This window comes from Numenius arquata, chromosome Z (genome assembly GCF_964106895.1).
Source record: "Numenius arquata chromosome Z, bNumArq3.hap1.1, whole genome shotgun sequence".
Lineage (NCBI taxonomy): Eukaryota > Metazoa > Chordata > Aves > Charadriiformes > Scolopacidae > Numenius > Numenius arquata.
In genome coordinates this window covers 9,975,283-10,116,380 of record NC_133616.1, presented here as the reverse complement: position 1 = coordinate 10,116,380, position 141,098 = coordinate 9,975,283, and the positions used below count along the sequence as shown (strand labels likewise).

The 141,098-nt window shown below is 47.3% G+C and overlaps 8 protein-coding genes across 13 annotated transcripts in view; 5 read left to right on the top strand and 3 right to left on the bottom strand.

Moving 5' to 3' along the window:
* FAM219A (family with sequence similarity 219 member A) overlaps positions 1-22,473 on the top strand; it is a 95,058-nt gene extending 72,585 nt beyond the window's left edge. For 2 of the 5 annotated variants that reach the window (XM_074165737.1, XM_074165735.1), the window contains exons 3-6: positions 14,288-14,390; positions 18,572-18,652; positions 19,003-19,057; positions 20,259-22,473. In XM_074165737.1, coding sequence (XP_074021838.1) covers positions 14,288-14,390; positions 18,572-18,652; positions 19,003-19,057; positions 20,259-20,414 — 395 coding nt within the window. In that variant the 3' untranslated portion in view covers positions 20,415-22,473. Of the gene's footprint in view, positions 1-14,287; positions 14,391-18,571; positions 18,653-19,002; positions 19,058-20,255 lie in introns of all 5 variants that reach the window. The other 3 variants (XM_074165734.1, XM_074165738.1, XM_074165739.1) reach the window with 3 other exon arrangements.
* Positions 22,474-30,521: 8,048 nt separating this feature from the next.
* Positions 30,522-35,574, top strand: SPMIP6 (sperm microtubule inner protein 6). Its single transcript, XM_074166280.1, has 7 exons — positions 30,522-31,593; positions 32,788-32,932; positions 33,457-33,569; positions 33,687-33,762; positions 33,878-34,059; positions 34,198-34,238; positions 35,469-35,574. The coding sequence occupies exons 1-7, from the start codon at positions 31,456-31,458 to the stop codon at positions 35,572-35,574; spliced, it is 801 nt and encodes a 266-aa protein (XP_074022381.1). The 5' UTR covers positions 30,522-31,455.
* An 8,499-nt stretch (positions 35,575-44,073) lies between these two features.
* MYORG (myogenesis regulating glycosidase) lies at positions 44,074-46,110 on the top strand. The gene has a single exon (XM_074166587.1). The coding sequence runs from the start codon at positions 44,074-44,076 to the stop codon at positions 46,108-46,110; it is 2,037 nt and encodes a 678-aa protein (XP_074022688.1).
* A 7,984-nt stretch (positions 46,111-54,094) lies between these two features.
* LOC141477524 (myogenesis-regulating glycosidase-like) lies at positions 54,095-56,242 on the bottom strand. The gene has a single exon (XM_074166730.1). The coding sequence runs from the start codon at positions 56,210-56,212 to the stop codon at positions 54,095-54,097; it is 2,118 nt and encodes a 705-aa protein (XP_074022831.1). The 5' UTR covers positions 56,213-56,242.
* A 9,572-nt stretch (positions 56,243-65,814) lies between these two features.
* LOC141477105 (uncharacterized) lies at positions 65,815-83,975 on the top strand. Its single transcript, XM_074166169.1, has 6 exons — positions 65,815-66,000; positions 76,556-77,026; positions 79,629-79,769; positions 80,163-80,231; positions 80,782-80,872; positions 81,246-83,975. Exons 1-6 carry the CDS (start codon positions 65,946-65,948, stop codon positions 81,451-81,453), a joined length of 1,035 nt encoding a protein of 344 aa, XP_074022270.1. The 5' UTR covers positions 65,815-65,945; the 3' UTR covers positions 81,454-83,975.
* A 1,004-nt stretch (positions 83,976-84,979) lies between these two features.
* NUDT2 (nudix hydrolase 2) lies at positions 84,980-91,432 on the bottom strand. Its single transcript, XM_074166170.1, has 2 exons — positions 91,300-91,432; positions 84,980-85,936 (listed from the first exon to the last, which is right to left on the bottom strand). Exons 1-2 carry the CDS (start codon positions 91,430-91,432, stop codon positions 85,623-85,625), a joined length of 447 nt encoding a protein of 148 aa, XP_074022271.1. The 3' UTR covers positions 84,980-85,622.
* A 7,771-nt stretch (positions 91,433-99,203) lies between these two features.
* On the top strand, positions 99,204-125,732 carry KIF24 (kinesin family member 24). The gene is made up of 12 exons (XM_074166686.1): positions 99,204-99,817; positions 102,993-103,182; positions 105,069-105,166; positions 107,251-107,466; positions 110,539-110,626; positions 113,349-113,470; positions 115,068-115,173; positions 118,082-118,153; positions 118,811-118,920; positions 119,838-122,279; positions 123,174-123,267; positions 125,592-125,732. Exons 1-12 carry the CDS (start codon positions 99,204-99,206, stop codon positions 125,730-125,732), a joined length of 4,293 nt encoding a protein of 1,430 aa, XP_074022787.1.
* A 4,287-nt stretch (positions 125,733-130,019) lies between these two features.
* The window catches only part of UBAP1 (ubiquitin associated protein 1), a 41,995-nt gene continuing 30,916 nt past the window's right edge, over positions 130,020-141,098 (bottom strand). The window contains exons 4-8 of one of the 2 annotated variants that reach the window (XM_074166077.1): positions 140,229-141,098; positions 135,754-135,789; positions 135,117-135,314; positions 133,564-133,665; positions 130,020-132,168 (exon numbers count right to left, since the gene is read on the bottom strand). The exon at positions 140,229-141,098 is cut by the window's right edge and continues 60 nt beyond it. In XM_074166077.1, the coding sequence (XP_074022178.1) occupies positions 132,028-132,168; positions 133,564-133,665; positions 135,117-135,314; positions 135,754-135,789; positions 140,229-141,098 (1,347 nt within the window). In that variant the 3' untranslated portion in view covers positions 130,020-132,027. The remainder of the gene's footprint in view (positions 132,169-133,563; positions 133,666-135,116; positions 135,315-135,753; positions 135,790-140,228) is intronic. The other variant, XM_074166078.1, reaches the window with a different exon arrangement.

Below are 141,098 nucleotides of genomic sequence, written 5' to 3'. Positions count from 1 at the left end.
ACAGCTTTTCCTTGTCCTTTTTGAGCAGTGAGTATGCCAGCAGCGGTGAGGTGGAGAGACTTGTCAGGAAATCCAAGTGTTAAAGCTGTTTTTTGGGGGGTGTCTTGGCAAAAGTCAGGCTCATTCCAGCATATTGTGTGTGAGAAAGAGATTCCAGGTTGGAGAGTGTTACTGAACGTGTGTGTGTACACACACACCACCATCTGCTTCATCCTCCCTCCACTTGCTTGAACTTCTTGCCTCAGGGGAACCGGTACCTCATTCCTGCTCCCCGTCTCCTGCAGGCGCCCCAGCCCGTGTGTTCAGAGAGAGTTTCTGATGTTGCTTCTCACTGAAGTTGTCTCCAGGACAGATAATCCTGTCACCCTTGTTTTCTGTCCTTGGGGTAATTTGAAATGCAGCATGACTTGAGGTTGCCGAGGCTTGTATAGAGAGAAATAATGAGGCAAAAAATATGGCAGTTGATACTACTAGCCCTGCATGCAGTTGGTTGGCGACGAAAATCCGTGTTCTTGACTCAAAACAGATTATGGACAGGAAAATTAGTTTCTTTACCAAAATGCATAGCATAAAGAAAAACGAAGCAAGCTTGTATCTCTGCAAAGGCTCTCTGAAATCCCACCATGCCTTAAGATAACAACCCCCAGCTCTTCCTATCTTTTGCTCTAAATTGGAGTCTGTAGGGGTTTGTTCCTTTGCACATCCCGCAGCCTGCTCCATCAGCAGATGTGTGCTACCCAGCCGGCATCTCCCTGCTGCCGTCTCCTCTTCCCCTCACTTCTGCTGGTCCACCTGGCTGAAGGGCAGGCAGGTCATTTATTACAAAGTCCTTTAAAAGGGATTGGAATTAGCGCAGACTCTGGCAAAGTTTTTATCAGTGAAAAGAAGCTGACCTTCCTCACTCCACTTTTTCCATCATTAAATTTCACACACTTTCTCTGTGTTTATGTATCTGTGTATACAAGTTAAAGCCTGTTGCAACTCTTATTTATTGAGAGATAATTCAAACTGAAGTTGGAACCAAGAGGAACTGTACATCACTAAAACACCTACCATTCTGGCTGCCTCTACTCCTTATGCACAGTCTGTTTTCTGTCTTAATTTCCTCAGGCAAGGAACTACATGTCTTCGATACACTCTCAATAGTCCCTTAGCGCTACTGCAATAAAGCCTTGCTTGCTGAGACCCTCAGGCTGTTTCTCTCCACTTTTCTTCTACTCTTAACAACTCTTCTGTTCCTCTCATCTCACCTCCAGCTTCAGTCTGGCAGCCAAACAGGTAACTATACAACAATAAGCCTTATGTTTGTATGCAGGTGGTGGTTTTAGCTCACAAATATGTATATGCCAAGTGAAGCTGAACATACGTGCACTGTGGCCCAACACAAACCTGACCCAAGCATGCAAGGGGCTCAGAAATTACAATAATTCTTGTATTGCTTTCGCTTGCCCCTGCCCTTTTCTCTTAGAAATGCTGTAGAAAATCCTTGGCTAATGGTCTTTCGATAAGCAAATCCAAGCTGGGATTTTTCTTCCCTTCAGTGCATACATGCTGGCCATCGAGGAGGGAGGTAAAGATGTTGGTCTGTCAGAATTTCTGCCTCACTGGCCCATTCGGGAGAGGGGGTCAGATAGCGGGGGCTCGGCAGTGGCAGCATTGCCAGCAATCTCATTTCGTGCTACGGTGTTGAGAGCCGGCAGCTGGGAGGCAGTGGGGAATCTCCCCTGCCTACTATCTGGGGGAGGTGGGCTTATTTGCCAATCAGTGGGATCTCATCAGGCCTTCAGCTTGCAGCAAGGCAGAAAAGCGTGAGTCCTTGCAAGATTAGTAACGTGTGGAGGGAGACACGGGGTCTGGCATTCAGAATCTAGGTTATACCTGCCTCCCCTTGGCCTAGACACCCTTTTACAGTCCCACCAAAAGCGGTGTTAACCTCGCTCAGGCCAGCAGTGCTTTAGCACCCATCCTCTCTCCTTCGGGGCTGCCTGGGGCTGGGCACTGAGCAGCGCTGGGCTGGCAAGTGCCGTAATCGCAGCCCTGAGCAGGCACGCCAGCGCCTGGCAGCTTCTCCCAGCAAACCACTTCTGAGCATCGCTGCCCCGCACACTGTCCTGGCTGAGGGTAACCAAAGATGAAAAATCAGCATTGAAATCCTAAACTAGGTTTTATTGACATTGGAGTTCTATATTAAGAACTGTCATCATCGTTACCTGCACGTTACTGGTATCTTTGGCATGAATCGGGCTTTCCCTGATTCCCTCTGAGCTCTCCCTGCCACGGGAGCTGCCGCTTCTTTGACAGAGGTTCAGCTCGGCGGTGCTCACATCTGAATTCCAGCTGCGGGGCTCTGCAGTTTGGGATGGCATCTCTCATCCCCCAGCCCTGCTTCCCCTCCTGCAGCACTCAAAACAGCTGCAGCCAGCAACCTTGTCTTTCATCTTGTTTTTCAAGCCCCTTTCTCAGGGGTTTCAGCAGGGACCTAAGTTTTCTCTGGCCAGTCCTGTTTTCCTTCTGCCATTCAAGCCAAGGCATGGCTGTGTTTTGCCAACAGTCCTTTTGAGAGGTGGAAGGAAAAGGCAGCTGCCAAACCCTCAGCCCTGCACCTGGAAGGAGGAGGACATTAAGGAACATAAAATAGCTGGCAAAGGCATCCTGTCATCCCCTCTGCCATCCCCTACTGGCTAACACTGACAGATAGCAGGAGTTGATAAAGGAGATAGGGGATTCCTTGAGGACAGGAAAAGGTTTAGTCATTTATGATAGTTTGGGACTAATCCCTGAGCCCAGTTCTGATTTCTCTACCAAAGCAGGGTCTGAGCTGGGGGAGGAAGGTGGCAGCATCCTTCTTTCCTGTGAGGGTGGCAGAGCACTGGAACAGGCTGACCCAGAGAGGTTGTGGAGTCTCCTTGTCTGGAGATATTCAGAACCCTCCTGGAGGGGTTCCTGTCCAGCCTGCTCTGGGTCACCTTGCTTTGGCAGGGGGGTTGGACCAGATGATCTCTAAAGGTCCCTTCCAGCCCCTACAATTCTATGATTCTGTGATCCTGCCCCCTCTGCCGAGGCACCCTACAAGGAAGAGATCGCAGCAGCCAGTGAGCCCCGTCCTTCAGAGGATGCGTCTAAGGACAGAGCCGGAGATGAAGCCATGAGCTTTCTCTAAACTCTTTGCAAAGGGGAAGAGGAAAGGAGTGCCCGCTCCTCCTTGGGGTGGGCCACCCACCCGAATTTGGATGATAGCAGCGTGGGTATCACAGCGGCAGGCGAGGCTCTTTGACACAGTGCTCGTGAGGTCTGCTGCTGCCCCAGGTAAGCCCTGCCCGCCTCTCTCCGCACTGTCTGGCGAGGCAGGAGCCTTTCAGCCGCACCAGGTATAACCACCACCAGGCTGCGACGCCAAGCTGTCCCTCCCCAAGGCTCACTGTGCCCCTGGTGATCTGGCAGCAGCACCAGGTGCCACCCAGACAGCTTTCGCAGGTACTTGTGCAGCGGGAGAGAGAAGTGTGGGGGCATGCCACTCGCAAGGGCTCACACAGGGATCCGTCACCCTGCTCCAAGAGGAAATGTATTGAATTAGGGGCCACTATCCCTCTAAAATAGAATTCATGCCAGCCTAATTAATGAAAGCTTAATCAGCAGATTGGTTAATCACAAAGTTATTAAATAACTAATTGAGCTCTGAGGCTGTTTGTCAGATTCCCAGACAATGGCAGTCTCGCTCAGGGAGAGATCAGGTCGGTAATCCCGTTAAGGGGGCGGGTTTGCAGCTCTCTGGCTGAGCCGCTGCGGATCCGAGTACCCGGGGCCGGGGCTGATAAATTGAATAGCAGGAAGAGGCACCCTGGGCTGTACATATCCTGTTCTCCTGAAGGGATTCGTAGTAAACAGGCAATTCGACTGGTGGAACAATGCCTGAAAGTCCTCTTCTGAGGAGTAGAGTATTTGGAGGGTGACATGCTAAGTCAGTAGTACTCTTTCTTTCCCTTTTCCAGGGAAGCAAGCAGTAGGCATCATACTGCAGAGCGGGGATTTCTCAGAGCATGGTAGGGTGAGGAATATCCAGCCTGTTTGGCTTTCTCCATCTGCTTTCTTTTTGTTGGGTAGAAAATATGGAATTTTCTTTGAAATGCATGGGGTTGTAGAAACCCAATGCAGCAGATGACTAAACAGAATGGATCAAATATATGACATTTTGCTGCTAAATCAAAGCCAGAAACGTGGCTGGGACTGTCAACTGCAGTCCAGTCCTGGGAACAAGGAAAGTCCAAGGATCCTTTCCAAGGAGGATACTGGAGTCAGCAAGCTGCGAGTCCCTTCCAAGCTCACGTGCTGCCTGTGACATTAGCACTTCTGTCCCTATTTGTTTTGGCTACTAGATGGGAACTCCAAGCAGTGGTATCTTGCCAGCCAGCAAAAGCTTTCCCAATGACAACATATTAAAAATAAATTAAATCTCTGGTTTATATAGGCTATAAAACACATCCTCTCTGCCATAGACCAATCATTTAGTGTGTGTTTTTGACTCATGCAAGCATGGACATTTGGCTTAAGTATGCATGCAGTTCAAGCCTACTTATGTCAGACTCTATTGGAGTGGGTTTTATACAAATATGCACTGTATGATGACATCCTGTGTAACCGAAGGCTGCGAATATTCAGCTAAGCAAGTTTTCACTGTTACTCTCCTAAATACACATCACACTTACCACATGCTTCAGTGACCTTAAAAGCTTCTTCAGAGAACATCAGGACCTATAACAAATGTGATGTGGACACTAATATCAACTCTGTTTATCTGGTAGACTATGCCTTTAGCATAAGCGATGCTTTAAATGCAGAGAGCTATTTAAATTAAGAGTTAAATTGCACTTTGTAGACTTCTTTTTTGTATTTTTTTTTCTGCTACACCACACAACAGGGTCAAGCAAATTGCTTTGACTTAAATCTGTGTTCAGTTGAGTAGAAATAATGCGGGGGCATTTGCAGAAGTTCTTTCCAGGTGAAATAACTTAATTCTCTCTGTCCGTTTAAAATATGTTAAGGGAGAGAGTAGCTCAGGTTTATGGATAACATTTTGTAGAGTTCAGTTTATAAACTGAAACTTTTTAGCTAGGCTTGTCAGGATGCAAACACTCCCCACATATCTAACTTTGTTCTTCTGGCTGGCAGGAAAAATATTCTTTGAAAAGTACATCAAAATACCAAATAAATGAAGGTAAATGTGGAAAAAAAATTCAAATAAAACTGAATGCTGTTCATACATTCCAGTTTTGACAGTGATAAATGAAATCTTTATATGCAGTATTTTGCAACCATTAGGAATAAAAGTCTCAATCCTTAAAAATTAAGAGAAAAAGCAGAGGCTGAATCACAACAAAGTGTCCTTGTGAGCTGGGAGCTGCGACAATAGATGCCTTTGAAATGAGTACAGAAGGATGTTCAGAGATGAAGAGGGATGAGTTGCTGCCTGCTGCTACGTAGTCACAACCTGTCTAAATAAAATGGCTGCAGAGGCTGCTCCGGCAGAGGACTGGGAGCCAGGAATCGCCATTCTCTGCTCCCCTGATGCCACAGATGCTCTACGTGGCTTTAGGGTAAACCAGTTAAATAGTCGCTCCCGGCAGTAAAATACAACTTATTGTTTTACAAAGATGTGTTATGTGGTGCCATGAAGAGATAAAATGCTCTGTGTTCAAAATATCAATTTTTTCCCTAAAGTGCACAGCAGTAAGGTTTTCTTTGCTAGATGGCTAGCTGCCCTGCTCTCTCTCGCATCAAAGCCCAGTAGTGGATGTAAACAGAGAAGTCCTTCCTTCCTATAATCACATGAGGGTCAGACAAATGAGCTTTGGGGCTGGAATAGTGTGGCTAGGGGATGGGGACATGCTGCTGGAACATAAAGCCACTTTTTGAGATGCTTGTGGTCTAAGTAGATGATAACTTTGGTCTGGACCAGGGCGATCATTTACCCGTCCTCCTCTGTGCTAAGGAACAGTGTGGCGCGTCGGTGTGGTGTGTGTTTTCTGAAGGGAAACGCAACAAGTAGCATCAGCCAGACCATCAGAAACCTCTGTAACTCGTGCAGGCAGTGCTTTAGGTGGGCATCACCCCAGAATGATGCACTGTCTGCTTGTTGTAGTAGCTCCTGCATGAGAAGTTAAGAGCTGCAGCCTTGAATATGAGATGCAAAAATCGTCTTTGTGCTCCCTGGGTCATTTGCGAGTTCTTTGTCTTCTCAGGCCTTACAGGGAGCTGAAGGGAGCTTAAAACCACTCAAAGCCCATTGGTGTTTGTGCCAGCTCTCAGCCATGCCAAAGGGAGGGAGCAGCAGCCAGATCAATAAAACATAAGGAGATGCAGCTACTTGGATGTTTAAAACCTGGTCCAAGAGGGACCTTGGAAGACAGATTTATACACCTGCTCTTGCTCGCCAGTTCAATTAGACGTAGTTCACTGTCTTGCCTAAGTTGGTAGTTGGATGGCTTAGTTATCTGATCTTTGCTTATCTGAACAACCTTTCCTGAAGCTGGATGAAACAATCCTGATGCAGTTGGCCTGTCCTGAATAATCAATGCTGACGCCCAGTGCATATCAGCTTGAAACCATATTGCCTGCATTCAGAGCAGGGGGCTGGCTGCAGACAGATCCTTTTTGTTTCTGCTACCCCCTCTCTAGTAAAAATGGCTTTTCTTTTGCCTTTCTTTGCGATGCAGGGGGGCACAACCATCAGCTGCGCTAATGCCACACTCATACTCTCCAAATCTCCCCAGGGAGCACAGCCCTCACCAGGACCAGCGTGGCCCCGGCACACAGCTTTCTTATACCTCCTGTTCTATACAGCCTGCAGGCAAAGCCCCCATTGATGTTCGTGCCCTGAAATCTCTCCAAGAAGTGACACGGTCCTCGCTGACAAATACTCTCTGTCAGAGGTGGAAGGTGGTGAAGGTTTCAGTGTTAACTAGATGCATGCTAATGTCCCCCAGCTAAATGATGCAAGTGAGCTGAAATCAGGGCTTGGGCTTGAAGGGGAAGTTGCGGTCAGCACTTCGTTCTTTCTCCCTCCCTTTGCTCACGACTCTGTTCATCATTCAGTGGGATCTGAATAGACAGATTAATTTTATTTACTGTGCAATTTAAATTCTCAGCTTGCGCAGGTAGGATTCATCAGGGAGTCGCTGCAGTCCTCAGCCTCTGAAACAGCTCGGCTGACTGTGGGGGACAGAGAGGCAGGTACCTCCCGAAATCTCATCTCGTAGACCTTGAAGATGAAAAAATACAACTCTGTCACACTGGATTAATTTCTCTTTGTCTTCCCACTGCGGCAAACGGACCCACACTGCAGCGTCCCCATAGCAGGAAGCTCCGTCTCCTCCTGCTCAGGCGGGTTCACAAGCAATTGAGTCAGCGAGGCTCAGCCAGCAGCTCTCAGCAAAGTGACGGGAGCAGCCGGCATCTGCGTGCTTCCAGCCCGCACGGCAAAGGAAGCAAATCAGCCTCGTCTGACACTGAATGGCGTTGATCAGGCTGCTTCAGTTGAGGGGGATGCACGTAGTCAAGCCTGGTGGCAATGGGAGGAGATGGCATCCTGAACACCACTCTCCACCCACCGCTGTCTGACCACAGCCAGACTCACTCACTGTCTCGAGAACCGCGGATTTGGGGAGGTCTGACCCTCCAAATAGCTCTTCAGCGTAGCACAGGGTGATGTTCACCAAACTCCGGGGTTGTCTGCTTTGCCTGATCCTGCAAAAGGAGCACTTCTGCAGGAGACTGAAGCATGTGGCTGCGTTTGCCATTTCTGCTTTGGGGCAGAATGTAGGCAAAACCATTGCCCCCCTCCACAGCAACATGTACCAAAGAAGCTGTTCAGCATTTCATTTTTTAAAAGTAGAAAAACATTATTAAAACTGGTTATGATACCATTTAAACACTGAAACCGGAGGATTAATTGTAAGGATTTATTCAAGTCTGATTTTTAACATAAACACATTCAATTTAAGTCCATTCTGCTTCAGGTGCTCCATTACTATTTTCTCTCATCATAAAGCAGCTAGACACATCCATCCAGCTGAACAGGTAACCATTTTAAATTACACTAAGTAATACAGCAGTGCTTGAAATCATTTGTTAGGGCTGTAGCCGTTCCCAGCGGTACAGGGAAAATTCAGCCCCTGCCAACCTAGACATGACTTTCTCTAAGGGAGGCTCCCTGTGGGAGTGTGCTTCATTTGTCAGCTTGCAGTTATTTGCCCGTCCTCTGACACATACTAAATCAGGTGGGTGAAAGCACACCAAGGCAGGGATGGTTTCTTGAGTGCTTCGTGTGCTGAGGTACCATCCTATCGAGGACCTTTGCGTGCAGCTATAATACAAGGCCATTACCACACAGGATGCAAGGCTGGTCCAATTATGGTCCTGATTGCGTCTGCAGCATGCATTTCTTCTGCCTCTTTATACTTATGTGTTATTCCTGCCTTACTGAAAGCTCTGTGGGTGTCTTTGGCTGTTGTCACCTTGAGGCAGCACTTGGAGCAGATGCTGAATGGCTCAGATGGGGTCAGCGAGCAGAACAGGCTAGTGCAAGGCTAGCACAAACACAGTGGTTTGCTCGTTGAGCAGATTTCTTTCTTTAAATGATTTTAACATCGTAAGGGGACAGAGCATCTCAAAGATGAAGTGACAAGGTGGACAATAGAGGAGGCGTGAGATGTGATGTGATGGTTGGCAGGTCCAGATGACAGGTTGTCCTGTGTGCTGTTCAGAGCAGCATAGTGATGTCAAAATGATGCTGGACGCCCCCCTCACATACACACACAGACACAAACGAACAAATGTGTGGCTCCATGCATTCCTCTTCTGACACAACATCCAGGATTAGCTGGAGTGGAACTGGTGGAGGCGAATTCCCCGGTGCATGGGGCTGACAGCACAGCTGTCTCTGTTCTCCGAGCTCTCCACTGAAACAGAAGCTAATGCTGCTTGGCTCCACTCAAGCATGGAGCCAGGCAGGTTACCTAACATGGCAACCCTGCTAATGATCAGACAGGACCTTCAGACTCTAATTGAGCATACTTCTTCATGTCAAAGGCATGTGCAGGCTGCTTCATGCCCTCCCCACCTCCTCTGCATCTATCCTGCTTCTTCAAGGAAGTGTCTGTCTGGAAAATTAGTGAAAAGCCAGCAGGAACCTGGGTTTGGGTGAAGTTGTCTCTCCTGCAGCTGTACCAGCCCTGCTGGTATTGCTAATGATTTCCTGTTGGTTCTGCAAGCCATTACACCTGTACTCATGGTGTGCTCAGTCACCCATAACTGCTTCATGGGAAGGGGAGCAACAAACCCCAAGTGTGAGTATTTTGCTAGGTACAATGGTAAAAAATAGCACAACCACGTGAAATGAAAGGTACAATTTATTTCAAATACTTGCAAATGCCATGTAAGGAGCATTGTTGGAGCTCTGCTATTATACTGCTTTTTTACTGCCAGCGGTTAGTGATTTTTCTGAAGTAGCTGGGGAGCAGCCTTGTTTCATTCTGGCTTCCCCATCTCCAAGTCTCTGTCCTTCACCTTGTATCTCTGCTGTATTAGCTTCTCATTGATCACCCAACAGCAAACTCACCAGACACAAAATAACGAGTGGCTGGAAATCACAGTCTTTCTTTTTTTCATTTGTTTTTGTTTGTCCCCTTATATCTGTATTTGGCAGACCTGTTAACCTTTGCTCATTCTTCTGGTGCCCGAGAGTTGCCTAGAAGTAGGCAGTTTTGTAGGGTCAGCATCAATTTTCCATCAAGCTGCATTGCCTTTCTGGAAGTTCATTGCACGTACTGGAATGCTGCAGGCAGCACAGGCAGTCCTCGACATGGAGAGCCTTTTCATAGCCAGAAACTGCCAGGTACTGAGGACAAGCTATGCCTGTCCTCTCTGGTGGGACCATGCCACCAGCATCTCAAGCTAAACAGTGGCCTCGAGGCAGGGAGAGACGTGGGAACACAGGTCTTGTGTAAGTCCAATGGAGAATACTTGACTATCATATCTGGGGGCCTGGGATGACTCAGAAGGAGGGAGCACCTTAGTTTTTCATTCCCTGAGAATTGTCCAGGTGTGTAGTTCCCAGGTTTCACACAAGGTTAGCACAGTTGAGTCAGTGGATGGTTTTGATCTTAGGATTCACGCTCTTGTGGGTGTAGAATCAGCCAATATGGGGCAGACTTTAAAGAAAAATGCCATTTACTTAGCAAGACTAGATTGTGGTTCCTTTTCACTTTCTCTTTACTGTGCTGGTTTATGTGTTTGATTGCAAATTCTGTGAGAACAACTCAAAATTGCATTTTTTTGTTGAAATATTGGACCCTGAAAGTAACATCTTCAGAAGTGCCTGAATCAGTCATATTTGTAGAAGGAGCTTAGGTACTTAGAGTGTGGGGTCCTGGCCTTCAAAGAAACATCTGGGGGCCAAAATTGAAAGAACTGAAAGCCTGGGAAAGAGGTCACTACCTAAAAATGGGGTTCACAAGCTCCACCTGCTATGCCAGGAGAAAGCACTAAGCAGAAAATGGGCAGTGGAAACCTCCTTCCCTCATTCTGATGGACCTGATGGTGGATGTGGGAGGCTGGAATTTATAGCCCAGAATTACTTCAGGAGATTGGCACCCAAACAACTGCTTTGGGTGATGGTGGTGGTAGCAGTAATTCATACTTGTATGAAACATAGCGGCTTGCCTTGCCTCAAAGCACTCAAAAGTGATTCATACACATCTCCACCACCTTTGAGGAGCTTGTCCTAACACACTGGGACTGGGCTGACTTCCCATTCCCACTGCTAGCCATCGCTTGTTGGCCATCAGGGACTTCAGATTCATCTGAGAGGGAGATGAACGTTTGATTCATGCTTAAAAAATTTGGCTGGGGACACGGATGTTCCCACTCTGCTTACGTTGCTTTGGGAAGGTTTGCTCCAAGCCACTAAATAAGTGAAAAAAGGGGTTAAATAGGAAATTTCCTGTCATTCAGAACCACACTATGTTGTAGTCGCATTCAGTAATAGCATAGAAATAGTCATGGAGAGACCTACTGGAGGAAAAAGGCACATAGCGGAAGTCCAGATGCATCAGCCATATGAGTAATCTGAGTTGGAGAAGAGCATTAGTGCTTGTCCCGAGCCATCGATAGGAAGTAGAGAGCACTGGCCCATTTAAAAGGCTCAGGCAGGCCTCGACAGAAAATGTAACCTGTAGCCTTGTTTCTGAGTCAGGGGCACCTTTATGAATTACACAGCCCCTTGAAGCAGGGGCAGCTTGTCTCAGCGCTGTCTATTTGTGGCCAGCGCTGGAGATTCGGGTGTAGGTGGGTGGAAGATGGTTTGTATTTAGGGTTGTAAACATTTGCCTCCATAAAACCCCACTTTATCTCTCTGTGTCTGAATAGCGAAATTGACGTGGCCTGCAGAATTACCCACCTTTTATTCTGGAGACAGAGGTAACCAAGGCATTTGCAAGTTCCAGTCCTGAGAAATTACTGTGATTTAAGGTTTTGACTTCGATCCTGTATCAGTCTCTTTGTTGCTCATGCCAGACAGAGTTATTAATCCGATCCTTTTTCCTGCCAAGTTCAATGAGCATTTATTCGCCTCTGCTGTCAGCAGGAGCAGGGATGTACAGGGCTCTGTACTCCTCTCTGCAGGTTCCTCAGCCACGCTCATCATCACGATCTCTAGGCACCTCTGCTGCTTATTTGTCCCTCAAAAAAGGCAGCCTTGGACATGTGTCCCCCTGCTCTTACCTGCGTGGAAGGGACAGGGTAGGCCCACCTTGCACTGGTAGACCCTGGTAGGCACACCACTTTTCTATGGCAAGTGGGAAAAGGTGCTTTTCTCTCCAAGGGGAGTAAAATCTGCAAGGGGAAAAAAAAAATCTATCAGCACATTTCACACGCTGCAGGGGAAGGCAGAAGCAAAACGAATTCACTATTCAGGTTCCCCAGCCAGCAGTCTGGTAAACTCCTATTATTCAGGCATACCACAGAAATAGTTCCCAACATTTTCTCACACTCTGGAGAATGTTTTTAACTGGGCCCTTTCCTGCCTTACTGGCCCCACGCTCAGCTTTTACCTACAAGCCTTGCCCGGTGTTGCAGGATGAGATTGGGGCAGTTAGCTCAACTCGTGTGGATAGTTGCTAACTCAACCCAACTGTTTTTCCACAAGAAACAAGGAGAGACTTTGAATCAGAAAACTGAATATCAGCTTATGTAAAAACCCGTCATCCATGGACTCCTCTCCCTGCTGGAGGCAGGGCTGTGTTAACACAGCACAGACATTGGATACCTGCAGAAGGCATAGCTTTTGGACCTGAATTCCAGTTGTGATCCTGTGGTGAGAAGTTATTAAGAGAAATAATCTCTCCTAAAGCAGAAGCTAATTTAAATCCCCTCTTGCACTGAATACATAAAGAAAGCTTGACTTACTGTCCATGTTTTAAGGTACATTTCAGCAGCGAGAAGAACATGCTCTGAAAATTCAAGCAAACAATATGCTGGTTAAAAATACAGCTGCAGAATGTTTCATTCTTTTTATGTGTGTGTGTGTGTGTGTGGTTGTTTTGTTTTTTTTTTTTAATGAAGCAAACAAGCTCCCAAGAATCAATGTGAGATAAAAGAGAAAGACACGCAGGGGACATCACAGGTTGCCAGGAGGTGAAGCAGGGAAGGCAGCAACGCTTTCTGCTGCAGGGTGTGTTAGTCTGGTGAGACGCCGTGTGGGGAAACAGTAATAACTCAGGCCGGGTGTCAAGCTGGGTTGGACTAACACTAAATGATGGTGCTGCTTTAATGGAGACACTTTCCTAGCCCCACTGGGGCCCTCAGCGGCAGCCTCAGTAGGAGGAGAAAAGGTAGAAGGATAAATTCCCTTGCCCAGCACAAAACAGCCTTGGGATCCATGCAGCAGCCGGGTATAGATAGAGACCTTTCTCTGCCCCAGATGGGTCTCATCCAGAAGCTCCGTGACCATCCCAAAGAGTGGTGCTCAATGGATTTAAATCCAGCTGGCGGCCAGTCACAAGTGGTGTGCCTCAGGGCTCAGTGTTAGGACCATTTCTGTTTAATGTCTTTATTGCTGATCTCGACAAGGACATAGGGTGTATCATCAGCAAGTTCGCAGATGACACCAAGTTAAGCAGGAGTGTTGATTCCCAGGAGGATAGGGAAGCTCTACAGAGAGACCTAGATAGATTGGATCATTGGGCCAAAATCAATGGTATGAGTTTCAACAAGGGCAAGTGCCAGGTTCTGCACTTGGGCCACAACAACCCCGTGCATTGCTACAGGCTTGGGGAAGTGTGGCTGGAAAGCTGCCTGGAAGAAAGAGACCTGGGGGTTCTAATTGACAAGCGGCTGAATATGAGCCGGCAGTGTGCCCAGGTGGCCAAGAAAGCCAACGGCATCCTGGCTTGTATTAGAAATAGCGTGACCAGCAGAAGTAGGGAGGTGATTGTGCCCCTGTACTCAGCACTGGTGAGGCCACACCTCGAGTATTGTGTCCAGCTTTGGGTACCCCAATACAAGAGAGATATCGAGGTGCTGGAGCGAGTGCAGAGGAGGGCAATGAAGCTGGTGAAGGGCCTGGAAAACAAATCATATGAAGAGCGGTTGAAGGAGCTGGGACTGTTTAGTTTGAGGAAGAGGAGGCTGAGGGGAGACCTCATCACTCTCTACAACTACTTGAAAGGACACTGTAGAGAGGTTGGTGCTGGTCTCTTCGCACAGGTAATTAATGACAGAACAAGAGGGAATGGCTTCAAGCTCCAACAGGGTAGGTTTAGACTGAACATTAGGAAAGAATTTTTCACAGAAAGAGTGGTCGGGCATTGGAATAGGCTGCCTAGGGAGGTGGTTGAGTCACCATCCCTGGATGTGTTTAAGAGACGTTTAGATGTGGTGTTGGGGGATATGATATAGGGGAGAACTTTGTAGTGTAGGGTAGATGGTTGGACTCGATGATCCCAAGGGTCTCTTCCAATCTGGATGATTCTATGATTCTATGATCTTAGTGTGGTGTTGTCAACAAGATCCTGTGAGTCATTGTTAGTTTTGGCCCCTGGTGACCTTGGAGGTAATGGGACCCAGCTCATCCGGCCTCTGCAGTGTCCCTCCTTGGGAGATGGAGAGCTCATGTCTGTTTCTATTAGTTCTGCTATGCCTTTTCACACTATGAAATCTGGGTTTCTGCAGCTTTATGGTGGCCAACCAGGCTGTTGCCCTAATTTTTCTTTTCCCCTTTTTATCCCATATGCAGAGAAGCAGAGGGAGCTGGCTCGGAAGGGCTCCCTGAAGAATGGCAACATGGGAAGCCCAGTTAACCAGCAGCCCAAGAAGAACAATGTGATGGCACGAACAAGGTAAAGGACTGGAAGAGCACTCAGCTGTGCTCTACGCTTCAATCCCTAATGGCCTTAGGATGGGCAAGGACGATGTTTGTTGCCATTCGCCTACGGCCAAACACGCTGCGAGAACGGTGATGGCCCATCCCAGAGCCGGCAGAGCTTAACGCCCTGTGCTGCCTTGCATGCCCTCCCCTGGGGAGATGCAGGGACAGCTGAGCCCAGGACCACTGACTGTGCAGCCTGTAGGATGCAGAGGCAGCCCAGCCTGCTTGAAATCAGGGGTTTGATACAGCTGTCTTGCCTGTTCTGGGGTGGGCCGGTGTAACACATAATCCTGCCGGTGGGAGAGGCACGATGCTGCCTCACGTAACACAGGCTGGTTTAGAGCTTAGTTCTGCCTTGGCTGCTTTGGTCGCACTAGTTCCCATGCTCTTTTTCAGTGATGACCCCTTCTCCATACTGATTGCCTTAATGAAGGCTCGTAAATAATCTTACACCTCCTCCGCACTTTGAACAGCATGGCAGTGCTCTGCCGGAGCTGTTTGGCGCATCTCCGTGTGACAGTATCAGACAGTGCTACAAGCCCCTGTAAACAAAGACGTTCCTAGCTGAATACTTTCCTCTAGAGTGTTTGTACTTTTTCCATGCAAGCTCCAGTACACCCGTGTATTACTCACCTGCATTCAGGAGGCAGGAACACACACACACACACACACACACACCCACCCACCCACCCCTGAGCCCATGGAATTGTATGCTTTGCCTGCTATTGGAAAAGTGGCGGTTTTTAGTGGAGGACCTCACTTAAAATGATGGAAGGGTCTGCGTGAATGCTGGGTGTTTACTGATGAAAGGGAAAGTTGTGTGGTTTACCATGTATTAAGTAGATCAGGAGTTGCAGTTTGGAGCCTCTCTGTATGCAACACATCCGACAGATGAGCTTCCTTGTTCACATTAATTCCCCAAACCCAAAACAGGAGTCCTAAATCATGCCAGGACTTTGTCGAGTTTTATTTGTTAGCCTTTGCAATGGTGGTTGGGGACATGTCATTGCTCCCTGCTCTGTGTTTGGTTGTTGAGACCATATAAAGGAGCCAGGCCCTGCGTGGCAGCAAGAATTTCAGCAGATGCTCTCAGCTGGGTTTTCTGTGCCCGCTGTTCCTACTTGTCTTCCAAATACAAGCTGGAAAGACTGGGTTTCTTTTATCAATAGGCTGTAGGCTAGCTTCCTGAGAGGAACAGTTGCACATTTGCTGCTTGAGAGATGTAGAAACACCGAAATTAGTAGAGGAAGGTGGTAAGGGAGAGAAGATGGGATAAGTACAGGTGCCTACCTGTAAAATTAGTGACTTTTGCTTGGTGAGGTTGTTGCTTCCGAGCTGCCAATGGAAAGAAGAGTGATTTGAGTAGGGAAGAGCAGAGCAGTGACACCTGTTGACAAAAGCTTTCGAACAGTCAGCTCAGTCTTATTCCGTTTGTGCACACCTGAGCACTGTTCAGAGGACACGTGGACCCACACACACAGCCAAGGGAAGCCTGCTGGCAGTAGACTTGTTTTTCGTAGTTACTTTTCACACAAATTATAGAAGCACCCCATGGGATCTGCAAAACAGAGGTTCGCAGCCATTGCTTTAGGAGCAGATGTAGTCAAGCTCCATTGTTCCCATATGGTTGGGAGGCATCTGGCACAGGGTCTCTTCATCCCCTGGCTCCCTTGGCTTTCTAGAAACCAAGCTGCACCACGAGCATAGCCCTGCTAATACCTCAGAATGGTTCAGTCTGTCTTGCCATAGACAGGGCAACCCCAGGAAGGCAGAAATGCCACAAGCTTGTTCAAGCAGCTTCTTTTTGCGGTATAACGGTTGCAGGATAGTGGGAGATACTCCAGTAGGATACTCTGCAAAACGTCCAGGTTGTGGTTGCTCTTTAAGTCTGAACTGTTGGCTTCTGCAGGAGGAGAATAAACTAAAGCCGTTTCCCCCTTTTTAACAGTTCTGCTGTTCTCATCAGATATGTTTTGCTTCGTTCGGGCAAACCACATTGCCTCTTATAATCTCCGCGCCTCCTCCTTCCTCAAGGCTTCTGTTCTTCTGTATTATCTGTATGAATTTTTGACATCCAGCCTCTAGTACCAGGTCGCCTTCACCATTCGGTCTTCTCCCAGGTCAGGGGCACAGCCAGGGTCTGGATCTGTTACACGCGCTGACTCCCTAAGAGCAAATAAAATGTGAGCGAGGTCAGGGTGATGCTGGCACAATTGCTACGAGCACTGGCAGAGCCCACAGCAGCACCCGCACCACTTGGGCACAGCCTGATGTTGCAGTCCATTCTGAGAATAACCTGAGCTCGGATTTATGTCATAACATATTTCATGTTAAATGAGCAAAACCACCACGACAAGAAGCTCATACTGGGACAGGTGTGGATGAAAGCAGCTATGGCTGCTACCCGGCTTTGTTCCAAGGACAGTGGGAAGCGAAAATAAGGACAATCAGGATGTGAGGGAAGGACTTAGATCAGGGGCAGAGACATTATCACAGTTTCTGTCTGCTGCAGAAAAATTGAAGTTCTGTGTTATGAAGAAAAAAGACATTTCTCCAGAAAAACATGTAGTGGTTTGGTGTTTTTTTTTTCAATCAAATAAATTGCACCACAAAGGGTTCTTCTCCTTGGTCCCCTGATAGTGCTTTGTTCACTCATTATATAGTAACGACTGTCAGTGAGTACACATGGAGCAGAGAATTGAAAACTGGAGACCAAGAATGGAAGTCAGTACTCCTGTTATCTGTATGGGAAGCTGCTGCTGCCAGATCACAGTTTCCATTCCAGACGTCTTTGTGTCTTGACTTCCCTCCTACACCCTTCAGGAGCAGAAGGACGGTCCCAGTGCTATGAGAAGGGGTACTGAATTTTGCAAGTGGATCCCATTTTCTCCAGTCCCCTGGTGCAGCAGTTTGGAAATTCTGCATCAGTTTTAAAATTAATTTATTTAATCTTGCATTTCAGTGAACACGGTAAGAAAATACAACTAGTCATGAACCTATATGTCTTCTTTGGGATGTCATTTGATATATTTTACTCTCCCTGAGCCCGCCCTTCTTCAGTGCCTGCCAGGCCTTTGTATTTTTAAAATTGTAACGGCTTGCTGAAATTTTCCAAGCAGAAGCAGAAAAACATTTCAGGTAGTCAGAGAGCAGTTGGAGCATGGATGAGATGGATTATCGTCTTTAGATTTAGATTTCCCGAAATCTTAGTGAAGCAGCATTGTGCATCATTGTATGTTGTTAAAAGACGAGTTCTTCATTTAGGAGAAAGCCTGAGTTAACACACTTAACAAGGAGTTTTTAATCACTTTTACAGTTCCCACCTGCTGAAGATAGGATCCTATTCCATTTGCTTGGTTTGGTTGATCTTTAAATATGAACCAAAGTCTTCGTGCAGTTTTGTGGATGAAATAATTCTGTTATGAACTAGATACCATTGTATTAATGCATTTTACTTATCCTAGAAGCTCTGAAGCCATTTCACAAACTCTCTCAGACAATTAAAGGTGCAAAGTCATCATCAGCCTTTGTAACACTTCTGATGAAATGAAAGTCATTATAAAATAATGGGATTTTAAAAGTGCTAGTCTGACTGGGCTCTTACGCTGCACCCACCAGCTCATATGTCTCATGTGACTAAATTTAGGACTGAGAACTCAGATGTGTTGTGCTGGGAGGGGGGGGAGTGTGCTGGGTAGGGACTCTGGCAGAAAGACCGCATCCCTGATTTCTAATAGTAAAACAGTAGGAACACTAAGCCTCTGCCATCCCCTAACCGCCTTCTCCTATTTACTTATTGCTAGTGTTCATGTACTCCTTGTTAGAGAAAAAAAGCAAGACAAAAATGAGCAGTGTGATATGACAAATAGGTTCACCAGAATGAACCGTGAAGTCTCCCAACTGTTTTTTTCCTCCAGGGAGGAGCATGTTCCCAAGGCATGTCCAGCATTCATCCCTGTGAAACGGCCATAAGCTACCTAGAGGCAAAGCTCCCTTCCTCCGAATTGCACCATTTTAAACATCTTCACTGATATGGGAGGGCTGGCAAGGAAGTGAAACGGGGAGAGCCTAACTATCATACAGCCTTGCCCTAGACCTTGTGTGGTGCTAAGCCTTACTGTGTGGTTAATGGACAACATTTAACTATTTCAGGCTCGTCGTTCCCAATAAGGGCTACTCGTCATTAGACCAGAGTCCAGATGAAAAGCCACTGGTAGCCCTGGATACGGACAGGTAGGCAAAGTGTTAATAAGATATACGTTACGGTGCAAGCGAGCTTTCGTGCCAGAGTGCAGCACTGAAGCTAACTCCTGCTGAAACCACCCCTCTTGCAGGCCGCTCACGCTCTTCCTTGCTGTGCCCTTCGGCATATGCCGTAACTGGCCTGTGTAAACAAGTAGGAAGAGACGTGAGTAAAGAGCACTTTGATGAAAAGGTCTGGGGGTCACAGAGGAAAGTTAATCTCCAGACTCCCTTGATGTGACTTCTCTATGCCTCAAGGACGGCTTCATGGGACGAGAAAGATAGGGCTAACCATGTCTCTAACTATTTCCTTCTTTGCTGTATCTTCTCCTTCCCTGCAGTGATGATGACTTTGATATGTCCAGATATTCCTCCTCGGGATACTCATCAGCTGAGGTGAGTTATACTCTTTCCTGCCATCCTCTCCATGAATGCTAATAGTGGAGCAGCCAGAAAAGGCTTAGAGTGGCCTTGTGCTGCCAAAAACGGCTACACAAGGAATTTACCATTGCTGTAGACTCTCTGAGTCTGGAAAGGGCCATGGCAGAAACTGTGTCATGTTCCTTTCTTTCCTGGTGATCCAGTTGGCTCTGTCCCCACACTGGCATGGCACAGACGCAGATCTGCCCATTTTTCACAGCTACCTTTGGCTTCACTCAGGCTTTTCCCAGTTCTGCCCAGTCCCGCAGTGTTGGGCCCATGTGGTGCAAAAGCGTCAACTTCTCTGTCACGCCAGCTCAGCAACCGCATGCTTGCCAAGGACACAAATAAAGGATCTGAGGGTGTGCTGTGATTTCCAGTTCTTGGGGGGGGGGTCAGGGTCACCCAGTGTATGTTTACTTGGAGCAGGCAGAAATTCCAGGGAGGACTTGCAGATATGAACCCTTGTCCTTTCAGAGACAAAAGGCAGGAAGCTCAGTCTTGTTAATCCCTCTGAGTTGTTTCTGAATATATTCCCAAGCTCTCTCCTGAATTATTTGCTTGGCCTCTGGTGACTGCTTCTGTGGGGTCTGATTTTACCATTGAGCCATTCTGCACTCAAGCTGCTGGGAACTCTTTACCCTTGTATTCCTTCCTTGGGAAAAACACCTCTGAAACACAAAGAAACAGCCAAGAGCAAGGTCCAGGTGAAATGATCTGGGCTGTCTCTGGGGCCTGATGAAGTGTTGTTCACCCAGATGTAGTTAGATAGCAGTTGAATCTGAGATTTCAAAGAGCCAAGAGGCTTTACCACGTTTCAGCTGCTATAGTGTGCCCCAGACTGAGAGGAGGGACTGCCCAGCTGCCAGTGGTTTATTATTATTTTTATTAAATTACTTTAAATGAGGGCTTGTCTTCATGGAAGGATTATTCCAGAATAAAATAGTGTATCAATTTGCTACTCGGAATATCTCATTCTAGATACTCCCGTTCTGGAAGAAACCAGAACAACAGAAGGCAGCCCTCATGTGTGGTCAAAAACTGGGACTCTTTCATTGGTGGGGCAGCTGCTAATGATGGGGAAATGTATTCCAGAATTAGGGTCCTCCTTCATCTTCCCACCATCAGAAAGAAGAAGTGTCAAGTGTTTGACTGTTTGTCTCTTTGTCTGTAGCAGATCAACCAAGACTTGAACATCCAGCTGCTAAAGGATGGGTACCGGTTAGATGAGATCCCAGATGACGAGGACCTCGACCTAATCCCCCCTAAATCGGTCAACCCTACCTGCATGTGTTGCCAAGCCACCTCCTCCACCGCCTGTCACATCCAGTAGTGAGGCCGGCAGGCTGTGATCAGTGCTTTCCACTATAACTGTAAAACTTAACAGCCATTGCTTCCTCCTATGGTAGGACGTGCACCTCTTTGTGTTCATGGAGCCAGGAGAAACCAAAAAATTCATTTTATGATTGGTTGATAAGTTATTTTAAACTATGGTTAAACAAAAGAAAAGTTGCTCAAAGTGCCAGGCAGTGCCTGGCAGAACTGACTGGTCTGGAGAGCAAATACAGAGGGGTCTAGAGATACCTCCTTGGTTTGTGTAGACACTGGGGATATTTTTTAAGGTGTCTGTTCCAGAATGGGAAGGGTCAGATGGGGTTGCAGGTAATCCTGCCTACCAAAACCAAAATCAGGGGATGAGTCTGAGGTGTCAGGGGGGTTTACCAGTGAGAGGAAGTCAGTTCTTAATTCATTCACTAAACCTGTTTCATTTGCATAACGAAAATGATACTGTAAGTGGGGCACAGGAATGGAAATGGACCAGGGCATCCTTTCTTACGGCAAGGCTAGCCAGGACTAGCATAACACATTTCATTCATTTGTGAAGAGGACAAATAGGCGGCATTTCACTGTGAGTCAGTACTAGCTAGAGCTGTTGTGTCACATATCCAATGCACTCTACCCTTAGCTCCACGTTAAATTGTCACTGAACACATCAGCTTCGATCTGTAATCCATCCGTACTCTTTGGGGATTCAGGCCTTGCCCAAGAATGCCACACTCCTGCCTTCAGTCCAGTCACGTATACTGACTTCAGCCGATACTTAATTCCTGAGAGACCCATCTGCTTCCAGAAATCTTAAACTTTGATCAACAAAGAAAAAATGAGTCCTGCATGAGATGGGACTGGAGCTGTGCAGTCTGGAGGTCAGTGCCGGATAAGCTAGTTGAAGAAAGCACGTTTTTACAGTGCTCAACTTTTGATATTCTCTTGACACTGTGTCTCTCGGTGCCTGTGGGAGAGATTTGTGGTGGTGTCAGACTTTAGGGGAGTTTTCAGCAGCAGCAGGGTTATGAACAGCTTCAGCTGAAAAAAAAAAAAAACAAAACAGAACAAAACCATGAGAGGAAGCTACTGTTTATCCCACCTCTGGCCACTTGTGCACCAGGCTCGGTCTGCGTTAGAGCCGTTCCGTGTCGGGAGCAATTGTGTTTATTTGGTGCTGGGGTAGTCAGGAAATCTGGCGTTACATTAGGTAGCTGGACTGAATTGCCGGTTGACCAGCAGATTGTTTTTAATGCAAAATCATTTCTGGAATTCGGAAACGTGTCCTCTCCCTTGGCCGGCCTTACACTGTTGCCTTCAGCATACGCAGGGCTCAGGCGAGGGGTGGGCTGGCATTTTTCTCAGCATCAAAATCTTTTGCCACCAGCACGACTGTCTGTTTTCCTGCTCTGCCAGGAGGAAGGACGGCCTGCCTTGCGTCATCGCTTCCTTTATAGGCCGGGGAAGGGAAAAAGTGAGGGCAATTCTGAGCTTCCTATGGGAACTCCGGCGTCACAAGGCAGAGCCTGAGCTCCACCCTGACAGACAGATCCCCCATCTGAAACCTGCTTGGAGTGAGCCCAGTCTTTAACAAGTCCTCTTCGTCATTAGGAGGAGGATTATTTAACGTCCTGGGGCTTCACTCTGTGCAGCACAAAGCACGATACCATCCACAGTGTGAGCAAAAGAAGAGGCACACAGGATTCCTGGGTCTTTATTATTCACTAGCTTGTATGGGCAACTGTTTGCCCTCCCTCCCTAAAACAGGGTGCTGCCACTTCGGCTCCAGGCTATAGAAAGAGGACTGAGAGGTGCTGTGTACTGAGCATCCCTGCCTCCTCGTGCAGAAATACTAGTTAACTTGCCAGCTCCTCGAGGAAGAGTGTTTCTGAAGCAAATTCCTCTCCCTTTCTCACCACCCGGTGACGCTGAGGGGGAATATTTCCAAAATGTTTGTAAAGAAGCAGGTCTCCAACGTGTACCTGCTTTCCTCTCCAGTGCTAGCTCAGGTTGAGGTTAGCAAGTTGTCTGGAAGTGAGGGAAGAGCTCTAACAATGCTGTGTAGAGAGAAAAGATAAAAAGGAAAGAAAAAAAAAAAACATTCCTTAAGGAGTCTTTTAATGGGGAATATATTCAAAACCTGTGAGAAACACCATGGTCAAACCAAATCCTATAGGACACCTCTTTAAATCTTCACTTTTCTAAAGAGGGACAGGGTTGGTATCATGCAACGTCTTCATGGCATTTATCCTCCTGGGTTAGTCTCTGTGCCTTCCAGCCAGGCTGCGCACGCTCAGCCTTTCCCACAGCCCTTGCTCAGGAGCTCGGAGCATTTCAGTGTGCCTGCTAGAGCAACAAGCCATCTCTTCACCTGGGTCAGCCATGGAGGACTGCGGCTCTCACAGGTCTCTGTCGTGCTGCCGTCATGTTCAGTCTAAGACAGAATGGGGCTTGCGGACACTGTACCTCCCAGGGTTAACACCTCCCTTCTGAAGGACAGACCTTCCCTGATAACCCCTGCCCATGGCACCACGGCCAAGCCTTTTTATTGCCCCTTTGGCTGGTTTTTGCCTGCTGTGTGCCCTGAGGCATTCTGCAACCCTGCAACTGCCCTCGGCCCTTTGCATCTGTTTCTAGCACAAGCCTTTAGGGAGGGAGGGAGATGAATTTAAGTGTTACACCCAGTGCTTCCTCCAAATACAGATTGAAGCACAAGCCGGGTGTTTTTTCCCTGAGCACGGAAGAAGTTGGTTGCACAAATAACTGGTTTGGCATGACAGTACAAGACCATAAAATGGCAATTTTTTGGCTTCTCCTCTCTGTGCTTTGTGTTCATATATTTTATTAGGGGAATAAAGTAGAAAGGGTGGGGAAAAGTAAGTTACCTGTGTAAGGCCATTATCAGGAAGGCTGAGTGGATTAAGGCAATGCACCTGTGGCTATCATAGAAAATTGAACACTAACCCTTCTGAACCGCAGCCCCCTTTAAGCAGGTTGTGACCAGGCGGCATGTTTGTTGGCTCGTTATGGAATATGGTGAGCAGCCTCTCAGTGTGTACTGACCGCAGACTGGGCTGGCTCTCCCTGTCTGGTCTCGTGTTCAGACCTTTGCTTCAGCCAGAAGGTTTTATTGTGCCCTCATTGGAGGTTACCCTGTGGTGACTTCCCGGGAAAGGAGTGTAGATACATGGCCATTCTGGCACTGCTCTCCTTAGGACCAGTCTCTGCCACCATGGCCTGCCGAAGGCAAAAGCAGAAAGCACGGACCCCAACTCTGTCACAACTTTATAAAGCCCTAAAATCTTCAGAGCTGCTGGGCACTCTCCTACATGCAGATGGCATGCAATAAAGCAAATCACTCCTTGTTCCAGTCTTTGCACCAAACCAGGTGGTCTTCTCAGGCCCCATTTTCAGTACAAAGTTGGACAGAATACCAAGGGGAGGAGCACGATGGAGTATGAAAGTCCGCATTGCTGTCCACCTAAGTTACCATGCAAATGGGATTTAAGGGTATTGATGCTGGTGCCTCCACAGAGGAATTTGCATTTGATGCCTCCTAAAGCCAGACTGGCTTTTTGTTAGGATTTTATGTAATCTCCGTCACTAAATTACCCGAGTTCAAGAAGTCCTTTCCTTTTATCAGATGTTAATTCTACCCTTTTATGTGAGCTGGCTTTGAACTCCAGGGTCTCAGCACTCAGCTCTGTCTCTCCAGTCTGCAAACTCCCCATTTTGAGATGTCTGTGTGAGGAGGAACATCCTCCTAGTGTTGAAGAAGTTCTTTAGATAGTGTGGTCTAGTCTGCTTTTCCGGTGGTTGTAAATAAACTTTGGTTGAAAGAAGGCTGATGTCCAGGTGACCATCCTGAAGGCTCATTTGATGTCTTGTCGGACATATCTTGAAGCCAACCCTTGGAAGAGCCACTGGGTCATATCTGACGCTGCATGTCCACCCCTCAACGTGTGTGCTTGGCCATTGGGTCTGCTATGCTGTTCTTGCTGTCTTGCCTGCAGATGCCTTGCGACTCCAAAAGCAGGCGACCAAGCCTGCTGCATGGACTTTTAAAGGGACTTCAGGATGCTCCCCCGTGGACAGGATGGACTCAGCTGCTTTTGGTTTGTCTCTCCAGCTCCTTTCCCAAAAGGAGGCACCTGCTCTGCTCAGCTCTCTGCTGGCTGACACGTTGGTCTGCCATCCTGAGCAGAATCTTTTCCTCTTCATGCACAGCCTCTCCTCGGGCTGGCCTGCGAGCTGTGCAGCGCCAACGCAGGAGGCTTGGAAAGCACAGCGCTCTGTGTGTGACTCAACAGAAACACGAAGATGCTTTTGAAGAAAGGAAGGACCCAGCTGGGCACCAGATGGAACAACAGGAAGAGGAAAACAAGCAGTAACTAGAAAGGTTGCCAAGCGCTGTCTTGGCCTAGGGCAGATCCCCGTTGTCCGAGTTAATCTATCTCAGTGCAGTGCCGATACCAGCAGGGAGCAAAGCTCGCTTCCAGATGCACGCACCAGAAACGCCACGTCCCCGAGCTGGCACCACGGCCAAATACTGCTGCAGAGAGTCTGCTGGACTGTTACAGCACAGAAGTGAGATCTGGGGTCCCTTGCTGCTGCCGGCAGGTGGTACACATTTGCTGTAACCTCAAGCAAGTCACACCCCCTCTTGGTGTCCATTCCCTTCTGCAGCACAGGGAAGAAACCTGCCTTCCCAGGATGCTACCACCACCCTGCCTGGATTTTGTCAAGTGTGTGATGGGCACCATTGATAGCCTCTGCAAATGAGATGTAAAAAGCATGCTGTAGAAATTTTATGCGTATTTTCAAGGTACTAGTCAGCTTTCCCTCTGCTTTCCAGCTTCTGATGTTGCTTGTGTGTGCCAGAAGGCTGCAAGGTGGAGGTTAGTAGAGAGATTAAACAGTTTTGGGGGGAAGATGTTTGGCAAGGGTGTGTTTTTCCCGTTATTTGGCAGTTGGCTCTCACACAACTGGCTTCAATTTGTGTGCTGCCACAGGGAACACGTGAGAAGATTTCGTGGCCCAACAGCACCATCCCCTGCGAGTAGAATTAAGGGACTTAGGAGTGCAACTGGGATAGCGAGTGCTGATGGAAGAGAGCATTGAAGGGCTCATCTGGGATATTCCCACAGCAGTTTCATGCTTTCACTTTTAGCATCCATGTAATCATCTGAGGGTATAAACTGGCAATTTTGCCCGGGCTTTTCCTTTACTTTTCCATTCTGCCTTCAAGCTCACGTCGGGTATGGCCACTCTTACCTCGAATGAAGTAGGCTTTGTCACCTGGCTGCTGCTTGGCTCAGTGAGCTCAGGCTGTACGTTCACAAGAAACATTAGCATCTATGGGCAGTGCCACAGAGCAAGCTGGGCTAGGTTGAGCCTAAGGGCAAGACAGAGTCTTCATTTTAAGGTGCTTTTTCACTTCTAGAAGGACATTGCATCCCTGCCACTTCCTTTCAAGGCTTTCCTGTGAGAGGGATTGCTCCAAACCTTGAACTGCCATCTCATCAGACAAACCCGCCTCTGTTCAGAGCTACACAAGCCCTGAAGCAGAAGGGCCAGCAATTTAGCATAGAGGAAGAGGTTGATAGAGGAAGAGGTTGAGACCTGGGATTACCTACAGAAGATTAATGCAGGTTTCTCACAGGGGCTGGCATCCATATTTTGTCTCCCTGTATGTATTATGCAGCTGAGCTGCTGCACTGCTTCCAAAAAACTACAGCTACATCCCCTCCTCTGCCCCCCCCACCCCGTCCCTCGACACTGGTGGCAATCTCAGGGTCACAGCAGCGAAACGCTGCCTGGCTGAGCTCTGCTTGGACAGCTTGCTGGGGAGGCAAAGGCTGGGGACTAATTGAGATTACATGGAGCAGAGCACTGTGGCCCATGCAGCCAATCGGCAAGCCACGTCGCAGAGCAGCACGGACACTGGCAGGAGAGGCTGCAGGTTTCCCTGGGGCCTGTGGAGAGCAGCTCTTCCCATTGCTTCCCAGACCTATTTGCCCCTGGTGGTGGCTCCAAGCCTTTCTCTTTCTCTAAAAAGCAGCTCCAGCAAAAGATGGATTTGCTCCTGGAAGGAACCCACCTAACTGGTTGTGCCTGGTATGTGGAGCCATTTCCATAGTAACAAATGGTGACACAGGTGGTGGGATTGCATCGGGGAGTAGAAGGTACAAAAGAAGCTTCATTAAAATGTGACCCTCTCAGATGTGTCACTGAAAACTCTCACAGTAGGCACCAGGAAAAGAAAAGGTCACCATGCTGAGATAAGTCCTGTACTTGCCAAGATGTTTACCCTCCTGGAGCAGTATTTCTCCCCTAGGTGCCCATCCAGCTGACCCAGGTGAGCTCACTGGGAAGCACCACTCTCCACCCAGACTGCCTTCTTGCTTCTTGCACCCCAGCAAAGCTGCAACTCCGTTTGTTACTCACCTTCCTCGAGCCTGCGTGGTTTGGGAGACACAAATTTTGTTGGGAGATGTAATACTGACGCATGGAGAAAGCTGGAAAACTTGGACAAGGTCTCTTCCTAACAGCCCTTCTGGTTTTTATCACCTTCATCTCCATCACCAGCTCACATATTTCTTTGCTTGGTTTCTTCGCACGGAAAAGCTGCGGTAGCAGCTGTGTTCAGCTTGTAGCTGTCTCTGTCCTGAGGCAAACCCAAGGCAAATGTCAGACCAGTGGGAAATACAACAGTCGGGGAGATCCAGCAAGATCATGGGTGATCCAGAGAGCAGGCTGGGTTTTCTCTTCACCCGCCTTAAGGCTGAGGGGCTGAGGGTTCACCAGGCGAATGTAAAACCTTGGTGTGATCCGGCAAGCCAAGCTTGGCCGCCTTCACGCTCCCGGTCTCTGTGCTGTGGGAGGTCTGGGACCCAAGTCCCAGGCCTGCCAGCCCCTGTCCTCCTGGTGCAAGCTGGAGAGACGTGGTGGGATGCCTGTTGGCTGTGCTAATGCTGTGCTGGGGTTGGGAGCTGCAAGGCACGCTGGCAGGGCTGTAGTTCTGCAGGGAGAAAGATTCTTGCAAAGGATGAAGTCTTTGCAGGGGAGAAAATTCAGAAAGTTGGGGGGGGGAGAGTGTCCCCTTTCTGCACATTTTTAACCATTTTTACTCCTCCCACAGAGGTTGTTGAACCTTCCGCTTAATAATGGAAATGAGCTAGCATTAAATTGCTTTCTGAAGGGTCTGAAAGCAGGCGCTACTTGCATGCAGAGCGGGTCTGTGCCTAATATGCGACTTCCAGACCTCATTACATCCTGTAGCTGAGTCACCCCGTGCGCTGTGCGGGGACTGGGGTGGGGGACTCAGCGATGGCCATCATGCCAAACAGCCGCCGCTTCCCAGACTGAAGAGGAATCAGGCCAGGAAGTGGGGGAAGGAGCAGCGATGGTAGAAGGATATATAACTAGTTGTCACAGGTAATCTTCGGTATCCGTGTCCAGTGGTTAGTCCTAGAATTGCAAGCCTTGTTATATTGCACACGTCCTCCTTCCACTCCTCTTGTCTCGCAGCAGCCGTCGTCTTTCCTCTCCCCACCCCGTGCACCAGTGATGAGCATCAGAGACAGTTGCACCAAAGTGATTCTCAGCCCAGTTCTGCATCCCCATCTCCCACCCGGGCAGCCCGGACAGTTGTTGGCCATCACGTGTCTCGTAATTCCCCTTGGGTTCCTCTCCTCATGTACCATAGCTTCCTCCGCACTCACTCTAGCAGGGCAGCACAGGAGGCTCTGACCGTGTTCCAAGAAGCTTCTTTGCCCCCTGGCAGCACCTTGCAGACACGCACCTTACTGGGAATGTACTGGGTTGATGCTGGTGAGATCTGGCGCTGCCGATCTTGCGTAGGTGGCAGCTGATGGGGATCCACCGGGGGAAGCTGGCAGAAAGTGGCTACTCTCCCTTTTCTTTTCTTTTTTGAGGGAGAAGGGGATATTTTTGGCATTATGATTATTGTCCACCTTCCAGTGGCCAAGTTCTGGGCTGCATTAATAGTTGGGGTTCATTGGCTGTCGCGGCAGGTATGGAGCTTTGCACCAACCTTAATAGCAAATGTCGTGGCTGGATCCAGAGCCTGGATCCAGGCTGGGTTTCTCCCATGCTGGCAAAGTGCTTTCAGCATGCTCCAGATAGTAATTTCTGGCAGACAGGGAAACAGCACTCCTCTGAATCCAGCTCAGATCTGCACTTCCATGTCCTGTCCTCAGCTTGGGAAAAAACTCAACCCAAGCAAATGCTTCCCAGGTCTCCCTGGCGCCCCAGGGGAGGGGGTAGCGGGAGGCATTTCAGGATCACCAAAAGCAAGATCCTTTTTGGATGTATTTAATGGAATGTATTTAATGGAAATATCTTTCAGGAGAGACCTCCCGACCTTTGCGTTAATCTCAAGAGCAGGAGATGAATTTCTGGCTGTCCTTGCATATAGTGAAACATAGCTGAAACAGCCAAATGCAAAGTAGAGTTAAATGTAGGGTTTGACCTGAATAACCTTTTAATTAGGAAGATAAATTTGTTGTAGCTTGACCTTAGTCCATGTTAGGAACCTGCTAATCATTTGACATGCAGAGTGTATTAATGCTGCACTTAACTTGGCCATTGGTTTTATTATCTGGTTTGGGGAGTTTTTTCACTCCCAAAGCATCAGTCTGCATCTTGTGTAGGTTTTCTTTTCTTTTTTTTTTTTTTTTCCCGTTCAGAACATGTAGCACACCGTTGTACTTCTGTTCCTGTCTGCGTAGAGTATTGCCTTAAACAGATCAGTTGTGTTGTGGTTTGTTTTGGGTTTTCTTTTTTCTACCATCAGTTTTATGCATTAATTTATTTTAAGATGTGGGGTGTTTTTTTTTTTCAAAAACATGAAACGTGTATAATATTTTTTTTAACATTTCCATTGCAGTATTTATCATTGTTACTGGTTGTGTGTAGTGTAACAGAATTAATGATATTAAAAAGCATACATATGAAAAACAGCCTGGCAGCCTTTCTTATTGGGGCGAACAGGGGCGAGAGGGTATGAACTGCACCGTCTCCTCTGAGCCCCCAGCAGTCACGGGGCTGGGGGGAGCGGGCAGGGCGGGGAGGTCTTCATGACATGGCCAACACCAGCCTGGTCTGGCCCAGCAGAAGCTTCTGGTGTGGAGCTGTGCCATATGGCACGGGGAAACCCGATGGGGCCATCCAGCCCCCAGCCAGCATTTGGGAAATGCTTCTCCCCAGGGATAAGGCACATGAGCTGGCCCCAGCCCCCGCATCTGGGCTGCGACAGAAGCAGAAGGAAGTGCTGCATCTGTACGACATCGATGGGTGGAATAACCTTTTCTCCAGCATTGCATCCGTTTCTGCCCCTCAAAGCTGTTGGCGTGGGAGCCTAGCACCGATTTTGAAGTCCAGTGCCAGCACCTGGATTCCCCAGGGACTGCCAGGGAGAGGGGACAACTGTGAGGGGCACATGCTGGTAGCCAGTCTGGCACAGGAATCGTCCCCCCCAGTTGAGAGGTTTAGACTCCACCTCTCTCTGCAGATTGGTGCTCCCCTGATCTGTCCACCCTTCCCTCCCAGCTTCCCACTAGCTCCCAGGAGGGGACAGGGCTGAGGGGGAGCCCAAGCCTGGCTCGACAGAGACCAGTGGGGTGTGAAAATCAATGGCAGCTCCTTTTCTTCATTTCATCTCTAGCGTTGCATTAATCACGTTTCCCTGGAGGCATTCAGGTGCCCCAGGGCTGCTCAGCCCGGCCATCACCCTCAAAAAACAGAGCAGGGCTCTGCAGACCTTGGGGGGGTGGAGGTTGGCATCCACCCTGCTGATACGGACACAGATCTTCACATGTCATCTCCAAAAAGGTGGCAGCAGAAGGGCCAGAGCCAAGAGCAGAACAGGGCTCTGAGCTGGCACTGTGTGACAAGCCAGGCCCAGGTTTCTGCAGGGGTAGGAGTTTCTCCTCAGCCTCCCCAGCTTGGGGAAAAGCAAACCCAGACTGTGCAAATCCCTCCCTGGCATAACCCAGCTGCCTCTCTGCACTGAGATGGATGAGGATGCCTCACTCAGACTGCAGAAGCCCACCACTCAGGACAGGAGAGCAAACAAGCCACACAGGATGACCAAAATCCACCCTTTTAATTAAAAAGAGGGGACAGAGCAGGTGATAGTGATAGCAGGTGATAGGTGATAGAGCAGGTGAAGTTCTCTCTACAACTACTTGAAAGGACACTGTAGAGAGGTTGGTGCTGGTCTCTTCGCACAGGTAACTAATGACAGAACAAGAGGGAATGGCTTCAAGCTCCAACAGGGTGGGTTTAGACTGAACATTAGGAAAGAATTTTTCACAGAAAGAGTGGTCGGGCATTGGAATAGGCTGCCCAGGGAGGTGGTTGAGTCACCATCCCTGGATGTGTTTAAGAGACGTTTAGATGTGGTGTTGGGGGATATGATATAGGGGAGAACTTTGTAGTGTAGGGTAGATGGTTGGACTCAATGATCCCAAGGGTCTCTTCCAACCTGGACGATTCTATGATTCTATGATTATTCCCCTGGCTACCCCAGCAGGCTGGCACAGCGGTGCCTGGTGCTGTGCCCCGGGCAGTGTTGTTTCCAAGGAAATACAGGAGAGAAGGGCTGGAACAGCCACAATCTCTGGTCCCGCACCTCCCAAAATAAAACTATCTTGACTAGGACCAGCTGAAACTGTTTCCTACCATTGTTAAAGTGACCGCCTGCAGGAGGGGAGGAAGCCCTGGGCCGAAAAGCCAGGAGGGTGCAGCCCGTGGTGGGGACACGGGCAGCAGTTGCCATGCCCTAGGCTAGAACCAGAGCGTAGCTATGGGACTGACAGAAAGCCACCAAATCCCCCTGCTCCCACACTGTGACATCACTGACAGCACAAGCACCACCCCGGGCTGGCAGAGCAGCAGCACCAGCTCTGTTCCCTTTCCTACGTGGGCTGCAAGCCCCCAGCCCCACACAGTGCTGCTCATCCAGTAGGGCTTCCTCGGGACCCTCTGGGACTCCAAGCGCTCCCCTGCCGGCAGGCTGCTGCACCATGTTCCTCTTCTCCAACAAACACAAGACTCCCATCAGCACTTACACCGACTCCTACCGCCCACCATGCTCTATCAAAAAGACCCTCTACAAGCACAGTCCGCAGCCGCTCTGGAGGGACAACAAGTTTGTGACGAAGGTAAATGCCACCGGAGGAGGAAACTTCAGAGTTTCTACCCCTACCCAGCTGCAGATGCTCGGTGCCGGGCAGAGGGGTGGCACAGAGACTCACAGGGTGCCTCACTGCGTGTGTGTAATGGGGGGGGCAGGGAAGGGGTGGCATGCTCCCTGGTTAGCAAAGCTTTTGATACCCCCTGGGCTGTGCTCGATGGCTTCTTGTCCCCTGGATCTGCACCCCACAGTGGCTTTGGGCCCTCGGGGCTGGGTGTCACCAGCACAAGCTCTCACACATCAGCCTTGTCTGTCAGTAGGTTTCAGAATCCACAGGGGGCAAGACCTGCTGAGGAAGGGGAAACTGAGGCAGTGCCAGAGCTCAGCCCAGGCCTGCTGTGTGACAGGGTGGCAATGAGGGGGGCCAGATTGGGTGGCTCAGAAAGCTGCTCCAAACACACAGTCCCTAGGCTCAGCTCAGTTCTGACTGGGGGGGGCCTTCCATGCCACAGGGAGATGTGAGCACCAAAAAAAAAAAACAAACCACCCTCCCAGCACCAAAAAAAAAACCCTCCCAGCCTTGCTCCTGGAGGAAGAGGGACCGTTGATCACTGAGGGGGGTGTCTGGGGGACATGCAGCTTTCCCTACCTGGGCTAACGAGGGTGTAGGCTCCAGCGCAAAGCACGCTGCAAACTGGCTCATCTCTTCACCGTGTGCACTATAACGAGGGAGCCAGCAGAGGGCATGGAGAGGGATGTCACCGCTGTGAAAGGACAGAAATGGCTCATGGAACCAGAAGCCTTCAAGACCCCAGCCGTCTCGGGCTATGCCAGCTGTAGGACACTGATTTGGTCCTGTGACTCCCTTCTCAACCTCTGCCGGCCCCATACCTGGCAGTCCCAGCGCACCCACCCCATCTCCCACTCTGCAAAGTGCCCGGATGCCCAGGGACACCCTGGGTGCAGGGGGAGAGGAGCCAGTGATGCCCAGCTGCCCTCTGTCCCCTGGTTTTGGGGAAGAGGGAAGCTTTTGGGGGTGGAGAGGGAACATGGTGCTGCTACGACCCCCATTGCCCACCCACTGTGAAGGGAGGAGGCTTGGTGTTCAGATCCTCCAGCGTTATACCCTGCCCGGTAATCAGCTTCATTCTGTGCCCCAACGGCTGCAAGGGCAGACGCTGCCACGTGGCCTGCTATCTCTCCCTGCTCCCCGCTGTTTTAGGGATTAACATTGCCCCCTGTGCAAAATCCAGCAAGCCAGAGCGAGCCTGAGCATCTGATTAATGTGGCCATGCAGGAGTACTACAGGAACACCACCAAGTCCACAGCCTACTGGACCAACAAGTACTTGCTGGCCAGGTCTGAAGGTACTGGCAAGGTCCCAGCTGTCCCCCTGTCTCACTTGGGGCATATCCCCATGGGGTTGGGGGGCTGAGGTTACACCCATTTTGCATTCTGCATCCCCCCCCGCCGTGGTGAAGGGACCTTCCCTCGGCTTCTGTGTTTGTGGCTTTGCCACAGCTGCCTATCCCCATCCCCGCACTGAGACTGTCCCTGTCCCTGGGATGTCCACAGCTCCCCAGGGTTCTCTCCCCCAGTGGCTCCTAAATACCCCCTGGTGGTAGGTGCTGCTTGGGGGACACCCTCCTGGCACCATAGCCACCAAGGACCAAGGCTGTGTGGGCAGAGGCAGGTGACCAACAAGCTGGAAGTAGTGGGGGTCACCTCCATCATGATCCTTAACAAGGACCCCGGGACCAGCACCTCTGACATGCCCCCTGGCCCCATGGCATTGTGTTTCAGGGAGAGGGGGAACAGCTGGAATTCTCCGGCCATACCCCTATGTCCCTAGCACCACAGGACACCCCTGCCTGTCACTTTTGCATTGCAGAGAAGTACAAGCCAGTTTTTGTCAATGAGGGCAAATACGTCACCTGGAGAGCAACTCCCTACAACAGCGCAGCCTGGAATAAGCACTGCTGTCACCTCCCCTTCCTGCCCAGGGTATAGTCCAGCCCCTGTAACCCCCCCAAACCGGAGCTGCCTCAGGTGCCGCTGGCACCTTGGGCTCTGCAGAGAAAGGATAGCAATCCAGCAAAGTGCTGCCATTCCTCCTTGCAGGTGACAAGGGTGGAGACCTCTCTGAACAGCTTATGTGTGCCGTACCCTCTGAGATCCACCTGCCTCAGTGAATTTGGTAACTGCCCTCACCCTGTCCCTGCACTCCACCTGTAGCTGCGCTTGTGCCGTGCTGGCATCCATCGACGTGATGGGCTGGCTGCTCCTTACCCTCAACATCCCTCCGCTCACAGAGAGGGAGTTGGTCACCAACGTGCCGCACAAGCTGCCCTTGTACACCACGACGGGGAGGGGATGCTTCCACGGCTACTACAGCCCCTGGTCTGGGCGCCACTACTGGCTGCGAGGGATTGACTACTACATTGATGGGAACTCCGCCATCAGAAGACATCTCCGTGCACTAGGAGAGAGGGCTGTAAGGTTGGGATGGGACAGGACAGGTTGGGATGAGTTGGGATGGCATGGGATGGCTTCGGATTGCTGGGGATGGGATGGACATGACCTCCCTTGCCCTCAGGGCCACCGCTCACCCCACTTCCTCTGTCTCTTGCAGAAGTATCCTGTGCTGCGGTTACAGCCTCACAACGATATTGTGTATGTACATATCGGCCCCAGCCACCTTCCCCGTCCAGGAGCCCGAGGTGCAGGGTTTCACTGAGGGGAGCGCTCCAAGACGGTTGCCCTGGAGGAAAAGCCTATTATTTTTTCCTAACACCGGCCAGCCACTAACTCTCTTTTCATTAGGGTTTCACGCAAAATTGCTCAGAGGGTTATTCTGGGGACGCTGGTGTGGGCTTGCAGACCCTGAGGGGTAGCAGGTCCCATCACGGTGCCCATGCAGGCAGCAATGCAGTCGATGCACCTCCATCTCACAGGCTAAGTGACCAGGACAGCATTGCAGTGCTGGGCTGTGGAACGTGTTGTTGCTACCCGTGGCGAAGCAGCTGCCAAATTTACTCCCAGGACAGGTGTTTCTATGCTCAGTCTCATCCAGCCGTCCTTGGGACTGTACAGCACCTGAAATCTTGGTGGCACCCCTGAGCCCAGCAGCATGCAGCTTAGCATCTCCCAGATTTTGGGGCCACATCAGTGTTTCTTGCATAGCTCTTGTATTTTGTGTTGTCATTGTTTGCTCTTCTTATCCAAGAACCTGTTCCCTGGTCACGTTGTTCATTATGCGGTAATCAGCGCTGTCCTTCACCTGCTGCGGGTCCGGCAGCACCTTTTAATCCCCACATGTTTACCTTTAGGATGACTCCATTGCCAAGGCAGCTTTTTTCAGCCCTGGGGAAGCAGCAAGGGGAGAGGGGAGGCTGTTCAACCAGCTTAGTCATCACTCTGCTACTGCATCAACCCCCCCGTGGGCCAAAATTAGGCACCAGGCTTTGCAGAAAACATGAGATTGGCTTTAAATTCTCGAGCCTAAAAACTAAAACCAAACAACAATGGGAACAAACAGGGAGCACTGAGCCTTGGCGAGATGTTTCTCAAGGTCTTCTTCTCCACTGGGAAACGGGTAGATTTTCCTGCACTGGCATGGCTCTGGGAATTAAGGTTTTAGGAAATTGACAGTGGGTGTTTGCAGGGCGGGAGACCTGCTGGAGGCAGCTCGCTGAGATGGCAATGCCAGGGAGCTTCAGCTCTTCTGCCCAGTCTTTGCTTTGGCCTCAGTGCCCTAAGACACACACCAGAGTGGATGGGGGGCAGCTATGTGCCCACTGCTTGCCCCTAAGCAGTGATGGCAGCCAGAAAGCAGGTTTTCTTCTCTTCTTCCTCACCAGGGTTTCACCCTCCCATGCCTGATACCTTTATCTGCTCTCCTAGGTGGGACTCGACCCACTTCATGACAACAGGAGGAGTCCAGAGAGGGAGCTATGTCATCCACCCCGAGTTTGCCTCAGAGGCTTCCTCTGCCCTGTGTCGCTGGTGAAGAACAAAGACAGGCTTTCATTAAAACTGGCTTGAGCAACCATTCCCCTCAGACCCTTTCCTACAGGCTGGGGAAGTTCCCAGGGAGGGAGTGGAAACTTTTGGGACTTGCAGCTTGGTGGGCACCTTTAACAGCCTGCAGGGGCTGGTACCCTGCCACCACCCGCGGGCTGGATACCAGGAAAGCACATAAGGAAAAGCTCTCAGAGCATAGTAACACTGCCAGAAATAGCAGCAGTCGTTGATACCCGTGTTTGCCGGCTTCGCGCTGGGCTGTTTAGGACCTGCTTGCTTTTGCCAAGATATCCAGTAAGAGTTGCCACCCATCTGGGATACCAAGCACAGACACGGGCTAAATAAGGAGGGGGATTTGAAAGCAGCACATAATTAATGAAGGCGTGAAATGGCCTGGGAGCCCGGTGTCAGCAGGGAACACCACCCGGGGCCTCCCACGTGTGCTGAAGTTCCCATGGGAGGGATTTTCCAGCCCAGAGTCATCCGGGGCTCTATGTCCCATTGGGACAGCACCACTGCCGTGCCCACCCCAAGCAGCATCCCAACCCTGCTTGGGGTAGGGAAAACCCCAACGAAAACCTCATTCCAGCCCAAAAGCACAGCCCCAACAGTGCCAAACTCCAGCGCAGCCCCAGGGGTACCCCCACCCCCAAGTGCCCCCGGGCCCCCCCAGCATCTCCAGCGCCCCCGGGGCACCCTCAGCGTCTCCAAACCCTCCCGGGCATCCCCAGCATCTCCAGGCATTCCGGGCACCTCTAGCATCTCCAAACACCTCCGGCACCCCCCGGAGAGGCGGGCGGGGGCCGAACTACATCTCCCAGCGGGGAGCGGCGGCCCGGGGGGGCCGGGCCGGGGCTGGAGCCGGGGCGGGGCGGAGGGGAGCGCCCAACCCCGGAACCGCCGCCGGCCGCGCTCAGCCCCGCTCCCGGTGCGCCCAGCTCCGTCCCCGGTGCCCCGCAGAGCCCAGCCATGGCCCGGCGCCGCCGGTAAGTTTGCCGGCTGCCCGCCGGGGAAGGATGCAGCAGCCGCCGGGGCAGGTTTTGGGGTGTGCATCCCCGGCGTGGGGAGGGTCTGAGAGGCTGCGGAAGGCGGGCGAGGGGGGGACTCCGTCTCGCAGACCCCAGGCTGCCCGCTCGGGGAAGCGGGGTGTCTCTGCCAACCTGCACCCTGACCCTGGGGTGCAAGTCTTTCCCGCTCCGCCGTGTAGGGGCCGCGCAGATCTGTCTTGTGATGGGTAGGGGGGCGGGATCTTGCCGCCCGGAGAAGGTTAGCGGAGCCCGGAGACCCGTCCCCAGCTCCGGTTGCAAGGTGCAGCTTCAACTTTTGCCGTTCGACAGATGTTTGGCAGCGAAAACTTCAGGAGACGATAGGTTTTCGCAGTGCCTTGTGCGACGTGCGGGCTGGGGTTCGGAGTGGTGGTCTGTGGGGCGGCCCCTCCATCAGCAAGTGCCTGCCGGCGGCGACGAGCGTCCACAGCTGTTTGAGGAAGCACAAATCCTCCTTTCTCTTTTCCCTCTCCCTCTTGGGAAACTCGTGATGCCCAAAGGGCAAGTGCCAGGCACAGCAGGCACCTGCAGCCCTGTGGGGGATGAGGGTCGATGGAGGGAGGTTGTGTCTGCGTGGCCAGAGCCGCAGGTGGTAGAGCTGCCAGGGAGCACATTAAGGGATTGATGATCGCATTTGGCCCAGGATAGTCCAGCATCATTGACTGTTGGATACAGATGGAAAGTCGGGGTCCTGAGTCACCAGCCCAGCTCCATGAGCCATCGTCCGCTCTCTGGAGCTGCCAGCACCTGGAGTTCCGTGGTGACCCAAATGGCTGGAATATCGCAGGGGGTGTGCTTAGGTTTCCATTTCTTCCCCATATCGCATCGTAGCCCTTGGGGTGGGCTCGGGTTTCAGCCTGCCTCCGCATCCGAAATGCCAACCGCTCCCGAAGCGCTGAATCAGCTCTTTTAAAAAAGGACCTGGTGGGGGGAAAAACGGGGCACCGGGTCCCGCTGTGGGGCAGTTTGTCTTGGAGGATGGAGATGAGCAGGAATGAGACTGACGTCTGTGGGAGCTTTAGGGAGAGAGGCTGTTGGAGCGATGGGGTGGTAGGTGAAGCATATCTTGTACCAGCAGGGATTGGGCTGGGGGACCAGAAGACAGCAGCAAAGACACCGAAATCTTTATGGATGTGTATCATACACAGCACACGTGGTGAATGAAATGAGCTAATGCCTCGTGCCAGCATTTCATATGCCTGCCCACTGGACCAGCCCTGCTGGGCCACGACCCTGCCTGGTGCTGGCTCCTTCCATGGGATTGCAGTTATCACTCTCGTTTCTTGTTTGGACAGAGATTTATATCATCCTGACAGGCTGGTGCCTTGAACTCCTTGTATTTGGTGTTTTGATTTCACCACCGTTGGGCACGAGCTGCGTGGTTTTAGTGGATGCCTCTCCGAGAGCTGCTGGCCCCGCAGGTGCTGAGGAGCTGGGTGCTGGGCTCTGGGTGACCCCATGGACCACAGCTTCGGGGCCAGGCTGCATCCTGCTCCCCCAAGGTGGACAGAGAGATGTCCTCAGAGAGAGAGCACTGGTGCTTTGTGTCCCACATGTCCAATGCACTTTGATACAAGTGGGCCAAGAGAACTCACCTTTTTTTAAAGTCTCCACAAATCTTTGCAGCTCCAGGCAGGGGAAAGCAAGACCCCTCAGTCATGGTTTAGTGATGAGCCAGCAGCGCTGCAAGCGGTGTGCAGGGTTAAAGTGGAAAGCCAGCTTATTAAAACTTCATCTTGCTAATTAGCACAGGGTGAAGAACAAAGAAAGACAATGTTTAAAGGGGGAATTGTCAGGGGTGTTAAATATTAAGTCATCTGCTGCCAGAGTTGACTCCCAGTGGCTTTTTTGTATTTGTGGTCAGACATTGGATGAGGTGTCTAAATGGGTTTGGAGCATCACTTGACACTGGCAACTTTAGGGACATAACAGGGCTCTAAAGTGATATTTCCTAAAATATAGGTGAAAGTATTTAAGTCTGGAGACTTAAATACTCCGTCTGCAGACGGAGCAAGGTGCTGGCAGCGTGTCTGCACTTTGCGGATGAGCCCTGTATTCACGTGGCCCCCTCAGATTTGGGGTTTATCCTCTGGCTGCCCAGTACCCTTTAATCCTGGCTTACAAACCAGCCGGCAGCAGTGGGGCTGCTTGTTTCCTTTCTGTCAAGGCAGCCTCATTACTCTGCTGAATCATGGCTCTGCTTAAAATCACAAGATTTGGGGAAGAAAAAAAAAAAAACAAAACCAACAAAAACCTGGGTTTGCTTTTATTTTGCTTTCTGGTTCTGGAGAGCTTGCGAATCCAGGAGGGGACGAACCTTCCCCGTCCCTTCCCACTCACCTGGCAGGGTGATGCCAGCCCGAATCCCATGACTTTCCGGCAGCTGAGGCTTTTGGCCGTGTCCCCACCACCTCGGCACACCCCAGCCGGAGGGCTGGCTGCTCCCACATCCGCCACGGTGCCGGAGAAAACACACCGGTGACATGATGGGTCCCCTCCTCCTGCCTGCGGACACATGCTGCTCGGGGCCAGCCAGCTCATAGCCCCGAAACATCCCCTGTGTCTTGGAGAGGATGAAGCTGCCGGGGATGTGGAGATGGAGCAGCTCTCATTTTTTATGTGCTTAAAAAGCTGTCTGCAGTGGAGCCAGGTGGCAGGCAGGGATCCCAGGGAGGCGATGGATGGGTAAGTACCGGCACCAAGCCCCCGGTGGGATGAGCTGCCTCCTGGCCGGGTCTGTCCGTGTACAACAGCCGGGGGCTGCGGGGAATTTGCTGCGGTGGGGAGGCAGCAGCCCCAGCTGCAAGCGGTGATGGCTTTGCTGGATGTGCAGAGACAGCCCCCACTGCAGCTTTTCCCTGAGCCCCTCGGGCCAGGCAGTCTGTCTGTCTCTGCGGCTACTGCAGTGGGGACGGTGAAGGCAGGGGTCCCCTGGGGAGGAGGCACCGTGTCCCCTCCTCTGTCTTTGTCCTGCTAAAGCAGAGTTGCTGCCCTGGCTCAGGTTCTGGGGGTACCAGACCCACCCATATTCACCCTGGAGTGGCTTGTGCACTGTGGGGATAAACCTAGCGGTGATCCTAAGAGTTATTTGGGGTGATCCTTGTGGTTCACTCCACAGGGCTGGGGGAGGAATCAGTGCCTCTGATCCTTGGGGGGAGAAGAGGAGGGAAGTGTGGGGAGCAGCCCTGTGCCCACATGCCAGCAATGCTGCTGGGTGCCCCTGCCTGTTCCACCCGCTTCCATCAGCACCAAGAGGCTGGAACAATGGTTTCACCCTTTATGACTCCAAAAAACCCTACAGAGAACTCCAGTGCTGCTACAGACCCCTCCAAGGGAAATTAAGCCCCCAGGAAGGGTTTGCAAGTCCCCTGTCTCAGGTTTGCAAAGTCCCTTCGGCAGGGCTGGTCCCCCAGGAGAGGGTGAGGGGGTTGCAGAGTGGGCACAGGGAGGCTTTTTTTGCCCCTGCGGCTGTTTTGCAGAGAAGTAATTTCCTCCTTAATTTGCCATCCTAATTCCCTGCTCTTTTATGGGGTTGGAGATGCCTCCCGGTGAAATGTGTGGTGTTTCCTTATCTCGACTCCTGCCAGGATGCTTGGGGAGGAGGCGGCAGCACCTTGCACCGGAGGGGAGGGTTTCTTGGCATCCCGGCGTGCGAAATGGGTGCATGGCCCCAGCACGAGCTTGGCCCCTGGCGCGGTTCAAACTGGACCCCACCGGGGCAACAGGGACCAGTTAAACGTTATTGAGCCTCTTTAAACGAATGTCCTAATTCCAAAGTTGCTGGGGTTAGTGGTGCTGTGGGTCTCGCAGCCCGTGGTTAGCGGCAGTGCTGGTAAAAATAGAAGCGGTCAAAAAATGGATTTTTATTTTTACTCCACAAAGTGTGTCCTGCTCAGATGTTTTGCTTTCATCTCGAGTTGAGGCAAGGCGACTCACTGCTTCCAAAGAACAGGGCGAGGAGGGGGGGAAAGCTTTGTTGGGTCAGCTGGGAAGCTCCAGCACAGCAAGCTGCAAACACGCTGTTTGGCTGTGACACCCTACCCTCCCTTCCCGTTTACTTCTTTTTTTTTTTTTTTTTTTTTTTTTTTTTTTTTTTTTTCTGAGGAGTTAAAGGTCACTACAATGTCATCCTGGAGCCAAATAACAAGTTTGCCTTCCAAAAAAAATGTTGAAACAGGCTTTGCATGAGCAGGCACCTCTGCGGGCTGCAGCTCCCTAGTGTGAGGTGGCAGGCGTCTCCTGGGAGGTTGGGAGACTTACCTCTCGTCTGGGACGGAGCCAGATCACCCACTGGAGAACGTACAATTTGTTAACAAGGAAAAAAAAAATAGAGGGGCCGAACAGGCACATGGTAAGGTCCTGTTTTTAGAGACCTTCCTGGCCCGTTGGTGCGCTGGGCAACGCCTTCAAATACCCTTCTCAGCATCTTTGTTGGAGCCACATCTGAGTGGGTGATGTCCATCAGCCCGGGACAACCACAGGGGTTTAATCATGGCCCAGACAGAGTGGCCAGAGCAGGATTAAATCCACTGGCTTGGACACCCAGCTTGCACATCCCTCTGAGGCAGATCAGTGTCCAAGGGCCACTAGAGGCTGCAAAACCTTTCTTAAAAAACACATTATTTCTCTGCTGGCAGCAGCAGTGATGGCTCCTCCACGTACGTCATGAGCTCCAGCCCGTAGAGGGAAAAGAAAGAAACAGCCTAAAAATAGAGCAGCTTCGAAGTAGTTCATAAATAATAAACCGGCCTCCTGAAAGGGAGATGAAAATCCAGAAACTCCCTAAAGCCCGGGGAGCTGCTGTCAATTTTACATGGAGCGAGGAGGTGGCTGTTCCTGCAGCATCAGTATCGGCCATTTCTTGGGCTTAAAACCCTAAATGACAGCTGAGAAAGAAAACACCATTAATTTCCTCTTTTTTTTTTTTTTTTTCAGAAAACGTGAAAACTTTTTAAAATTCTTTTCCCAAATAATTTGGGAAAATAAATGAGCCCTACTCAGTGGGAGACTGCATTTTATTTCCTCTCCCCTTGAGTTTTGCAGTCCCCAGATAAGGCACACAGGCGTGCCTCTGGTAGCAGTAGGTATTTACATCTCCCTCTCTGGCATCCCAAAAATTCCCAGTGCCGAGAGGGAGGGGGCTTGTTTGGGACTCAGCAAACCCGTCTGTATTTCCAGAAGTATCCTGCCACTTGCAACTTTGCTTGGCTGTGGGCTGGTTTGGGGCCAAAAACCCTCCTGCAAACCTTTTCCCGGTACAATCCTGTGCTGCTGCTGGTTCACCCTGAAGCTAAGGCAGGGCTGATAGAGGGCATGAAGGTTTATCCCAAGCACAGCATAGAGTCATAGAGTCATGGAATGGTTCTGGTTGGAAGGGACCTTAAAGATCATCTTGTTCCAACCCCCCTGCCATGGTCAGGGACACCTCCCACTAGACCAGGTTGCTCAAAGCCCCATCCAGCCTGGTGTTGGCATCTTCCCACCACTGTCTCCTCTCTGCTTTTATTGCCTGATTTTTGCTGGGCTCAGCCAGCCTCGCATCAGACATGCTGCTGGGGTGAGGGCCACGTTCCCCTCCTGGGGCGCAGGATTGGAGGATCAGGTTGGTTGGAGCTACCCCCATCCCATGCTGGAGCTCCCCACCGGAGCTCAGCGAGCAAGGGCTCCATGGGGCTTGGCCAGGGGACAAAGTCGTTTAGCTAAACCTATCACCCGTTCAGGCTAATCGCTTCCTAATGCCGCCGTAATCCCATTTAAAGCAACTGGCAGCCTCGAAAGTTACAGGCTCCCAGTGGAAGGTTAACATGACCCAGCCGGCAAGGAAAAAGTTCCACCAGCTGCAAGGTCTGGCACAGTACGTGCTCCAAGATGAATATAAAATGCTGTGCATTTTGTTGAGCCTGTGCACAGATGCCGCTCTAGGTTTACAGCTGGGCATGCCCGTAGTGGAGCAGCAGGGTTTAGGTGGTGCTCAGGACCCCTTTCTGCTTCACTTGCGCGTTTTTGGGGAGAAAGGTCTGTTCGAGGAGGAGAAAATCTGTTCGAGGTACAGAGGAAAATCTGCTGCAGTTTGTTGTGCCTGTGGCAGGGAGAGGGTTCAGTATTTCATTTTGGATCTTTTTCTTCCTTTTTTTTTTTTAAAAAAAAAGGAAACCAATGCTTTTAGAGAGAGTTGCTGCGACCAGCTTCATTTGTGCCCCAAAAGAGGGGTTTTTTTTCCCTCTGGTTTGCCCAGAGCTAGCAGTTTAACATCTCCAGGGCTTGGGAAGGAGGCACCGTGCCGGTGTTTGGCAGGTACTGACCAGCTGGTTTGCAGCTCCTCTTCCTTCCCTGCTCCTCCTCCTGCGGCTGTGTTTGCTCCTCGCTCTCCTGTGTCCTCACTTTGCTTTTCCCCTCTGGACCCCCAGCGCTGTGCTTGGCTGAGCCCAGCCAGCCCGCGGCCAAGGAAAAGCCATTGGGCTGTTGGCACAGCCCGCATCCCTGGGGCCATGCAGGGGGGGGTGGGCTGGAGCCCAAACACCGCCTGGGGCTGTGCAAGATGGAGGAAGAGCCCATTGGAGGTCCTGCACCACTCACTCACGACAAAATTAGCCTTTCTCCTGCTTGGAGTGGGAGACCTGCATGCTTGGAAGGTGTCCTCCCACCCAGGAGCCATACTTTGCTGCACACCGTGTCTCCTACGTGCCCCCCAAAACCAGCCACAAGCTGCCAGTACCTCAGCCCCCTTTGGCCACCTGGGGGCTGTGGAGAAGCAGGGATTTCTCCACCTTCCCTGCAAAGCATCCCTGGGCTGGAGCAGCTAGGACACAGAGGGGATGGGCAGGGAACGGCGCTGGGGATGAGCTGAGTTAAATCTACCAGGGAGGCGGTTTGATCAAAATTTGGGGCGGCTGCCTGGAATTCATTGTGTGGTGTCTTTTATGGCTCTTAATTAGCCCTGTCCAATAAAGATGCCATCACTGGGCTGATCCAGCTCCTGCTCAGCCTCCTCCTACCCTTTCCCAGTGTCTGCTCCTGCCTCACTGAAAGCCTTCCCCACAAAAAAAAATTAATTACAGCAACAATTTTGGTCCTTACTGCCCTGGGGTTGTTCTCCGCATAGGGCTCAGGCTGTTCTCCACACGTGTTTGCCTGGAGTAATTGGAGATGGTGTCTGGTACTCGGTGTACAGCACCTGGCACGTCGCAGCCCGGCGGCGGGGGACCGGGGGAGCTGCTGAAACTGAGACGGCAGAGGGATGACAAGCAATTCCTTGATTCAGAGGTTCTTCTGAGACTATTTATATATCCTCTTCTTTTTCAGAGATGGGTGCCCTGGGACTTGGTGGAGGTGGGAACTCTTCTAACAGTCCGTTGTCTTCTCCTGAGAGCCCCAGCATTGCTGAGAAGAGATCTTCCTTCCCACTCCTCTGCAGAGAGCACTAGAGAAAACAGAGCACCATGTACACCTTCCTGCCTGAGAACTTCACGCCGGTGAAGCAGAAGCCCTCCAAGGAGCTGAGGCCCATGCTCAGTGCCATCTTGCTGGGCCTCATCCTGTTCATTGCCGCAGTGGTGGCCTGGTGCTACTACACCGTGTCCCTGCGGAAGGCGGAGCGGCTCAAGACGGAGCTGATGGACCTGCGGGCAGATGGCTTCGTCATCAGGAACCAGCATGGGGAGGTGGTCTTCCGTCTGGCCTTCCGCTCGGGCAGCCTTGACCTGGAGTCGTGCTCCAAGGAGGGCGAGATCTTGAGCTGCACGCGGTCGGGCCGGGGGCCGCTCAACTTCTTCATCCAGACGGTGAAGCCCAAGGACACAGTGATGTGCTACCGCGTGCGCTGGGAGGAGCTGGCGGCCGGCCCAGCAGTGGAGCACACCATGTTCTGGGAGGACGCCCACTGGTACGGGGGCTCAGAGATGAGCACCCAGCACTGGCCCATCCGCCTGGCCGGCTACCAGGAGCCCGTGCCCTACGTGACGAGCGACGTCTACTCCTTCCGCGACAGCTTTGGCGGCATCCTCGAGCGTTACTGGCTCTCCTCCAAGGCGGCGGCCATCAAGATCAATGACTCGGTGCCCTTCCACCTGGGCTTCAACGCCACCGAGCGTGCCCTCTTCTTCCAGGCCCGCTACAAGGACTCGCCCTACAAGCCCCCGCCGGGGCAGCAGCCCTTCCCCGAGCTCAGCTACCGGGTCTGTGTGGGCTCTGATGTCACCTCCATCCACAAGTACATGGTGCGCAGGTACTTCAACAAGCCCTCCAAGATCCCCGCCGAGAATGCCTTCCGATACCCCATCTGGTCCACCTGGGCCCTCTACAAGAATGATATTGACCAGGACAAACTCTTGCGATTTGCTGAAAAGATCAAGAAGTACCGTTTTAACTGCAGCCACATTGAAATTGATGACATGTACACGCAAGCCTATGGGGACTTTGACTTTGACCCCATCAAGTTTCCCAATGTAACGGAGATGTTTGCAAAACTGAGGGAAGATGGGTTCAAGGTCACACTGTGGACTCACCCTTTCATAAACTACAATTCCTCCAATTTTGGAGTGGGGATCGAGCGTCAGCTGTTCATTAAGGAGCCATCAGGGCGACTGCCTGCCATGGTGGAGTGGTGGAATGGCATTGGGGCCATCCTGGACTTCACCAACCCAGCAGCCCGGGACTGGTTCCAGAGCCACCTGCGCCAGCTCCGACACAAGTACGGCATCTCGTCCTTCAAGTTTGATGCGGGCGAGACCAGCTACCTGCCCAAGCAGTTCAGCACCTTCCGCCCACTCTCAGACCCCAGCATCTGGTCACGGCGCTACACAGAGATGGCCATCCCCTTCTACGAGCTGGCTGAGGTGCGGGTGGGCTACCAGTCACAGAACATCTCCTGCTTCTTCCGTATCATTGACCGCGACTCTGTCTGGGGCTACGAGCTTGGCCTTAAGTCCCTCATCCCCACAGTGCTCACCATCAGCATGCTGGGGTACCCCTTCATATCCGCTGACATGATTGGGGGGAATTTTTTCCCCAACAAGACAGATGGTGCGGTGGAGATCCCCGACCGGGAGCTGTACATCCGGTGGCTGGAGCTGTCGGCCTTCATGCCCTCCATGCAGTTCTCCATCCCACCCTGGCTCTACGACAAGGAGGTGGTGGAGATTGCGCAGAAGTTCACGGAACTCCACGAGTCACTGGTGGCCCCACTGCTTCTGGAGCTGGCCGGAGAGGTCACCGACACGGGTGACCCCATCATCCGTCCCATCTGGTGGATCTCGCCCCGCGATGAGGCCGCGCACCGGATTGACTCCCAGTTCCTCATTGGGGACACCCTCATGGTGGCCCCTGTCCTGGAGATGGGCAAGCAGGAGCGCGACGTCTACCTGCCGGCGGGCAAGTGGCGCAGCTACAAGGGGGAGTTGTTTGAGAAGACCCCGGTGCTGCTGACGGACTATCCTGTTGACCTGGACGAAGTCGCCTATTTCCTCTGGGTTTCCTAACAGGCGCCTCCATCAGCTTTGGGATAACCATGCCTTACCTAGGACTTTGTAACAAATAATAATTCTAATTGCACATTTCGTTTGAGACTGGGGTTGAGTAAGGGAATTAAATAGACTTCACTGTCATTTGGGTAATTTTTTTTTTATTTGAATGGGGATAATCTTTTTTTGTTTTTTTGTTTGGTGCAGGTGGGAGACTGTGGTTGTGCTATGGTAGGCAGAATTTTCTCTGTATAGGTCAGGAATGAGTTTGTCTGCAGACAGGTAGTAAAACCAATACCTTTCAGTTCCCAAGGATTTCCAGAGGTGGGGATTGGTTATTGCCAGTGTCTCTGGTCTTGTGGAAGCACCCAGCTCTGGGCGTGGGGGCGAGTGATGTGGGAGGATTGCCACAGCACAGCCTGCCTTAAATTTTATAATATGGCAAATATATTTAAAAGGACTTTTTTAATAGCAGAAAACAAGCTACTGAGCTATATACACACACACATATATTTTTCCCCCTTTTGTCTCGTGTGGCACTGGACTAACCCGTGCCCTGTGTTTCCACTTTCCCGGGTACCAGGCAGGCCCGGTTACTCGAGTGACATCCAGGCATTTTCACTCTATGGGCTGTGCATCGCTTGCTGGGGCAGCTGCATCCCACCTCCTCGCCCATTTAACACCCGCTGCAAAGCACTTGCCTGTGTGTTTTGCCTTGGGTGTCAACATTGCCTTTCCTAGAGCCGTGCCGTCCATACCAGCACGCCCCATTAGTCTTTTTAAAGCATTTTTGGCACCGCTTTGTTACATGATTATCCTACCGATGTCATCCCTTTTGTTTTTTAAGGACAGATGAGCTTTCAGGTTTGTTGCTGGCAGAAGGACGGCCTGGAGCAAAGCTGTTCTCAAAAAGTATGTGCGGCGCTTTCCCGGGAACAGCCAGTTCCCGCAAGCGGCACGTGTCTTGGGTTGACGGTGGTGGTTGCTGCTAGCCGGCTGGCCAGTGGGTGGAAAACACCGGCTTTTGCACTGATGGGTCTGTGCCAGCGGGTGTTCTCGCCGTACCCACGGAAATGTTCTCATCTACCATGAAATTAAGCTACTATCCATCTCTGTCTCAGGTCGCAGTTAGAGGTGATGATTTTCTTTAGGGTTTTTCTGAAGCAGCCCTCCTCTCTCCCTGGGAGAATTAGGGGCCTTCCTCAGGCAGCATTTGTGCTGCTCGAGGTGGGGTTGCTGTTGGAGGCTTCAGGAGGGGATACAGGGTGACACAGTTCTGCACCCTGAGTGCCTGGCAGCCAGGATGGAGCTGCAGAGATGCCTCTTTCCCAGCTTCCCCGTTTGGTTTTGTACGGGAAGATGCATTTACAGAGAGTCGTGGGCAATCTCCGCTCCAAGAGGGAGCAAACAGAATTGAAATCTGGCAGCCTTCCAGGCTGTGCCCTGGGTGGGAGTGTGTTTCAGCCCCTGAATTTTTAATAAGCCTCTGCAGAATTGAGCTATGTTGGATGGGAAGGTTTGGGGCACCCTGCCCAGGCTACAGCCGGCCAAGGAGAGCTCAGCATCCATAGGGTTTCTGTGCATGTGTCTGGGCTGAGCGTGGGTCTGGCATGAGTTAGTCACCTCGGGAGATGGAGCTGTGTTTTGGGTAGGGTTGGGTACCAGTGAGGATCTTTCTCAAAGCCTGTCTCCTGCACTCGGTATTGCAGGAAGCAGAAATGGAGCTAAACCTGGGGGTTGTGACGGGGTCCAGGAGTAGAAAATCAGGTGTTTGGGGGAAAAAAAGGAGTGAAGAAGTCCAGTCTCGCTGGAGCATCCTTTGTGGTATCAGCCTGCCCTGGATACTTTGGTGTTTCAGCCTCAAAAAGAAATGCAGGGGAGCCCCATAGGTCCCTGCCCAGTGGGAGAACAAGCATGTGTCTGAAAGCCTGTTCCTTGTGGCTTTTAGATAAAAAGGACTCAGGTTTGTGCCCTGCCATTGGTGCAAATGACAGTTGTGTTGCAAGTTACAGACACTCTCTGGCAAGGAGTTGATCCTGGAGTCCCAGCATCAGTCATCAGGGCACTGTCAGGATTTGGCCCTTGGACTAGAGGGTGGAGGTGAAGGTGAGGAGCTCCCGGACATGAGTGGCCACAGCCTGCAAAGAGGACAGGATGCAGAGGGGTCTTCTCCAGTCCCAGAAATGCGTAAAGGCCATGCTTTGAGGGGCTCCAGCTCTTTCCTTTGAACGTTTGCTTGTGAAATATTTGTCCTCCCTTGGCATGGGAGTCATTGGGTGGAGGAGACATTGCTGCACGGCTCAGCTGCCAGTGAAGACATCAGATTTTGGGCACAGGACTTCATGGGAAAGATCCCAACATGACTGGGGAATATTGCATGTCTTCTCTTCCCTGTCTCTGCTGTGCCACTTGCCACATCCCTCATTAGTAAGGGGTGAGGCTATGTGAAGAGAAACCCCATGTTGCCATTAGTGTCCCTTTATTATGAAAATGGTGGGAGCAGCCAGATGAGTGCCTTCAATCTCAATGCAGTGGTTTTGGGCTCTGTCAGGAAGGTCACAGAGGAAATTCCCCATTAGATACACTGTCCTCCTTTCCCTCCCCTCAAAAGAAAGGATTTTATTATCAAAGTTTTGATTTTCTTTTTATTTAACTATATGAATGAATGGATAAGATTATAGAGTGCCCTTATTTTTATAAATGCTGTAATTAGGGCATAAGTGGCTGTGGCTATTTAGTGCTCCAGCTAGGAGAAATGTAAAGCCGCTTGGAGGACATAAGGGATGATGCTGAAGAGCAGGTCCGTATGGGTAGCTCTCTGTGGGTCCATGGCACGAAGATTTCCCCATGTGTCGGAGACAGGCTCAGCAGTGCTGCCTCAAGCTATCTCAAAGGCTTCCAGGTGCCCCTTCCATCCAACTTTTTACCAAAAAACCACTGTTTCTCACACTATGCTGTAGCTCTGCAGGACTCGAGGACCTCTAGGACCTCACAGACCACAAGTGCTCTGTGCACAGACACTTTGGGAGCTGCTTGCCAGGGAAATTTCTCCAATGTACACCATGAGTCACTGGCCAAGACAGAGCTTAGTTTGACTGAGCCAAGGAAAAGCCCCAGAAGAGGTTTTGGGGTTGGGTTCAGCCTTTTCCGCCCCAGCCCGTGGTGGATGGTGGCTGAGCAGGTCAACGTGATGTCCGTGTGATTGAATTTTGAAGCTTGCACTGTCGTGTGTTGGGTTTTCTGGATGCTTGTGTTTGTACATGCTGTCTTACGTCAGACTGTAATGCTGGTGGGTTTCTTTTTAACCACTTTTCTAATTCTTAATTGTTATGAAAACAGAACTGTAACGTGAATCTCCTTGATTGATAAACTTTGGAAAAAAAAAAAAGAAGTTTAACTATGTCCATCTGTACCGAGTATGTGGGGCCAGTGGTTCAGGCAGATTTGGGGCTTTTTTCATCCAGTCTTCTCACAGAATTACAGAATGATATGGGGTTGGAAGGAACCTCTGGAGATCATCTAGTTCAACCTCCCTGCCAAAGCAGGTCCACCCAGAGCAGGTTGCACAGAAACGTGTCCAGGCGGGTTTTGGATGTCTCCAGAGAAGGAGACTCCATCACCTCTCTGGGCAGCCTGTTCCAGTGCTCTGCCAATGTGAAGTGTTCCTCAAAGTGAAGAAGTTCCTCCTCATGGTTAGATGGAACTTCCTATGTACAAGTTTGTGCCCATTACCTCTTGTCCTGTCAGTGGGCACCACTGAAAAAAGACTGGCCCCATCCTCTTGACACCCACCCTTTAGGTATTTGTAGGCGTCTCAAAAATCAGAGTTGAGATTGCTGGTTTATTTAAAGCTTGAAGCCTGCAGCTTTGATGTATGTTTTTAAAGAGAGGATCTGGCAGGCCCCCTGCTCTTCTGTTTGCAGTGGTGGCAGGAGATGGGGATATGGAGGTGACCCACTGTTGTGGGTCACAGGTAGCCCTCCCTTGGGTCCTGACAGCAAAGCAAATAGCTGTGTCAGGGCTGGCCTGGAGAAGACCATGTCCAGGTGAACCCCAGTGCTGCATCTGCCTCAGGGATGGGGACCAGACCATCATGCCCCAATTTCTGCTGACGTCCACGCAAAAAGGGCCCATCAACACCAACTCTGATGAGTTTGCTGGTCCACACTGCTCTCAGGGGACACATGCTTTGGGACTTCTTGCAGGCACTGAAGAAGAGGACCCTGCTGTTGGCTTCGCTCAGGCACTCCAGAAGGTCTGTCTGGGCCCTGGCTGTCCCCACTGCTCCCAGAGTCCACCTTTCCAGATGGTGCTGATGGCTGGGAGGGTGACAGACTAGAGGTTTGTGGCTATGGGAGTGCCAGAAATGGAGCGTGTGAAGCTCATTCAGGAGCCTGCCTTGCCCCATGCAACCCCCTTTGCCCCATGCAATGGGTTTTTCTCTGCCATTTCCATCTGTTATGGTACAAACCACAGCCTGCCTTGTGCCACCCGGGCATCACTGGCACTGGCCAACACAGACAGCTCGGCTTGGGCAATGAGAGGGACTTCGATTCGCTCCTTTTGCAATAAAAGACATTTTTCCAATGCTTTTCCTTTGCTTTCTCCCTTGGGTGCAGGTGGCTTCCATACACTGGGCTGATGCTCCCACGGGGGGTTGAAGCTGGTCCTGGCTGGAGACCTGGGGGCAGGCTGGCAGCTTGCAGCACTTGCAGCCTTGCACCAAATCCTCAATAATGCAGGAGTCCTCCCTGGAATCAGTGGGTTTGGGTTTGGGTTTGGTTTTGGTTTGCATCCTCCCAAAAGCTGGCACTGTGTGCAGGGAGGGTGCGTGAGGCTCAGTGGGGACATGGGGACAGCAAGCGGAATCTGCTTTGTGCTGGGTCCCAGCTAAATGGCAGTGCTTGGAAACACATCCATGGCTGTGTATAGTGCAGGGAGGTGTGTTAATGGCAAAACGCAAACCCTAGTGGGGCTACAGCAAAAGCCCAGTTGGCTTCAAACCAGATTTCAAGGAGGTGCCTATGGGTGGTGGCTGCTGACCCATGAGATCCTGGCTGGGAGCATGTCCGTCCCTTCCTGAAATCAGAGCTCTTATTAAAAGTAAGAGAAAAAAAAAAAAAAACAAAAAACCAAAAGGAGGCAGGCAAAGCCCAAGGCTGGGGAGGACCGTGGTGAAAGGACAAGCTGACAGCAGCAGAGTCCCTTCAGGCACACAGCCAGGCTGGCAGCCTCAGGAAAAAAAACAACCTCCTCAGTCTCAGCTCATCCTGAGCCAGGCAGAGCTGCCAGCCTGCAGATCCTCCATGCCGGGGGAGCCATAAAGATGGTCCGGGATGATGCAAAATCCCAGAGGCCAAGTAGAGAAAAGCAGGGGTTTTTATTTATTGTATTATATTTCTTTCTGCCAGTAGGGCTGGGTGGTTTTTAGCTCAGCCATCATCAAAGATTAAGGGCAATAAACTCCCTTCCCCCTCCTCCCAGAAAAAAACAGGCAGCCTGGGGTGAGTGATGGGCTGCAGACGAGTCCCATGTCACCAGTACCTCCAGCAAACAGCTCTTGCTCGACACTGGGAGTGCAAAAACCCAACCCAGACTGAAGCTTAGCAAGGAAAACAAGAGGTCCCTCTGGCAGCACACAGCCCTGCTGTGGCAGGAGGGGGCAGAGGTGGCCACCGTGCCATCATCTCGCAGGATGCCTCTGGCACCAGTCCCCTGTGGCTCCCCACAGCTCGGCTGGGCATCAGGGAAAGGCACTGGGGAAAAGATCAGAAAGAGATGGGGATTTAGGGGAGAGATCTTTGCAGCCTAATGGGACCAGGCAGCTTGTATCATCCCCAGAGTTTGCAGACAGTCTCAGTGATGCTTTTTCCGCGCCCTCAGCCTGTGGGCGGCAGAGCTGTGCATGTGCATACAGAGCACACTGATTATCGGGGCAGAGGTGCGGTGTGAGGGGGCTGCAGCCTGGCTCTCCCACTTCTCCTCGGCACCATGGGCATCAGAAAGCTTTTTTTCTTGCTACAACAGCAGCCTGCGGAATTTTGCTGGGTCCTCCAGGACCCTCTGGTTGCCCTGCATCCAGCTGTTGGGGACCGTCAGGGCTTCAAAGCAACCACTGAGAAAGAATTCAGAAACGCTTTCTCATCCTTGGGGAAGATAAATCAATAGAAAACACTATCCTGAAGTGGGAGAAAGCCTGCAGCAAGTACCTAGAGATGGTCTGTTAACACTGAACACTGCTGACAGATGATCCAGGGATCAGCTGCAGCTTGAGCTGCAGCAATGTTATCACTGCTGTGGCAATAGGTATGGAAAACCCTCAAGCTGCATTCAGGGGCATCTAGAAGATCATAGAATCATAGAAACAGAATTGTCTAGGTTGGAAGAGACCTTTCAGATCATCGAGTCCAACCATCACCTAACACTGACAAAAACCATCATGAAACCATACGGCTAAGCACCACATCTATCCGTCTGTTAAATACGTCCAGGGATGATGATTCCACCACTTCCCTGGGCAGCCTGTTGCAATGCTTGATAATCCTTTCAGTGTAAAAATCTTTCCTCATATCTAATCTAAACCTCCCCCATCTCATATGTCCTGGCTCATCACATTTCAAACTGCTCTTGTGTTACTGTGACCAAGCAGAGTCCTTGCAGCATCACTGATGGGTGACAAGGGTCTGAGCCGGTTTTGTGGCTGCTTCACCTGAGCACCAAACCAGCTCTGGAGTGAGTACGATGTTCTCCAGCCCCTGTTCACTTTTTATATGGACCGGCTCTGGGGCAAAACTGTGAAGAAAGGAGCTGTCTTACACTCTGGGGCCATGCACAGCTTTACCTCCCAGGTGCCTACCAGCAGCGTGCTGAGATCAGCAAAGAAATCAGTCTCTCACTTTGGGAAGGGGCTTTACAGTCCAGAGACCCCAGGAGTCTCCTAAACTGCTCAGTCATGTCACCTTTAAACTTCTTTTTGCTTTAAAACAGGGAAGATTGGACCAAGAGCAGAGAGCATTTCACAGTGAGCCTGCTTACCCCAAACCGGCAGGTGCTGCTGAGATGGCTTCACCCAGAAGTCACCTCACTGGGCAGAAGGATGGTGGCTCATGGACAAGGATCTCCATTAACACAGCTGGTGGCATGGGAGAACATTTTGCATGGGAAAACTGAGGCAGGAAGGCACTTGGGCTGGTTTGTTAATCAACTGAGTTTTCTCAGGAGGATGATGGCTGAGTCTTCTCCTAGGACCTGAAGGACTGCACCCTTTGGCTCTAAGCGTGGTCCCAAAACACACATGGATCCTATTAGGTCTGAACCCATGCCCAACCTGGTGCAAAGTTTGTATCTTGACTGCCATGAGATTTCACCACATGCTTACAGGCTTGACTGTACCCACACCACAGACATGATTCTCAATAATTTCTTCCAATAAAAGGGGGGAAATGGTTTCCACAGCATTAGCAAGTGCTGTAGCTTCTTTCTCCTTGCTCAGATAGCCCAGGCCACGGGAAATGCAAACTCCCCTTACTCCTGCATCAGCACCCTCTAATGTGCAGGCTGAAAATTGGATGCTTTCCCCTTCAGGATAATCACAGACTGCTTTTTGTAAAAAAAAAAGTATTCTGCTGCAACTGCCTCCTTCACTAAGTAAATGAAATTATAAATATCTCGAGGGATCAGCTGTGAAACTGGGTAACAAAGGAGCCCATTTCCTTTATAAATCAGAAGCGTGCATGGCATTTCTTGCTGGGAAAAGATTATGAGCAGAGGCTGTGTTTCTATACATTCTATTTGTCATACTGTAGTAATAAAGGCAGTCATACAGTATATCTTAATAAGTAAATTATTCTACAGCACTTGCCACACAGAAGAGAGGTCACAGAAGTTTCTTCAAATTTCATACTGAAGTAGTTCTATTTTAAAAACTATTAAAACTCCCAGGTCGTTCAAGTCTTTAGTTCATTAATCCCTGAGACCATTCCATAGCTAATGGAGGCGCCTGTTAGGAAACCCAGAGGAAATAGGCGACTTCGTCCAGGTCAACGGGATAGTCCGTCAGCAGCACCGGGGTCTTCTCAAACAACTCCCCCTTGTAGCTGCGCCACTTGCCCGCCGGCAGGTAGACGTCGCGCTCCTGCTTGCCCATCTCCAGGACAGGGGCCACCATGAGGGTGTCCCCAATGAGGAACTGGGAGTCAATCCGGTGCGCGGCCTCGTCGCGGGGCGAGATCCACCAGATGGGACGGATGATGGGGTCACCCGTGTCGGTGACCTCTCCGGCCAGCTCCAGAAGCAGTGGGGCCACCAGTGACTCGTGGAGTTCCGTGAACTTCTGCGCAATCTCCACCACCTCCTTGTCGTAGAGCCAGGGTGGGATGGAGAACTGCATGGAGGGCATGAAGGCCGACAGCTCCAGCCACCGGATGTACAGCTCCCGGTCAGGGATCTCCACCGCACCATCTGTCTTGTTGGGGAGGAAGTTTCCTCCAATCATATCTGGCAGCACAAAAGGGTACCCCAGCATGCTGATGGTGAGCACTGTGGGGATGAGGGACTTAAGGCCAAGCTCGTAGCCCCAGACAGAGTCGCGGTCAATGATACGGAAGAAGCAGGAGATGTTCTGTGACTGGTAGCCTACCCGCACCTCAGCCAGCTCGTAGAAGGGGATGGCCATCTCTGTGTAGCGCCGTGACCAGATGCTGGGGTCTGAGAGTGGGCGGAAGGTGCTGAACTGCTTGGGCAGGTAGCTGGTCTCGCCCGCATCAAACTTGAAGGACGAGATGCCGTACTTGTGTCGGAGCTGGCGCAGGTGGCTCTGGAACCAGTCCCGGGCTGCTGGGTTGGTGAAGTCCAGAATGGCTCCAATGCCATTCCACCACTTCACCATGGCTGGCAGCCGTCCTGATGGCTGCTTGATGAACAGCTGATTCTCAATACCCCCCTCAAAATTGGAGGAATCTAGGTGTACAAAGGGATGAATCCACAGTGTGACCTTGAACCCATCTTCCCTCAGTTTTGCAAACATCTCCGTTACATTGGGAAACTTGATGGGGTCAAAGTCAAAGTCCCCATAGGCTTGCGTGTACATGTCATCAATTTCAATGTGGCTGCAGTTAAAACGGTACTTCTTAATGTTTCTCGCAAAATGCAGAACTTTGTCCTGGTCGATATCTTTTTTGTAGAGGGCCCAGGTGGACCAGATGGGGTATCGGAAGGCATTCTCGGTGGGGATCTTGGAGGGCTTGTTGAAGTACCTGCGCACCATGTACTTGTGGATGGAGGTGACATCGGAGCCCACACAGACCCGATAACTGAGCTCGGGGAAGGGCTGCTGCCCCGGCGGGGGCTTGTAGGGCGAGTCCTTGTAGCGGGCCTGGAAGAAGAGGGCACGCTCGGTGGCGTTGAAGCCCAGGTGGAAGGGCACCGAGTCATTGATCTTGATGGCCGCCGCCTTGGAGGAAAGCCAGTAACGCTCGAGGATGCCGCCAAAGCTGTCGCGGAAGGAGTAGACGTCGCTCGTCACGTAGGGCACGGGCTCCTGGTAGCCGGCCAGGCGGATGGGCCAGTGCTGGGTGCTCATCTCCGAGCCCCCGTACCAGTGGGCGTCCTCCCAGAACATGGTGTGCTCCACTGCTGGGCCGGCCGCCAGCTCCTCCCAGCGCACGCGGTAGCACATCACCGTGTCCTTGGGCTTCACCGTCTGGATGAAGAAGTTGAGCGGCCCCCGGCCCGACCGCGTGCAGCTCAAGATCTCGCCCTCCTTGGAGCACGACTCCAGGTCAAGGCTGCCCGAGCGGAAGGCCAGACGGAAGACCACCTCCCCATGCTGGTTCCTGATGACGAAGCCATCTGCCCGCAGGTCCATCAGCTCTGCCCGCAGGTCCATCAGCTCCATCTTGAGCCGCTCTGCCTTCTGCAGGGACATGGTGTAGTAGCACCAGGCCACCACTGCGGCAATGAACAAGATAAGGCTCAGGAAGATGGTGCCGAGCATGGGCCTGAGCTCCTTGGAGGGCTTCTGCTCCTCTGGTGTGATGTTTCCAGGCAAACATGTTTCTTTGGCATCCTCCTTTTCAGCGTTTCTGAGTTTTCCCACGCGGTGGGTAATCCGACTGTCCATGTTTCCTTGGTTAGAAACTTTGCTGCTGAATTTTTTTTTCCAACTTGGTGGACATAAAATCCAAGGTGCTGCCCGAAGGGGATCAGTGTCTCCTTTCCAAAGCCTGGCCGCTCACACCTGTGGTGTTATTTCATGAAACAGAAACAGGGTGATAAACACACACCAAAAAAAAAAAAAACCCAACAGTTAAATCGTGGTAATGGCCGTGGCTCCCCTCCTCCCGCTGGCAGCCCTGTCTCTGCGGCTCCGGCTGGCTTTGCCCTGTGTGGCGGCAGCCTCTTCAGCTGGGCTGAGCTTTTTCGGAGCGGGGCTGTGCCAGGATTCCCGTGACTCTCCCTTGGCTGCAGCCTCGCTGCGTCCCGCAGAGCGAGGGCAAAGGGATGAAAGTCAGGCCAGAGCCTGGAGGAGAGTGGGGCCGGGGACAGGGGCTGGTACCTGAGCATACAAGCAGGACATCACGAGCTGATCTGTTTTTACATGAATTACACACCCTGCTGGATTTTAGCACCTCTCCGCAACTTCTCTGCGTCAACTGCAGGCAGAGAAATGCTGCACTGAAGTGCCCAGGCTCTGCCTGCCGTTCTCCACCACCTCCTGGGGATGCAGCCAGTGACTGACGTTCTATCTCCCTGCGCTTTGCTCCTTCCCTGAGCTGCATGGAGACCCAGGGACAAGGGGACACACAGGCTCTGTAGCCAGCGCTGCACTGCTCCAGGGTGCTTGGGCACGGCGCTTCAGCTGCTTGCCCTGGAGATGTCACCCCCCGAAAACCCCCTTTGCCTGGAAAGGGGAAAAAGAGGGTGTTTCCCTGGATCTGCTTCTTCATTTTTATCCTAATTCAGGTTCTGTAACTCGAAGGCTTATGCCAGGCAAGATGCTACAGTGCAGGGGGGATGTGGAAGATATTTAGGCACAGAATTTGGGGATGGAAGTGTTAGATTGAAATTGTTACAAGACCAGGACTACATTAAAATCTTATTTTGCTGAGAAATGCACAAGAAGATGACACACATCCCAGCTGCAACAAGTGTCACCAAGCCAGCCGGCGCAGCGCACGTGCCAGCACCCGACAGAGCATCCGCTGCCAACAAAGACAATGGGCAGGGGAAACTGAGGCAGGTGACTCCAGGCAACGCACTCTGTGCAACCGGGCTCCCGTCTTCCCTAGCCCCATCCTGGGGTCTGTGTGATCCGACAAGATGAAAACTTGTAGGAGCAGCCTGTATGGAGTGGAGGAAAAAGAGCCAGCCTGCTCATCCGAGCCTTGCCCGGCAATACATGCTGGGCATATTTACCCTCACCGCAGTGACATCAGTATCTAAGTATACAGAGATGATAAGCTGCCTGGGGAACCATTAAAAATATCAGAGGTCACCACATTTGGGATCGATCCCAGCAGCCTCCCAACCACCCGAATCAGCCGCTCGGTTAGTTTTTGTAATGTGCTCTCAGGGTGAGCGAGGCTTTGCTGTGAAAAAGAGCCAGAATGGATAAAAGCCTTCCTGAGTGAGCCCTGTCCGGGGCAGGGGGTGAGAGAAGGAAGGTCGCTGCTGCTCCAGAGAGATGGTGATTCCAGGACAGGGGTGGTTTTGGGGAGCAGGTTGGGTTACAGGAGCGCTCAGGGCTCTCTGCCAGCCCCAAAGTGCTCAGACCTGGCAGGCTCCCTGGCGTTGGCCCAGCTTCTGACATAGCTTCATGGCTCCAGCTCGGGTGGTTTCCAGCGAAACCCCGGTGTTTTTGCAAAACAACCTCTTCGCTTTGAAGATGTTTTTATGTGCTGGGTCAGTCCTCGGTTGCCGCCCTTGGACCTTTTCTCCTCTTCTTCCTTCCTCCTTTTGCCCTCCCACTCAGCTTGGAGATGGGACTCTCCTTTAAGATGAGCCCCACCATTTTCCAGGGTGAAAAAATAAGGAAGGGAAATGAAGAGGGAAACAAGTTTTTCAGGACTTCTGATTTTGTGTGTGTGGCTGTTTTTTTTTTAAATATTAAACAACAGCATATTAAAAAAACAAAACAAAACAAAACCAAACCAAAACACAGGGACACCAGGACTCCAAAATCTCTACAAGAATAAAATATGTGTGGGAAGTTTCCCAGCTTTCAATGCAGTGATTTCTCTCCCAGACAATTGCTTTAGATCCCTTGGTTTCCCCAGGGGCAGAAGATCAGTGGCAGAAATACAGTACACAAGGGAGTCAGAGCGTCTGGTCCAAGCTGTCCTGTCCCCAGGGCCTTTTGGGTTTTCCTCCCTCCTATGACATGGCAGGATGCTGCGCTGGTACTCCAGCCCTGCCCCTCACGGAGGAGAGGTACCGCCGGGGATATGTGGGTGGTTGGTGGGAAGCGCCAGGTGCTGACACATCTGGAGGCAGAGCAGGATGAAATTGGGATTCTCAGGATATATCCCACCGTGGTAAGTGAGTCCCTGAAGCTGCAAACTCTTGTCCTTCAAGGCTTATGTCTCGTGAAAGCATTAAACATCTGCTGGCCAAGCCAGCAGCCTGAGCACTGCCTGGGGGCGATGAGAAGTGCTGCCAAGGGGCACCCATTGGTCACCCAGAGCCTGGACGCAGCTTTTTCCTTGCTCCATCCATGGGGTTATGGCATTACGGCATCCCTTCCCCATGAATATTTAATTGGTCCTTGCAAAACCTCTCGGCTCCAGTGAATACTTCATTAACCCAGGCAAAGTACAACCGCTTCCAAGCCAGGATGGGCTGAATCCTCACAGGGTGCCCTGAAAGCCAGATGTCCCAGGGGGGCAGGCACAGTCTTACTGTATTTGGGCTAATTTATCAGATGCTGGTCCAACCCCATCGGTCCCCCAGGCCTTCATCCAAAAGGAGCTGGGGTTCCTCCCTCCAAGGATCTAAGCAGCCCTTAGCATGCACAGATTAAACATTGACATACCCAGCACCATGACATGCAGAAAACGAGCTGGGACTTTAGACCCTCTTAAACGGGAGCTAAGCAAGGGTTTCAAGTGATGAAACGCATGTCAGCCAGCTCGAAGGGCAGCTAAACTCCTTTGAACATCTACCCTCAGAGCCTCCTCCAGACCAAATCTGTCCCCAGCAGCCGCTCTGATCTCTTGCTAAGCGTGGCACAAGTTTGTCAGGCCTCGGTCCGGGTCCCAGCTGTGTGACACCTGAATCCTCAGACTTTTGCCTTTCCAACACATTTAGCTCCCTGTAGTGCAGGGATAACATCGCTCAGCAAACAACTCATCAGCAAACAATTCTGTCTTTAAATAAAGGGATAGTTTTCCATATTAGGATTCTTTTTATAACAGGTTATCAAACACTTAGGAGTCACTATCAGGCGCTCATATGGACAGTATATGGCATGTTCTAGAAGAAACCGCCAGAGGTGGCTATAAGCCACGGTCATAAACAAACTGTTGCCCTGCCAAACTCTGCAAGAACTGCTTAATCATTTACTGAGCCCTTTTAATCTGTTTCATACGGCAGCTTTTTTAACAGAAAACACGCCCAAAGAAGAAAGCAGTTCTCATCAGCCCTCACTTCCCATAGCAGCCTGGCACATGCAGGCGTTGTATGGGGGATTTATTGCTAAAAGGGGCCTGGGGGAGCTTTGCTCACCGTTTTTCCTGTGTGTATAGGTGATGTGAGAAAAGAGGTATCTGCTATCACTGCAGCCGACGAGGGGGAGCGAGGGAGAGCCAAGGTTATCGCATGAGCTGCCACAGATTAGCTACAAAGCCAACAAAGCTTAACGTAAGGGGGAAGCGGCTGGGGGATGGATGCAGAGGGCGAGGTGACATTGCCAAGGGCACTTTGCAGTCCATGCGGTGCAGGTAGGGGCACTGACATCCCTGGATGTGGCCAGAGTCCCTCCCATGGAGTGGTGCATGGTCCTGCTCCTCCTGAGGGCTGGAAAAAAAAATCAAAGCTCGCTTGTGCCCGAAAGCGGGGAGGATATTAGCCAGAGCACTGCGTGTACCTCTCACCCCAGCTCTGGGCTTTGAGCAATTCCTGATAGCTTCAGCAAGGGCAACAGTGATGGCTGGCCTCACCACCTTGACCCTTGTCCTCTGGGGATCTTGCCCGGTTCCTTGGGCTGAAACAGCAGTTTGGTTCATATTAACCCCATATCAGCAACAGACTCTGACCTGCCAGGAGCCTTGTAGCTGTATCCTGAAGGGATGGACCAGTGGCATGGAGAGACCTGCACCAGCTCACACCCACCAGGCTGCTCTGAGTGGTCTTATTTCTGGCAACCATGATGATTTGGGGTCTCTGCACTGCTTCCCATGGCTTCTGGTGCCTGGAGGGATTTTAGCTCGTCTTAGCGTGAAGGGGGCTGCACAGACCCTGCTGGCTTGCGCCTGTGCAAAGTGCTGCTGCAAAGATGGTGACTCCATGTAAGCCTGACAGTGCTATAAGCCCCCCAAAGCCATGAAAATCCAGCTCAGGTGTAGAGTAGAAATATTGCCTGTGCTTTTTCCTTATCAAGATTATCCCAGTCCCTCACTACTGGGGATAAAACAGAGTTTACTGCACAGGTGTTTCAGTCCTAATTGCTATAGGAACAGGCAGTAGTAAGTTCCACTCCCATCCTCTTATACTGGCAAACTCCTCCTTCCCAAGCTGGTAGAAAAAAAAAAAACGCAAAATCAACTTTTTCCCTATTTCAGGGCTCTCTCTGGCTCCTGAGCCTGCACAGTGTCAATGTGCTGCTCCAAGCTGCAAGTAGCGGCCACAACATCCCACTGCACTCTGCAGAGCCGCTCTGCCTCCATCCTTGGGAAGGAGCTCCATCTGCTGAGCCAGTGGCCCAGGCTGAAACCCAGAGAGTGCTTTCAGGCTTGTCCCAGGGCTGCAGGGTGACCCAGTGCTCATCAGACATCCTCTGGGCAGCACTGAGCCCATCAGACCCTGTTGCACCAGTGCTTGTGAGGAGCTCCAGGGAGTTGTTGAGGTGCCTTCTGCTGATGAAGAAGCAAACTGAGCAGAGAGCGATAAGCAAAGCGCAGGCAAGGGGGAAAACAGGTCAGTGTACGCAGCCATTGCAGCCATGTGGGCAGGCTGGAGGACAGTAGAAATATAGGGAAAGGGGATGGAAAAAGGGTGCTCTCATCTCAGGCTGCTCTGAATGAAGTCAATGAGCTGGGCTGGTGGCAGGTGAAGGCATAAGCCTGGAAGGAACCTGGATCTGAGCTGGGCTTTCTCCCACTTAGACCCAGGCTCAGTTGAAGGCTCTGCTTGGAGAAGGAGCCCCTGGGAGCTGCCTGCAACAGCAGCAAGGTAAAAAGGCTCACTGCTTGAAGGCTTTCACCTGGGAGGGGAACCACTCTCAATTGCTATTTTCTTGTGAGAATGAGCCAGAGACCTACTATGAGCACCAAATTCTCCAGGTGGGTCCCTGAGGGGTGCTTCAGGCTCTGCATCAGCTAAGCCACGCACCTGCCAGGATGAGGGGTCCTGGACAATTTGTCTCATACCTGCCCCTGTGGGATTTCTTGCAGCACTGATGCACCCACAGTGGGAGATTAGGGCATCTGCTTTTGGTTCCCCTCAGTCTCTGCCAGCTGCTCACATGAGAGCAGGGCTGCAAGGGTCATATCAAACCCAATCAGCTCTGGACATGCTGCTGTAGCCCAAACCAGTTCCACTCCCCGGCCATGGGAGAGTTTTGGTATTTAAAAATCTCCTTTTCCTTCTGCATCCCTTCTTGGAGATACAGAATCTTTACTGCAGTTATTTTCCTATACATTTGATGCCAAGTGCTTCTCTGTGATCAAAGGTTTCACTGCAGAGGCAACGTCACAATGGCCAGACCCCTCAGCTTGCCTTGGCATTTATCCAATTTCGACCAGGGTAATGAAAGCCCATCTTCAAAGTGGATGTGGATAGATGAACAAATTGTGATTAATGCCAGCCAGCAGCCAGAGGGATGTGACAGGGGCTTTACCACCAAAACTTGGCCTGGTCACGAGCAAGAGAAACTTCCCTGGGATTTTCAGGAATCACCCAGAGTGGCTGAAGCTGATCCTTTCACAGTAATTTTGAACCAGGCATCCAGATGGAAAAACTTGCAAAGCCCAGACAGCTGAAAAGAAAATGAATGAGCATTTACGCTTCTGTCCAAAGGAAGTTACCCAGGGAGAAAGGGAGGTTTCATCCCTAAAACAACTGGAGAGCCCCCCAAGCCCCATCCCTCCTCACTCCAGGGACCCAGTGCGAGTTTTGCCATCCCTGTCCTGGGATGACACTGAGGATACAGGATTGAGCTCAGATGTTAAGCTCAGTAAAGGGTTTGCTGGCTTCAAGGCGGGGGTGAAAGCCTAATGGATGGCTGTGCTGTTCCTGAGCATCCCTTGGGTTTTAGGCTAGTGAAATATTTGGCTCTGCTTGTTCTCCCAGATGCTGCATGCCAGAAATCAGCACTGGTCCCACACTAGGGCTGCGTTTGGGTGGCTGGGGAGTGATCTCTCTGTTGGAAGATGTGGTGGGTAACACCATATCCCTGTCCGGAGATGAAGTTTCGCTTGCCCATCACTTCACTCTGATTAAATTCACCATGAGCAGCAAAATGAAGAGGGAAAAGCAATGCACCCATCAAACCCACAGTGGAGCCAAGAACTGCTCCATGGGACTCAGGTCTGCAAGGACTAACCGAACATGGAAATTAGGCCACTGAGAGCCAGCAATTATGGGAGAATCCTGCTCCGCGTGGGAGAGACCACAGCTGGAAAGTAGCTTGTTCCTAAGGGCAGCCCAGAAAAAGCTGTGGAAAAGATTTTGAAGAAAGCATCCTTACACATAAGGCCACATCATGGAAGAATGGGCTCTAAGGCTACAGAGCAATTTTATATGCAAATACTTTCTTGTGTGTATAAGAAATAAGGCCAAAATGGTATCCTGAAACCCTAAAAATCTCAGTGGCTGATGTTCAACTGATTAATTTTGGCCTGTGCTGAAATGGCACTTTTAGACTGACTGCTCCAGGTATTAAAAATTGCTGGGTTAGGGTCTCCTCAATCTGGTGTTAGTGGTGGGTTCAGTGGCAGCCTGAACATACTGTATCTCATTAAGGGAATGCCAAAGCCAGAAAAAAAAGGATTTGCCTTTGGATACAATGTTAAGTTGCATCTCCGTATGGAACAGATCTCCAGATGGAGGAGATCTTCAGATGGAATAGACCTCTGGTTCAGTGCCCAGGGTAGGACAGTGGGCAGCAAGGAGAGCAGCGAGGTTCTGTGCTGTGGCATACCTTGTTAACCTTGATGCCAGCCCGAGGTGATGACCCAGGGGACAGCTGAGGCGAGATGGTTCAGGACATCACATTGGAAGAGAAGCACCAGCATAAGCCCTCTAGAAGAGAAGTTGGAGACTTTTCCTTCCTTTCCTTCCTTTTCTTAAGGCAAGGAAGTGAAAGTGGCTTAACAGCAGGTGGGAGACATTATTTGAAGCAAGAAGATAGCCTTCAAAAGGCTGGAATCACATCCTGGAGAAGAAGACATCTAGATTTCTTAAAGACTTTGCACAGAGTTTAAAAGGCCCCAACAGGAACAAAGGAGACTCAGAATAAAAAAGAAGGTCCTGGCAAGGTTAAATATCTGCAGGAAGGAGGGAAGCAGTGGGAATAGATAGGTTCTCCCCATGGAGGTGGGCAGGGGCTTGCCCAGGGCAAAATCTGAGCTGCCTGTCACACAAAGTAGGACAGCTGCTAAATTACTGGGATTGGGAAATTCTGAGCTGAATATTGTAGGAAAAGAGTAGTGGACACAATTACTATTTTCTTAGCTTTCCCTTGGCATCTTCTGTGGGTCTCTGCTGGATTCAGACCTGGAGATAGACCTGTAGCCTGACTCTGTATGGTCTTTCCCACCCTAAAACTGCAGTAAAGACCCCTGACGGCCCCCTCCCTGGCAGGAGAACAACTTCCTGGCACATACAGGGGCAGGCTTTCTGGGTGTTAAAAAGCAACTGCAGTCCAGTGGCTTGGGAGAAATGTGGGATTCAGAAGCTCAGAGACAGAATTAATGGCTTTGGGCAGATCACAGCTCTACATGTCTCCGTTTCCCTTGTGTGAAATGGATGGAAGGGCCAGGAGGAGAAACACAGGAGATGTACCAGCTCCCAGGCTTGGAGCAATAGCAGGATCCATGGTAGAAGAGCCCAGCAAACTTTTCACCAGGATATTCACTACGATGCTCTCCATCTGACGGGGAGACACCTCCAACCCAAGCTCTTCCCTCTCCTCCTCCTCCTGTGGTAGAGACACACTCGCTCGATGAATGTCGTGGAGAGTATTTGCATTTTCAACCCCAGTTGTGCAGAGGAGAGTTTAACATCTGTGCTTTTTTAAATTAAAAATGCTTGGTGTTTAGTGCAACTTGATGCCTTCCCATGGGGAAAAGAAACCAGTAATCCCAAAGAAACAAGTTCCATGGTATTCTTCTTGAGTGCAGTGCTACAGCCGGGCAGGAGCAACCTCACCAGGGCAAGAGTTTACCCCAACCTTCTTTTCTGTTTGGCCATAGAATATCCCTTGCCATATCTGCATCCTCCTGGGAAGAAGCCAGTCTGGTTTGAAGACAGAACCCTCCTCTGAGAAGGAGAAATCTGGGGGCCATCAGCCCAGGAATGGGCATGGAGAGAACTGCACCTTCACAAGGCTCTGACCTAAGCCTGTGCCCTTGCACAGATGCCAACACTGCGTTGTTTAATTTGACAGCTTGGCCACTAAACAAAGCAGCTCCCAGCTCTTGAAGTGACTCCTGGTCTCATGGGCAGAGCTCGGAGATGTGACATTGGTGCCATCCAGGACTTGACCCCAAAAGTAAATGTGAAGCCATCATTGCTATGTGTTTTTATGCAAAAGGACTGATGACATACCCGGGTGAGAAGAACCCTGGCGAGCAGGTGGGACAGACAAGTGCAGAGAGGATGCAGCTCAATGGGAGCATCTCTAGCAAATTTCTATCTCTGGCTTCCCCTGCTGCTATTTGACCTGACAGCCTTTGCTGCTGTCCCTCAGGGAGGGATGTGTGGTTTTCCTGCTGTGCAGAGCCCAGACTGGGGCATGAAAAGCCAAACTCGACCCAAGCAACCCTCAGGGCGAGCATCAGGGCAGACCCACAGCAGGACCCTGCTCCCTGGCCAGGAGCTCAGCTCCAACCCCCATCACCCTCTGGCTCCAGGACCACCACAGCCAGTTTGTGAGGCTTTATCTCCACTGTGACCTATAACGATGCTTAAACTCATCTCAAGGGGGGAATATTTCTCCCTAAAGAGGAAAACAACCCTATGAGGGAACAGCCAAGCATCCCACGCCCCTCTGGGCACTCCTGTTGAACTTTGCCATTTCTTGCCAGGCCAGCTCTGCATCCTCCTCCACCCCCAGCCCTGGGGAAGGCAGCCCGCCAGCCTGCTTAACATTCGCCTCTCATTGCTGGGAGCAACACCACCGCTGCTAAGGAGCCGAACTGGGCAGCTGTGAGCATCTGCGTCCAGGGTCCCCCCAATCCTAGCCTGTCATATGATTTCTCCTAAGGGATAACTGCTGAGCGGGACCGCGTCTCCAGGCTGATCCTTTCCTGATAAGCCAGCTGCCAAGTCTCCAGCGCTAAGACAAAAGAGTTTTTCTCTCCCCAGCAGGTTTTTCTGCTGTGAATGACAGAGGAAGGGGGAAAAGTGAGCTGCCTGGCAATCCTCGTGGGCAAGAGGTTTCGGGGGCTCCTTCCTCCCCGCTGTGCTGGCAAACCATGGAGCTTTTCAGGCTGAGCCTGGGCTGTATTTGCCTCCTCCCTTGGCTTGAGGGTAAGTTTCTCCTCAATCGGGGTAGCTGGAAAGTGGGAAGTGAACTGCTCCCTGAGGTATTAACCTGCTTTGCTGTTGAAGTGTTGCTTGGACTGCAAAGCTCTGAACCCACCAGCTGTAAAAGAAGTGCCTGTGGGTGCATTTCAAGGCAGCATTTAAAATGGGATTAAATGCAGGAGAGCGAGGGACAGTCTGGCAAGGTGCTGGGATGGCTTGGCCAGGGACACCGTGGCATCATGCCAGAGGCTTTTATCAAGTGCTTTTAAACCGTTAAGAGTAAGGGATGAATAAATCTGCTCTGGGGGTGAGGCAGGCGCTAAGTGACTTTGCGGGCACTCTGCTCCCTGCCCCAGCTGCTCCCTCTCAGCAGAGGTGAGTGGGCTCACAGCATCCTGGCAGCGTGGGACAGGGTGGTGGGAAGGGGAGCAGGACCTCATTGTGTTAGTCCCGCTCCTGTGGTGGTCGGATGAGAGTGGGATGTGCTGGGGAGCTGCAGAGTCTGCACCGCTCATCACCATAGAGCAGACTTGGTAGTGGCTCGTGTTATCATTCCACTGCTTGCAGTAGGTTTTTGAATCCAACCAGCCTTATTTTTGACACATGTGGGTAGATGAGGAAAGCAAAAATCCTGTCGAGCATCATCCTGCAGAGCCAGAGTGGTGCTACCCAGGAGCAGCTACTGGGTAGCGGTGCTACCCGCGGTCTTGCCCATCCCATCTGGGCAGTGGGCAGCATCTCTTTTCTTAAAAGAAGTGTGAAGCCTCAGAATTAATAAGTAATTCACTTTTTATTATGCCTGAGATGCCAGGTTGAAAGGTACTCATTGAAATAAATCACTGAAGTGCTTTAAGGCTCTTTCCGTCCCCGCAGCTGCAAGGAGGACAGACCTGCAGTTTTGCAGGTTACCTGCTCAGAGCTTTCCAAGCTTCCTGGACCAGAGGAGTACAGCTATTTGGGTTGCACAGCCAATAAACATATGGATTTTTATTCCTTAAAGACAAAGCTCAGACTGGCAGCTCTGACCATAATGCCTAGAATAGAATAGACTATTATTTCAATCACCTAGTCCAACTGCCTGACCAATTCAGGGCTGACCAAAAGTTAAAGCATGTTATCAAGGGCATTGTCCAAATGCCTCTTAAGCACCGACGGACTCGGGGCATTGACCACCTCTCTAGGAAGCCTGTTCCAGTGTGTGACCAGCCTCTCAGTAAAGAAATGCTTCCAAATGTTCAGTCTAGACCAACCCTGGAACAGCTTTGAGCCATTCCCACACATCCTGTCATTGGGTACTAGGGAGAAGAGCTGAGCATCTCCCTCTCCATGTCCCCTCCTCAGGTAGCTGTAGAAAGCAATGAGGTCACCCCTCAGCCTCTTTTTCTCCAAACTAGACAAGCCCAAAGTCCTCAGCTGCTCCTCAAAGGATGTTTCTTCCAGCCCTTTTACTTTCCTTTGCTCCACAACCTCCAAGACTGTGTTGCCTGGGCTGCTTTGAGCAGCTAGCCCTCAGTTTGCAGGTCAAAGGAGAGGTTTGTGCTTCTACAGATTTGACTTTTGCTCCACCTACTGCTGTTTTTTTCCACCCCAAATCTTGCCAATTAAAGTAAATCCAGTTAACTGAATGTCTCTTTTTTCAAAGCCCCTGGCTGAGGATGTGTCACTGTGCTAGTGAGGGGTGAGGATACATGTGCATCTCTTAAAAGGTACAAGAGATCTGGTTAGGACCTCGAGATGACACCGTGGTGGGATGTCAGGAGAGCAGAACAGCCTTTGGGGTCTTGCTCTTTGTCTCACTCTAATACAGATCTTTTCTGGTGTTAGAAAAAATGGTTCTTTACTGCTGCCCACAATACAGGAGCCCCATGGCTATGTTTTATTAGTGAATTAAGGAGGATCACAGGATGACATTTCCACAGCACATTTCCTTTCCAGTGAAATGCCTTTGGTGCAATCATACCATCAACCGCTGCATTTCAGCCAGACCACTGACAAAACCACAGCTGTTTTGCAAGAAAGGAAATAACCTTCACAATAACTGGCAATGCCCAAAGCAAGCTCGAAGAGCAGAGAGCAAACATGTTCTTGCTTGGGGCTGACCTCTCCCTGCAGCAGCCTCTTCTCATCCCATCCTGCCTGGGGCTGCTGAGTTTTGGGGCATGCTGAGCTTTAAGGCTGCTGGCAGGACAGAAGTGCTTGCTTTCAACAGACCTTAGAGGGTTCAATTTCCTACTGGAAACCCTGGGATTGCCTAAACTGGTTCTCACAGTTACTTCTTTGGAAAGTCCCCACAAGGAGCGAGCTGAAGTGTTTTCTTTTCTTAGGAATTCAAGCCTAGCAGTAACCCAGTGAAGTATGATGGGTGGTGGGAAGTCGGGCACCAGCAGGATCTCTGCACGTACAAGCAGAAAGGAAACTGCTGAAATAATAGTTCATTCAACACTGACTCTCGATTCTCATGTACTGAGTGTGAGGCTGGTGGTGGCTCTGCTTGGCATCCTGGCCCGATCCCATATCCCTGGGGCCACTCTCCTGCCTCCCAAACCTGTGTGAGGTGCTGTTTACTCTCTGACCCTTCATACCCCACTGTCCTAAGGCAGCCCTAAGCACCTCACATTGAAGACGCAGAAAGGCCAAGCTTATCCGATACTTTTCCTCCCCTGTATCCTTCTCCAGCCTCCAACTACTTTCTGCTTGGGGGATTTCCTGACCGTGATGTGTTTAACTTTTCAGTAGCTATCAGATCTCCTACCTTGGCTTGCGCAGGCTCTCCCTGGCAGAAAGGATGCACGGCTGCTGGGTGCAGAGCCACCTCCTGCACATTGTGAGCCTTCCCTTTGCACCCCATGTCCCATCTGGGATCAGTTCTTGACCAGCCAGCCCCTGCCATCCTCTCCAGACGTCTCTGGACTTTATAGACCTCCATCATATTCCCCCCTGGGACTGGTTTTCCCCACATGCATCAGCTTTGTGTTGGCTTCACTGACCTCCCCTGCTTCCCATCATTTATCCATGTGTTTTTCCATGCCGAAACCTTCTGTCTTTTCCTACAGCTGCTCTGCTCCCTTGGAAGCCTTTGCTGAGATACTTGGTCAAAAGTGGACTTTGCAGTAATGTGGAAAGCTGTGAAGGCTTGTTGGTCAATCAAAAGCAAGATATTCTTAAGAAAGTAGCAATGGTTGGGAAAAAAATAAAAGAGAGTGTGGTTGCCAGAAGCAACAGCTGGGAACTCCTCTTGGAGAGACATGTTACTGGAAAATAATCTGAGTGCAGACCAAGACGTATTTGCAATCAGGTACCTGCACTGGCAAGTTGTTTACCAGCTAATTACTGGCAGTTACCAGTAGGCTTTGTTGACTTCTCTATAAAAACAACACAGCTTGATAAGAGCTGATCTGCACAAAGTGATGGAAATTGTGCTCCCATAAACCCAGAGCTCCCAGTTGCCTGGTAGGTGCTCACCCAGCTCCTGTTCTGCCTGTTCTGCTGGGCCTGATGGGCAGACGCCTCTTTGCTCACCAACAGCGACTCACCAGGCTCCATCTAGCATCATCCTCTCCATAGGTAGATTGACCTGTCATGGACATTGGTGTTCCTAAACTTTACATCCAAGTCAACACAGTCAAAACCTGAGGGAGGACCGAGCTAAAATAACCTAATGTTGGTTCCAGTTAACTGCTTGTTTTGCAAAAGAAATACCTGCTGCCATGCTGCTCTTGGGTGTAAATTCAGGCAAAATTAACAACAGAGTGTCAATCTCCCCACTTCCCTATGCGCATCTGGATTTCCTGCCTTTGACCAAACACATCTGGGTCACCACACCCCTCTTACAACATCAAGTATCTTCCAGCTGGTTTTAATTTCCTCATCCCGTGGCCCTGGTCTGGTCTGCTCCATGAGCAGCAGAGAGGGGCTTGCTCCCTTGGATGGAAGGAGATCTTTTCATGAGAAGGAGGTATTGTTGAGCTGCATTCAAGTCTGCTCCTGTTCAGTTTTCAGGGCCTTGTTTGCCCATACATGACGGCATCTCAAGCTGCTTGCTTCAGGTAGATTTAATGTAATGTTCCTACAAGTGATCTTACAGGGCAATGTCTTGCACCAAGCTCCGTTTGCACGGGGACCCTTCCTGCCTTAACTGGGAGCTTCCCTCCTCTGCTACTGCATCTTCTCATTTCTATCTGGTTCTGACACTTTGGAGGAGGTAGAAACAGCCTGTCAGGCCCAGGGCAGCTCAGAAGCAGCTTCCCCTCCTGTTCAGAAGAGACATCTGGCTGAGTTTTCACTCATGGCAGGATACAGTAACTTCAGGCCATCACAGCAAATTGCTTCTGCTGCTCTGGCTAGTCATGTGAAAGTCCCTTTCACCTTCATCTAGTGTCTTTCTAGACTGCTTGGTTTTGTAGATGTGCTACAAAAGCCCCACCCTACATTTAGTCGCAGAATCACAGAATGATATGGGGTTGGAAGGGACCTCTGGAGATCATCTAGTCCAACCCCCCTGCCAAAGCAGGTCCGCCTAGAGCAGGTTGCACAGGAACTTGTCCAGGCAGGTTTTGAATGTCTCCAGAGATGGAGGCTCCACCACCTCTCTGGGGCAGCCTGTTCCAGGGCTCTGCTGCCCTCAAAGTGAAGAAGTTTCTCCTCATGTTTAGATGGAACTTCTTATCTACAAGTTTGTGCCCATTTCCTCTTGTCCTGTCACTGGGGACAACAGAAAAAAGACTGGCCCCATCCTCTTGACACCTGCCCTTTAAGTATATATAGGCATTGGTCAGATCTCCCTTCAGCCTTCTCTTCTCCAGACTAAAAAGACCCAAGTCCTTCAGCCTTTGCTCATAAGAGAGATGTTCTAGGTCCCTAATCATCTTTGTAGCTCTTTGCTGTACCCTCTCCAGCAGTTGCCTGTCCTTCTTGAACTCGGGAGCCCAGAACTGGACACTGTACTCCAGATGACCTCCCTCGACCTGCTGGCCACAGTCTTCTTGATGTACCCCAGAATGCCATTGGCCTTCTTGGCCACCAGGGCACATTGCTGGCTCATGGTCATCCTGTTGTCCACCAGGACTCCCAGGCCTTTTTCCACAGAGCTGCTATCCAGCAGGTCAACCCCCAACCTGTACAGGTGCACGGGGTTATTCCTCCCCAGGTGCAGCATGCTACACTTGCCAGTGTTGAATTTAATCAGGTTCCTTTCTTCCCAGCTCTCTAGTTGGACTCTCTAGTCCTGAATTTGAATCTGAGTAAGGGATCTGGATAGAAAACATGGTAGTTCTGCATAACCAGTGTGAGGCCCAGCAGCCAGGGCAGGAGGGCAGGAGGTGTCAGGTCCTGTTTGCCTGAAGGGAGAGGGTCTGATAATCAGTACCAGGTTAGGGAGTGGTGGTGTCTGCATCACCACAGTGTCTAAGCTGCTAAAGATCCCCAAAGTCTCCAGTTAATTGTTCTGCTTTGGGGCTGGGACCATTTCTAGTAGGAGCTGGAGTCCCTTACGATTGTTTTTAGAGCTAGGGCAGAGACCAAAATTGCTGGCAGGACAATTTGAAAGGATGTAAGTCTTCAAAACTTTCTTCCTAACCGATGCCCCTTGAACTGCTGCAATAGTCCAACAAGACAAGGTGACCCTAAATCCTGGGAGAGCTGATACTCAGGGGGAGTTATGCAAGGAGGCAAACATATGTAATCTATATGAGAATTGTGTGGGTCAGTCTCCACTGATGCCTGTTCCATAGAGAAGATACAATCTACTGCAGTAGTGAACAGTGGAGGCAGACTAACCTGAGCAGGAAACTCTGGTTTGTCTCACCATAACTCAGGTTACGGCACTGCTGGCTCCATGATTTTTCAGCCATGGCGCACGTACCCCTAGTGCTGTGCTCTTGTAGGGTGGAAGCAGCAGAGACAGCTTGGAGACATTTCTCCAAGCCACTGTTGCCACTGCCTGGGTGACTTGGGATGACCTTGTGTCATATGGTGGTACCCAAGAAAAGTCATGTTTGGGAGCTCTTCTGAGCTGAGGGATGTCCCCACAAAGCAGTCTCTATGAGAGGTGCTGTGACTGCCACAGATGGACGCCTTCAAAGACAGGTAGAGGCAGGAAAAGGTAAATTCCTGACTGTGACTCAGTGGTCGTCTTCCCCCTACAGAAAATACCCACTTAGCAATGAGAAATTGAACAAATTAAAAGATTTTTCCAAGAGTTAGGAACCTCACTGGGGAGGGAAGAAGTGGGCAAAGCCAATGCTGAAGTTCCCCAGTGACATGGAGTGTTTTGGGAACTCGTGCTTCCTCAGCTCTGACTTACCCCTTCCTTCCACAGACCCTTTAGAGGGAGCAACCCATCCCCAAACAATTTGCAAACAGCTTTAATCAAACCATCACAGGCACTGCTTAGAAATGGCAGAAACTTTCCAAACCAGACTGGGATTGCTAGCAACCGAGGCTTATCTGGTGGCACTACCTTAATTAGGAACATTGCATGGGTTTTGCTCCCAATCCTACAAGGAACAGTGTGTCCCAAGAGTGGCCATGCTGCAGAGAAGCAGGGGGCTATATTTGCTTGCTTTTCTTTCTTGTAACCAGAGTGGCAGCATCATAGGACAAATGGGCTGGCATCAAGCGCCTTTGCTAGAAATTGTTTATTTTGTTCCTAAAAATACAGAGGCCAAAATGTTCAAGCATGAGCAGCTCAAAACAGGCATCTACTCAGGCTCTGTGGGTAAGGCTGGCATTTTTCAGAGACACTGAGTCCCACCCCCAGGGAGTACTTTGGATGCTCTGCTTGCTCCAGGTTAATGTTCCCAAAATGTTAGGGCTGATGACCTTATTTGCAGGGCTGCTGGACAGTGGGACTCAGCAATGCTGTGGAAAAAAAAAAAAAGACATTTTGCCTACTGAGTAACATTTCTTGGTGCCTGATGTGTATCCCAAAGTAAATATACTCCAGCTCTATTTGTGGGTCTACCCCTTATGACTGTGTAGGACATGTGCGATGATTGCTGCAGTTACCTGTACCTGATTGTAAGTTGCTCACTTAGACAGCAACACCTCAACCTCAGGAAAGCAATGATGTACGTGGATAGTAGTGGATGGTGAACTTGTATGATGGGCACAGGTCCACATCTTGCTTGGCAAGGATCACGCCAAACACCACAAGGAAGGTTGATAGCCAGCCTCACAGAGAGCTCAACATCACTGTCAGTAGGGAAGACCACAGTTCAGAGGAGAAGGATTATGGCCCCAGCTTTGCTGCCACCCTCCCGAGTAACATTGAACCAAGCAAAGTTCAGCTAGACGTCTCTTCCCAAGCTGTAAAATGGTGGTTGCAATTTCAGACCTGAGGTATGGTGTGAAGATAAAAATCTATTAATAACTTGGTGTCATACCTTACTGAGGAGCTATACAATATCTCAAAGGAAAGCTCTTCAGCTGCAGTGTTGAAGTTCCTCAGATCACAGGTATTCCCATGGCAGACGGGTTGCCTTAGATCTCCCCTGCAAACTGAGACCTGAATAGAACCAAGAAAGCTGGTAGAAAGGGGCAGCTCAGAAGTGCAAAAGGCCGGTAGATAACACGGGGGCACACGATGCTTGCTGCTAACATGCAGGTAACAGTGATTCTTTAGAGGGGAACATATACCATCAGGGACTGTACACAGGGAACAAAGCACAAATCTGCTGGCTGGGTTAAACAGAAACACTATTCAACATTTCATTAAAAAAATGAAACTTTCAAATGGACAGGCATCACCAAGCAAGGAAAATTAAAAACAGCATAGATTCTAGCATGTTTAATAATAAAACCCATAATAAAATACATGAGAAAAAAATTTAGAGGAATAAACTAATGAGAGCATAAAAAAGCTACCAACAGAAATTTTCAAATATATATGAAGTAGGAACTTGTTTGGGATAAGGAGGCCAACAAATAACTGGCTTAAATGTAAGAAGAGCAACCAAAGCAGGGCAGTGTAGAAAGGCTGAATGAGTTATTGGTTCTGGTGCTCACTTCAGACATGGTTAGAACTTGCAGACAGACAGATAAATAGGAGAAAAGTCAATAGAGCTTTTGTAGAGGGAATCTGTGACATCCATGATGGCATCAATGAGTGCATAAATATGGTGAGCTGATCTAGACCTTGTACTTGCATCTGCAATAGACTTTTGATGAGAATCTTCCTCCAAGGCCCACAAGAAACTCCGTTCTCATGGTGTTAGCCCACAGGCTGGAACAAAGATGTGGAATAAGTTGACAAGACAACTCTGTGACAAGTTCAGAGAGTGAAGGTATCAGCAGATGCCAACAAAGATCAAAAGGGTGAATAACAAAGTAATTAATTTTGCTGATGGCACAAAATCATGAAGAATAATCAAAACTGAAGTTGACTGTGTGGTACTGCAGAAGGAACTCATGATACACATTGAGCAATAAAATGGTTTTTCAGCTCCAGAGTGAAAAATACAAAGTAGTGTACATGAGCAAAACCATTTTAAACATAAATACCCAGTGAACTCTCTTAACTAGCTAGTATATTTTAGGAAGGAAGCACTGGCGTCCTTGCTGTCTTGTGTGAGCTCTTTACTTGCCTGATTCTTACCCTCTTCCCCTATTAGCGAATGCTAATGCTCAGTGCTGGAGACAGGATACCGGTCTCAGCAGATATTTTATCTGACCCAGCACAGTTCTCATGTTCCCCTGTTACGTTTTTATGTAGCTCTTAAGTCATTACTTTGGAAAGGGGTTTCTCCCAGTTGCGATGAAAAAGAGGTGAGAATCCTGGATTCCAGGTCCTAGAAAAAAATATCGTGGGGGGGATTGTATTCATGCCTTTGGATTTTCTAAAGACTACGGGAGACTACACAAGACATTTCGCCTGCCTTTGGAAGCTGGCAGAAACTCAAGCCCAAGGTGCATTAAACATCTTCCCTCCACCCAGCCCTCAATAAGGAATAAAGAGGACAAGACTCATGAGCTGTCCACAGATCCCACGGAAATTTAATTTCCACTTAGGCACATGGCCTTGGTAGGAATTGCCTGGATTGGTGGCTACCACAGGTCCATGAAACTCAATATCCCAGTGCAGACACATCCATCCTCATCTCAGAGCCGGCGCAGGAGTCATTCCATGGTTCCTGGCTGTCTCTCCCCATGCATTCAGGCTGAGCAGAAAGCCCCTAGCTATTTCTGATTTAACATCCCACAGGCAGTATTAATGTAGCAGACCCCTAGAATTTCCTGATAGAAAACATAAGAGCTCTTTTAAGCTATTTTTCATACCCTCGGTATTGTGTACTGGCTTCTGTTTACACTGTCGTTAGCTTTTTCAGGTACTGAGCCAAATACTTGCTGCCAGGGAAAAGTATTGTTCTTTGCTTTGGGAAGGGAAACTCTGCAGAAGCAGTTGTTTAGATAAACATCAGTGTTTTTGTCTAACGTCACTTTTCAGTCTCCTCTTACTCTTTATACTCAATACTGCATCCTGATGGGGCTTTTATAACTCTGACTCCTGGGGAAAAGAGGGAAAATATGTCACCACAATAGCTGGGAGCTACCATGTGTTAATTGTAATTAAAAGATTTCTCAGAATGTGCAGAAACTTGAAACTTTTATTTCTATCCCTCTGTCTTAGGCATAAAATACACAGCAGAAGGTAGACTCCAATCAGTAACAGATGTTTTAGCGTTTAACATTTTGTTCAGGATGTTCACAGGCCACACCTGATGATTTTGTACCGAAAAAGGGAGCATTTGTCCAGCTGACAGGATGATATCCATCCCAAGTTATCAGAGAAGCTGGGACCCAATGCTATTAAAAGCAACAAGCGATTACAGAAACTGCTTCAAATTGTGTGTCTGTTGTAGGGTGGCTGTAATGTTTCTCCCTTAGACAGGGATCCTTAAAAATGGTACTTTCATGCCTTTCAAGCACAGACCAATGTCAAGTGTGCTAAAACCACATTTATTTCAATACCTACGTGAGCTGAGTCAGTCAAGTACTTCCAGACTTCTGATAGGGAGTTGCTGTAATGTCATCATAAGCCACTTAATGGAAACATTAGCCCAAGGTGGCTTAATTGACCCCACGTGAATAGCACCCGGGAAATTCAGGGGGTTCAATTGCTTTTTTTATAAGAAGATTTCATCCAGATAGAGGCAAAAAAACCCCCAAACCATCCAACTATTTTGGAGGGAGGGAAGGATGGGTACCTATTTAAAGTTATAACCACTTGAAATATTCAATTAAATATATATAGTCAGATATTTCATAACAGTATGACTTTTCAAGGATGCTGAGGTTTTCCCCATAAGTTACATGGGTTACTTATATCGTGGTTATTTTTCTCTAGCATTGCTCATGGCTATTTGCACATCACCTGTTTTAAAGAAAAGACATTCTGGGGCGTTAGGGAGTTAGGGGAACCATTTATCTAGGCGTGCCCATCCAGGAAAGGACTGGTGGGTTATGCCTCCCCTTTCCCAGGGCATTTACAATGTCTGGTGCTCAGAAGACATGTCTACGTCAGACATGCCCCATACTAAACCGTGCTCTGATTGTACCGCAGTAGCAGAGGGACAAGGCTTCCTCATAAGGAACACCCGGCTGGAAAAGTGCATTCGTGTCTCCCACCACGAGACCAACGCCATCAGCTTGACCGACTGCAAGGTGCTGTCCCAGCAGCAGCAGTGGACCTGGGACCCCACCACCAGGACCATCGTCAGCCTTCAAACGAAGCAGTGCTTGTCAGCCCACAAGATGCGGGAGAATGCCCTGGTCAAGCTGGAGCCCTGTGGGGACTGGGAACGCCAGGCATGGACCTGCAGCAAGAAGGGGCACTTGACTCTGCAGAGCTTGGGCTTCCACCTCAGCACCAAGGAAGGAGGCCACAAGGTCTTTATCTCAAGGGAGAAGGACAAATTCAGCAGGTGGAAGACTTTAGCAGACAAAACCATCTGTGCTGCTGCCCGAGCAGCAGCTCTGACGCCCAGCAAACCAACACAAGCTGTGGACACACACGTGTATTGGATCTATGAAAGTAAGATGAGGTAGATTTAGCATCAGATAACACTTAACCTTACATGTCATTCAAGCCACCTAACACCAGGCTTGCATCCATCGTTCTAACTCATATTCACTTTGGCTCCATCTGGAGAGATACCAAATGGCTCCAAGTCAGCCCAACTACTTGGTACCACCGGTTTCCAGTGTTCAGTGCTTTCCAGAAAGCATGCAATGCCTTACAGGATCAGGTCTCTAAACCCCAGCTGCATTTCTAATGACAGGCAAAAGTCAAGTATTTTGGAAAGTTCACCTGAATCGGTGCCCAGAAGTAGGAATAGCTGGAATTGCTTGAGCGTCCCAAGTTCCAAACAACCAATGAAGTCCCATAAAGTCAGCCACTTAAGACTTTGAAGGGGCTTTTGGTACTTTGTACTTTGGGATGTCGCTTTTGGTAACAAGAAAACTGGAGGCAGCTGAAAACCTCTTTTAAACTTGTATGAATAATTGAGAAGCAGCTATATTTGAAATGAGAAATTGTTGCTTCGGTTTCTAAGCAACACGTTACAGTTATCTCCTGCCAGACCCCAACAGTGCAGCTATCACCAATGAAACCATGGTTTTAACTTTCATCCCATGCTCTCATGATCCTCAAAAGTGAACCTTGCTCCTGGTGCCTGATGTAATCATAAAAAGACTAATGAACACAGCAAGTGGTGGGAGGTAGTTAAAGCACTGCCCTCCCTTTGCATTAAGAAAAGCCAAAACATGAGATCAAAAGAACATAAAAATACAGTTTTATATTAATAGCTTTATGGCTTTGGCCTCTGCTAAAAAGAATTTAATCACTGCCTTCATGAGTGCTCACTGCCCTCTGCCATTTTGGACACAAAATGGCAGAAACCCTGTTCCTGTCATAGTTTTAGGTGTTTGACACCAGGCTCACAGAGACCAGGCATGGTAATTGCACCAAGATGTGACTGCCATAATTTGTCAGATGGCCAGTGAAACTCATTAGTGACCGGTGAGAACTCATGATCCAGTCTGTTTCCCTCTTTCATTTACTCCCTTATGCAAAGGAAGGTGGTTTCAGGATTTTTCTTGTGATGATGTGTGCAAAACTGAGACCCAAAGATCACACTCAGTTCCTCCACCCATCCTCTCCTCCTCTCCCTTTTTCCACTCCAGGGACCAGAAAAGAGCTGGTGTTCGTAATGGCTTTTCTGTGTTTGTCCACTCTGTAGGTGATGAAGTTCCCAACTCAGGGCAAATTATTTCCCTTACATGTGGCTATTCCTTACCTTAAGGCTTGATAGCCCCAATGAGATTTTCAGCTTTGCATAAATGAGCAAAGAGAAAATGTGATGAATATGGTTAGCATAAGCAAATGGATTATGAGTATAACCTTTTGACACAAAAAAGTTATACCTAAGTTGAAATAAAAAGAGATACAATAGCTTTTTTGGCTGTCATGTGCAGATAAGATGGCCTTTTTACTGAGGTTTTTAATTGGCCAACTAGAAGGTTAACATGTAATTATCACAGTAGTCACAGGTGTTAGTGTTTATTTAACATGAAGGTAAATATAGCCAATGCAAATTAGATACCATAATAAGCTAGTTAAATACAGGCTAGGAAACGCGTGGAACATTTAAGATATGGGAAAAAGGCATGTGAAAAGGGCATTTTCATTCCCCAAGGCAATGTTCCTGGCAGCCCATGGCTGCCTGGGAGCCAGGCTCCCCAAATAAGGCTGCGAGGGTAAACACAGAGCAGGCTTTGAATCAGGTTGTGCCAGCTAGTGTGTCTTGTGCAAACTGATAATTTTCCTATCAACCCCATGGTTCAGAGTTTACTGGAGGGAACTCCTGAGGACTCGGTAACAACATCTCAGTCCTGCTTAGGCCTTCCTTAGCCGAGTTCCAGTTGAACATAGACAGACAGTGGGGTTTTACACTTTTACTTCAGTGGGTTATTTTCTGAATAAATTACACCCATGTACCTGCCGGTGCTCGTGCCACAGGAAAGGATGGGGTTGGGATAAGCAGCCAGGAGCCCTGGAGACACGGTTTTAATGATCTTGCCACATCCATCAGTGCAGGAGAGGGGTGACTATTGCTGCCAGGAGATTTCCCACAACTTCTCCTCTAGGAGTAGTTGCTAGCCCACATACCCTGCTTCTACAGTAAGACTGGCAAGCTAAAGGATACTGTTGAGCCTTACAAGAGGTATGGACTATTTACCACCCTTTTGATCCCATTTCTTCATCTGTTGGGTTGGTAATACCTGTGGTCCTTCCACTCACCTCTTCCTCACACCTCATCCTTTAACAGCTGGTGTGGCACTCATACTTTTTAGACCAATGACCTTATTTACCACCAGAAAACTAGCTCTGCTTTGGCAGTGGATTCAGTCTTGAAACGTTCATTTAATCTCTGAAATCTGTGAGAACTGAGGGGCCTCAGTGCACAGGAGGAGGTGATTGTTATTGCATCACGTCCTGTTCTCCTTGCAGGGTAGAGAACTAACAAGCAGGGCTGGGTTCCCTTCCCTTCCTTTGCCGGGCACCGAGCGTATCCAGGTTTCTGTACAAAAAGTGAATGATAATCCCACACATCTTTGCTTTGTTTCCTTCCAAGCTAAAACGATTGATTCATCAAAGACCAATGCCGTGGACAGAGAACCTTCTGTGAGCTTGACTGACCCACCACTGGCTAACAGATTTAACAGCACAGTGTCTCCAGCGAAGACCAAACAGGCACACCTCCCAGCAAACGAGGGTGAGCACTTTTCTTTCCTGCATGCATATGTAAGAACAGCAGGAAGGAAAGTGTGGGCAGAGATTGATTACTCAAGTATTTTCAGTGCTGGTAAGTACCTAAGTACTTCTGAAGAACTTCCACTGAATGATTCAAGGCTTTGCTCTCCCACAACATGTTGAGACGTTTGCCTTGGCAAAGGGCTCAGTGACATGGCCATAGTCCCAACCTGGAGGCACAGCCATCAGATATTCTAGGAGCAAAAAATATCTGTGGTTGGAGAATGCTGAGGAACAAGAAAGTTTTCTTTTCCCTTCTGGCTCCATACCAAGTGCAGTCCCAGGAGGAAGTTGGAGCTTCCTCTAGTCCAACAGTGGAAGCTGTTAATCTGAGTCTCTCTGCTTCTTCCCCCAGATGCGTCCCATAATCACTCTAAAAAGCACCATGGAAATCGAGGGAAAAACGCTGGGGCCAGGCTTGCAGGTAGGTCCAGTGATCAGCCAGAGGAGGAAGAGACCAGGTTGATGAAGGTTCATCAGTGCCCCTGACCTTCCCAGCAATACACAGTTACATTCCCCTGGGTCCTGCTGAGGATGTTCAGTAGGGAACAAGGGCACCAAATTATCTGTCAGAAAAACTCCATTTAAAGCTTAAACAAATCTCCCCAGGCCTGGAGTATAAAAGTGAGTAAAAACATGCAAATGTTTTGTGCAAGCTCACCAGGAGAAACAGATACCCACTAGCACTGGTGCCTTCCCCCAGCCCTTCTTATTTCACATCAGAGCACTGCAGAGCGGAGAAGCATGAATAGCTATTGCCTTCCTAGCAAGGGAGAAAACCTTTTCGTGGGCACTGCAATAGAGGGATGCTATGCAGTGTAAAGATAAAATGTTGATCTTCTAGACAAAGCACTTTTCCTGTTATCTGCTAGTCTTCAGGGACATTACAGGTGGTTTTGGTGGCAATAGTGGCTATTGCATAAGAACAGGGACAGGTACAGCAATCGCATGACTGTTTTCTGATATTCTTTCAGGCACCAACTGGAAGACGGCCATGCTGGTCCTCAGCCCCTTGGCATTCATACTGGGATTGATAATACTGACACTCAATGTTCATTACAACAAGTGAGTGAGATTCAGGTTTATTCTATTTGCCACTCCCCTGTCCAGCATTTTGAAACAAAAGTCTTGGTCTTGGCACCCTTCCCCATCCCACACCCAAAGTGTCTGGCTCTGAGCAGATGTGTCTGCTCACCCGTGATGTCACCCTTGATGACTTCTCCTCCCTGCCACCCTGTTTCTCCCTCCCATTTTTCCCTCCCGCTCACTATTGCACCTGAATGCAGCCACTAATGTCCTCTCCTCTTCTCCTACACACCTCGTGCCATCCCTGGAGGTTTAGAGAACGTGGACACTGTGGTTGCTGAACCAGTTGACGTGGAGAAGCAATCAAGTGACAAGCAGAGGCAGTTATGTGCCCTCTTCTCTCTTCTCCTAGAAAGAAGAAAATCCTTTCTGCTCTGAAGAGCTCCCCAGCCAACGACAGCAGAGCTGATTTACGGGAGCCACCTCCCTTGCGAAGAGGTCCCCAACCGTACCTTCCACCCTCTCGCTCCCCTTCCTTGAGGCATGGAGAGATCCTCATCGAGTGGAAAGACGGGACTGTCACTCCTCTCTTTGACAATGCCAATTATCAAATGGACTAGCTCTGAAATAATAACGGAGCTGTTGTTCCATCCCTTGTCACTCTTCCCACCAGGGAAAGTGCCACCATGGCCAATCTCCTCCCTAGCCTTGCTGTTTTGACAGGGAGTTGTAAGCACTGTTTGGGGATTTTTTTTTAACACTTGAGAACAACCTCCTTGCACAGCACAAGGTTGAAGCAAGCAGAGCAGATTGCTTGGTTTGTATAGGCACACGCTGCTTAGCTCTTTCAGAGCTGATTTAACCTGTAGCAAAACCCAGATTTAGCTGAACGAAGCCAAGACTCTCACCAGCTGCAACTGTCCATTGCCCTGAAATTCTAGTTACCGAGCATATGACAAAGTAAATCCTTGGAGACAAGGTGTAAGGTGAAAAATATAAGTCCTGATGATCCTTAAATACTTTTTTAAGACATAACTAGCTGCCAACAGACACAGAAGGTTGTCAGTTACTTTGTCAATGTGAGAACATAACTAATAAGCACTGCCTTCAGGAGTCTAAATCCTCCAGATATCTGCCAAAATACTCCCCCCACTAAGTTATCAATTAAGTAAAAGCAAGTAATTTTTATAACTTAAAAGGTAGCACTCCGTCATCCTCTCTGCATCACTGCAAGACCCCTGCTGAGAGAGTATGCGTCTCTTAAAATATTTCCATATTTAGAATGTATTAGACCTTATTATAATGCACAATCTTTTTCTTTATGTAGAATGGCAAGTAACCTTGGTGATGCTTGTTGGGGATACTACATTATCGAGCCATTTTATACCAGCTTCAGTCTCTGATTTCCTGTAGTCACATGGTATAGTCAGTAAACAGATATACTGCTCCTTTCTAGAGCAGTGACACAGGGACTTTTTTTCCTAGAAAGCAGTCAGGCACCATTTTCAGCCTTTACACTTCTTTGAGTATAATCACCTGTGACTGTCACACTCAATCCTGATCTTCTCTCAGTGAAACTTGGAATGTCTTAGTGCTTTCCTAATATTAATGAATTTATGCTTTCCTTTCCTCTGATGTTGTGATGATGTAAACTGTAATCATGGCTATAAATCAGGAATTATATGGAGAAAGAAATACTAACACCAAAAAATTACAAGTATGAGCTGCATCAGTATATTTGTTCAGCAGTGCAAGGAAAACTGTATCTCAACATGTCTCTTATTCAGACTAAAACAACACTTTTCACTTTACCTAAATTGACTTGTGCCATTTCAGTGGAGCTTGGACTTCTCTAGAGTTTGATTTTATTTAACCTAAGGCAGAAGTAAGGTCCCTAAGGAATTTAAAGTCTCTGATTTATTTACTTTTTCTTTTTAAACATAGATCCACAGCCTGGTAAAAAGCTAACTGCCACAAGATGCTATTATGACCAAAAACTTAGTTGGTCTCAAGAAAGAAAATACAAACCTTATTGGTTCAGGGCATAAAAATCATAGAGGTTGGAAATAAATGTCCTCCCCAGACAGATTATTCCATAATTATTTACTGGAAGGTTTCCCACATGCTCCTTGGGAAAATATTTTACTACTAGACATGGGCAGAGGAAGAACTCTTTCTTCACCAGAGAGCAGTGAGCACAAACAACACGGTCAGAATGAAATTCTGACTTTCCAATGTTTCCACTTTAAAACAAATCCACTTTTGGATTAAAGTTTCAAACACGTAAGCATCATTTTACACACAAGATCTATGGGAATATGTTCTGTACATAAATGGCTCAAAATGCACACACAGTGCCTCACCAATTATCACAGTTACATCCCTTGTACCTTTTTCTACCACAATTAAGATGCTCGCCTTTGAAATTTTGTCCAAAGGGCACATTGCCTTACAATACATAGCACTTGATATCCTCCAAAATCTTGATGCACTTTGGGAACACTATGTATGCAGTGCCATTAAAATGGAAATATTTACTTGGAGTCCAGCTAATGTATTGCTTTCCAAAGCAACAAGTGCTTATGCTCATTACTGCTGAATGGGCAGAACAGATGACTTGTTAATGACTCTCTATAATTCATAGTTAATATGCTAATCTTGCTCATAAACATGAAGGCAATAGCACCATTGTTTACATAGCACTGATTAAATGGTAGCTCAAACAATAATGAACAAATAAGACTGTGAAGCAGCACAGGCTTTTAACTGTTTTCTCCCCCTCTCTTTTACTGGTTGTTCTCTTCTAGTTATTTCTCACCAGGTTACCTACATTAGATGCTAGATACCAAATTTTCCAAGCTTCAGAGGAGCTGAAGGTGTGAGTCTTCATCACGAGAGGTCTTAAAAAGCACGTCAGCCAAACATCCATCCAGGAAAGAATCCAAAATAGCTGATTCTGCCTTGGGGCTGGACATGGTGACAGTGGGAGACACCTTCCCTCCTCTGCTTCTAAAGCTAGCTGAGAAACACTCAAGAGCAACCCCACAGCCTGTGTCCTGTTCCCTCTCTGCAGTCACCCAAATGCAATGCTTGTACGCAGTGTTCATAATCAAAATAAAACCTGACTGTAAAGTGGAGGGGCACTGAAATTGTATATGCGTGTATATGTATATATTAAAAGCCCCCTTACACTGCATTCTTTTGTGTGTGTGTGTGTATGTGTGTGCATACATACATATACACACCAAAAAAAAAAAAAAAGGATGCACTATAAGAGGGCTTGTAAAAATTCCTCTACAGGAAGATAACAGAGTGATGAGCAAGACACCGCCATCACAGTGGTACTAACGTTATTAGTGTAAGCTGCACTAAAGGATGAGTGCTGTGTAACTGGGGAGTAACACAATACTGAACTGCTGCTTGTATTTCTGAGCCCAGTTACGCTGCACATCTGGTATTGTAGGTCTTCTCCAGGGCTGACGTGATGCTGACGACCCTTGCTTCACTCCTGCAGCAAGGAGGACAACAAAGCGGAAGCAGAGACCACTTCCTCACACACCTATTTGCTTTGCAAGTTCCAAGTACTTGGGCAGTAAAGGCTAGAGGAGACTTAGGGAAGAAGTGACACTTGCTCTCCCCCAAAATTGCCTGGGATTCAGAAAACCATATTCCTCACCTAAAAGTTTTAATATTGCCATCATGCTTTTTTGATATTTATGTACCAGAACATCCAAAAGAATGTGAAGCATTAATAACAACATGCATAATCACACAGAGCGCTCAGAAGCTCAGCTCCCACCAATGTCAATGACAAAAAAGAGGCCCAGAAGAAAGCCAATGCAGGTGAGCCTGTTGGTACCACCGCAGGCTTCTGCCGTCACCCAACACAGGTACCCACAGCACAGCACCGGCCGGGCATGTGGCCCTGCTGCCCACACACAGGTGCAGGCTGCAGCCACAGAAAGATGGGTGCTATCAAACAAGATTGCCCATTAGCATGGATATTCTATGCTATTTCTGTGCAGAAAATGCTATATTGGGCAGATAGATTTCCCTTTCCCAACCCCCTGAATAATACATGGCCGAGGTGTCTGCCAAAGACCAAAAAGGAAAAGAAAGAGGCAAAAGAACTTCAAGTTTACCATCTTAATACTGTATGTCAACTGTTTACTAAGAGTCTTTGGATGGAAAGTGTTTTCATAACAGTACATCAGTGATGTACACAAAGTCATGACACAAACAAACAAGACCTGAAATGATTTGACAAATTATCACAGCACATCAGTGGAGGAGCTGGAAATAGAACTACAGCTTCCCCATTTGAAATGCAAGGTGCAACTTCTGCAGTAAACATTTTGTTATTAAAAATCTCTATATGCTTATTTTCTCAACTCTGCAGTTCTACATCAGCAAGCCAAGAAATGTGAAGTGCTTGATTTTTCAAAAAGACCTGTGGCTGCTCAGCACTTTGAGGGAAAAGAAAAAAAAAAAAAAAAGAGGAAAAAGAAAAGGAGACAGGCACAAAGGAAGTCTTTGTTAGCTCTGGGTTTCAATTCAGACATCTCTGGCTCATGCTTCAATCAGACCATGCTTTTTTTGCATCAGCTAGGGGAGACAAAAGCACAAGCTCTTTAAAGCTCCAAGTATCCCCCCTGAATTTGTATAGATTTAAAAAAGAAATCTACATTTTTGCAGCCATATAGTTCTTCCCCTGGTTTAAAAAAAAAACAAACCAAAAAAAAACAGGCCATGTTTCTTCAAAAATTCCCCTTATCCTTCCCAAAAGTATTCATTCTTTGGAGCAGAGAAACTGATGTGCTTCTTTCAGCGTCGCTTGCATGTCCTCATATTCTGCAAATTTACAAGCATCCTCCAGCTTCAGCCATTGGAAAGCCTGGTGCTCCTCTGAGAGCTTGATTTCTGTGTTACAGTCCTTCACTTCTGCCAGCCAGTAAATGACGGTCTTAGGTTTGCCACAGACAGGATAATGCAGTTCTTTCTTGTACCCCTCTACAAGGGTGAGCTGACTGGCCTGAAGACCAGCCTCCTCCTGTGTTTCCCGGAAGGCTGTCTGCAGGTCATCCTCTCCTGGGTCCACGTGGCCTGTCAAGAAGGTGAAAAAGTAAGTCTCTGAGAAGAAAATTCAGGTTTTGTTTATTCAGTTGACAACTAGGAAACACTGGAAGTCAGAGATGAGAGTACACTGTAGCTGACACAGAACAAAATGGAAATCGGAGAGCAGATTGCTTTTCCTTTTTCAACTCTTACAGCTTGAATTGTCTTTGTCTTGTGGCTTTTAGGATCATTCTTTACCCACATCTTCTGAAACTCATGGTGGCTTGTCAGCACTAGACATCTTTTCTTCCCAGCCCTTCTCTCCTCCTCTGGAGCACTCTGCACCCATAATGTTCCCTCTTAGATCATACTGAGGATTGAGTGCCTCATGAATGTTTTCCTTTCTCCAGGTAGAGGGGAGACTGCTCATCTGCAAGGGCCTTAGTCCTCTCTCAACCCTCAACAGAAGCTTAAGGCTAAACTCTGCAAAACTCTTACTCATGCCAACAGCCCAGAAACAACGGGACCGGGCACCAACAAATACCATTTAAAAGGTGGGTTTCAGTTAGGCGTATTTTTATTTCTCTCCCCTATTCCCCTCTGAAACGCAGCAAGCCTATAAGCCAGACCTTTCACCAGCTGCATAGTTCTTCTAGGACACATCATTTATTTTACGTTGCTTAGAATGAGAGGTGCCATTACAAACAACGGATAAATATAACACATCCCCAGCTGTTTATACTTTTGTTGAGAAATGTCAGATTTGGTTTTCTCATGAAAGCTCCAGACCAGAACATAAATAGAACAAGCCAAGCAAGATCTCAAAAAAGCAACATAGCAGGAGTTGGGAGGCTTCAAGAGGCAAAAAAAGTTAAGCTTTATTTTGGCCTTCGTGTCACTCTATTTTCTTTGTAGCTGGCTGCAAATAACCATAATTTCATCACAGAGTTTAATCTTTCCTCAGGTCCCAGGTACCCAAAGCCACCCTTTAGTACCAGACTTGGGTTATGTGGGGAGCTCATTTGGGTTTCCCAACATGTCTCACTCACTTTTTTGTGTGTGTATCAGAAGCTTAACCACCTCTTACAGCATGACATCATCTCAAATGTAAAATACACTTCTATTTCAAGTGGGAACTGTGCAAAAACCAGCATGTGATGTTGCATTTGACATCTTGGATATTTTAGATCAAATACACTGAGGCTTTAAGTAAAAAAAATTCCCCCCTGATTCTCAGCACCGCAACTCAAGCTATCTCCTTCTTTTTGGCAAAGTATGTGTTGGGTCAGGGCAATCCCAGGCACAAATACAGGCTGGGCGGAGAATGGATGGAGAGTAGCCTCGAGGAGAAGGACTTGGGGTGTTGGTGGATGAGAAGCTCAACATGAGTCGGCAATGTGTGCTGGCAGCCCAGAAAGCCAACCGCATCCTGGGCTGCATGAAAAGAAGCGTGGCCAGCAGGTCGAGGGAGGTGATTCTACCCTTCTACTCTGCTCTGGGTGTGAGATGGGGTGTGAGACCCCACCTGGAGTACTGTGTCCAGCTTTGGAGTCCTCAGCACAGGAAGGACATGGACCTGCTGGAACAAGTCCAGTGAAGGGCCACGAAGATGATCAGAGGACTGGAGCACCTCTGCTATGAGGAAAGGCTGAAAGAGTTGGGGTTGTTCAGCCTGGAGATGAGAAGGCTCCAGGGAGACCTTACAGCAGCCTTCCAATACCTGAAGGGGGCCTACAGGAGAGATGGGGAGGGGACTCTTTATCAGGGAATGCAGTGACAGGATGAGAGGTAATGGTTTTAAACTGAAAGAGGGGAGATTTAGATTAGATATCAGGAAAAAATTTTTTACTGTGAAGGTGGTGAGGCACTGGAACAGGCCAGGGAAGCTGTGGATGCCCCATCCCTGGAGGTGTTCAAGACCAGGCTGGATGGGGCTTTGAGCAACCTGGTCACCATAGGAGGTGTCCCTGCTCATGACAGGGGGGTGGGAACTCGATGATCTTTAAGTCCCTTCCAACCTAAACCATTCTATGATTCTATGATTCCATAGCTGGGACCTTTACTAATAGTTGAGAAACAGAATCCACTTGGCCTTGCACAGCTGGATTACTTTTACAGTACCCACAGCAAATGCCCACAGAACATCCACGAACAGTAAGTAACCACTACTTTTTAGGATAGCCATGATCCATACTCACCAAATGTGCAATGTATTGAGGCAGCAATAAAGCTGGAGGGCTGAGATTCAGTTTCAACTCAAAGGACACCAGTGAAAACTCCCGTTCTCCAGCAGAGCAAAAGGCAATCACCTCACTCTGCTGTTGATACCCTCTAGTCTAAGCTCAGTAAGTTTCCAACTTTGTGCAATACTACTACTACTACTACCTACTGGGAGAAAAAAGGACTGCTGGCAGCACCTCACACCACAGCTTCCAGATCCTCCTGCACAATTCCAATATGCTGAGGAGGAAAATGAACCTGATGAAATTTAACAAGGGCAAGTGTAGGGTCCTGCATCTGGGGAGGAATAACCCCCCACACCAGTACAGGTTGGGGGCTGACCTGCTGGAGAGCAGCTCTGTGGAAAAAGGCCTGGGAGTCCTGGTATACAACAAGTTGAGGATAAGCCAGCACTGTGCCCTTGTGGCCAAGAAGGCCAATGGCATTCTGGGGTGCATCAAGAAGAGTGTGGCCAGCAGGTTGACGGAGGTGATCCTCCCCCTCTACTCTGCCCTTGTGAGGCCACATCTGGAGCACTGTGTCCAGTTTTGGGCTCCCGAGTTCAAGAAAGACAGGGAACTGCTGGAAAGAGTCCAGGGGAGGGCTACAAAGATGATCAAGGAACTGGAGCATCTCTCTTATGAGGAAAGGCTGAGAGACCTGGGTCTGTTTAGCCTGGAGAAGAGAAAACCGAGAGGGGATCTCATCAGTATCAATATCTAAAGGGCAGGTGTCAAGGGGATGGGGTCAGGCTCTTCTCAGTGGTGCCTGGTGACAGGACAAAGGGCAACGGGCATGAGCTGGAACACAGGACATGCTGTCTCAACACGCAGAAAAACTTCTTTACTGTGAGGGTGGCAGAGCACTGGAACAGGCTGCCAGAGAGGGTGTGGAGTCTCCTTCTCTGGAGATATTCAAAACCCGCCTTGATGGGTTCCTGTCCAACCTGCTCTGGGTAACCCTGCTTTGACAGGGGGGTTGGACTAGATGATCTCTGAAGATCATCTCCGATCTTCCAACACCTACCATTCTGTGATTCTGTCAACACCACATCCCCTTCCCATCAACCTTGACTAGTGCAAAAGTCACAGTTCTAGGAGTAGAGATGATGAAGCTCATCCGGGGGGATGCAAGCAAGTCCAGTTTAATCCCATAACGGTTGCAGCTGCTTAGGGAACTTTTAAAATATCAATGTACAGCTGTAGCCATAAATTGCCTTTTGTGTGCTCTTGAACAGACTATTACATCTTCTCATTTTGGCTCCTCACACATTAAATCTACATCACATACAAGTTATGTTACTCCACCACACAACCTGAGGTTGCCTTTGAAGATGACTCATATCACAGAGCATATATAATGTAATAGCTCTCCATTATTTATTGCCCCCAAATCTGTACCAAGCTACTATTAAAGGCCGCTATCAGATTGTGGCTTTTGTATGTGGCTTTTGATCGATAAAACCTTAAACAGTATGTTGAGGGAGGTGATTCTGACCCTCTGCTGTGCTCTGGTGAGATCCCACCTGGAGTACTGCATCCCAGCTCTGGAGCCTCCAACATAAGAAGGACATGGACCTGTTGGATTGGGTCCACAGGAGGGCCACAAACATGATCAGAAGGGTAGAATACCTCTCCTATAAGGACATGCTGAGAGCTGGAACTATTCAGCCGGGAGAAGAAAAAGCTCTGGGGAGACCTTCTTGTGCCCTTTCAATACTTCACGGGTGCTTGTAAGAAAGATGGGGACAGACTTTTCAATAGGGCCTGTAGCGACAGGCCACGGGGTAACGGTTTTAAACGAAGAGAGGGTACTTTCAGACTAGATACAAGGAAGCCCTCTTTACCATGAGGGCAGTGAAACACTGGCACAGGTTGCCCAGAGAGGTGGGAATGCCCCATCCCTGGAAACATTCAAGGTCAGGTAGAGGGGCCTCTGAGCAACCGGATCTAGTTGAAGATGCCCCTGCTCATTGCTGGGGGGTTGGACCAGATGACCTTTAAAGGTCCCTCTCAACCTGAACCATTCAACGATTCTATGACTTTGAGCGTGTGAGATGTAGGGCTATGAGTAACTTCACTCCCTACTGAAATACGTATGAGTCATTTCAGTCACTTGTCCAAAATTACTGTGCTCCCAGTGAACCTTTCCACATGAGTCTCTCCTGCAACAATCAATCATGTCCCAGCACATGTTTTTTAGCTTTCCAGTAGGCTGCAAACTCTAATCCCTTAGGCTTTTGGTGAAGTGGACAAAGGCGAAGGTTTGGAAAGTTTTGTTCTTTCCCTTAATAGGAGAACATAGCTGATATTCTTACTAGCTTTTTTTCCGATTTGCAAATTCCTGTTTACGAACTGCTCCTGCAGTATGCTTTAAGAGCACTGCATTTTACAAAACAAAAGTAAAAACTAGCAGGAAGAAATCTCAGAGGGTCAAACCAGCATATAAGAAGATCTACAAGCAAGCTGAAGTACTTCTGTGCAGTGCTTTTCCTGGAACCAAGGCAGTGACTACGTACTACCAAACACTGGCTTTACAGACAAGATGTTGCTGTATGTCTTGAGACCTCACTGATGAGAGGATGGCTTAGGTGAAGATGGCTGACAAGGTTACTTCTCCCAGCACTCCCTCCCATTTCTGCTGTGTTAGATATGTGCTCTTCATCAGTGATCTCCTGAACTTAAAGAAACTCCTATATCTTCTAAGGAAGGTGTTTTAAAGTAAATTATCAACCATTTCAATTTACCATCTAATGTTGCGCTGCAAACTGTGACCCTCCTGATTACATATTGGCCAAACAACCGTGCATTGGCAATAGCGGCATCTGGCAGAGGGTCAGACCTGAGTGAGAAGGTAGAAATTTCTCTAGCTTCCTAATTTCAGTTGTCTGCCAGAAACAGACATTTCTCAGAATGTCTGATTTTCTCAGAAAAAAATCTGAGGAACAGGATTGGGTGACCCACCGCCAGCCCCGATCACTCATTCCCAAGAGTTTGTACATATACTTGCCAAGTATACATACAACACAAGTATTTATACAATACTCACAAAGAATTTCAGCCCAGCTCTGCTGCACAAACAGCACAATCAGCGGCTACTGTCAACTGATTAACTGCCCCACAGAGCTGAACTTAGCAGCGTTCAGCCAAAATTCAGTCTGTAATCTCACTCACGCCCAACACAAACATCACCTTTGGGTGGGGTCCAGTGGTGGGTCCCATAGGATGCCTGAAGGAGGAGGTATTCAATACCATCAGTGACCTTAGAAGACGGTGCTGACTGCAGCCTCCTGAAGATGATCAAGCCACAAGCTCTCACAGCCATGTCCCTCTGTTAACTGCACGGAGAGCTGTGGGAGAACAGAGAGGATCAAGCAGGAGCAACATACAAGATGGAGCTCAAACAAACCAGTCGTATTTAGCCAGGAAACGTATCTCAGTGTGAGCTAAAAGTCATCCATCCCTTTTTAGTTACTACACAGTTAAACTGCATTTTATTACCTATCTTTGAATTGTAAAAAATTTAGTCGTTTCCTTTTAAAAACAAGAAAACAGGAATCTATATAAAAGCTTTAACAAAAAAAAAATTATCAAGAAGCACGAAATATGACTTGCATGACATTTCTTTGCTGCTGATATATTAAACACCACACTGTAGGGACAAATAAAAAAAAAAAACCAAAACATAAAGCAAAAGGAAAGACAGAGATTAATAATCTGACGCTTTTCCACTGAAAAAAATCCAAAGGCTGTGTGCAAAGATAATACCTCAGAATTACTGGAAGTGGCATACAGAAGTCATTGCCCAAGACAGATCCCCTGCAGCACAGAACTCCTCAAGATGCTGGTGGCAAAGCTGAGAAATGAATGCCAAAGGACTAGCTCTCTGCTGACCTGGGCTAGACATAAGGCTGTTACACAAAACTAAGAGCTTCTTGGCATACATGTTAAGCACTAATTTGATATAAACAGAAGGAACACACCTCTTAAGTGACAAATATTGTAATCAATAAGATACGCGGCCAGGAAAACTGGTCCTATACAGAAAAAGAGAGAAAGTAATGGAGATGAGAAATCCAAGTTAAAGAATTCCAAGTTCCAGGCAAAGCTTTGTTTTTTGACAGAGTCCCACACTTCACTAAGCAATCCCTTCAAGCAACACTGTTGTTTTTCCCTTGGACACCCAGTGTGGCATGGGGACACCTCCAAACTGGGAAACCACAGCAGAGACTTCTTCACCACCAACCAAGCCCCGGGATGGTGTTTAGCCCTCTTGGTTAACCCCTCCTTAACCGCATCAATTAGTTTCTGATCAGCCACGCCGAAGATAACCCCCCACACACACCCACACCCCGAACCGCAGGCACTAAGCCCGGGCTGGTTTGGAGCCCGGCGGCCGCACAAGGCGGGAGGCCAGCACCACCTTCCGTGCGCGCCTGGAAACGCCGCCCTCCGAGGGCCTGAAGGGCCGCCATGATCCAGAGGTCCCCGGACCTCCTCCCCCGCGCCGACCCGCTCCCCTTCCTTCCCTCCCGCCGTGGGCAGCCCCCCTCGACCGGGCCTCTCCCAGGGGGCAGGGCCCCGCCAACCCCCAGCAACGGGGTGAGGCGGGGAGAACTAGGCCCGGAGGCCCGGGGGAGGCCGTTGTCATGGCAACGGGACGGGGCACCCCCCACCCCCAGCGCACACCGGGTCACTGGGGGAGCCGGAGCTGCAAGGCCCCGGGTCACCCCCACTTCAGTCGCCCCTCACCTTCACTTCCGGGACGGAAGAGTAGGCGGAGCGCGACGCACGACTGAAGGCAGCCTTGACCAATGACAAGCGTCGGCAGGCTCAGGCGGTAGCGCCTCCCCACCATTCCCTTCTCCCCCGCCGTCCCCTAGGCTCCGCCCCCTTTCCGGCCGCAAAGACCTCAGATTGGTTGCTCCCCCCCCGGGACACGCCCCATCCGTGCGTCTCCCTCTCCCCTATTCGCTGGCTGGTGGGCGCGAGGGTTTGAAGCGGGAAAAGCGTTGTTGCTATGGAGACGCGGCCTAGTCGCTGCTGCAGAGCGGCGCCGCGGCCGGTGAGTGGTAGCGGGGGCCGCGGGCGGGGGTGGGGAGAGGATGGGAGTCGCCGTAAGGTGAGGGGGACGGCGGCACCGAGGGAGGGGAGGGGGGAGATGTCCCGGGGGCCATCACGGCTGGGGAACCGTCCGTGATGGCCCCCGGGACATCTCCCCCGACTCCTCGCCGGGCGGCGGGGCAGCACCGCGACTTCCCTCAGAAACCAGGGTGGAACAGGCAGAGGAAGGATCAGAGGAGATCCCGCACAGAGCGCTGAGTGTGAGGTCCCCCACCTCAGCCCTATGCCCCTTCTTCCAGGGGGTGAAGCTTTAAAATTCCTCACCTTGGGATTATATTTACCGAGGGAAGCTGCAAATTCCTCTGGGGCTAAATTAAGTGACTGTGTCGCCCCTCAGCATAATTCCCAGTGTGTGGTGGTTTGTTTTGATACAATTATAAAATAAATATTGAAAGCCATTTGGTAAATCTTACTGGCAGGAGAAGCCGGGGCACAATTTTCAAATAATCAGCATCCCAATATAACTTGTAGGTTATTTTCTTAGCGTGCGGTTGAATATTAGACACTTCCCGTTTCCATGCAGCTGTTGTTTTAAGCAGTTGTCGGGGATCAGCTGTAGGATGGAGTCTCTTCTGCTGAGGTCACCGGACTATACTTAGTATGGAGGGATGATCATAAAAAATACCAGGCTCCTGCCAATTGAAAAATATTCTGTTGGAAAACACACAAAAAACCCAAAAAACCCACCAAAACAACGAACCAACCAATATTTAGTTGCTGGTTTAGATTCTCTTTGGAAGAGCAATGAAATTAATTGTAGTTTTGCTACCCAACTCCATGTTAGTATGTCAGTAGTAGAGGAAATGGGAGTGTTGCTGCAGGGAGAGAAGCTGCACCATGGTCCAACTGTAAAATCATGGTCAGTTACCATTAAAAGTATTCCCCGGTCTCCAATTACTTTTACTATGCAGAAACTATAGGTGGTTATCTATTAGTAGAATTGAGCTCGTTCCTCGGATCTTAAAACAGGCTACTATCACACTTGTTCCAATGAGCAACAGAATGCTTAATACCATGTTGTATACGTGCATGAGTTGTAATCCTATGATCTTACAAAGGGATCTGCTGCAGCGTCAAACACTGTTCCATAGATCCCTAGCTACTGCATGAAACTAAAATTACGAACTCATGTTACAGTACAGATTATCTCTTATTATGGAGATTGTGTTTATAAAAGTGCAACCGCACCCTGACCCCATTCTTCAGAGGAATACCCTAGTTTCCAAGGAATGGGGTCAGAATGATTAAAGCATTTTGTGTGGTGCTCTGGAAAAGCAAATTAGCCATTCATATCTGGAGGGCTAAATCAGATTTGGCTTTTACACAGTGAAAAAAGGGCTTAATGTTCAGATAAGTAAAAAATACAGATGGATGACTGGTGATGTGAGTTAATAAGTCTCCCTTTTCTCTGTTGTAGGTTTGTTCTAGTCTTCTGCTTCTATACTTCAAAAAGCAGCAAACACTTTGGCACTGACAGAGTCTATTCTGAAGACTTGTTTGCGGTGATGTGATTACAAGTAAGGAGCACAATGCATTGTACTTATAGTTGTGGTCAGGGAAGGAAGCATACCTACCTGCTACATGCCTTTATAACTAAGTTCCTAACTTCTAGTTTTATAAGGTACCTGTAAAGCGAAATGATTTATGTAATACAAAGTGATAGGCAGGAAAACAAGGTGCTGTTTGATTTTGTACACTGATTAGCAATTACTATGTTTATCAGATGCCCTTGAAAATTGTTCCTAATGAAATTACTTAATTATCAGAGTTTACGATTCAGAATTATTCTCTCTAGATTATTTGCAGGATTAAATGTATAGTTGCATTAGTTTGCCTTTGCAGGAGTGCCACATAAGATTTCTTCACTTTGCCATGACTTAATTTCCCTGGTTTAATATACAGATATAGTGATATTTGTGTCATGTCTCTGTGGTGACACTCAGGATTGCCAGTGGCAGTCAGCTAAAATTACCAGGTAAATATGATTATATATGATATAGTATTGAGCTATGGTGGGATAAGAGGGCATGTGAGTGTTATTCAAGCGAACGGTGCACTGAGATCTTTGATACATCAGAGGTTAATAAGGATCAAGGTATAGTGGTCTAAGGCTGCTTTATTCTTAAAATAGTCCACGTAGGGATTTTACGTGATTTATTTTATGCACAGGATTGACACTCACTGAGTGAGTATCTTTGAAGGCCAGCCTTTTCTCCACTTTCAAAAGTGCATTGAGAATGAAAAGATCTGTGTAAGAGCTAGTTAATAAGGAAAAGCATTTTAAAATAGAGGATCAGCTCCTAGAGCATAATTTTGTGGCAAGTTTATTTCCTTCAGAAATAGATAAAATGTAACCACTTGTTTCTGCTATTTATGCCTCACTTTTTTCCCCAGCTTTATGACCTTTAAAAATCCTCTATTAGTGAAACAGAGAAGGGTGTCTCCGATGACAAGCTGGGATCTTAGTCTGTGCTTTGAGTTGTTCCCTTTATATAAAATTCTAATGCTTTTTTAAATAATTACTTACCCATTACCAGCATCTGGCAGCCTTTTAAGATCTTTGTAAAACTTCTTTGCATAAGAAATGAGTTGTAGAGAACTCAGGTTTGCCATATAAAGGTGATGGGTTGACTTTTTCAGACATCCCATGTGTTCCAGCAGGATGATGTATCACCGTTAACTGTTTCACCCTCGCTGCTAGCTTGTGTAAGTAAATCTAGTAAGTGAAGATGCTCTGGACTTCGTTGACTTCACTGTTTCACGGACCAGCCTCAGCGTCTTTTTGTCGGTGGCAAAGCAGATCCCTTGCGTGAGGTGGTGGTGAGAATTTCAAAGTGAAGCTGAGTCTTTCTGCCAGCTAAAATGAGAAGAGCAACCACTGAACAGCGTAGAATTATACACAATGTTGTAATAGAGATTGAGTGAAAAGTTTTTCTTAGGCCTGTGACTATCTGACTTTATAACTGAGTACTCATGGAAAATGATGCTTCTGTACTTTGTATTCTTCTCAAACCTATGTTTTATCCAACCATTTTAAGAAGTCCTAGGATTTTGTTTCAATCCTTTTTTCAGTGAATCCACCCAGAGCTTTGCAGGGAACATTTGGGTTTTGATATGAAACTACTACACTGAAAAATGTTTTATTTTTCTGCCCCAGCACACAATATTGGCTGTTATTTATTGTAAAAAAGGAAGTCTTCTCTTTTTTTGCCAGAAGATGGCATTATTATTAACAGTTTAGGATTCTTGAAAACCTACTAGTACTCCTCTTATTTCTTCACAAAGACAGTTTATTTTGAAGAATTATGTATCTGTTTTAGCAACAGTGTCTTCAGACACAAAAGACAGTACAGTGTTGGATGAATTAAAGTTTTCTTTTAGTGAGGAGAAAAGCACTCCTTTTAGAGCATCGCCCATTATGAGGCTGGAAGGTTTTCACTGACAGCTGCAATTTCCCCTGAATTCTCTTGCGTATGAAACAGAACAGAACTTTTAGGAAACTGTCTACTCTTGAATTTTAAAGTAGTCAGAAATGCTGGAACCCATGGCCATTATATTTCCTTATTTTTTTCCCATGGTTAATTAATTTGTTTCTCCTTTATTACTCAGCGTTCAGTTTTCCTGGGTTGTGAAGTTGTTGTTCTATGGATGGAGAGACACTGGAGTTGTCTCCTGAAACCACTTAGATCCAGTATGATTTATTTTATCTGGGGAAGAAGAAGCAGTTAAATTACCTCCCAGCCCAGCTCTCATTAAGAAGCCATTTAGCTGCTTTCACATGGCACAGAGCCTTAGCCAATAAGCCCTGCAGAGCTGCTTATATGTCTCAGTACTAACCTTCCCATATGCTCTGTGGTACCTATATTACTCAGATTTTCTGTGTTTTGAGAAACTTAGTCTCTTGTTGCCCCAGATAATAGAAATCTGTACAGTCATTTCTAGCTATTTAAATGTATTTTGTTTAATTTTTAGTTGGAACTTTGAGCTTAAAATTCTTAGTTCTCTCCCCTTGTATGCTGCTCTTGTTTTGGGAAGTGATTCAATTTTTTTTTTCCTTTTTATCCTCTCTTCTCTCTCCTGTGCTCAACATTATCATTCACAAAGGGGTTATCACCAAATTAGTTCTTGCACTAGTCCTTGGCTACTCTGTATTTAACTTAAGTTTATATAAAGATGTAAGTGTAATCTAGGATACAGAATGAGAATAGGTGAAAGAAATTTGCTGGATTCTTTTACTTTTTAACAGATACTTAGTACTTTGATGAGAGTACTGAGACTGGTGTCTCAGCTTTGTGTTCTAGCTGCTCTTTTCATCAAACAAAACAAGTTTCCCGTGGCAGCGCATACAGACTGTTACACAGGTCCTATACTGGTTTCATATTTTAAGATACCTTATGTAAGATAGGCATTTTTTCAAAAACATAACCATTCTTTAAATGAAGGCTGAAGTTCCTGTGGAATTTTATCTGTTAGAGAAGTTGGCAAATTGTGAATGCTTGTGAAAACCCTTGCACTTGTGTCGCAGTTAGCCTCTGTGATCTTTGGGTTTGCTATCCTCTCTGTCAATTTTAATTTCCACCTCCCAGGGTCTAATAATCTCTGTAGTGGCACTGACTTTACCTCAAGATTCAGAATTGCATTACATACACATTAAATAAGTCCACCTACGTTTCAATGTTTTTGCCTTGAAGTTTGTTACAGCTGAATCTCATAATTTCTTTATGTCTAGGAACTGTCTATAGCTTAGACTCTAGCTTCTAAGTAATTTTAGATATCCTCTACTGCACCTTTTGGCCTCTGTAATATCTTATACAATCAGCACTTTAATATAATCTTTATTGGTTTGTTGTTGTTATTATTTCAACATAATGTTTTAATAATATGGAATCAAATTTGGGAGTGCTATTTGGTGACCTTATTTTCTTATATAATGTTATTGTAGGGATGTTTGAAAATCCTGCCAAAGAACTTACCCTAAATTACAGAAGGGGGAACTTTTTCTTAAATAACCTGGTTTTGTTGCATGTTATTGTAACCTCCAAACATGAGTAACAACTGTATTTGCTAATGTCCTAGACTGAACAAAGATATAAGAAGGCAGTGGGCAACAGATACTTGAAGTGCTATCGTTTTTCCATTTTATGGAACAAGTGAAAATATCTGCAGATATTAATCCATCTGGATACAGACAGCTGCACAATGAAGGGAGACACGAGTGAAGGAGTTGAGGGTTTTTTAGCATACCTTTCAGTGTAGCTTGTTGCTTTTTTGGGTTTCCCAAGAATGCAAGTATGGTGTTCCAGTAGCATATATAGATTTAGAGAAATTCTGTATTTCAGATTTTGCAGAGTGTTTTGGTTATTCTGTCAAGGACACTTAGAAATGCTCACAAGATTCATGACATACAAGAGGAAGTTACACAACAAAAAGTACAACTTTTCTGTAGTTCATCTGTAAGATGAATGGTCTTAATTACTTAGCTTGGTGTGAGGACAAATGCAATTCCTTCTCCTTTGGTTAGTTAACAAGGGATAGCTGAACCATATTAGACCGCATGCCCTGACATTAAATTGAGTGTCTAAAATTAGGCATTTTACATTCTGTAGCTTGAGGACAGGGTTTCAGTAGCTGTGGCATTCATCAAGTAGACATCAGGCGTTTAGGAACTCAGCAGCAGTAAGTAACACTACATTGTGCATTTCTTATGCATTATTGTGTATTGTCTATAATTTTAAAATATAGTTTCATAGATAAAATATTTGTCTCCTGTTTTGCTTATTGTTATTGCTATATTCTGTAGTGTTTGGCAGTCTAGTGTATTGTAAACTTGGATTTAAACAAGCTTCTAGACTAACTACAGGTAATGGCATCAGGAAATGTGTAGTTTCTTCACTAGTAACTTTGTTAGATGTGATGTTTCATATGATTCTAATACTTATTTTGTTTAATTTCTTGTAGACTTCAGCTTGAAGATGGCATCATGCCTTTATGAATGCCTTTGTGAGGCAGAACTTGAAAAATACTATCCCCATTTTGCTGCCTTTGGTCTTCAGAAGATTGATGAGCTTGCCAAAGTTTCCATGAAAGATTACACCAAACTGGGAGTCCATGACATGAATGACCGCAAACGACTCTTTCAGCTCATTAGAATAATCAAAATTATGCAAGAGGAAGACATTGCAGACTTAAGCAAGAAAGATTTTCAACCAAGTGGACTTTTCATTCAGCCACAGGTGACCAGATCAGGTCCCCGTAGACAGCTGTGTTTTGAGTCCTTCTTTGAAGAAAATGGTGGAACAGTTAAAGACTCTGAATCTGAATCATACGGTTCATCTGATTTCAGTGCCAATGATGAGAAAAACAGTGTAGGGGAAATGTTGGGACACATTCAACCACACGATTCAGAGCTGATCAGATTAACTAGAAGAGACCTAAATACTCCTGGAATATGCACAAAAAAGGACCTGAGCTGTCCGACAGTTTCTGATGATATTGCTCCTCTCCTAGGGGATTCTGAAGCTCCTATTATACAAAGAATAACTCATATTTCAGGGTATAATTACGGACTACCTCATTCCTGTATCAGGTAATAATCAGTTGCCTTTATTTGGCTATATTTCATTAGTCATAATTAATTCTTTTTGATTTGTGGAGGAGAATCTATCTTCATCACCTCCAAATAAGCAATCCTACCACTACAGAGCAATGCAAAATCTTATAGAGAAGAGAGATATTAATAAGCACTTATGACTCTCCAAGTCTGGTAGAAGGAATCAGCTGAATTTCACCAGCTGCTGCTCACCAAGGTTGTCTAAGAATAGTCATTGCAATAGTCATTGTCTTTCAGGATATAAGGCTTTATTTTCTTGGTGTTTTGGCCAATCAATCTTTGTCTTTTTCTTTCCATGAGACTACATTGCAAAATGTTATTTTTCCAAAATATGGCATTGTCTTTTGATAAGTTTCTCAAGTTTTTCCCAGTAAAAAGGATACATGCAGTGATGGCTGTACTTGTTTATAAAGAAATTTCTGAACTACAGCTTTAAAAAGAAACAGAATGAATATAAGTGGGATGGGATACAGACATGGTGGCGAGAGGGGTGCCTTCCCAAGCCCATGATCTGATACTTTCATACTTTTCCCAGTGTTTGGTAACAGAGGGGCTATAGTTATCTTGAACCTTGGGTAAATCTACCCTGGAAACATTTTTAAAGAACAAAATATTTTTTTCCTGGTTCAGCAGCAGAGCACATACCCATCTGCACAGATACTACCAGCGTCTGGTTCGTTGCAATGCAGTCGTGGCAGTTTTGTTTTAAAATACAGTGAAGAGAGGTAGCAGTATGAGGTTGGGACTTGGTCTGGGAAGGCTGTGGGGAAAGATTTGGTATGTGGGAGGATCCATGGAGTCGAGGTGTCAGTTACATCTCCCATTGAGCATGCATGTAGCCTGGAAGTATAGATGCTGTTGGCACAGTGGAAAAGTACTAAGATGACAGAATAGTTAGAACACTTAAACTATGAAATGAAAGACAGAGGTTTATAACACCCTTTTGCTGGCAAAAAAATAAATCATTCCCAGCTTTCAGAGAATTTCTCAGGTATAGAAGTTCAAGATTTTTAATCCTGTGGTACAGCCATGTTGTCCATTGTTCTCACTTTCCTTCCTTGTTCTTCTCTTTTTTTCTAAGCACATTCTTCTGTGCCTGTGGGCTTTCTGCGTCCTCCTCCTGACATGCCTGAGTTTCTTTTTCTTCTGTTTTGACCACAGAGTACGTGTTGTGCATTCCAGGCTTGGGCCAGTCTGCTGACACTTGGATTTGTGATTCCTGTTTTGCAAGTGCCCAACTCCTTCACTGAATCCATCCATTCCCATGTCACCTTGTGATTTGACCACTGCCAAGGCTAGTCTAGTCTCATCTATGAGAAACATTGGAAAACACTGTCACGTTTTCAGATGGCAGAAAGATAAAGAGCTCTTTTAATATGTTTAAATATATTTTGCATTTACCCACAGCAAATGGCAGCCCTGTAGCAGACAGGGCATAGTGAGTCTTCTGTTCTATTGTCTAATCAGGTTTCTAATGATCTGTGTCAAGACTTTTAGTATTTTCAGTCATAAAAAAAATGTTTTGCTATAAAATACAATTTCTATTTAAGAAAGGTTAATAGAAAATCTAAACTTCAGGTTTACCATGTAGAATTAAAACACATTCTGTTCCCATACAAAATATATTCAATTAAATGTGCCTCTGCACTAGAAAGAATTTATGCCTTTTCTGGCATAAACAGAGCCTCTAAGTCTTCAGTTTTTCCTTGCAATCAGTCCTTCCTCCTTCAAGCTCTTAGAGCACAACGCACTCTTTCTATAGGTTACCAAATCCAGCCTCTATCATGAGAAATAAACTTCAGACCCTCTGATCATTTGGTGGACAACATTTGGTGCCTAGTGACATCCATAAGCTCACACAAGCTTATGAAGCATCTTATTTCAAGTATCATTGCCTTTCTTTTCAGGGGAAAGAATTTTCCATCTAAATGCAGGGTCTGATTTTGGTCTGCATGTGAAAGCTGTGCTAAAATTAAAGGGACTCCAGTTACAAGTAAAATTACTTGTGTGTAGTCTTTCAATCTTGAGATTTATATCTGATGTCGTATGGTCAGGGGGAATCATGCAGCACAACAGCAATGATACTACAGGCTTGTAGCTGCAATGAGATATTGAGTAACTTGTGGGTTTGGTTTTAATTTATTAGACTAGTAGTATATGTTAGTTTTCGGTTGCTACATTAAGAGATTTTGGAAGGGCATTCAGACAGCAAGGCAGAAACACTACTTTTGGGCAAGATGGGGATTGATTAAAATTATTTTTTTCTCACAAATTGACATTCAAATCCAGGCTGAAAATCATTACTCATTTGGCCAAAGACCGCTTGTAAAAGGGAAAGGTGGAATGAGCATATTTTGATTGGATTCAAACATATTCTGTATGCTGCATCACAAAATGCTTTACACAGCAGGTTAATCAATGAAACACGAAATGACCTTATGTTTCTGAGGTATCTGGAAGGGAAATAAAGTAGACTTAAAAAAACACAAAAGCACAATTTTACCTGTGGTCTGAAACCACATAATTTTTTATGAAAAAAAGACCAATGGGGAGACAATGATGAGATCAATATTTCAAATTTTCTTAGCTGAATAGGGACATGGTGATACTGTCTTGTTTCCTAGTTTACTGTAAAATGTAAAATACTGTCTTGCTCCCTTGAGTCATTTCTTGTAACCTGACAGCCTGTAATAGGAAGAATGAAAGTCAGTCTAAGAGGAAAAGCAACTAAATATTATACCCTCTCCTTTTCACAATCTGGTCATACTTGTATCTGTACATTATTAAGTAATCATGACCGTGAATAATTTCAGCAAGATTAAATTTCATAAAGTTAACTTGCATAATATGTCAGCTTCAGTCATCTTTGTGGACAATTGAAAATATGCCAGTCCAGCAACAAGTTCAGGAACGTGGATGTGTAAACATAACTATTCTTTAACAGAAGCGCACAAAAGACATCAGTCTATTTAGGAAAAAACAGCAGAAACTTCACCTTGTAACAATAAGACATGTTTTGGGGTTTTTTTTTATAAGCCATTAAAGACAGAAATGTCTTTAAAAATGAAACTGATAAAGCTAACAAGTTTATGCATATTCTAGATTCTGTAGTAACTTGATTTTAAAATGTAAACCTACACTGTTGTTGTAGATCCAGTACTTCTGAGAAAGAGACTCCATGGACAGAGAGTGAAAAAATCAGAGTGTGTGTCCGAAAACGTCCTCTTGGCCTGAGAGAAGAGCGACGTGGGGAGGTTAATATCATCACAGTGAAAGATAAAGAAACCCTGCTTCTTCATGAGAAGAAGGAGGCGGTTGATCTCACCCAGTATATTTTACAGGTAACATGCTCCACTTGAATGTTGTGTTTATGGGCCAGTTACTTGCATGGTGGGATAAAGCAAATTGTGCTTGGAGTTTAAATGAGGGGAAACAGAAAAGGGCTCTCTGCATTTCTTGCACTGAAATAGGTGGTGGGCTCTTTTGTGAGCTCAGCATAAGTACATTTCAGTTGCTTCTGACTTATGCCAGCCTGTGGTAGAGAACCTGAGCCCAGGATTTTAAGCCTCAAAAACCATGTCTCCTGCAGCTTTCTTTGCACGTGGCAAAATAAAACCCTCTGCTACATGCCGTTGCTGCAGGAGAACTGCCTGCTGCAGCCTCCTGGTAGTTTTCCAGGGTACTTTGGTGAGGATTTCCCTTTTCACTATTTCAGCACTGTAGGTCTGTTTCAATGAATCACATACACCTTCATCCTCTCCCTTCCTTTGTTCTCAAGTGCTTTTGAAAATTAAGCTCCCTTTTGGTCTTTGTTTCTTAATCCCAAATGCCTTGTGCTGCCATACTTCAAATTCTCATTTTTGACAGACAGCACCAGGAACAGAACTGATTTCTAGAGAGCAGCAAGCCATTCTCACTCTAGTGGGTGTTATTTTTACAGTCTGTGTCCTAGGAACAACTAGGAGTATGTGTGGAGTATCCAGTAAAAATTCAGTTTGCAGCTCTCTCGGACCCAGTTCATGTACCGCCTTTTATGGTGCGACACATGCAGTAACTCCACCCCACTTCCTCCATCTGACTACCTATATTTGGCATTTACACGGTGCTTATCATCATAGTATCTCAGAGCTGAAATAACCGCTACTTTAAATTTGTTATGTCAGTACAGACAAATGAAATCTTGCTATTAACCAACATAGTCCAAACAAAAGCATGCCATGGCAAAGTCTGTGTCTATTCTATAGGACCCTGGCGAACCCTATTTTCAAGTCTGGCTGCTTGCCCTGCCTCCATCTCTGGTTCCCGTACCAAGGACAGCAAGGGGTACAGAGTGAATGGGAGGTGGCGGGAGACCCAGAGTGCAGAGAGCCCATCGTGGAGCACATCTGCCCTCTGAGCTGAATGCAGCTGCTGAGACTCCCTGGTTTAACCTGCCTGTGTATTAGTGTGGTTTGTGCATCATGGAAATGATTCTCTGTCCTGGAGATCTACCACCTTAATTTACACTGCAGTGAATTTATTAGAGTGTAAATGTTAGACACCAGTCCGTGGAGGCTCTTTTGAAAATGTAATGTTTGTGACTGTCCCTACAAACGTTATTCTTACTCTAGAAGGAGCCCGTAAATGAACTTTGTTGCAGTGTTTCCAGAGCCCCTGCTGCTTTTGGGTCAGATTTGGGAGCGTGAGAAGTTTTGGGTTTTCTTGCCTCCTTCTGAGATAATACAATCCAGCTTTGCTTAGGAATAACTTCTGTCTTCTCTGGCACAAAAAGTTTTTAAGTCTGCAGAAGAGACAAGTAATCACAACTGAGGACTAGTTTTGAGAGAGTCAAGAGTAGACGGAATTCTTTTTATTGTTATAGTCTCACTGTACATCTGTAGGCTGATACATTTCAGGAATAGATGAGGGTTTTCTTTAATTAGTGGTTGTGTTTTTTTTTTCCTCATCAGAAGCCTGTGGTTTGTTCTGCTTCAGAATGATGGGGAATTAAGGCATCTTTACTTCCTTTTTTTTTTTTTTCCCCTACCTTCATTCTCCTTGATAAGTTGTAATGATGTGTTGCTGCATATGTCATGCTGCATGTTAAATGTGCTAGATCACACTGTACCTGATCCAAAGCCATATGAAGTCACTAGAAAGACTTCTGTATTTAAATTTACCTTTGAGTGGGGCTGAAGGGGAAGTGAAACATATTCATTTTCATGTAAAGACCATATTTATTTTTCAGCATGTTTTTTATTTTGATGAAGTCTTTGGGGAGTCATGTACCAATCAGGATGTGTATATGAAGACAGCTCATCCTCTCATTCAGCATATTTTTAACGGGTAGGGCATCAGCGCTTACATTTGTTATTTTTTGCCTTTTTGTTTTCAAATGTCATATACTGCTTTAATTTTCCTTTTGCACTTTTCATCTTTTGCAAAACACATTCATTTCACCTTTGCCACATACCTTCCCCCTTTTAGAATGTCTTTGCAGTTTTAACAAAATAAATCAGGGAAACTTTCTTCACATTTGGTGAGAAATCTAAATCACAGAGGAAGTTAAAATTGGACCTCGTGTGCAACAAAGAGACACCCTGGCCAGCCTAGAATGAAAAAATGTGTGCCAGAATTTCTGAAGTCTAATCTCCACCCTAACAAAGGCTTCTGTGTGGTATAGCATGCTCATCTCTAGAGGAATAATATTACCACTTTCATGAGACCGCTGTGAAATATTTTTTTATGTATTTGTACCATTCACAGGGCAATAGAAATTATTAATAACCTTGGGATTTACTTTTATTTTATTCATTTATATTTGCTTAGAGATTTAATTATGATTACATACTTCCTGAGTAATGGGAAATTGATGGTGGCTTTACATGAGTGACCCTATTTTCACACAAAGTAACAAGCTTGAATATAATTACGTTTTTGAGTCTTTGAAGAAAAGGATTACATATCCATAGTGAAAATTAACAAAATGGAGCATTCTGTTACTGAAAATTTCCAAGGATCATCAACAGACAGTGTCATGCTCTTGAGAAAAGGAAAGTGAAAAAGGAGAATGAGGCTTGTAGCTTGCCGTGTAGTAATTACTAAAGGCACAGCTCACATTACAGCTAATCCAGTAATGCCACCAAAAGACATGCCAGTGTGTTTTTTCTCAGCTTTCCCTAACTTTTCTGTCCCTCCTGCTGCATCCCCTTCACTGGTATTGCTCTAATATGACACCATGGTGAGCTAATTCTGCAATCTAAGCTCGCAAGAAATGTTCCCTATGCTTACTGCAGCCCTACATTTTTACACATTTCTCTGTCAGGATACTGAGCCAGCTAAAAAGTCCTTTTTAAGGTAGGGGAGTAATAAATAATTAGTTCCGTGGTATTTCTTCTTCAGTTCCCTGAATCTGTTCACATCATACTTGTGGGTTCCATGCTTGTGTAAAGCAAGGGCGAGGAAGGAGAAGTAGGCACACAATAACCTCAATTTAGATGGGCTTGAAGTGCAATTTGGGCTGTATCCTGAGACATCCTTGGAACTGTTATGTGCATTTCCACTATCACCTGGTAATATCACTTACAAGGTTATAAGGATGCCAAAGCTAGAGCAATCAGGCATAAGGCAAGACTGAACCAGACAGTGAGTGAGCCAAACAGCTCTCTGCCGCTGAAAGAGGATGAGCCTGTTCCTTACCTTTCACTACACACATTCCCACAGGTTACATGAAGACAACTTGGGCATATTCCATGATCCTTTGTGAGGTACTTTAATTCACTGAAACAGCAGAAAACTAGGTTGCAAAAAATTGGAAAGCCTTCTGCTGTTGCAGTGCAGTAAAGTCAAACATCAGAGGCAGCAGAGGGAAGGGTGGGTCAGTGGGGTCGGTCACACAGCTGGGAGCAGAGGAAAGGAAGAGCAAGATCTTCCCTAAGCAGTGACAAGCCTTTAGATTGACTTAGCAGGACTGCAGCCTGAGACTAAGTAACTTCACTCAGTAAATTATAGTGCTGCGGTGTTAATTTTCATGCAATGTGTTAGTATAGAACCTGACTTGTGGCTGTTTTGTGTCTCATGTCACAGTCATTTTTCCCTGTGATTCATAATCAGTAGGGTACCCATTCATAATCCTATGATACTTATGTAGCATCTAAACAGCTGGAAGAGTAATAATGAATTCTTAGTTCCCTTCAATGCATTTTTGGCATCTGGAAGAAAGGAAGAGAGCCAGCACTTTGTGACATGCCAGCTCTCCACAGGACACGCCTGGGAATCACTGTTAAGTGTTTTTTGCAGTTTCCCAGATAAGATAGCAAACCAAACCTCATTGCTAAGAGGCCACTATAGATAGATATAGACGCTGCAGAATCTTTTTTAATAGATATGAATAAATCAGATGTGACACTAAAAATATATTATTTTCTCAGAGGCAATGCAACCTGCTTTGCATATGGGCAGACTGGTGCTGGCAAGACTTACACTATGATAGGTACTCAGCGGAACCCAGGACTCTACGCCTTGGCTGCCAAGGACATCTTTAGACACCTGGAAGCATCACCGTCAAGGAAAGATCTCCTTGTTTTGATCAGTTTTTATGAGATCTACTGTGGACAGCTTTATGACTTGCTAAATGGAAGGAAGAGGTATTTAAATAAAAATACGCGTTGCTGTAAACCTATGGTTATGAATCAGTCAGCTACTGTTTATAAATCAGTTACAATTTCATGCAATTACATATTACCATTTATAGTAAACGTTATGTATTTAATTAGGGTGTACCTAGGAGCTAGTTAGAGAGGAAGGCAGAATCTGACACTAAATACTGTGGCATTGATAAGGCCTCCTGGTTTTTACTATTTTGGGGGGTGGAATAAGTAAGAATAAGGACCTATGGTTGAATATGATCTCATGGTGCTTTGCTTGCACTATGATAATGTAATAGCTCAACATCCATAAATAGAGAAAGAACCTTGTTGTGGCCAGAAGTTCTTACTTGAACCATTGTGGAGTCCCTGTCTTCCCCTGCTCTGTCTGTCCCTCTTGCTGTGCCAGGGGGGCTTTGGCTCTTGCCTCTCTATTCTCTGAAGATCCCTTTGATCTCCTACTTGTCATGCTTGTCACTGCAGAGCCTGCTCCCCTTCTCCCTGAGCAGCTTTACCTGTTAGCCCAGTGACTCAGCCAGAGCAAGCCTCTCCAGGGGATGCTTCCATCACCCTCAGCAGTAGCATTTCAGCCCCCAAATCATTTGGATGGATGCATACTTCTGCAGGAGCTCTACCTGGAATGGAAATTGGGACAACTCAGTACATACTTGGTATAAAAATCACTGTGGTCTGAAATCTCTAAATAAAATTACAGTCAGCTGAGATCTGAGCAGTGAAATCTTTTCAGAATGATCTTAGAATCATAGAATCATAGAATCGTCCAGGTTGGAAGAGACCCTTGGGATCATCGAGTCCAACCATCTACCCTACACTACAAAGTTCTCCCCTATATCATATCCCCCAACACCACTTCTAAACGTCTCTTAAACACATCCAGGGATGGTGACTCAACCACCTCCCTGGGCAGCCTGTTCTAATGCCCGACCACTCTTTCTGTGAAAAATTCTTTCCTAATGTTCAGTCTAAATCTACCGTGTTGGAGCTTGAAGCCATTCCCTCTCGTTCTGTCATTAGTTACCCGTGCGAAGAGACCAGCACCAACCTCTCTACAGTGTCCTTTCAAGTAGTTGTAGAGAGTGATGAGGTCTCCCCTCAGCCTCCTCTTCCTCATACTAGACAGTCCCAGCTCCTTCAACCGCTCTTCATATGATTTGTTTTCCAGGCCCTTCACCAGCTTCATTGCCCTCCTCTGCACTCGCTCCAGCACCTCGATATCTCTCTTGTATTGGGGTGCCCAAAACTGGACACAATACTCGAGGTGTGGCCTCACCAGTGCTGAGTACAGGGGCACAATCACCTCCCTACTTCTGCTGGTCACGCTATTTCTAATACAAGCCAGGATGCCGTTGGCTTTCTTGGCCACCTGGGCACACTGCCGGCTCATATTCAGCCGCTTGTCAATTAGAACCCCCAGGTCTCTTTCTTCCAGGCAGCTTTCCAGCCACACTTCCCCAAGCCTGTAGCGCTGCTTGGGGTTATTGTGGCCCAAGTGCAGAACCTGGCACTTGCCCTTGTTGAAACTCATACCATTGATTTTGGTCCAATGATCCAATCTATCTAGGTCTCTCTGTAGAGCTTCCCTATCCTCCTGGGAATCAACACTCCTGCTTAACTTGGTGTCATCTGCAAACTTGCTGATGATACACCCTATGTCCTTGTCGAGATCACCAATAAAGACGTTAAACAGAAATGGTCCTAACACTGAGCCCTGAGGCACACCACTTGTGACTGGCCGCCAGCTGGATTTAAATCCATTGAGCACCACTCTTTGGGACCTTCCAGTCAGCCATTGCTTGACCCAGCGGATCGTATGCTCATCCAGGCCATGTGAAGCCAGTTTTTCCACAAGAATTGTATGGGGGCCAGTATCGAATGCTTTTTGAAAGTCCAGGTATACAATATCAACAGCCTTTCCCTCGTCCAATAATCTGGTTATCTTGTCATAGAAGGAGATCAGGTTCATCTGGCAGGACCTGCCTTCTATAAACCCATGCTGACTAGGCCTGATCCCCTGGTTGCCCATTATGTGGGTTTTGATGGCACTCAAGATGACCTGCTCCATGACCTTCCCTGGTATCGAGGTTAGACTGACAGGTCTATAGTTTCCTGGATCCTCCTTTTTGCCTTTCTTGTAGATGGGTGTTACATTTGCCACCCTCCAGTCCATTGGGACCTCCCCAGTTAGACATGACTTCCTGTAAATGATGGAAAGCAGTTTGGCGAGCACGTCTGCCAACTCTTTCAGCACTGTTGGGTGTAACCCATCCGGTCCCATCTTGAAGGAATGTTACCTGTCAGATGGAGGCCTTTAGCAACCTGGAGAGCACTATCCTTAGAGCACACTGGAGGGATCAAGAGGGAGGCTTTCTGCCTGGGGGAGTGAGCATCTGTTCACAAAGGAAGCACCTATTTCTGTGCATATGTGTTCCCTTTCTCCAAAACAGCCTTTAAGGAGCAGGCAGTGTAATCTGCTGTGTAAGGAGTTGATTTACTAAGGAAGAAAGAGTGTTCGTATATTCTCTGCATGCCCATTAGCTGTCTTGCATGTCACTGAAGGAGAACATTCAGCTTCCTCCTGTGTGCATCATGTCTGTACCCTTCCTGTATGCTGTAACACTTCTGTGTGATTCATAGCAGAGGTGCTCTGAAATCTGACTCTATGGCTATGGGAGCTGCTTTAAAATCCTGTGCGAAAATCTTGACAACTTGAATAGAGCATAACTCACAGTCTGAACTTCCCAGAGAGGCCTGAGATGCAGTTTAAAGAGAGAGAGGAACTCTAAAATGTAAACATGATAATTTACTTCACTGCTTTATTATATTCCTGAACTAGCAGAAATGCATTGCTAATTCCTCTTTAACAGTGGAATGTCAGTGGTACATCTTAAAAATGAAATACTTCTTCAGCTCTGAAAAGAAATGAATGACAGCGATCCTCCCCCCAGTCAGTAGCCTTGGCTGCTTTTTCACAGTGTTGTAGCACTGAAATGTGTTTTCATTGCTGCTATTTGAGATTTCGGAAATCATCTTTGTGCACTATTTCATTTTTAGACTGTTTGCAAGAGAAGATAGCAAGCATGTCGTTCAAATAGTTGGACTGCGGGAGGTTCAGGTGGACTCTGTAGATCTGCTATTGGAGGTAACCTCTATGTTTGCAATAAGTTTTTGTCTTCTACAGACTTATTTGCTGATTTGTGAGATATGTCATTTACAGAGATTGTTATTTATTGTGTAGCTGTCATGGTTTAGGCCGAATTGGCTTACGATGGTGACAGATGCTGTCCCCTCACTTTCTCACTCCAGGAGAAAAGAGGGGAGAGATAAAGAGATTTACGAGTATAGAATGAATTAAACTACTTTAATGAAATATTAATAAAATTAAAAAGGAAATCATGAAATACATACAATATATACAAAACCGTATCAAGGTCCCAGGATGATGTCACCAGCAGGCACTGGGGAAGTCCCAGACTGGACTTAGCAATGAATGGGAACTGTATTCCAGCTCTGGAGTCAGGAACACACGGATCAGGATCAAAGGCAGATGAACAGACAGGTTCCTCTTTGGACGTCGGCCATTGAAAAAAAAGGACTGACCCTTTGATCCCTCAGCTTTTATACTGAGCATGGGGCAGATGGGATGGAATACCCCTGTTGGTCAGGTTTCGGTGACCTGTCCTGTCCACTCCTCCCCACAGGTGGGACCCCTCTATGCTTTTCTGTTTCCAACCCTCCAACTGGGCAACTAATGAAATTAGCCGACCTTGGTTGTTATAGCAATAAGTATAAGCAAGGGCCTCCCTGCACACCATTCCTTGGCATGAAGTACAAACATTGGTCTTATCACTCTGAAAACAAGCAGTTTTCTCCACAGGATGCTGTTAATTTCAGAGGATTAGAAGAAGAGGCCTAGCTAAGATGTAAAATTACTGAACAGAAAGTTGGTTCTGTTTTACCTGAAAATGGGACAGTAGTACATGTGCATGTTCCTGTTTAAGGTTCTGAAATTGGCAACTCCAGCAGAACCCTGAGGAGCACTATTAAAAGTTCCTTTATTCAGTAATCTTCTTGGGTCACTGTGGCTTGTGTTAGCGATATGCAAGCTGGTGATTTACAGCTGTCGCTTCTGCTGCCACTCCTTTGCCAGCAGGAGGAAAGATCGTTGCCAAGAAATAGACTGCTATCACTATTCCAGAAATTAAGTAATGTCCCAGGAAAGGACCTTGGAAGCTGGATAAGTATTTTCTCCCAGTTTCTTTGGCTTCTCTGAATTTAAATTTTCTATGTTGAAGGTACGTACATGCGGGACAAAAGATATAAATTTGAAAATTAATAGAACTACAAATTAGAAAATACTCAAGATCGATATTGATCTGAAAACTGGGATTAAGACATTGCTTAGAGAATGATGGGTGTTAATGGCCAAGTAAAATTAGATTCTTTAAATGGTAGCTGACGTTCAGCACAAGCAAGTCTTTAGTTTCCCTTCCCTGCCTGGCTGAGCCCTAAAAGAGCACTGGCAAATTTTCTGCATTGTCCCGCAGCAAGACAGCTGGTTAAATCTGATTTCTACTTAGCCTGACTTTGCATAGTTTAATTTCTTTCTCAGTAGGGAAGTGTAAATTACAAGTGCCTGATAGTGTAATTGACTCATTAAAATTGGCATGGTGTTGCCCACTTATATTCCATTTACTTTTCTTTTTCATCTTCCCATTAACTCCAAGCTTCAGGACATGCTCATGATGCTTCTGCAAATTAGAGTGTAAATTTGCTATATGGTTGATTAACACATTCCTCTGTATTATCACATTCCACACACAGATGAGCTGTTATATGACTTCATTCTTACAGGTATCTGGGCAAAAAAGTAATTTTATATTGTCCACAGGTTCTTGTTGAGCACAGAACTGGCTTGACTCAGAGGTTCTGAATAACCTGCAATAGATAGATGGAGAGAGTCTTGAATACATCCCTAGTTATTCACTATTCATTGATGTTGGCTTTGGTTCAGAAATTTTCTGCATTTCACACTAATGCTCAGGAGCTGCAGCAGTTGGTTAGGTTGCTCATTAAGAACTGCCCACTGAAAGGCATGAATAACGCACATCTGTCAACTGAGAACATATTGATTTTACTAGATAATATTTTAATTTGTTCTTACAACCAGAAACAAAATTAATAACTGTTTTATGAATGCTCTGCTGCAGTTGCTAGACGTTCTGCAAGAGTCCTTAAAAATTTGCAAAAGAGAATTATCCAGATTTGTATCTTGAAGGAACATTTGTTGTTCTGCCTCTCTTCCTTGTTTTCTTATTTTGTTGTTGTATTGCATATAATTGATCTTTTAACTTTGTTCTTTACTCTGGCATAATTTCTTTTAGTTATGGAAATAGAGAAAGGTTTTTGGAACTTCATATTTTGTGTGTAACTTTCTGGATAACCACACCCATCTATTACATGAGAAAGTGAAATTTTAAAAGAACGCAACAAATAGTCAACTCCATGAGTCTCTTAGGTTATGTCTGCAGTCTTACTTTCTTTCATTTCTGCCACACTTTTGTTTTTAATTTAATAGTTAGGATATTTTGCAAGTCTGAGTGAATGTGTGGTGCAACAACTTCTTACTTGCAAGTAAGCTCTCTAAGCTCCGTAGTGTCACCGCAAGCAAATCCACGTACAAAGTTCTGAAAGACACACTGGAAGGGATCCAGTATAACTTAACATCTGCCTCATGACAGATTTTAAGGCTGTAGTGAAACCATTCCTCCTACTGTTACCTCATCTTACATGGACAAAATCTCTTCCTGAAAGGTTGTGTTTCTATTTACAATTTGCTTGGATTTTGCCCCCTTACTTTGCAGGTGATTTTGAAAGGGGGAAAAGAACGTAGCACGGGAGCTACTGGAGTCAATTCAGATTCCTCTCGATCTCATGCTATCATCCAAATCCAAATTAAAGACACAGCCAACAGGACATTTGGAAGGTAAGACTAGAAGTGGGAGTGCTCAGGACTGATGAGGAAGTTGTCCAGGAGACAAACAAAGAGGAGGCATTGAGTTAGTGGGCAGCTGTGAGGTAAATCAGGAGATGGGGCTCAAAAGGACTTTGAGAAGTTCCACAGTGCTTTCTTCTGTTCCCAGGGAGAGTGCTTAAGCTGCATCTGTGAGAGCTTTGTCAAACTTGTTTGTAAAAATTTCCAGTGAAGGAGTTTGGCAATCAAATCCATCCCTTCATGTTCAGTGTTAGAAAGCCTTTGCTGTCTGGCGTTAATCTAGCTAAAAGTAGCTTTCTGCAATGGGCATATCCACATGTGAGGTTGTCACCTTTGAAGTCAGTAGAAAGAAATAGTAACTTCTGAGATCCAATTCATGCCGTTCTGCAGAGTCACCTAAATTAGGTCAGGTGGATTTGCCCCTCAAAGCATGTCTGTCCTGTAATTGACTACAGAGGGGGCCTGGGATGAGTAGTTCAGGTGGAGATGGTTCCATTAGAGATGTTTGCCTTTGCTCAAAGGAATCATAGTAGCTCACCAAAACCTCCCTGATAATTTGAGAGTGTGACTCTGATGCTATCTGCAGCAGACAAAAAGAGCGGTTTATTTAGTCTTGTAGCAGTCGTTTTATGTCTTTGAAGACTAATTGTACCTGTTCTCAGTCATTCTTTCTCGACTAAACAACCCCAAGAAATAGGTCTGAGGAAAGAGGCCGAGGTATTTATATTACTGCTGAGTGTCAAAAACCACGCTGACGCACCCTTCCAGCAGCTACAATGCAGTCTTGTTTCCCAGGATCTTATTTTAAATACAAGGCAAAATGGAAGAGCCACAAATAGTGGAGAGAGGAAAAGGCAGAACAGGCAGGCTTAGAAATGCGAGTGTTATGTGGTTATGGAGGTGTGGCGTGTGTGCCATTTTTTCTGTTTCTGAAAGCGGGGTGGATCTGGTGTGGGGAAAGGATCCCAAGATATGCCTGTAAGAGAAGTCAGGGCAGTTCCAGAAACAGAAGGGCAAAGACAAAGATACAGTGCAACAGTCAGTACAGCAGCTGGCACCCAGAGCTGGGAAATGTGAGAGGAAGTAATGGACATTTGTGGAAGGAAGGGAAAAGGAACACTGAGAGCTCAGTGTATTACTTACTACACTGGAAATTTTGTCTCTGTTGCCCTGAATTCCCATTTGGCAGGGCAGTCATCTGTTCTACCTGGAAGGAGAATAAAGAAATTTACAATTTCTTTAACTGTGTTCTTAGGAAACTACAGGCACAGTGATTATCTGGAGAGATTAATGTGTTGTGCTTTAAACAGCTTATCCATTAAACTGTGGAGCACTCCCACCACACGCAATACCTTTGATTATGATTGTGTTAGTGCCAGGATGCTCTGACATTGTTCCTGCTCCTGTGCTTATTTTGGTGCCTCAGATATTTCCAATGGGTATTTCTTTTTTTCAAAAGTAATTATTTCTAATCATTCTCCTCATGTCATGTGTTGCAGCCCTCTTACTTAAAAAAAGAAAAAAAGAAAAAGGAAAAAGGAGAAGGAAAAAAAAGCCCCTAAGATAAATGCAACTTTGTTTTTTGTAGGATATCATTCATTGACTTGGCTGGCAGTGAAAGAGCAGCTGATGCCAGAGACTCAGATCGACAAACAAAAATGGAAGGAGCAGAAATAAACCAAAGTCTTTTAGCAGTAAGCTACTAACATGTCTGGGGAAGGTTTTGTATTTGATTATTAGCACGTGTTTTAGGATAAAAATGAGCTACAGAATAATATATGTATATATGTTTTGTGATGCAAATAAAGTCCTTTTAATCCATTCTTACAGCCAGCCAGGTAAATACAGCATGGAGAATGTTAGGTATGGTATAATAAGTGTCCCATATTTTATATAGAAAGTTTTGTCTGTTTTAATTCCAGAGAATATTGGTTTCATAAAAGCACATTGTTCCTGCTGCTTTTCTTCACTGCTTGAACTCAGACTTCTCTTTCAAATCAGGAGTAAAGGAGTAAATACACAAGAGCATAGAAACTGGCAGTTTGTGTTTGGGGAGAAAGAAGCAGGAAGAAATACACTCTTAATGCAAACTGTCTTTTATAAAAGTACAAAGTTACATAAAGAGGGACAAGGAGCAGAGAAATGCCATCTAAGATAAAGCAGAAGTGCCTCTAAGTATATATCGTGCAGAATACACTGCACCTCCTTTAATTCAAATGAACAAAGCTCGCTGATGACTTGGTGTGTGGTTTAACCCCAGCTGGCAGCTAAGACCATGCAGCTGCTCACGCAGTCCTCCCTCTTCCCCTAGAAGGGTAGGGAGAAGAGGGAGAAAAGCGGGGGAGAGGGAAAGGAAAGAAAACTTGTGGGCTGAGATAAAGACAGTTAAATAGAACAATAACAGAAAAGGAAAACAACAACAAATAATAATAATGACACAAGTTACTCTCACCGCTCGGTGAATTGTTACCTTCTAGAGCAGTGATGGCGAGTACTCACCCCCTGGGTAACTCCATTTATATACACTTATAGTGCAGAATATTCCACTGGCCACTCCATCATTCTATCTAGGCTCCTTCTCAGCTTCTATGGGAAGCTGAAAAGAGTCCTTGTCTAGTATAAACATCACCTAGCAACAACTAAAGCAATATGCATTATTGACATTCCTTTCATACCAAATCTGAAACACAGCAACCACTAGAAAGAAAATTAACTCTGTCCCAGCTGAAATGAGGGCACTGAGGGCTTCTCTAAGTGAGGCCAAATCAGTGATTATAAGTCAAGAGTGAAGAATTTAGTGCACACAGCGGTACTGTGTGTGGTAAATAAGTGGTGGCTTGCTCTGTTTTGAGAATGTAGGATGTTCTTTTCCACAGAGGCTTTTCTGCTGTGGAGTATTAGCATTCATACTGGGAGACAGCATGTGAAGTGAATGTGTTTCTTGCACTTCATGCTTTCTTGAGTACTTGCTGGTGAATAACTGAGTTATTCTGCCTTATGGAGAGTCCAGACCTGAATAGAAAGGATTCCTGAGAAGTGAGGCTTAATGTAAGCTCACGAAACTCTTCCAAAAGGAACTTTAAAATCAGAGTGCGTGCATTTTTGGTATTGTGTGAAGTTGAGTAAATACCTAGGCAGCCTACAAGCAGTGACTGAATTAACTATTTTTTGCTAAGTCTATATGACCTGCAGCCTGTAAAACCTAGCTCTGTCCTCAATGATCATAACCCTCTCTTCAGACCTTAAAACACACAAAGTTTGAAGTTTGCTGCTGGTTTGAGTATTCATGTTGATTTCAAGTAGAAGATATTCAGGTAATGCAATTATTAGAAGCAAAATAAAAAATTAGAATAGTTTGATCTCTTACTTGTTAGAGGTGTGATTTCTAATAAAATGCAGTAAAAGTGAGAAATACGTGTCATTTTAAGTGGGTGTATGTAAAATGTAGAAAGGCTTTAAATGTAGAAAGGCTGTTTCGTGCTAGTATCACCATGACAATACTGTAATCTACTTGTTTTTCCCTCAATATTTGCTCAAAGTGACTTGTCTCATGGCTATACAGTCCATTTCTGCCAATTTTAGAGAGCATCCAGGCTTGATATGGAGCGTGATGCTATTGTGCTTATTCCAGTAGAAACACGGAAAAAAGCGCATATCTTTCAGTTTGAATACATCTTTTTCCGAGGCTGGTGGTAAATCAAGGGATGTTTCTTCAAGACTACAGGCTACCTCTGTTGATGGTTATTAACAAGAAGATCTGAAACCTTCTGTGAAAGGCAGGGATATATCTAGCTGCACATGTTCTGTTAGTTTTAATGGGAGCTCTGCAGCTGTATCTCCACTCCCTGGGGCAGTCTGTTGCTTCATTATCACTGTTTTGTGTATAGTCCTTATTAGCCTGTGAAAGGTCACGGTGACATGTTTGTTTAGACAGACAGGCTGTATCTATACTACCTTCTGAGCGTGGGATTGAACCTGGACTTGAAACCAGCTCCCCTCACAGCTGATTGTTTGGTGCTGGTCCGTGCTCTCCCCTTTGGTTGAGTTTGGCACGTTGCACTGGTGTTGAAGAGGAAATGGCTTCGAACACAGTGTACCCTCGTGTAGATGGCACGTCTAGACTGCAGATTATAGTCAGTATGGGGAGGAATATGCACTTACTAGCTCGTGCTATCTCTGACTAAGGAATGAAAATACTGCCAGTGGTGTAAGAAATTTGCACTGCTGCTGTCCAAAGTGTTGGGTTTTGTTTTTTGGTTTTTTTTTTAGAACGGGCAGAGCTTCTTTTAGAAGAAATTTATAAGAGATGGAGCTCAAAAAGCTCTCTTCTTGGGGTCTTACAGGTATAGGAACCTGTGCAGCAGCTTTGCCCTCTTTGCGTGCAGCCAAACTGCGGCTGAGGCCTGATCTAGCTGAAGCTGGCCATTTGCGGCTGTGGCAGCAGCAAACTCCCCTTGTGAGGGACATGAGATAGGAGTCAAAAGCGCATGAGGGAATAGTACATAGATTAGGTAGGTTAGGTTTCACACAATTCAGTTCCTTGCCAGTGTGGCTGATATGTTTTTCTCCCTCTGTTTTTGTATTTTCTTTTCTTTTTGGTAGCTAAAGGAATGCATTCGGGCGTTGGATCAGGAACATGCGCATACTCCTTTCCGGCAAAGCAAATTAACTCAGGTAAAACAAGCAGAAAGGCAATCAGAGATTTCCCTGATGAGGACATAATAAAAATAATAATAATTTTTAAAACGGTGTATTTCGATAACTGCTATTAAACTCTTGAAGAAAAGAGAAATGCATAACTTTAGCAAACATTAATCTTAAAGATAATCACAGAATTAAGACCAACTGCCAGTTCCCCTAGTCAGCCTGGGGATTTGCATGGTAATAAATAAATAAACCTAAAACCAAACAGAAAACCCAAACACTACCTTCCAGACTCATTCAGTTACCATCCATCTCCACCCACTCTGCAACCGATCTTGCATCTTCTGTGCAGTAACAGTCATGGGAGATTTCATCAACATTTATTCACTCCGGTTGTAACATATGCTTTATTCCTCAAAACATATGGGCACCCTTGTGGCACCTGGTGGAAGGGCTTGTTCATAGCCCTGATTAACACTTGTATTCATTTTAAATTGTAAACAAAGAATTGCAAGACAAGTTGAGACAAGAGGACTACATTAAAAAAAAAAAACACACACAAAAAAAGAGACAGTAACTGTGCATCACATGACTCATGTTAAACCGCATCTGTACACGTTGCTAATTTACAGAGAATGCTAGGTACATGAATTGATAACAATCTTATTTTTTTCTCTCCAACCCTAGGTGCTAAAGGATTCTTTCATTGGCAATTCCAAGACGTGTATGATAGCTAATGTATCACCTAGCCACATAGCTACAGAGCATACCCTGAACACTTTACGATACGCTGACAGGTAGGTGATGAAGCCAAATCTTCCCAAGATGAAAAACAAAAAGGAAAAAAGTAATGCAAGAAGTTTGTGGTTACATTTTATTTTGGTTGCTTTGGAAATGTTGATATAGGCAAGAAATGCAATTTTCACGACGCACGTAAAATCCTTACCTGTTCCAACTCTTTTATTTGGTCTTGAAATTCTCTGGGTCTTTTAAATCTTTTCTGATGACAGCTTTTAGTGATGAAAATATCACTGTGCTCCCTGTAACTGCAGGATTACTAACCTCAGCATTCAAAAGTTTTGTTTTAGTTTTGTATTTTAGTTCTGGCTAGAATGTGCGCAAGTCCTTTATCCTCCCTCCTACACAGGAGGAGTTAAATTACCAGCTGTGCAGTGCTGGGCTCAAGAAGGCAAGAGGTGCTTAAGAGGTGAAGGAACCAGTTTAGGGGATAGGGTGACACCAGGTAAGCAGCTCTTCACTGTTGCAGTGATGAGTCTGATTCAGGAGCACCGTAGCTCTGTACGTATCACCTGAGCTAATTGGCCCCACTGTAACTACTCCAAAAGCCCTCACTTGTGTCTTGTGGGACACTGTGATGTCCTGTGGAGAGCACTAGTCACCTGGCACTGTGCCACACCGCATTATAAAGTGTGGAAGTGCAACCCCCTTACACTGAAGCAGAGTCCATCTTCACTCATTTGACCTGTTACGCACTGTTCGGGGAAGCACTTCAAAATACTGCTGCAGACTTCCCAGAAGCTCAGGCATTTTGGCAGAGGTGTTTTGATGCCTTTGTGGATCACTGACAATTAAAACAGAAATCACGACATTGAATTCAGTGTTTAGCCTTAATATGTGAAAGCATTAGTTTGTTCTGAAGACACTGTTATCTATCTGAAAGCATGACATCTTCTAAAGCCAGCTTCATTTACAGGGTCAAAGAGCTGAAGAAAGGGATTAAGTTTTCTACCCCTGTCACAAACAGGCATCGGACTGCTGGAAATGTATCTCCAAAACGTGTCCAAAACTCTATCTCTTTGCCGCTTGGGGAAAAGAACTCTCCAAAGAAAGTGAAGCTAGGCCTCCAGCATCCCTCAAATGCTACAAAAACAAAGGCATGTCCTGCAGCACTCCTGCCACCCGGTGTCCCTTTTAGCTCTACCTCCAGGGGAACCAACAAAGGACATGCCTACAAAGGAAACCCGAGCTCACCATGGTTTCACCGTGCTAGTCCAGTGAAGGGAGTCCTAAGGATAGCACATCCACTGAAGAAGAAAACCGATGATGTGTCCTCCCACTCTGAAAAGAACCCCACTGCGAAGGATTTCATCACCAAAAATGCTGCCACAGCAGAAACAAAAGAGAGTGTCCAGAGAGACAATTATATGCAAGACAGACCACCTGTCCAGTGCCTGAAAGTCCAGACAGTGCAACCTGTTCAGAAACAGCTTGTTTCTAGAGATGATTTTTCCTTTGGAGATGGGAATCTGCCTTCCGACGGCAGACAGGAATGGGGAAACACCTTTACTAAACAATGTGTTGAAAGCTGGACAAATCTGCCTCCATTTCAGAAGGAAAGGGAAGAGCATTTACGTCTTTATCACCAGCAGTTTCAGCAGCCACCTATTCTACAGCAAAAATTGAACTATCAACCTCTTGAGAGATTTTTAATGCAATACAAGCCCCAGGAGATTCAAGTGAAGCAGGACCTGAGCCTTGCTCCCACAGAAGTACAGAGCAAAGAGGGGATACAGCTGGAAGATCTGGATGACAGTGATTTCAGTGAAGATTCTTTCTCACCTGCCTGTAGTCAAAAGAGCGTGAAAAGAAGAAACACCAACAAATGCAGTCAACATTCATTTTTCCTTCATCAAAGAGAACAAGGGACTGAAGAAGAGCAAAAAAGCCAAAAGCGACAGGACTTATTTTTTAAATATGCGATACCCACAGAAGAACATGAACTGAATGACAGCTGGGACTGTAGTAAGGGCAGCCCAAAGACGAAGGAGTCCATTAGAAATGCAGGCTGCAACAAAACTCCATCAGACTGGAGCTATGACTTATCTATTGAGTCCTCTCCAAGCAATGCTGCAGAAAAACCTTACTGCCTGCAAGAAGATTCTGCTTGTAACTGGAAAATTGGCAAGGATTTCCTAGCTGATCACAAACAGTATGAATCCAAGCACAGATGTCTTGTTTACTCCAGTGAAGCCACCTTAACTCCAGAAAAGGATGCTTCAAGCTCATATATTTCTCCTGTATTGAAATCAGGAACTCTAGAGTGCAAAGAGATTGACCTCCACCATGAAGAGATGGAAGAATCCACTTCGGGTAGACAGGCTGCCCTTGCAGAAGATGTAAAATGGAAAGCTCGAAAAAATGGAGTTGACCATCGTGGATTTCCCAGTTGTTCCTCAGAATTCACTTCCGAGCTAACAGGTCCTCTCATGGCATCCCTTCCTGACTACGAGGAAACAACAGATAAAGAGACAGTGTTTTCTAACCAAGAGAAGTCCCCCCGTGTGAAGCAGATGTCGGCCAGGAACACGCATGGCTCCCAGAACAGGTTTGAGGAGGAAGGCTGGCAGTGTACGAGAAGCAGAGCTCTGACAGACAGCATGCTGGAACTAGGGGAGCAAATGCGTCGTGGTGGAAGACACTGCATCCTGCTGCATTCCCCACAAAGAGGGGAGAGGTGGCTTTCACCCGCTTGCTGTGACATGAAGCCGTGCTGCTGCCTTCTAGGCTCAGGTTCATCAAAGAAAGGAATCGCTCACAGTTTGTTTGTTGGACGTGACCTGACACAAACATCTGCATCTGAATCCACGGGCTCCGGGGGACAGAGAGAGGGTGGTTCGTTTCTCAGTAACTCAACGTGCAAAGACTACTCAGGTGGCAGACAGCGTGGTGCTGATGTTAAAGATAGTACTGCTTATTCAGGGAAATCTAACTCAGATCAAGGACCCAGTGCTGAGCTCCTGGCTCAGGAAATGAATGCTGATATACCTGAAAAGAGCTATTTTCCCAGTGCACAGTGCTTTCTCAGTGTGGGAAATACGGATTACACAGCCCAGCCCCCCTCTCAAGAAATCAGCCTGGTGTTGCAGCCCAAGTCGGGACTGAGGAATGAGGACTTCAGTCATTCTGAAGACTCGGCCAAGTCATCATTCAGCAATGAGGAAGTGGGTTTGCTAAAAACCAAGTTAATGCAGAGTAATTTTACACAAGAGACTTTTGCTGCAGATTCAGAATCTGGAACCAAAGATAATCAGCCATTAACAAATGCAAAAAGCCCCTCAGGCATGTCCAGCAGCAGCTCCCCAGGTGCTACGTCAGAGATGGGAAGATGGCAGAGGGAGGCCCTAGAAAAGGCACAGTAAGTTTTGCTTGTCACTGAGGTTTGTCATGAAGCTTAGAAATTCTAGAAATTTGATACATTTACCTTTATTTGTATATCATACTCATACATACTTTAAAAAATGATGGGAAATTAATCTATGAAATAATTATTTAGTAAGATTAACAATGATTTATTGTCATTATCTTGACATTGTTACTGAGTGACATTTTAAAATCTCACAGGAAACCAATTATTCAATTACAGCTTCCTAGGATAATGCTAGAGGAATGAATATTATAATACAAGCTGCAGTTCTCAGTAACTAACAGGCTTCCTATAAGCTGTAAAGTACCTAAAATATATTGAAACCACCCATCAAGAAGCAGGTGATAGCTGTTCCATCCCTACGGCAAGAAAAACAGCTAGAGGGGCTGGTTGTAGAGCTTCAGAGTACTGTGAGCTGCTGCTGTCAGCTCCCAAGGCCTGAACTGCATTCACGTGACTGAAAATATGTTGTTGGTCAGAGAAACTTGCTCAGAGGAATGAACAGCAGCTCTGCCTGTTTTTCACCAAAATGACTTGCAGCCTCATGGTTGCCAGCCCTTTCACCAATTAATTAGACAGTAATTTTGCTCCTAGATTTCCCTACAGTAAAAAGCAGAACGTACCCCCTGTGCTGCCTGTGCTAATGAGGGGCTGTGGTCACTCCTCTCTGAGCAATCCTCAGTCATCAAGGTCATCTTTAACCCCAAACCAGAGCAGTCCACTGCACTTCAAGGAGCACTGGTGTGCACTGTTCAAATGCCAGGGACACAGGGCAGCAAGGGTTCCTCTGGGGTGTTCCTCCTTCTTAAAGATTTATTGAGACCAACAGTAATTACAGGTAGCGCAGCAGGTCGTGTAACCAGCGGTGTATTTTGTGTTAATCAGACAGACTGTAATTCGGGCCCATCAGCAGCAGCTGGATGAAATGGCATCCTTGTGCTTCAAGGAAGAGTGCTTGATAAATCAGATGTCAGCAATGGTAAGTGTTTCAGACGATCGTTTCAGTGCCCGTTGAACCTGCATAAATTAATCTTAGAGATTATTAACTTGACTTAGTGATGTGACGTTCCTCGTCAATTCTTCCTCATTCTGTTACACCTCTACCCGAGTCCTAGCGGAGGCCGCTCTTTTTCAGAACCTGTTGTGTCTCTGCCAGTCTCCACACTGCCAGGTCCCTGGGGAAGAAGGAGACTGATGGGCCAACTCTGAACCTCTTGTCTCTGATACAACAGCTTTCTCTTCTCTTGCGTCATGGGTACCAGGCTGTACTACACAGGGTGTCTTTCCACGTGACGTTTTTCTCCTTACAGGCTGGAGCGAGTAAGTCAATACCACAGAAAACAGCGCACCCCTAAAGCATGACACTGGGATGTCACAGCTGGTGGCCTAGTGACGCATTGCCTCTTCCTTCTGGGAGACCCTTGCCCGTCACACCGCAGATGTGCCAGCCCCTGGCCCCACACACCCCGGTGCTCTAATGACTGTGACTCGTGCCCTCACAGGCTCTTGGCTTTTGTCACTCACATGTGTCTTGGCTTGCCCTTGCCTCAGTTGGCAGTAGTGTAGGCTAGACCTAAAGACTGGCACCTGCATGGCCCCACCACTAGCCAGGCACCCCCAGTTCTCTCTCTCCTGCATCCAGATAGGGGCATGTCACAGCTGTGTGACAAGTCTCGTCTCTCACCCAGACTATTAACAATTCCGAGCGAGAACCTCCTGCCTTCCCAGTTCCCTCGTCTTATCAGTAAAGCCAAGCTCCATTACTGCATTACATTATCAAGCCATTTTAATTCCTATCACAGCTCTGATCTGAAGTGCGGCTACAAGGATTCTTGCCTCAGGGGCTTCAGAATGGAGCCACCATATGGCTTATTTGCTGTGATTTCCAGCTGCATTTAATGTGTTAGCAGACAATATATAGAAGATCACGAAGCAGCACAAGAGCCATAAACCATATTAGTTTTATGGCAGAGAATGCAGTGATACAAAGCAATATTTTTATATTTTTTTTAAAGCTTTTTGAGATTGTTCTTCCTAAGTCCATTCGTCGTTGGACACCAGCCCTCCTCCCCATTTATTTGTCCCTTGCAGCAAGCAATCATTTTCTGGCTAGCAGAATTATGACAAGCTTGCCAGGCCTCCCAGCAGCGTATGAATAACTTATAATATATCCTGTAGTGTTATTTCACAGCATGACCTTTCTTTGGGCAATTAAATCAGCTTGGACTTCCCATATCAGTTTCGCTCCTTCCACTTTCAGGTGGTTGCAGCTTCTCCAGCCATGAAACTTTGGCCGCAGGAGAGACTCCCACCAGGACTGGTCACATGCTGAACCAAGCGGTATTTAAAGTGCTTAAGAAAAATATGCCAGAGCAGCTGGTCTGGTCTGTGTTACAGTCCTGTTGTCCCTGCAAGACAAAGATACAGTGCACGAGACAGCTGGAGTCCCACCAAATAAGCTTCTGAATGATTGATTTTCATGTGGTGGCAGTTGAGGTCCCCAGCCCTGAGGATGCTGACACCTCCCAGGGTCTTAGACAGTGACCTTATGAAGAAGGGCACCAAGCTCTGCTCTCAGGTGGAGACGAGAGCAAGAATGAACGTTCCCTTAGTAATATAAGTCCTACTTAAAAATAACTGCCTCCATTTCAGTTCTAATCACAGTTTCATATCACTTTTTATCCATTATCCATGTGGCAGGTTGCTATGGAAGGTAGCGTTCCCCTTGACCGAGGTTACGTACGCTGCTGATGTTTCTCATGTCTGATCTAGCAGACCTGTAGCCGTGCAGGAGTGGGGCTGGCCCTGTGACCTGGTGTGAAATAGTCCCTTCCATCTCCCAAGAATGGGCTATTATGTCTGATCGATGAGTGGCCCAACTCAACATTAAATTTCATGATTGCTAGGTCCAGCACGAGAGGTGTCAGGAACAGAGTTCAGTACATGGTAAAACTGCGTGTCAGATGAGCTGTCCCTATACCAAACCTTTGAAAAGGTTGGTTTCTACCCAGGTAGAAAGGTGATAGCAGATGCTTTATACATTTTTATTATTTTTATTTTTAAGCCATGATATTAGCTGTAATTTCACCAACAGACAAAACTACCAGAGTAAGTTAGAGGCACTGGCCTTTGTTTGTGAGGGACTTTAATAAGGAAACAGTGATTTAATCTACTACACTGCAGAATGGAAAACATGTTTTTATGTACTGCTGCAGTGACTAAAATATGTTGATTTTTTTTTTTCTTTCTCCAATCTGCTGCTGCTGTTGTTCTCTAAACTTTTCCTTTTGCCTTCCTCACCAGGATTTTCAGCATTTCGTGACCAGGCTGGACGAAGTCTTGGTACTGAAGTCAAAGTGTATCCAAACGACGCGAGCCCAGCTCCAGCTCTGTTTAGCCTCTCCTGGCACTGACACATCCCTGCAAACGCCTCCACCAGTTTAAACCTTCTTTGCTTGCACCAGCACAAGAACAGCTCTGGAAACAGCCAGCCAGTGTTTCGCCACACTTGGTGCTGCCGAGCGTGGGTGGATTAGGGGATAGATTTTTGGTTTGATGTTTGTGATTAGTGTGCATTTTAGATAAGGATGGAGAGAATTCTGAGTAAATGAGAGATGACTACTTGGCACCATAAGCTTTTGTATTTCCTTAATAACAGTAAGCCATGTTCTTAAGAATAACAATTCAGCAGCCTTTAAATATCTCACTGAAGCAGCAGGCAATCCTGTCCACAGTAGTCATAGCAGCTTCTCACATGTTAAAGGCACATTTGTGCTGCCGAGAAAATAAGGGGGAAAATAAAAACACTTTGAAGCCGGACACAGGACTGAATGGAAATGCTCAAAAGCTATCCAGAAAAGTGTTTGCAAACAGAAGTCAGGAAAAAGAGAGGCGCCACTGTTTGTTAAATACAGTAATGTGAGTACGTGGAAGTCAAGGCAGGGGAAGAAGTGCTGTCCCTTTCAGAAGAAGGAAGGCGATTGCCACATTTGTTCTTTGCTTGGGACAAACGCTCCAGAGCTCCTGAAAGAGGTGTCTTAAGTCATGGGTAACGAGTGGTTTAGTAGGGACTTTGTACCAAAGGTTTATCTAGCGTGTTAATAAGCATGTGGGTTTCACCCTGTTGCCAACAGCTTTTGCCCGCTACCAGTGATGTCTGACCTCTGCACTACAGCGCTGCTGTGCAGTGCTCACTGTCCAGGTTGACAGAATTGACTTTTCACATCAAAAGAGGGGGTGGTTGGAGGCAGTGGGACTCCAGAAGCTGCTAACGCTGCTGTAAATGCGAAGCTGGTATTTGAGTCGAGAACTGCAGAATGACCAGCTGCATCCCTGCAAAAGCATTACATACCAACCATGAAGCAAATCCACTTGCTGAAGCCACAAGTGACCTTGAAACACAGCTCAGCTGACAACATGCTGCGCGAGCGCTCCCACTCCAAAATTAGGGCTGTGGCAGCACATTCGGCCATCTCCCTGTCTCCTCAGTAACGCCTGTGGTAGCTCAATCAAAGCCTGCTCCGTGGCCAGAAATGCCAAGGGTAAGGGGACACGGCTGTCTGACCAGCTGTGAATGTCACTGCCTGCTTCTACGGCCACCCCGAGGAGCCCCAAGGTCTGGCCAAGCAGCCATTCAGTAACGGCACTGACACTCGGTCGTCTGGGCTGCATATTTGGAGCAGACACTCCCAGGAATGTCACAGAGCACAACCCTGGGGAACAGAAGTGCAAGGGGAGCACTCGTAACAGAAGGAAGTCCTCCATCAGCACCCTGACTATTGGGGGTGGGGAGGGTTTTAGCACTGGTTGGTCCCCATCTTGCAATTGAGACCGGATTACTCCGTGGAGCAGAGAGCAGAGCCCCTCCAGGGTCTGAGTTTATGGCTCTCAAGGTGGTTCCTGTGTCCAGGTTACAAGCCAGTGGCAGGTCACACCTGAACCCAGGTCTGCCAGAAGCCTTCCTCGCCCAGAGAAATGAGGCTTCCAGGAGCAACACTCTTGGGGTCAGCGGTATTTTGCGTTTGTGCACAGTGCAGAGCAGCGGCGCTTGGCAGCCACCAGAGAGCTATGAAACAGTGGGACACCCAGCGTCTTGTTCAATTACAGAAGGAAGAGCAGGCATTAAACCGAGCTCCCCTCTAAGACAAGCACCTCTCAGAAACTCTCCCTCCACCTCCCGAGGCCAGGAGAGCTTTCCCCTGTGTAAGAGAAGGAGAAGATGCGGCAGTTGGGTAGTCCTTGTACCTTTTGAAAGTGTAAATGGATGCGAGCTCTCACAGATAAATGGACACAAGTCGTTTCCCCAGCACTCTCTCAGCGAGCATACAGAAAACAAGGCTACCATAGAGCTGCTGAGGAGTTTTGGGACTTCGGAGCCGAGGAAAAGGCCAGGCTGTAGGGTGTGTTGCACAACTCAGAGGAAGATGAGAAGCCCAGCCAGTAACGCAGTGCTAGGGAGGAAAACTTCCCCTCCCCGTACTCTGATACCTGGGGGAAGAGTACTGGTCAATTCTACTTTCAGGTTTTTTAAAGCGCAGGGTCGGCAAAGTACGTTTGCAGGCATTTTCACTCTCTTGCCCAATCTGGCCACTTCACAAGGGAGAACCCTTGGCACAATAAATGTCCTAATGCGGTTCTAACGAGACAGATGAATGACCAAAAATTTCCACGGGCGGAGGAGGTGGGAGTGAAGTCAGCTACCACATTTGAGCCACCTACAAACCCTGTTCAGGCTGCTATTCCCAGGGCAGGAACTGTTCAATCCCTGGAGGAACGATGGCCAGGAACACTGAGAAACAACAAATAAACAGAACAACAACAACAACAACGCAACAGTTTTCCGAGGTCTGAGAATCTTTTTTTTTTTTTTAAACTGGAGCCATCCAGCCACTCCACAAGACTCTACCTTGTCAAATGTAAGATTTTTATCATCAGTCTGTTCTCAGAAATTTATGAGACTTGACTAAAATAAATATAAATAAAAATAAAAAAAAAAAACCAACTGTGAAAATCCACCCTTCCTTGTTAACAACAGGACTACAGAGATGCTTGAAGTGCTGCACGCCCAGCCCAGGAGATACCAAAACTGGGCTTTGGTACGCCTTGGAAACTACCACCGCTGTTGTCAAAAACAGTAACATTTTTCTCTCCACTCTTAAGGTTATTACCTAGATGCTGCTTTAATTTTTGTGTGAAAATGTGTTAAATGAGCATTTAAAAAGTGTCATCCCCTTCCTGCTGTTTGATACTGCACTGATACCTGGTATATTTGATTTTAACTTCAACTTGACAAACATTACGTGAGTGTTTGCCGTTACAGCAGACTAAGAGAGCCTGGCCACCTACAATCAAATACATTCAGAACTAAACTGGGATCACTTTTGTATTCAAGTGTAACAAAGACTATTAATTAATGCTCGTGGCAGATGCTTGATATTTTATTTGAATAATTGACATTATTTAAAATAAAATTAAATCTACTACAGAACTCTGGTAAAACTTGTTTTAAAGTAAATATGATCAAAACACCCCTATGTTTGATTGCAAAAGATTAACTGAGGCTGGGCATCGGTACGAGATCTGAAGCTGGTGCTTCAGAAGCTGCCCTCCAGCCACGCACGGCCGACCTGGACCATCTACGGCACCAGAACGACCCTCACACCGGATTTTGCTGCACCCCCAGCAGACCCGTCGGTCTCCCCAGCACAGATCTGCTGATGTGAGCACCCAGGTGGGCGACCCGCACCGCCCAGGGCTGCTCCAGCAGGGCCAGGCCACCGCAGGAGCAATGAAGCCAGCCCAAGAAAGCCTCAGGGCACACTGCAGCCCCCGCTGCCTGACGGACTGTAGGACCCCTCAAAAGAAGGCAGCGACCACAGCAGCACCTCTCCTCCCACCAGGTCTCCAGCCATCTGCAGACAGATTGGGAGCCCTCAGCAGCCACATGAGGGACTGATGGCTCTCCAGTGTCCTTCTCAGGCTGCTGCTGTCAAGAACCGTCAGGAGGCAGCTCAGGGATCTCCAGCTCAAAGTACAATTGCCAATTTTGGCTCTGCTTCTACAGTTCTTCTCACAGGCCTCCCCACCAAGGTACCCAGATCTCGGTGCCTGGCACCAATTAGTAGAAGGCACCAGAACAACCTCTGACAAGGTTAAAGCTGTGCCAAGAACCAGGTACATAAATCTCTCTGACCTGAGAACCTAAGGGAAAGCCCTAAGATCTCAAAGTGTGACCAGGGATGCAGTCATCTCACCAGCTAGCAGCAGGGCAGAGGCCAGCGTCCCACCAGCCATCAGCAGGATATCCCCACCTCCAAGCTGAGCTTTGTTCCTAAACTGACAGAGAATGACAGTACCACAGTCACACACCCAAAACAGCATTCAAATCTCATCACATTGTGTCACTTGTTACATGTTTCTTCATAAGTGCCTCTCACCTAACGCACCAGGTTAAACCCCTCACTCCGTGGTTGTTCCTTCTGTGAGAAGCCGCCCCAGAAACACGCTTCCAGCCTTCACCCACCCCATGACGTAAATCCAGAGCAATGTCAGCAGGGAACGCACAGACAGGTACATGTCTTTGAAAGAGGGAGACCAGCTTCACAGATATCACTTTCTGTCTTCACCCCTCTGCTCTCACCTCTACACCCGTCTCCATAAGTGGGGTGGTTACTGTAGTGGGGTTAAGAGCCAGCCCCTGTGGGGGGGCTGTGAAAAAAGTTAACACACATTAATGCAACCAAAGAGACGATTTTATTCAGAGGTTTGGTCTAAATAGTTGTTTCTTTTCTGGCAAGACTTGTTGCCCCTTCAGGACTGCCTAGTACCAGATAGACTTGTTTGGATATTAATTCTGAGAAAACCGAAGCAAGCGACACAGCCAAGTGCTCTCAGCAGTGACAAAAAAAAGCAGTTTGCATTTTGTTTTCCAGCTCTTCTGATTAATTAAGAACCCCTTTTCCTTGTTTCAAACTCACATGTCCCACCTGGGAAGGAAAACTGGGCAACTGCTTTACCTGCACCCAGAGGCAGCAGCCGCTGACCCACCAGCTGCTGAATGTCCTCAGACAAGTTTTCATTTCAGCCCCACCACTAGAAGCTGGTGAAGCTCAATGCTACAATGCAAGGCAACCTGCCCTAGTCCTTCTCGTCACCCATCTCCACATCTCCTAGGTACCTGCAAGCTACATCTCTCCTTGGCATCATTTTGTTTTAAGTAAAGGTATGTAATTAACATAGTTGAGCACCTCACAGAGAATTCCAGGCCCCAAATTAGACATATCGGTCGTATGAAGTTAACATAATGGAGACAAATGCAATCTCCTTCAGGGTCCTAATAAGCTAAAGCCTCCTACTGAAAAACCTAAACTGAGGCAACAAGCTGAGCATTCTTCCCTCTAGAAGTCCAGTGCTCCCAGCTCCATGATCTAACACAAATTTGGATCCCTAGGCTTGGTTTTTGCAAGAAAACAGAAATAAACCACAGGAGAAAAGCAGGACATTCCACCACTGCAGCTGCCAGCCCAGAGACCTCTGGCTATTCTGCCCAACACAGCGTTGACAGGTGCCTACAGCAGCAGGCAGGATCCAGCAGGTTCTTCATCCGCTGAAGCCAAAGTGCATGAGAGATGGGAACCATGACACTGGGAGTTATATTCGAGGGTTTTATTAGTTGTTCTTCTGCAGAATCAAAATATTTAGCAAATTACTTTAAAGATTGCTCAAGACTGCTGATATTTTATGTATTTAGAACTTGAACAATGTACAATGTAATACTTTGAACTATCAAAAACAACCCCAAACCTGATTTCTACTACTAGATGTTCCTATGTAGTTCTATAGCAGTGTGAAAAATGGAACTAATGCAGTGAGTATATTTGTTTTAAAGAAAGTGCTTGAAAGAAACCTCCTGCACCACACTAAGTATTATTTAAAACAAAAAAGATAACTGATTTTCTAGCAGGGCATTGTCTTAAATATCCTACAAGCCTGGGGGATTAGGAATACTGAGCCCCAGCTCTCTGCCTTCAGGTTCAAGAACCAAGACAAGTTGCAGGTCCAGGTAGAGTTCACAGCTTACCTGCTTCAAGAGAACTTACACACCACTCAGCATCGGACGCTCGTGTCTGGCAGAAGTGTTGGATGCGTGGGTTAAAAAAAAAAAAAGAAAAAACCACAAGAGGGACAGCTTCTCTCTTTATGCATAGCGACAGTTTCTGAACCAGTGTTTTACTAAGTTACAGACTAACTTTCAACCAAAAAATAAAAATCCATTGCACTAAAGGTCAAATTCAAACAGTTAATCTGGACTGTGCCACAGTCAAGTAATTCAGTACAAGCAGACACCATGAAAGCAGCTTCAAAGAACCAAAGCATCCTAGTTTCATAAACCAACTTAGTATTCTTCTATCCAACTCCAGTGCAACAGTGAGGGGGGGAACCACTCCCGTCTCTACCTATGTACAATGTAGAGTAGAGGTTGGGCAGTCTAAACTCTCCGTGGCCAAGCTGGAAAAAGGAAACTTAGGAAAGGACACTTTCAAAATTTAATTTAAGAAAGAAAGTTGGCTCCCAGTGGAAAGAGAAATGCTGGAGTGATGCAGGTGGGCGGGCTTGCTCAGTCACTCTCTCATGTATGCAAAAAGCCGGACTCCTTCCTGCCGAGAGCAAGTCACACTGGATGCGAAGGTGGCGGGGCTGGTCCTGCTCCGTTGCACGCTGAGAATCCAGGAATGTGTTTTCAGCTGGCTCCTGCACGGGCCATTAGATCTTCCAAAGCATTGTGTTGGTCATTGTTGTGTAATAATAAGACCTCCTTAATGTCTTTCAGTTCAAAGCCCATTTCTTTAAATTGACTCATTAGTTGGAGAAGTTCTGTGATCTGAAAGACACAGACAGTCCATTATTTGCAAGAGAAAAGAGGATCGGTGCTTGGTGGAGGTTTAGCACAGAGCCAGTCTTCAGTGATTGACCATCCTGGGGGTGGATTCCTCCTCCCCAAGTACAGCCCCTTCCAGTTCCCTGTGGAGAAAGTCCACTCACACCAGAGCTGGCAGAACTCTGGGTGCAGTAGCACGCAGAGCCCTCTGTCTGCAGCCCTGCGTTTCCAAAATTCTCTTCAGCAAGGGCACCAAAGCTCAGTCTGTGGAGGTGTCCCACTACCAATAAGAAATTTATCAGCTTGGTCCAATTTGGGCTCCCTAAAATGCTGATTAATGGCACCCTGCTCCCCCATCCAGCAGCTCCTGCTGCTTGTGAATATTTAAGTTCCTTCACCTTTGGGAACAGTACAGTAGCCCTTGCCATCAGCCCTGGCTCTTCAGATCTAGGGCAAATGTGGGGGATTAGAACAAACCCTGTTGGACACACTGTATGTGAAACTACCAATATCAACCACGAATCCTCCCTCAGCTTTGAAAAAATAGTGGCAAGAAGTGAATCAGCTGATCAGACTTTTATGAACCCTCTTTATGAACTCATTTACAGGGCCCCCACTGCAGGGGAAAGACAAACATGAAAGCAAGCAAGTGGGTTGAAATGGGTAATCAGGAGATGAGCCATTTCCATTTTTGTAGTTAAACCAGTAGCAAACGTTGTTTCCTGAACTCAGTCACTTCTCCCATCTTCACGTTGTTGCTCCTCTGTTTGCAAGCTCATCACTAAGCCCACAAAAGGCAGGAAGGCATATGTACATCTGAGGGGGTTGGGTTGCACCTCTAAAGATTTCATGTAACTTGGGACACAACAGGCTGGCAGACTTTAAAAGATCCTGCTGGCCTCTGCCCTGGCCAACCGCTCCTGCCTCTGTACCTTTGGTGCTGGTAAAGTACCCAGACAATAAACCAGACCCCAAAAACTGCATTTTCCAACTTCTTCCAGAGCGAGCCCTAACCCAATTTGCTGAGCAGCCAGGCAGATGCATTTGTACAAGGGAGAAAATTCACAGCCAGGGCAGTCTGGCAGGGTTTGAAAGAGAATTTGCTGTTTCTGAAATTAACTGTCTCTGTACCAAGCACCTCACCCACAAGAGAGCTCTGGGTTCGAAACATTACAACCACAATAGGCAGGTTCTTTAAAAAAACTGTACCCATAAAAATACATGCAAATAATAAAACCATGCAGTAGAATTCTAACGCTTCAACACATATTTGCTTTATCACTGCAAAGATGTCCCTTGGCAGTCGTTTTTTTGGAAACAAGACAGCACTACCATGAAAGCCAGAACTACATCAGCCAGAGGAACCGCTGCTGGAATTCCCCATCATGGTACCCTCACCTTCTCCTCTGAACACTGGTGCATTTCCAAAGCTGCTTCAACAAGAAGTGGATCAAAGCCCTTCTCACAAAGCTGTCCATGTGCAAACAGGTAATCCAAAACCTGAAATGAAGAGAAGAATGAAAAGAAACTAAGTTTGGAGGGTGGCATTTGCAGCACCTGATTGAATACCACCTCTGTACTCCCAGAGGGGCTGAGCACGACTGTACCTCAGGCTCCATCAGGGACAGAATTAAAGCCCTTCCTAGTAGGGCTGAGATGCTCTTTATGCCAGAGCTTGTTCCGAGAAAAAAGACGAGCCCTTCTCTCCTCCCATGCTCTCCAACCAGCTCTGAACCTCACCTTCCACTCTCGCCAAAACAGCTCACAAGCCTATCTTTAGCCTTGATGCCTCATCACTGAGCAGAAGGCTGAAGTTTAACTCTGCTTTTTATACTACAAGTTTTAAAAATGAAACTGTAGGTCCAGCAGTCAAGATGTGTCAGCTTTTAGCTTCCTTTCAGGCAGCCGCAAGAGCTGACGCAATCTGAAAGCAGTCAGCCTTTTAAGATCAACTCGGCATACTGGTGAGCGAGCTGCAAATCCCAGCTTAAACGGCCAGAAACCGCTGCCAAATTTCTTATCTGTCCTCAGCTTCGAGAGGGAAGGGTCAGATAGGTAATGAGAGAACACAGCCTGCAAAACCGGCAGGATTTTAAACTGCTCTCCTAAGGGAGTTTTTTTTACCATTTGGTACTACAGTTCACTCCAGCACACAGCTTAAACCGCTCTCGATGTGTAGGTAGTGGGCAAGCAGATGGGCTCCACAAGCAGAAGCCCCTGGGACACTCTTCCTCGCCTCTCAGGCACAGTCCCACCAGGCGATGCTCTGCACGGCGCACAGCCTGCCTTGGTTCAGCACAGAAAGCTTGGCCACGCTCTCCCCGCTTCAAAACGCTTGTTTGAAGCGGATCCAAGTCCCAGAGCCACGCTTCACCCCGCAGTGCTTTATGCTCTGTGACCTGGTTTCAGCCAGCGTTTGAGGCAACGCAGGAGGCAGGAAGCACCACAAACAGAGCACACAGAGGAAAGTCGGTCAGTGGTGCCTTGTAAGAGCCCTGCAGGGCTGTCATAAGCTTGCAGGGGCCAATCTCTCTTGAAGGAGAGACGTCAGCATCGTAACCCCTTGTGCCCAGAACAAGGGAAGCTGGCTGTTGTTTTGGTCACACGGCACTAAGCTTCCTTCAGATGGTTTTGTGGCTCCTGGGAAGACCCAGTACCTCCCCCAGCTTCACGAGTAGCTAAGGACCCACCAGCTCAGCGCAGCTCCAGTCCAGCACCCACACATGTAGCTGACTCAAGATGTCTCTCATCAGATACAGGCACAGACACTCTTTTCTTTGGTTTTGGGAGCCTCTACTGCCAGGTGGCAACTTCTTCAATGGTTAGTATTGCAGCGGCTACAGGCTGCAACCCACTGTTAGGATGAAAGTACTCCCCTATACCCATTTTGCAAACCTCAGGTTGTATTCTCAGCATCGAATGAAGGGCTTTCTGATTGCACAAGCTCTTACCTGATCTATGTTCTGTCCCTTCTTCTTCATGGCTTTCAGGACATTCTCAGGCGAGTACCCCATGTTGACGACCGTCTCCACGCACTTCCTCTCGCTAGCGGAGAGGGCCTGCTGAAGCTCAGGAGCGGGGCCACCTGACCGCTTTGTGCAGCTGGTGTTATTGGGCACTTTAGACACTAGGAAATTTTGGTGCGTTACCTAAAGGGGAAAACCCAGAAGCTGAGGTGATGGTCATCTTCTGTACCCCCACATCCTGTGTCTGGCTAGTGCAGAACCAGGATAGCCCAAGTAATTAATCCAAGAGGCTTTCTAGAATGCCCTTGGGAAGTTACACGCTCTTAGGGTGAAATCAAGCAGTGCACACAGTTTGACTCCCACTGTACTCAAATCAATCCAGATTCTTTGCAATATGCTCTCTCTCCTACCAGCGGGCCCAAACCTTTCAATACCCAACCTTTGCAACTATGGAGGTCCTTACAATACAGCCAAACCCTGTACCTCAGAGGAAGGATGGAGATTGCTTCCTTCACTCCAAGTTCACTCATCACCTATGATTTTCTGTACTCAAAGGAACGCTACTTCTGGAGATTTTCAGAAACACGATCCAGTGCTAGCACACAGGTATCTGGGAACTTACCACAGGGAGTTCTGCTTCCTTGTAGTCTGGATGTACCTGTTGGACAACACATGAATAAGATGACTGTAAACATTATGCACCAGTGAAGAGAATTTGCTACAGCCAGGGAGAAGGGCTTTATGGGAGAGATCTGGGAATAAGTCTGCCATACAGGGAGGCCTGTGGTCTGATCAGGCTTCCACACGCAAGACACAGACATTACGCAGTTGTGTGTAGTTACGGAATAGCCATCACAAGGATCGTTTTCTTCTCTCAGCACTCCACAAACAGAAGGATGCATTCCTCCTCATAATAACTGTAAGCTTGTTTGTTCTGTCACTGTAACAGCTACATGTTCACACAGCTCAGTGTAACACGCTGGCTCCTGTTCAGCTCCTGATCCTCTGCTATGCAGCCTAAATGACACTGATAATTTTGAAGTCATTGCCTATAGAATTCTCTTGACTTTTTGACGATAAGAAAGGGTAAGAGAAACACATACCCCTTTTCTACTCTCAAAGCACTTCCATATGCCATATATGAGCAACATGGCACACTGGCTAAAAAGAGCATACGATTATTCTGTCAATACCCAACACTTACTCCCATTCCCAGTAGAGGTAACGTTCCCTGCTCTACACCCGCTCTGTTTTCTGCAGGACCAGGCTGCCAGAGGGCAGAACCAACCCACCGCTTTATACCACTTCCCCCAATATAACAGCAGGGCAAAGGCAGAACTTTGCCCCACCTAACCTGCACATTTTGATTCATGCATTTATAAGTCTTCCTGCATTTTAAATAGAATTAGGAAAGACTGCACGAAATCACTGTGGATCAAGAGCCTCAGCTTTTTGTGTTTCTTAATACTTATTATGCCAACACAGACTGCTTGAAAGCTTGTCCACTTCTTTCAGAAAGGCCTTCTTTGGGCCCAACAAAAAGCTGTTTAAAGAAAACCAATTCTGAGAGAATCTATTAGGATTTTGCCAAATTCCATTTATTTGCAAAAATACCCCAACCAACCACCAGGGAGGTTTTGTTCTGCATTTCTGACCATTTTTGTTTCCAGTCTAAGAATTTCTCTTCTAGGAGACAAAGCCTGAGAAATCATATTCAGTCTGATGAACTGGTTTACCCAAGAACCTTTCCCATGGTGGTAGAGGGGCTCAAATCTCTTCGCACACACCCTCTCCAGGCACTTTGGCCAGAGCAAAAGGCACTAGAATACGGGATACACTGAAATGGGAGTCTGGAGTAGCCCTGAAATCAGCTGGTTCTCAAATTGAAGGATGATGATTTGTTATTAACGCTACAGCCAGGAAAACCAAAACTGCTTCTGACACCAAAGATTCCAGAACCTGGGAAAACCAGCCCTTCCTCCTCAATCTACTTGAGCTTCAGCAACCTGTGCTTGTGGTCAGTGACTTCCAGCAGAGGAGGGACACACCTAAAGGAGCTGCAGGGGACAAAGCTAGGACTACTCACTCAGTAGCCACGCTCCCTTACATCTCAAACTTGCATTTTAGTGCCCTTCAAGAAGCAGACGTGCAGTGCTTTCAGTAGGTGCTTGGACACTGTGCTTGCTTTTAGGGACTTCACAGGGAGGCTGGTAGCCCTGCCTGTGGCTGATGTGCCCATACCATCACACTACTGCAGCAGTACATACTCTGAATGGTCCACCAGGAGTGCCCTAACCTCCCGTAATCAGTGATTTCTCCAAAGTCATCATACTAATCAGGTGCCTGGCCAGTTTTGTGTAATCCCAATCTGTTGTCTTCGCTAGTCATTTCTCCCTCTGGCAATGCTGCAAAAAGCAAACCAGTGATCTTCGAAGAGGACAGGGCACCACCCCCGACAGAATCAGTGCAGCCTCAGAGAAATGACAGGTTTATTTCCATCTGAAAAACCCTAGATCCAATTCACTGGTAAAGCATAAACTCCAGAGGTAACTTCAAATCCAAAGTTACAATTTCTAGCCTTGTAAGAAAAAAAAAATAGTTATATATAAAATCACTGTGGAATACACTGTGACATATAATTGTCCTGAGGCTTTCAAATAAAGGACAGGTCTATTCTTGTGTAACCTTGCAGAAAAAGGACGCATGAGCCTTCTGCTCCCAGCCACAGGAATGACTGTGACTTCCTTTTATCATTTTCATACTCTGAGGATTATTGTTACATTTACTTCAATTTCTTGCAGCTCAGCTGTCATATTCCAGACACTGGGACCATATTGTGGAAACATGAAAAAAGCACAGTCTGAAGTCTTGGAATTTAAACAGGAAGAACTAGTTTTGTTGGCATACCTATTTCTTGGTTTGCTACTCTTAAAGCAGAAATAGTTTCATATGAAAATATTTATTACTTCTCTCAGTAAGTCTATTTTTTATCAGTTTGTATCTTCCCTTACAGCATTCTCAAAAATACAACCTCCCTCTTGATCTTTAATAAGTTTTAATCCAGCACAGAGATTCGAATAGTTAAGAGTGAAAATTTGGCCACCTGAATGTCCATCTATTGAGTTGTAAGTGACCATTCGTGTTAATCCCCAGAGATGTGTCACACGTCATACTTCAAGGTTTCACCTCTGAGCTACACACGATCATATGCTGGCCTCTCAAACCTGTGATCTGTCGCAGTGAACAGTTGCTCAGCACGTCACAGCATGGTGAGCAGGACTCAGCAGGTGATTGTCCCCCTGTACTCGGCACTGGTGAGGCCCCACCTCGAGGGCTGTGTCCAGTTTGGGGCCCCTTACCACAAAAAATGACATTGAGGTGCTGGAGCGGGTCCAGAGGAGGGCAACAGAGCCGGTGAGGGGTCTGGAGAATAAGTCTTATGAGGAGAGGTTGAAGAAGCTGGGGTTGTTCAGCCTGGAGAAAAGGAGGCTGAGGGGAGACCTTATCACTCTCTACAACTACCTGAAAGGAGGTTGTAGAGAGGCGGAGGTTGGTCTCCTCTCCCAAGTCACAGGCGATAGGACAAGAGGAAAAGGCCTCAAGTTGCCCCAGGGGAGGTTCAGATTGGATATTAGGAAAAATTTTTACACTGAAAGGGTTATCAAGCATTGGAATGGGCTGCCCAGGGAAGTGTTTGAGGCACCATCCCTGGAGGTATTTAAAAGACAGGTAGACCCAGTACTTAGTGACATGGTTTAGTGATGGTTTTTATCAGAGTTAGGTTAATGGTTGGACTAGATGATCTTAAAGGTCCCTTCCAACCTCAACAACTCTGTGATTGTGCCAAAGTTTACTGTATTAATTTTGTTCTAGCTGTCAATAAGCAGCTGTTCCACTCTGCTCTGATGCATACACTGGTTGCCAGAATACTGTATTTCACAACTAATAGTGCATTTTACCTAAGCCTGAAGAGAGGTGAAAGAACAACAGAAGAGCAACAGTGTCACTTGTTTCAAAGAACATGTTATCACACAAAAACCTACACTATGCCAGTAAGACCACCAAAGCACTGCTTATACTGGACAAAGAAACCACATTATTTCAGAAGCAACTAGAGGATTTGGCTATATAGACAGCTTTCATTTCATGAGTACTAGTGTCCAGATCTCAGGTTCTTTGAAAAAAAAAAAAACTCCAAAAAACCCCCAAAAAAACAACACCCAAAAGCTTACTCAAATCTCTGCTCTTATTTACAAAGAGATAAAGACAACAGCTGGGGTGAAGTTAAGTGTCCTCAAAAGTAATTTTAGAACTTGCTACAAGTGTGAGGAAACGAAGCACCAAACTCCTGTCTCAGAGCTGCATGGCAAACAACTATAACATTAGCAATCTGAGATGAACTTCAAGACTGGTTTTGGTATCCACCAAACAATCCTCCACCTTCCTTCACAAGAAAGAGGGTAAATAACCGATTTCGGACCATCATCATTTTCTCCTTCCTAAAGATTAGACTTTAAAAAAAAGTTTCTCAGGAATAAAAATAAAAAACCAGACATTTCTTTCACAGCAAGTCAACTGCAAGCACATCTTTCTTTCCTGAATGAAAGAGCACATATTTGGTTTTAATCTATTATAGCTTCTATTCCTTAAAAAGCCTGCATTTCCCATTATTTCCAGCAAATAAATACGCAAGCTGGGGAACAAATCTAGAAGAGATTTAACTCAAAACCTAATAGCACTTCAGAATCTGATATATCTCAGTTGGATAAGACAGAATGGAGGACCACACAAAGATGATGTCTTAGATGTGTAACTCAAACATGTGCAACTACGAACAAGAGCTGAAGGAAAAATCACCAGAATTGGTCTAAAAATGTCAGATTTGGGGGAAACCTGCAGAGTAATAGTCTGAGGTTCAGAACTGCCAGCATGAAGACCTGCCGGACTTATCAATTTGCTGTGTAAATTAAGAGGATCTACACAGCACTCCCATTAAGTGAACCTAAACCCAAGCCACAGGACATTTCAGAAGCAACAATTGCCTCTGCACCTCCACATCTCCCCAGCAACCCCAATTCTAATCCACTGCACGTTTACCGTAGTCGCTGTGCTTTGAGATGATTCTTCTTCTGTACAAACTGTCGACACAGCCAGGGAAGGCAGCCTGGATGACGAGGATAACGTTGATGTCTCCATACCACTGTCCTCATTTAGAGCGGAAAGACCAACCATGTGGTGTCCGTTCAGTTCACTAGCTTTACTCTGAGCACAGGTCTGCAAAGAGCTGAGCAAAGTGCCATTGCGGAGACAGGTAGTGCTGTGGAAAGTGCTCGTGAGCTTGGATGATTTTTGATCACTCTCATCTGAGTCAAGTTTAGGAAAGGACAGGGATTTGATATTGCTCACTGAAGTGATAGGGGACAGGGACACTTTGGAAGACAAGGACATCTTTTCACAGTTTCCCAACTGCGGTAAAGTAACAAAGCCGTTGGGCTTGTGAAGGGGCTTGAAGTCCAACGTGGCCCTTTCTATGGATGCCAGAACTTCCTCATCTTGCAACACAGACTCAGACCCTCCTTTGGGCAAAGTATTATCTAACAGCTGGGCAACAATTGGCCCAGTAGTACCAACATGAATTTCAAGAATATTTTTTAACTCCTCCTTGTCGTCAATGGTTTTTAATTCCAGTTTGTCAAATGGGTCTTCTTCACATTCAAAATCTGCTGGGTTGAAGTCTGCTTTTGGACGAGGTGGACTGAGAACCTTCTGCTTCACTGCGCTGCTGTTGGCTGGCGTGGGAGTAAGAATACTATTGTGCTGCAGGCTAGCGAGGATGGGGTTAATGGGAGGAGGCATGGCCTCAGGGCAAGGTCCCTCTGAGAACCCCATGTTGCTGCTGTCCTCTGGAGCTGGTCTTGAGTTTGCTAGCGCTTCTTCTGCCTTGCGTTCAGCTTCTCTCTGGGCAGC

Coding starts and splice junctions, on each gene's coding strand:
- SPMIP6 (XM_074166280.1), top strand. CDS start 31,456: ATGTTCCTCTTCTCCAACAAACACAAGACTCCCATCAGCACTTACACC. Junction 33,763..33,877: donor CACCTGCCTCAGTGAATTTG/GTAACTGCCCTC, acceptor CTCCGCTCACAG/AGAGGGAGTTGGTCACCAAC. Junction 34,239..35,468: donor CAGCCTCACAACGATATTGT/GTATGTACATAT, acceptor CTGCTCTCCTAG/GTGGGACTCGACCCACTTCA.
- MYORG (XM_074166587.1), top strand. CDS start 44,074: ATGTACACCTTCCTGCCTGAGAACTTCACGCCGGTGAAGCAGAAGCCC.
- LOC141477524 (XM_074166730.1), bottom strand. CDS start 56,212: ATGGACAGTCGGATTACCCACCGCGTGGGAAAACTCAGAAACGCTGAA.
- LOC141477105 (XM_074166169.1), top strand. CDS start 65,946: ATGGAGCTTTTCAGGCTGAGCCTGGGCTGTATTTGCCTCCTCCCTTGG. Junction 66,001..76,555: donor CCTCCTCCCTTGGCTTGAGG/GTAAGTTTCTCC, acceptor ATTGTACCGCAG/TAGCAGAGGGACAAGGCTTC. Junction 77,027..79,628: donor CGTGTATTGGATCTATGAAA/GTAAGATGAGGT, acceptor TTTCCTTCCAAG/CTAAAACGATTGATTCATCA.
- NUDT2 (XM_074166170.1), bottom strand. CDS start 91,432: ATGGCTGTGAGAGCTTGTGGCTTGATCATCTTCAGGAGGCTGCAGTCA. Junction 85,937..91,299: donor CCACTGGACCCCACCCAAAG/GTGATGTTTGTG, acceptor CCTTCTTGACAG/GCCACGTGGACCCAGGAGAG.
- KIF24 (XM_074166686.1), top strand. CDS start 99,204: ATGGCATCATGCCTTTATGAATGCCTTTGTGAGGCAGAACTTGAAAAA. Junction 103,183..105,068: donor TCACCCAGTATATTTTACAG/GTAACATGCTCC, acceptor TTTATTTTTCAG/CATGTTTTTTATTTTGATGA. Junction 118,154..118,810: donor GGCAAAGCAAATTAACTCAG/GTAAAACAAGCA, acceptor CTCCAACCCTAG/GTGCTAAAGGATTCTTTCAT.